The following is a 134,169-nucleotide window of genomic DNA, read 5'->3' on the forward strand; positions in this document are numbered from 1 at the left end:
TGTCAGGCAGGAGCGGCAGGCAGACAGTCTTTGCGGCCTGAAAGGACCCTGTGGTCAGCTTTTGTGGAAGGCCTTTCCTCACCCCGGAAGGAGAGGTGCCAAGGTGCTTCCCCTGCGGACTAGGCCTCACTGACTCCCTCAGTGGGTCTTCCAGGGAAGCAGGGAACATCAGAGAACACCAGAAGGCTGGGTGAAAGCACCCTGCAATCAATCAGTCAATCACAGGAGTGGGGGAAGTAAGGCAGCAGTGCACAGACCTTCCTCTGTCTTTGTTGGAGTTCATCTCTGCAAGTCCTTGGCTCGCAGAGCAGGCAGTCAATCCTCTTGGTAGACAGAGTGACTTCCAGGCGTAGGAAGCCTAGGAGCTGGGGTAGGGGACGGCACAGAACTTGGGTGACAATAGAGGCTATGGGTAAAGGGGGCCTGGGATGTTCTGAGAGACAGAAAGGACCACAGAGATACCTACAACGTGTGTGGAGGACTGAAGGGAATCAGAAAATACAAAGGGGGCTGGACAGATGGCTCAGCAGTTAAGTGCACTTGTTGCTTTTGCAGAGGGCTCAGGTTTCTATCTCAGTACCTACATGGCGGTTCACAACCATCCATCCGTCTGTCCATCCATCCATCCATCCATCCAGGCAATCTGACACCTTCTGACCTCCAGTGGCACCAGGCTCAAGCAGTGCACATACATTCATACATACAGCGGCCAAACCCAAAACCACAACAAAAACACTCACACACATAAAATATGTAAATCTAAATAAATGTAAAAATAGAGCGAGCGAGCAAGCAAACGAGCAAGCGAGCGAGAGAGAGAGAGAGAGAGAGAGAGAGAGAAAGAGAGAGAGAAAGAGAGAGAGAGGGAGAGGATAGGACCTTAGGGGTTCTCCAGGTTTCAGCTCCCTGAAGGCCATGCCATACCCAATGACCCCACAGTGTCTGGCTAGGCAAACCTGGAGGTATGGGGGAGGGGTGCTGGGAAAGGGTTTGGGCTAAGAAATTTCACACAGGTATGTTCTGTGGGCCACATGTGGGCAAGGGTAGTTACACAGGAGACAGCTCAACCTGGGGGGCTTACTTAAGACTCGAGGGTTTTCTTTGTTGTAACTCAGTCCCGCAGTTCTGGATCATGAGCTTTGCCGATGGCAATCTCGTGTCTCCATATCAAAAGGCTGGACATGCCTACAAGCAGTAATGGGCCGAAAGGTATCCCTGTCCAGTCCAGGGTTAGCTCTTCTGTGGGTCTGATTGCTATAACCTAACACCTGAGTTTTGGGTGGCTTTTTTTGGTGGTACTGTGTGTGGCGGGCGGGGGTGAGCAGCCTCAAGCTGCAGGAAACGGTAAGAGGCCTCTGCCTTTTCTCTGGTATCCAGTTACCTTTTGGCTGTAGGACAAGCTTTCCTGTTAGAAAACCAGACCGCCCGCAGGAGGCACGGAGGGGGGAAGGAGCCCTCACCATCCTCTCCCAGGGCCTTTCTTAGGCGCTCAGGTGAAGAAAATGGTGTCTAGCCCTTCTACCCTTTCACCTAGATGAGCAAGTCCTAGCAGGCTTCCTGAACAAGTTTGGGCACCAAGGTGGCAGAGGTAAGGTGCTGTTTAGGATCCCGGCAGGAGGAAGGGTGCCCCCTGGCGGCTAAGGAGAACATGCCTGACCAAGCTAGCTGGCAGGACGCAAACCTATTTCTTGAACAACTCGGTAACAGTCATATACTCTACGGCAGCTCCCTCCACCCATCGCCTGGCAGATCTCAGGTCCCCCTCTCGACGTGAACTTGGGCTCTCTGCCCAGCCCAGACTTCCCAGACGACCCCTGGCCTGAAGGCCTGTAAACCGGCTGTCACCAACCACCACAGAAATAAACAAGCAGCGGCCTCAGGGGAACCCTAATCCCGAGTCTCCGCTAGGGGCAGCATGGCGCTGCTTGTCCACCTTGAGATAGGTTACGTCCTCAGGCTGCCTTATCTGGGAGAGAAGGTCGACACTCCTTGGTCATAGAGCCGTTTATTTGCAAAGAATGGCACGCAGGAGTCTAGGAAGTCCACGCGGAGCCCTTTCCCTCCTCCCCAGGAAGACTGGCAGGCAGTCTCTCCAGCCTCCAGTGCCCTGAAGCTGGTGGAGCTGGGGAGATGGTCTACGGCACCAACTTTTCATAAGTGTTGGGAAGCTATGACCTCTGGGTTCTCATAGCAGTGAACCACTTTGCTGGTCATACTGGAGTTGCTGCAAGCACTGCAGGGGCAACACCCAGTCACCAGGCGGTCCCAAGGCTCCAGAGAATGGAGCCAGAGAGGCAGCCAGGCCCAGGATCGAAGACAGGGAGGCAGCCAAGATGGCCGGTGTCTTTGCAGGACATTAATCAGGATGATAAGGAGCACCAGCCCCACTAGAGGGCCTCCCACTGCAGCCAGCACTGAGCCCCCTGCCAGGGAAAGTCCAAAGGCTGCCAGGGGCAGCAGCAGGAAAGTGAACAGTAGGTAGACAACGGCTGCCCAGCGGTACTGGGCAGTCAGGTCACCAAAGCGCTTGGCCAGTGGAATGGGTAGTCTCAGGACAGGCACCAGGTACCACAGCAGTATGCCAGCCAGGTTGAAGAAGAAATGGATGAGAGCAACCTGGTAAGCAGGAAGGGCAAAAAGGGGTGAGGAGCTTGGACCAGATGATGCGGGTCACCTGGGCTTTTTAGAAATGATGACTTTTGCCAGGTGGTGGTGGCTCACGCCTTTAATCCTGGCACTTGGGAGGCAGAGGTAGGTAGGCAGATCTCTGTGAGTTTGAGGTCAGCCTAGTTTACAGAGAGTTCCAGGACAGGACAGGGCCACACAACACACACACGCACACACACACACACACACCCCAAACCAAAACAAACAAAAAGAAATCATGCCTTTCCCTGCTCTGCTCAAGTCTGAAGCTTCTCTGTGGTGTCCTCCTGAGTGGTTCAGAGAGGCCACTTAGGATGGCAGGGTCTAGCCAGAGCAGGCTCATGTTCACCCTACAACCCTCCCCCACATTTTAGGAGACAGGGGCCTCTGCCTGCACAAGTGTGTGGTAACATATCCCTCTGCTGTCAGAGACAAAGCAGGATAGGGTGGACAGGGAACGCAACACACGGCCTTTCTGTGAGTGAGCACAATCCAGAGGCCTGGGAGAGGATGGTTCCGGGTCAGGAGGGTCTGAGTGGCAAAGACGATACAGAGGCAAAGATGCAGGTGGCAGGCAGGGAGGGCAAGGTTCGGGTTTTTCCCAGGAGCAGCAACTAGTGCCAGCCAAGATTTCAGAACCTGATCCTGCCCTAGGCAGAAGGAAGTTAGAGCCAGAGCAGTGGACCAAAGATTAGGCGATTTAGAGAGTCAGAGCTCAAATAAGCCTAAGAGTGAGGCACAGAGCTGCGAGATTTGGGGGTAGGGGGAGACAACTTAGAGCCAGAAACATGTCTCAGCTTAGGTGACAGGATGTGGTTAGCAAAGGTGACTAGGTGAGCAGAGGCATCCCCAGGATGGGCTCTGGGAAGACACCCCACTCCTTAGCTGGTGACCTCGGTACATAGAAGAACAGGAATTTGGGAACAGTCACATTGGAAGTGTAGACCAGAGGGCCACTCTTGAATACCCCAGAGAACACAGTGAGGAGTCCAGGATGGAGGCAGCAGAGGAGCAGTGATCCTTCAAGGGAAGCTGGGGACAGATAGAGATACAAAGATAGAGGGACAAAGAACAGGAGGTGACCACAGGTTATTCCAGGAAAGGCGTCCTGGAAAGGAAGAACCGAGGCTAGGGCTGCGAGGTGCCCACAGTGTCCCCCTGGATCTGGGGCTGCAGGGCTGTGGTTGGAGCCTGAGGAGCCTAAGGAGAGCTGCCATGCTGGGACCAGGGGAACGATGGCAGGCAGGTACCTGGACTGCGAAGAGCAGCATGTCTGCGGGGCTGGCCAGGGCCGCCAGCAGGGCTGTGGTGGTGGTGCCAATGTTGGAGCCCAGGAAGAGGGGGTAGGCCCGTTCCAGGTTGATTATCCCAACCCCTGGAGAAATGCAGGGTCACTAGGGGCTCCAGCCTGGCTCCCCCATCGCCCATCATTGCCCGCTTTGGCTTACCCATAAGAGGCACAATGGCAGCCGTGAATACACTGCTGCTTTGCAGCAAGAAGGTTAAGCCTGCACCAACAAGGATGGCTAAGTAGCCGCTGAGCCAGCCAAAGGGGAAGGGGAAATCTGCAGGTGTGTAGGGTGGAAGGCTTTTGGGTCATTCTTAACTCCCCACCTTACCCTCCATCCCAGGTCCAGGGCCTCCACACACCTCACCTACCCGCATTGATGGCCGTTTTCACAGTCTGGGCGATGCGGCCCTGCAGCACAGAGTTGAGCAGCTTAACGATGAGGACCAGACAGGTACAGAGCACCAGCAGAGAGCCCGCCAGCAGGATGAAGCCCACGGCCAGATCTGTGAGCCCTGTGCCCACAAACAGGTGATGGCCTGTGGCAGGGCAGGGTGATGAGTGGGAGGGAGTCAGAGCAGTTAGCAGGGCAGGGGGCAGGACCAGGGCAGGGGGCAGGACCAGGGCAGGGGGCAGGACCAGGACCGGCGCAGGTACTCACAGGGCACTCTGTTCTCCTCTGGAGTCGCTGTGCTATTCTCCCTGCAAGGGTAGAAGCCGCCACATTCCTCGTTGCTCCCCTGGGGCTGAGGGACAGGGAGGACTCAGGTCGGGCTCACAGCAGGCAGACAGAGGTAAAAAGGCTCAAGATCAAGCAGGCAGGATGATTTGGCAGGTCAGAGATCAAACGAGGGAGGGATGGGGTCAGAGGCACCTCACCGGTGGTTTCCCCTGGACGTCACACCATTGTTTAATCAGGCTGCCATTAGTGGTGTTGCCGGTAGCACTGCTGGTAATCATGCCGGTATCCAGCTGGTAGACAGAGGGGGGCATGATTATGCATCTGGCACTCCTCCCCTCAGCCTATTCCAAGCCTAAACCCTCTCCTTGTCCCCTTCCAGGACAGGGCTTCTGCCTCCTGCTCCGCATCAGCCAGGCGCAGGTACCTTCCTACGGTACCTCTGTCCTCACCTGGATGATGAGGTGTGTGAAAGGCTGCGTCAGTGCCTTGAGGATATTGGGGGCCTGCCTCCCTGGCTGGAGGCTAGCAGCACCCAGGGCCAGTTCACTCAGCCTCTCTAGTGCTGCCGTGGCGCTCTCCAGTGGCAGCAATACCAACACTGTGAGCCAGTTGAAGATGCCATGCACAGCCGAGCCGCTGAAAGCCCTGCAGTCATACAGGGCAGGCTGTCTGTCTGAGCAGCCTCTCTACTGAGGCCAATACAGACCCAGCCTGGCCCTTCAGCCCTGACTCACCTCTGGAACTCCTCCCGGTCCCCTGACTGCGCCATCGAGACCAGGGTGCTGGTGATGGAAGTGCCCACGTTGACACCCATGATGATAGGCACAGACATCTGGACAGTCAGCACTGTAGGGGTGCCATTTCAGCAGCCCTGCCTGTTCGCCAACCCACCCACCACTGCCCTGGGAAGAGGGAGGTGTACTCACACTTAGAGGCCACCATGCTAACCACGATAGATGAAGATGTACTGGAACTCTGTACAAGGACTGTGACCAGCACACCGATGACCAAGCCAGCCACGGGGTTGGACAGCACCACATTGTCCTTGAAAATGTCTCCGGCCATTCTACCTATTCCCCACAGAGAGATGCACTGAGGCTGCCAAGGGCTGACATCCTGTCCCCACCTTGGCCTCCTGCATGGTCACTCACTGCCTAGCAACTGGAAGGCAGAGCCGAGGATGTCCAGGGAGCAGATGAAGAAATAGAGGTTTCCCAGGAGTCCACACGCCTTGAGGAAGCCAACGACCACCTGGTGAAGCCTGCTGGCTGTGCTGACCTCTAGAGACACCAGAGAGAGCTTATTTGACCAGCTGGCTACTCCCCAACTACAGCACCGCCCCACCCCACACACATTTTGTTCCCTGTGAACAGGGACCATATTTCCTGTCACCTCTCAGACAGAACACAGGATCTCCCTTCTCTCCCATTGGGCAGGAACCCGTGTCCTCTCTCGTGTTCCCCAGAGCAGAGACTATGTCCCCTCCTTTATCCTCCCTTATTCCTTTGCTGCATGAATAAACCCATGACCTTGGAGGGGGAGTCCCAGAACTGAAGCCATCACCAGGGAATAAAAGGAAGATCCGAGGCTGGGAGGGGAGTTTTCACCCCATCTTAAGCAGATGAAGGTGGTTTTCTATGAGGTGTATTCCACCAAGTCCCAGCCTATACTCTGCTAGAAACGGGAAGCCAGGGGCCTGTCTTTACGCTGTCTCATCACCCGCAAACCTACCTTTCAGTTCGCCAGTGTTCTTCTGCTGAGGGAAGGCCCAGGGGTCTGTGCCTCCTTCCTCCAAGCCTGGGATAGAACTGGAGGTCCCTGCAGGGGTCAAGTCAGGCAGGGCTGTTTGTAGAACCCCTCTCCAAGGAGGAGGACCAAAGGAAACCAGAGGTGGAAGGAGCTGGGGCACAAGGGTTCACCGAAGAGGTCCAGAAGCAGGGAAGGGAAGAGTTTCAGTGAGTCTGGCTCAGGCCAGGGATGTGAGGAGACCCCAGAATTCTTCAAGCAAGCAGCTAGAGAACCCTCATTTTGCCTCGTATAGCTGTCAAGGGCGCCTGATACCTGCATTTCTTAGATTCCGGTCCACCAGGTCAATGGCATCCAAAGTAGGGTTGGGGAACTGACCACCAGCGAGGGACTTCGGCATGGATTTCAAGCAAAGAGACCCAGGCCCAATCCTAGATTTGCTGAGGGCAAAGCAGGTGAGAGCTGTGGTTCCTCCTACTCCGCCTCTATCCCACCCAGCAGTCTAACGTCAGGCCCCTGACCTGAACCTTCAGCTGCAGCCCCGCGCCTTGCAGGTCTTGGTGGCTCTCCCTTCCCTCGGACCACAGACAGATGGCTACTGTGACCTCAGGTGACTGTCAGGCGAGCCCAGTTTAGCTCCAGGGGGCAGGAGACAGAAGCCACTGGATCCCAGGCTCCCTTACTAGTCTTGGCTGAAAGAAGGTTTGGCAGTTGACTGAGGGCACAGGGTTCTGGGGCACTACCTGGAAGTAGCTGGTATCTCGAGAACCCTGGGATTTCTCCTATCAAGTGTCAATGAGGACACTCCAGATGGTCCCAGTTTAGACTTTGGTATTTGATACCAAACAGGTGACGTCCTTGCTTGATAAGAGCCCCGCCCCACCCCACCCTCAACTTAGGAGCAGGGCTTTGGAACCCCCTGCCCATACCAGATCCCTTTTATCTATTCTGGTCCCATGAGCCTCTGGGTCTGGAACTCTTTGCATCCTAGTCTACCCTGACCCCTCCCCTAGTGCTTGGGCCCAGGCCCAAGGGTCCTTTGTGTGCCCTCCCTTTGGCCTGGCCCTAGGCTCCTCTCACTTGCTCTAAGGTCCTAGGGGTTTCAAAATGGTGCCCAAACCCTGAACCTGGTGGTCACTCAGCTCTGGTCCAGTGTCCATTAGCTTGGTCTAGCTCTGGGAGCTCCTACCTGCATGTGTGGTGAGGGGCATCAGCAGGGAGGAGGCTCAGCGGGAGCAGTTGCAGGTCAAAGATCTGCCCAGTGTGCACATGACCTGCTGTGTGTGGAGCCCCATTAATGTTTACCCAGGAGCTGGGGCCCCCAAGGGGAGACCCTGCCTGGCCCCGAGGCCTTATTCATACCCTTGTCATCTTAAGTCTAGGAGTTCTGGGCCCCAAGCCCAATTCTCTTGGGGTGGCACTTCTCCGAGGGATGGACAACAGCTGGCCAGGAGCATAATAGAGCTAGACACGGCAGCCACCGGTAGGCATCTGATACATTTAATGGACACTCTACAGCACCCAGGCAGGACACTCTCATTCTGGCTAAGACTGCCTAAGGACCCCAGGAGAACATTGCCCTCCTCTTTCTCTGTTCCTCTGTGTTCTGCAAACCTTATCATGATCGTCTGTGCACCTGACAGAGACAAAAGGGAAGCCCTTTGCACCAGGTGGGTGTGGAAAACGGATTTCCTTAGGTGGCCTGAGAAGGTACCCAGGCCTTCAGGTCAGCAGATTCAAATCTGAGGTTAAGGGTAGGGCTAGATCCAGAAGGGCTTTCAGTGGAGGCTGGTGGGGGGCGGCGGGCGGGCAGGACATTGGTCTCTACCTGCAAAGATGGACAGGGGATGGTAAAGCCCTTCCCCATCCTACAGTGCTCATCACCTGAACCCTATCTAATATCTTTTCCCAGATGAGTGTTGTTCTGTGCCCATGTGCTTGTGAAATTTCCCTGTCTTGTGGGTCAGTCCCTTTCCAGCCCTGGGATGGGGACTGGGCCCTCCCCTGCAAGCTATTTCCTTAGGGGCCCTGCAAGCTCTAGCACCCTGCTCTGCTTACTGCCCAGCTTTGTCCCTGGGTGCTTGAGGGACTTTGCCCAGGGAACGAGTCTTCTCAATGTCTATTCAGCAAATTCCCTTTCCTCCCCATCCTACAATCGCTCCCCAGGAGGCCCCTCCCAGGGACTCCTGAATATAGCTCCTTCCTAGAGGGATGGAGTGTTACTGCTTTGGCCTGGGGTTGTCATTGTCAGTAATTTGTAACCTCTAGCACCTACAGAAGGTCTGGAGTTTTTTTTTGTTTTGTTTTGTTTTTGTTGTTTTGTTTTTCAAGATAGGATTTCTCTGTAGCTTTGGGGCCTGTCCTGGAACTAGCTCTTGTAGACCAGGCTGGCCTCAAGCTCACAGAGATCCACCTGCCTCTGCCTCCCAAGTGCTGGGATTAAAGACGTGCACCACCACCGCCCAGCTCAGGTCTGTGTTATTATGGTCACCAGAGGTAGAAGGAGGCTGGGAGTCTTGAGCTAGGATGATGAGCTGGGAGACCTCAGGCAAGACCCCTTGTCAGAGCTGGCTCTCTATGGCAGCCTTCTTTGATGCCTGTCAAAAAGGCAGCTTTGGACTGTGGCAGACCCTCTCAGAACAGTGCCTGGCTCATGGCAGGAGCCTGGTGACCATGGTTGAAGAGATGAAACACATAGACTCCAGGGATAGAAGAGGTAACCTGCCCTCTCTCCTGGCTCATACTGCTGAATGTTTACAGAGAGGAAGGTTCCCTCTGAGGCCAGCCACTCATGGACAACCATAGTCTGGCCCTGTCCAGGCCCCTGCACTCATCCCCACAGACTCTTAGGAGCCAATCTCCGTGCTAGGTCCTGGGTTTACAGGTGACATAGACAGCAGAATGTTGGCTAGCCAAACAAAGTCGCAGGCTAGTTCAGGGTATGGGAATCCCCCATAGACTAGTAAAATGGAATGTCACCCTACTGTGGCACCATGGCCACTGACTCTGACCTTAGGCTACCGCTTGAGATGTCCCTGGTCAGGGTGACATGACTCGGCCGGGTCATGTAGGAGGAGGCCCTGCTTGCAGGCTGTTCGGTCTGTGCTGTTTATGATCAATGTGCTCTGTGGCAGGGAAGCTGCTAGCACAGTTTCCCTTGTGCAGGTGGAGATAGCAAGACCTTAGACCTCAGGGTTCCCCAGGGGATACCAGCACAGTCTTCCCCAACCCCAGCAGCAGCATCCAGGCTGAGGAAAGTGGGGTTGGGGGCCCAAGGTGGGGCAGAGTCCAGCCGGCTGCTGAGTGACGGTAGTGCCGACTTTGAGGGGGACAGAGGACCTGGGTTCTATTCTTGATGGTTCCCGTTCAGCCTTGACTGCCAAAAAGGCAGCTAAGTCCAGGTCCAACATGGTCACCCCTCCACGGGGCATAGGGGTACTTTGACGGCACTGTGGGCAGGGGATCCAGTGCTGCTCATGGGCTGGCGTGTCCAGCCGCCGCATACATGCTTGGCAGAAGGTGTGGCCGCAGTAGAGGCGGCGAGGCAAGTGTATTGAGAGGTCATAGGCAGAGTAGCAGATGATGCAGTCATTCCGTGTGGCCGTCAGGGCTGCCCCTTCCTCCAAGGCTCGGGGGCCTTCAGGCTGCAGCATCCTAGGGAGAGTATGAGGGAACCAACAGGGCAACCACACAAGCTACAGTTCACCTCTGCCCACCTATGTGATGTTTGGGTCCATGCTGGCCCCCAGAAAACAGAGGACAGGACCATGGGATGGTAAGTACCTGCACACCTGGAGCCTGGAGGGAAGATGGTGCCTGTGGGTTAACACCAAGTCTAGGCATATCTCTTGTTGCTGTGGCCATTGACTGAAACAGCATCCTATCCCACTGTTGAGACCCACCCCTAGCCTTCCTGAAACCCAGGCTTCTCTTACCTGCATCCACTCCACCAGAAAGATATTCCCAGCTAGAGGTCTGCAGAAGGGGATGGGGACCCGGGACACTTCATGGCTCCCTCCCTGGGCTCGCATTACTGGCCACACAGGCAAGCGAGCAGGAGGCAGGTGGTGGCTGCGTCAAGTGAGAGTGGGTTCCCCTTTCAGCCACAAAGCGCCTGCAACAGGATCTGCTGCTCCCTGCTCCCCGCACTGGGCAGGAGATAAGGTGAGCCTGCCCCCTGAAGGATGAACCTGCCCAGACCACTCCCCCCTGTAACTCCCAGAGACCTGGCTTTGTCTTTTTTTTTTTGTTGTTGTTGTTGTTTTTTTGAGACAGGGTTTCTCTGCAGCTTTAGAGCCTGTCCTGGAGCTAGCTCTTGTAGACCAGGCTGGTCTCGAACTCACAGAGATCCGCCTGCCTCTGCCTCCCGAGTGCTGGGATTAAAGGTGTGCGCCACCACCGCCCGGCTTGTCCTCCCCATTCTTGTACCCTTCTCCCAGGTCTCATCTGATCATCCCTTGGTAATGTTTTCCACTTTGACCTCTGCTCACATCACCTCCCAGGGAACCTACCTCTGCCCCCCATCAGCTCCATGGTAGGGTGCATCTTCTTGCTAATTTGCGTCACTTCTCAGGATCGCCTTCCTCCCACCCTAGACTAAGTCTATCCTGTGATGTTACAGGAAGTCGCCTTCCATCAGGCCTGAGGTGTGATGATCTCCTTCACACAACCATCATCCCAGAAGCCCCACCACACCACACCCATGCTAAGCATCTCCCAGTTGGCCGCCTACTCAACCCTCAGCCTCTACAACTGTCCAGGGAGACAGTTCAGGGAAGTGGGATCCCTGTTCCCTGTGATGAGGACTGGAGAGGAGACAGCACAGAATTAGGGAGACCCCTAATTCTGCACACAGGGTTGCTAGGACCCCTAAGACTGCACACAGGGTTGCTAGGGGAAAAAAAGCCTTCTTTACTCACTTTTATCCACTCGCTTGGCAGTCTGCCTTTAAGACTGGTCAAACGGGTTTCTGTGCTGGCCCTCACTGGAACAGGGGACTAGGAGCTCAGAGAGAAGTGTCAGGGCAATGAATGACCTATCTGCCCATTCCTGGAGACCTCTACACACAACACATCTGGCCTGCCCTCTTACCTGACCTGTCTCTGCATCAGGGAAGGGCGGACTTCAGGAGGACTTGTTTGTCTTGCGAGGCCAGCTCTTCTCCCTCTTCACGTGGCATTGTGGCTCTGCCCTGCCCCGGAAACACCAGGCTGCCCAGAGCTGGCCTGCTTGCACACTCCCTACCCTGGCATCTCAAACATGGCCCCCAGCAGGCATATCACACTGCTTGGACAGGTAAGAAGAGAACACTCCCTTCAGCCCTGCCGTGCCTCATCTTCAAGGCCTGGTACACATCACTTGAAATAGGTTAAACAGCAGAGCTCTGGGTAGTAGGGATTGTCTTTTGTGGGAAACCAGAAACATGCCCTGGCCAAGGGCGGGAGGTGACTCACATTGGGCAGGGCTGGGTTCTGGGCCCTGGATCTGAGCTCCCACTCCCTGAAACCTCCTAACATCAGTCCCACCCACTAACAGCCCTCCGTTCTGATCCTCTCCCAGAGTATTTTCTTGGGGTCCCCCACAGTGGCAAGTATGGTACCCTCCTACCTGTGACTCAGGATTAATCTTGTTTACTATCTCAGCTTTAGCCCTAGGGAGAACGAGGAACTGGCCCGGGGCAGTGAACACATTACCATCTACGAGCCCCTGGGTGGACTGAGACCTGCTAGGGCCCTAAATTATGGATGCCATGAGGCATCCAGTCCTGGAAGGTCCCACAGAGTCTGGGAGTCTACCAGGGAGATTGTATTTGTTGAGGGCAAATGCAGTTGCCCAGACTAGGACCTTCTCCCAAACAGACCCCTGGTTAAAAAAAAAGTCACTAGCACAATGCTCACCCTGCTTTATTGCCAAAGTCTTGCAAGAAGTGAAGAGTGTCCCTATTGCTGCCAACATGGCTAGTGGCTAGGACTGTATTCCAGAGGGCACTAGCTGGGCCTTCCTGGTGGATAAGGCTCCCCAGATGCCCATGACAATGGCTGCTCCTGATGTCCAGCACCACTTTGGCATTGAGCAGAGGCCCGGGCCCCACAACCCTGGAGGTTGGATAGTCAGGCTAGGAGACAACACAGCAACAGCTGTGACAACGGCAGAATCGTGGGCAGTGGCAGCAAGAGCAGCAAGGCAAGCAGCAGCAGTGGTGGGCAATGTCATCGCCACGCCCTACAGGTGGCAGGCCAGCATAAGTCAGTCCTGATGGACGCTGCCCACCGCTGTTGTACGGGTTGCAGGGTGACTGCCAGGTCTGTTGGCTCTGCTCAGAAGCTGTACCTTTGATGCCCTTGACACCCTTTGGCTCTGGGGCTTCAGTTGTTTTCAATAGGCCCGCTGGCTCTGGGGCACAGGTTCCTGAGGGTAGAGGCTGAATCTCAGCGGAGGAAGATGAAGAAGGAACCTCCTCTAACTGCTGTCCCAGGTCAGAACGCAGGTGAGCCCGAGGGATGCTGATGTGAGTGTATGGATTCTTCACAACCATCTCATGGGGGTCCATGGCCCAGGCTGCAGGGGTGAGCAGAGACACATATATGGACTCAGGGAGGAGAAAACCTGCTTGAGAGCCTATAGCCCAAGAAGACACCCATTCTGGAGGAATCTGCCTTGTGAAGAGCCTTATCAATTAGCATCTGCATGCAGATGTGGGGACATCAGAATCTATGCCAGGCCTACGTGTCTTGGAGGTAGGTCCAAGTACCCAGTTACCACCCTCCACCAAGTGTCCAAGAGATGCTCCTGGATGCAGCTGGGAATGGGGATAAAAAGCTAGGAGATGCTGGTGAGCTGGTCTGAGGGAGAGCAGTGTCTGTCCAGGGGGTACCTCTAAGTACAGGTCAGCCCCTGGGCGAGGACTCACCTGCAGCAAGCAGCAGCAGTATGTCTTTCTGTCCTCCAGCTCCAGGTCCCAGTGCCTGTGAGTAGAGCTACCAGCAGGTGCCTTTTCCCTCCTAGAGAGGGGTGGGGCCTTGGGGCGGAGCTCAAAGATGGGGTTCCTAGGATCCCAAGAGGCCTTAGCAACTAGAGCACAGCAGCCAGTCACCTCTCATTCCCAGATGGGTGGAGGTCAAGATTTGGGCTCTAAGGGGCATTTGCCAATCTAGGGTGACTCAATCACGATTCATCTGAGCATGTCCTACCTCCTTGGGTCATGGCCCCAGAGAGGAAGTGGGGGCAGGTCTTCAGATTCTGGGGCCTTCAGATGGGCTGGGGACACCGCCATTGCTCACATTTCTACAGCCACTGTCCAGAATTCCTGCTTGTCACCTACTGCCCATACCCAGTTGTCACTGGGATGCCTGAGACGGCTTGGAGGATTGTCCACTTTTCTAATTAAAAAAAAAAGTTTGACACAACTTTGTAGATACACTTTACTTATCTTAAATTGGTGACATGAACACAAGTAACATTTTCAGCTCGTTTCTGAAACTGCAGTTTCCCTGTGCTGGTGAGATGGGGAGAAAGCTCCCCAAAGTTTGCTGTCCCCCGTACCCATTCTTGGCTTTTGCAGCTTTACCTTCTTGTTCATAGAGGACACGAAAAATGATGGTGGAGCTGGGGGGGGGGGGTGAAACAATAGTTGAAAGCTTATGAACCAACCGGTGGGCTCCTCTGGGTCTACGCTACAGCGGGAAGGGCTCGGACCCCATTCGGGGAAAACACCAGGAAGGAGAGAGCAAGTAGGACACGAACTACAAGCTAGGGTGACTGAGTGCAGAGCCAGTCAGGCGGGTTGAGCAACTTAGCAAGCAGAAGGAAATGGGTCTGGGGGAAACAAGCTTCAGAGGTGGTAAACAGTGCTCACAACGTGGGAACCTTTAACCTTGCCCACCGCCCCCGGAGACTCCGCCCCTAGCCGCGAGCATGCGTAAACCCGGTCGAGATGCCCAGTGGAAACTTAATTCCCCAGAAGCCTTCGCGCTCCAGGGTTTCCCAAAAGACCCGGTTTGGATGGATCCTTGGCTTGCTCCGCTCAGAACGGCGGCTGGGAGGGGAGAGAGGAGGGACGGGCTTATTCTCTTATGAGGCGTGGCTTTATTTCACGGGGCGGGACTCTGGACAAAGGGTGGGGCCATAGGTGGCCTTGCGCGCGGGCCAAATGGGTGGGCAAGTGAGCAGAGCCCTCCTGTGAAGGGTGGGCTCTTCCTTTCTCGGGCCACCGCTACCTGAGTTACCCCAGCGTGATGCCAGGATTCCCATAAGATGTCTCCGCACCTGACCCCTCCTCTCACCTGGCCTTGCAGAAGGAGCCCTGATGTGCACCCTTGGTTCCATTAGAGCTGTAAAGTCTGGTCCAGCTTTGGCTCACCAGGAACATTGTTCCCTTCGTTTTGATTGTACAGAGAGGGTCTGTGGCCTGAACAAAATCTGGATTGTCCAGGGTCAGGCACAGGACTCAGTGTTGGTCACAGGCAGGTATGGGTATGCCTGGTGGCCATGAGATGGTAGAGAATGACACTCTGAACACGTAGACATCCTGGTCACCAGCGTGTCCTTTGCCCTTTCCTCACGGAGGGCTCCCCTGAGGCAAAGGTGTAGTCCAGGTAGAAGAGGTCCAGGTAGGAGGAGGAAGAGGAAAGGAATGGGGCCTCTGCTGGGTGGGGTCAGTTTAGTACATAACACAGAAGCGCGTGCTGACCTGATGCGACACAAGAAAGGGCTACTCCACCCTAGGCAGGTGAGTGTGCTCAGTGGGCCCTCCACCCAACACGTGGACTGCCAGCTTGACCAGGTATTTCCAACTCTCCACCTCCGGTCAGGACACCAGCCGAGCCTCTTCGTGCCTGCCCCAGCTCCCCTCTGTCCACTCCTCTGGTATCCGCTTAACCTCTTATCCCTTTTGCTGTCATATCGCCGTCTTTGAGTTGATGAGCCCTGGGTTCAGTGTGGCTATGTCAATGAGTTGGAAAACTCCCGGCGTTCACACAGGGGGTGTGTCGGGGTTTGGCGTGAAAAGACCCTGCCCCTTCAAAGCTCGAAAGGTAGACAAGACACTGTTGGAACGCTGGGACCCCTGCTCGGGTATTGTGAGGCTCAAAATGTAAGGAACTAAAAAGCAAAGGTTTCCCTTACAAAAGGCGGAGGGGCAGCCAAGGGGGAAAAAGGGAATGTTGGCGACACGGGGATCCCGACCCGCCTGTAGCTAGCTGGGAGGTCGACCCTGGGAGCAGACGCCAGGCCAGGAGTGGATCGAGGGGCGGCTAGGAGACTGGCCCCGCCCCGTGGACCCCGCGCGGGTCCCCAGACGGGGGGTGGCGCTGCGGGCGCGGGCGGGCGCCGCGCGCACTGCGGTCCCCGCGCCTCCGCCGCAGAACGCGCCACGCTCCGCACGCACCTGCCGCTGCCGTCGTCGCCGCTGTCGCCGCCGCCGCGCCGAGCCTTGTGTCCAGCACCAGTGCTCGCGCCCCTGGGTGCCGCTTTCGCCCGCCATCGCCCGAAGTCGCCGCTGGAGCCGCGGGAGCTATCGGAGCCGCTAGAGCCAGAGAGCCAAGGTGCGAGCGCCGCATCCAGGCCTGCCTTTGAGACAACCTCTGCTGCTGCGGCGGCGCAGCCGGGGAACGCCAGGCTGGGGCAGGTGAGCGGGGGGGGAGGGGCGGGGGTCAGATGCATCATTCCTTCCTTCTCTTATAGGGTCAGTCCTCCGGACAGTGAATCTGGCCTCGGAGGGCATACTGGGGAGGGGGTTGGGTTCAGAATTCCGTGAAGACTTGGATCCCACGGATAAGGTCAGGGTCAGAGGTCGGGCACCCTGTCCTTTGTGCAGGGTGGGGGTGAGGGCGAAAGTGAGGTTGGCCCCGTGCTGCCCTCACGCTGTCTCTCACCCGCAGCTCGGGCCTGGTGCAGGCCTCTCCATTGCTGTTGCCGCGGAGCCTGCAGCCCAGGTCCTCCGGCAGCCAGGGATCAGGCTAGCTGCCTTCCCTGGGCGCCCTGTCCTGGAGCCATGGGGCCCACCTAGCCCCTGCCTGCCCAGATGTCCCGGCCCAGGGACTGCTGACCTCTGCTGCAGGAGGAGGCCCCTCCACGCCCCCTTGCCAGCCTCAGCAGACAGAGACCCTGGGTGAGCCCCTGCGTGAACCCCACAGCCCAAGACAGCCTCCTGTACCCCCTTGCCCCCGCCTGCTTCCCCCTCCCCCTCCTCTTCCTCCTCCTCTTCGGACTGAACCAGATAAGCCATTGTGGCCACTGGGGGGGGCCCTGCCCCCCAACCTGTCACCCGCTGCCCCTTGCAGTCCACGGAGTAACCGGGGGCCTCACCAGGCCTGGCAGGACCAGGATGCAGCCCCTTCTCTTCCCCCACGGCCCCACCCAACGCCCCCACCTGTGCCAACGTCCGGTCTGACTGTAGAGAGCCGGATGCCAGCTGACCCTGGGCCCGAGGTGGGCAGTGGATGGCCGGGCCTCCTCATGTCCTGCCTGAAAGGCCCCCATGTCATCCTCAAAATGGAGGCCATGAAGATTGTCCACCCTGAAAAGTTCCCTGAGCTCCCGGCGGCCACCCCCTGCTTCCCACCTGCACCCAGGCCCACTCCCACTCTGGCACCCAAGCGTGCTTGGCCCTCAGACACAGAGATCATTGTCAACCAGGCATGTGGGGGGGACATGCCTACCTTGGAAGGAGCACCCCACACTCCACCCTTGCCAAGGCGGCCCCGCAAGGGCAGTTCTGAATTGGGCTTCCCCCGGGTGGCACCAGTGGATGAGGTCATTGTAAATCAATATGTGATTCGACCTGGCCCAACAGCCTCTGCACCTTCATCATCCGGGCCAGTGATAGCAGGTGAGCCCCTGGAATGCCCCACCTGTGGGCACACATACAACGTCACTCAGCGGCGGCCCCGCGTGCTGTCTTGCCTGCACTCTGTGTGTGAGCAGTGCCTGCAGATTCTTTACGAGTCTTGCCCTAAGTACAAGTTTATCTCGTGTCCCACCTGCCACCGTGAGACTGTGCTCTTCACTGACTATGGCCTGGCCGCACTGGCTGTCAATACTTCCATCCTGAGCCGCTTGCCACCTGAAGCCCTGACGGCCCCATCCGGTGGCCAGTGGGGGGGTGAATCCGAAGGCAGCTGCTACCAGACCTTCCGGCAGTACTGTGGGGCTGCATGCACCTGCCATGTGCGGAACCCACTATCAGCCTGTTCCATCATGTAGTGTCCGCCTGCCCACCACTGCCTGCAGGCCCTTGCTCGCCGCTTCTTCAGGGAACTGGCCCTGCCCTGTTTCCCGCTGACCCTTTCTTGCCCACTGTGGCTTCTGGCCCTACCCTGCGTGGCATTGTCGCTGCAGCCAACTTTGCCATTAAAACTCTTTGCCAAAGTTTGCACTGGTTCACTGATTGAAGCTTACTCCTGTGGGCTAGGCCCTGGCCTGGGCCTTGAGTAGGTTCCCAGGGCCATAGCCCAGTCTAACTAGGAACTGCCAGAAGGCGACCCGTCTTCATTCGGTTTGGCCTGCTCTACTTGTTGAAGGCCAAGCTGGGCAGAGTCTGCTGCTCGGGAGGTCTGGGACTAGCTGTGAACATACTGGTGCAGAGGGCTGCTGGTGTGTGGCACGTGAGGCTGTGGCCCAGCTAGGCAGACAGAACCTTCAGCTGTGTGTGGATGCTCACTGATAATCCAGCACTCTGGAAACCAGGGCAGGATTGAGGTCAGCATTGGTTACACAGTGAGATAGCCACCCCACCCTCTAAAAAGTACCTTTCCTCTGGCCAAGGATATGTAGAAATGGCCTTTGGACAGCATGGGCTAAGATCCTGGCTCTCTTGTATGGCACTGGTCTGTCTGTCTGCCTGTGACTGGATTAGGTACCACTGAAGAGTATGAGCTGCCTGGATGGCGGAGATGGAATAATGATGGCTGTGGTACAATGGTATCAGTAGCAGCTGTTTATTGAGAGCCACTCTCATGCTGGATATAGACAGACAGCCCACCTTACACTGTGTCACCAATAACCCAGTCTTCATTGCCCAAGGGAGGGCTCCTAGTCCAGCGACATCAATTGTATAGTCAACCACAAACAGAGCTGGACCTTAGGCATTTGCTGGTTTCAGGGTCTGGGTTGAACCTTGGCCCTTGCAGTACACAACCAATATTGATCGCAGCTGCTCTGGGATACCCTGTCTGGTGAGGGTATCTTAGGTTGGTTGAGGAGCTTTTGAAGGATGGGTAGGCCTCTCCTGCTAGCTACTGTGGCCTTCAGGGGCACACACCAACCTGTGTGGACAGGGGAGAGGGTCCCTGCAGCCCTTGCCTTCTCCTAGCAACAGAATTCTGCTAGACCTAAGTTCACATTTGCGCCCACCCTCACCAGATGGACCTCAGAAGTCGGTGTTAGGATCCAGCCATTGCCTCTGGCCAGTCAAGTGTTTGTCCATGGTAAGGACATGGTCTTACATGGGACTCTAGTCACAGCCCTTCCTGTTAGGCCAATCTCCTTCAGAGGCTGTCCTTGGCTTAGTGTCCTTGGCTTTAGCCAGTATCTGGGCTGCAGGGGTGTGTAAGCACTCTGGCTGGCCCAGTCTTGGGATTGTGATAGCAAGTCTTTGCTAATGACCAGAATCCGAGCATGGGCTTCAAAGCTTGGCCAACACCCTGGGCTCTGCTCAGCGGCTGGAACGGTCTAGGAGCATGAAGAACACTCCTAGTAACATGAGCGGCATGAAGATGAGCACCAGCCCCAGTAGTTCTAATGCCAGCAGGCTCAGCAGTGATAGGCGACGGGCACAGGGGCCACGTTCCCGCAGTGTCCACAGCCAGGTACTTAGGCTGGGAGGGCAGGGAAGGAAGGGGAGGCAGCTCCGGCCTCCCACGGGCCCTGCCAGAAAACGCAGGCGGTAGCGGTGCTCCAAGGATCCCCAGGGCCCAGGGCCAGGGTGCAGGGGTGTGGTGGATGCAATGGGCACTGGATGCTGGGGTCCATCAGCTCGAAGCAGTTCCTCCTGCAGCTGACAGATCTCCCACTCTAGCATGGGTGTCTTCTGACGACACAGTGGACAGCATACGCGGCCCAGGTCAGCTCTGGGGGTCATGCCTAACAGCTGGTGCAGGCAGCCCACACATAGGCTGTGACCACAGTTCAGCAAGGCCTGGTGCTGCTCATCAGACCCGTAAGGCTCAGTGCAGATGGGGCATTCCTCCTCTGCCTGTCCCTCACACTCTTCCTGCTCCTCCACAGTTGACAGGGCCCCCAGTTCAGGCTTACTGTCTGGAGCCCTGGCATCCTGGGGGGGTCTGAGATTATCCTCTTCATCTGCTGGTAGCTGGCGCAGTGGGTCCAGGAGGTCAGGAGTCAAAGAAGTACAAGGTGAACTGGCAGGTGTAGCGCTGGTGTCATTAGGCCCCAGGGTAGAACCACCAGAACAGAAAGCAGGATGGGAAGATTGGGACTCCAGGGTGACAGCAGGGATTGTTGGAAATGTAAAGGTTAGTGTGGCCCTCAGGAGCCAAGCAGGTCACCAGAGCACTGACCTCCAGATACACCTTTGGGCTTGCTGATCCTACTGGAAGTAAACTTCACTTGGGTCCTGCGTCGTCAGCTCCTGGTATTTCAGGCTTAAGAGTGGTATTGGCCAGGCCTGGTCTCTGTTCCAGCAGTGGTCAGACAAAACAGAGGTTCCTCAGCTCCCAGCTGCCCTCGGACCTGTCTGACTCCTCCAACAGGGTTTCTCTTTCCAGGGGTAGAGGCCCTGCCCATGGGCGGGACAACTCCTATCACACCCCTTCCACCTGCCCATTCTTCTAGATAGTGTGTTCCAGCACTGGGCTGGGACTTTCCAATAACTCTGGCCATCAAAGAAGGGCATGAACTTGGCTGAACTGTTAAGATTTAAGGTCAGACAGAGCCAAGACCTGCCCTCTAAGTACAAAGGGGAGACCAACAGGAACTTAGACATCAGACATCCGAGTGCAGTGTGATCCGAGCATAGGTACCTGACAAGGACATACATGCACGCAGCCTCACACATGGCCTGGAATGGTCTTGGCTACCACTAGCAGATGCAGATAATCCAGTCCCACCCACTACCCCCAAATCTAGGAGACGCAAAAAAACAGAAGTGAGTAGCTACCCAGGCAGTTTACTCAAGATGTTTAAGGGCCTGAGACAGACTGACTTGCTCATTCTCAATGCTCAGGAGAATCAGCCTCTGGGGCCTCTCACCTGAGCCTGAGTCCCACAGGTGCTGTGGAATGAATGGAAATAGCACCAGGGCAGAGGGGCAGTGCAGCCCTCACAGGACTCCCTGCCTCCTGGAGGCCTTAGCAGCCCCTGTGGTACAAACCATAATGCAGATGTGGGGCACAGTGAAGGGGACAGAGAGGAAACCGGGAGTGTACATTGCACTGGGGCTGGGGGAAGTTAGGGTGGGACACTGGGTTCCAGAGTTTGACTGTATTCAGGGAGTGCCCTGCTAGTCAGCTGGAGTCAAAAAGCTACACCAAGGTCTCACAAGTGTTCTGGGATCAGAGGACAGGAGGTGACAATGGGCCCTCTAGACTCCAGTAGGCTCTCCAGTGCAGCTGTTGGTGTGGCTGTGAGCTAGCAAGTGGCTCCTCAGGCCCAGGTCTCAGTCTGGAAACGCAGTGTCTGCTGGAGCCTGGCAAGGTAGGCAGCCGCGTCTGTGCTGGAGAGTTGTCCTTCTTCTTGAAAAATGGATGTCAGGGCTTCCGCAACATCCGCAGGCATATACTTAGCATTGCTGGAGAGGTAGGCTCAGAAAGCTCAGTGATCCTGTGGCCCCACCCCCACCTCTGAAGGCTGGTCCGCTCCTCTGCACCCCCAAGTTGGCTCACCCTGCTAGGTAGAAGTGGGCACCGTGGCGATCCAGCAGCTCCCAGACAAGGGGCCCCAGCTCTCGGAGCCGATGCTGCACGTACACCTTCTGCTCCTGCAGGTGTCACAGGCTGAGTCCCAGCCACCCTAACTCCTGCCCCATCTAACTCGAGTACACTCACCTGCTCCCGGGAGAAGGCTGTAACCAGGGTCAGGCAGCCTTTCTTCTCTAGCTCTTGCCACTCAGTCTGCCAGTAGAAGTCCTGGTCCCGCTTGCGGCAGCCAAAGAACAAGAAGTTTCCTGGGGTACATAGGGTGGCCCCCTGTCTGGATACAGGGACTCAGCCAGACCAGTCTCAGTGGTCACACTGCCCTGGGACTCCTATACTCACCAGTTTGGCTGTGGGCCACTCGCTCTTGAATGGCTGCTCGAAAGGGCGCCACACCAGTTCCAGGCCCTACCATGATAATGGGTGTGTCTGGTGTCTCTGGGAACACGAGGCTCCCAGGCCGCACCCACAGAGGTACCTGGACAGGTCCTGTTGCAGAATGGAGAAGGCATAAAGGAGGTCAAGAGACAAGGCTGAGGTGCTCACTGGTGGGGCTTGAGCCCCTGCGGCAGGAGGTACAGGGGAAGGTAGGAGCTTGAGGCTGTGATCTCTCCCACTCCCAGAAACAGAGATCACCTTGTTCAGGATTCAGGGATGCTAGCCAGGAGGAGCAGAGGCCACGGCGGGGTTCCTTGAGGCGAGTCTGGTACTGTACCACAGCCACAAGGATCTGTAGCCTCCCGGGATGAGCCTAGGGGGCACAGGGAAGGCCCTGCCCTGTTAAACCGTTCCTGTCTGCTACCAACCCCACCCAGAGACAGTCCCTGGTAGAGAAACTGTCCCTGTTCAGAAGGCAACCTGTCTGCAAACACCCTGCCCCATCCCAGCTTTCCCATGGCCAGTCTACTGAGTCCCTCACCAGCAGGGAAGAGGCAATGGAGAAGGCCCGTGGGCGGATCCGAGGGATAAGGTCCAAAAGGTAGTCTGGAGGAATGGCAGCTGCCGTGTGTGGAAAGTCACACAGCACCTGGACAGAGGGAGGTTTAGAATGGCGGCGGCGTGCCAGGGCCGAGATCCCATACCCGCCACTGCCCACGAGCCCACCTCCAAGATGGTCCTGCGGGGCCGATTACAGTACTCCCAGAGCTCTTCCTGACCTCTGGCGGAGCTGAATTCTAGCAGCTTCTCCCGCTCCAGCCCATGTGGAGAAAGACAAGCCAAGAGCTCAAAGAAGGAACGGCGGGGCACGCTGGCAATGTCCAAATACCGTGACACAAGATGCGACACTGTGCAGGGCCGAGGCAGCCCTGGGGGGTGAGGGACGCCTGCAGAAATAGCATGGAGACTTGGTGGGCAGGGACGGCAGGTGGTGCCTTGGGCCTCAAGAGGTGGTGTATCTGCCATACTCACCTGGCTCCCGTGGCGTGAGCATGAAAAACTGCTTGGGGTCCAAGCCCAGCAACCGGCAGAACTGCTGGGTGTGGGTCTCCGAGTTAGAGGGCATAATTGATACAACATCGCCAGCAGCGTAACTACATGGAAAAGCCACCAGATACGTGGGAATGATGTGGGAAGGACCAAGGGGCTGAGGGGAAGGGGAGGATGTGGGGGAGGATGGAGGGACTAAGGAGACTGAAGGGGAAGAAAGGGAGTGTGTAGAATTTCCGAGCCACTGGGCCTCCTAGTCCTTGGCTTTGGTTGACCCTTCTGAACCTCTACCCACTGCCTTTTCCTGACCACATCAGCTTCCCAGGAACACATGGGCACCCCGCCGAACTGCCTGAGGGCTTTTGCCCCTCACCTAATACTTGAGTCTGTAATGTCAAACTCAATCAGCCGAACATCCTGGAAATGTTGGGGGCCAGTGACCCTCTGGTTGGTGATCACAGGTGCCAGAAAGGGCTGTAACTCTGATGGGGGTCTCTGAGGGTCTGAGCTGGCTAGCTTTAGCCCCTCAGTCCCTACGCTGGGAACCTCCTGAAGAAACTGGAAGATGAACTTGGAGGGCAAGCTGTGGGGAAAGTGGAAAGAAATATCAGGTGTGCAGGACCACTCAACCATACCTTGAGGGTTTTTTTTTTTTTTTTTTTTTTTTTTTGCTAACCAGCTCAAAGTCCCTTGGCACTCATACACCAAGGTTCAGACTCACGGGACTCCAAGAGGGATCTCAGGAAAGTCAAGAGGCACTGGGTACAGACTCATTATCTTCTTCCAAAGGTCTCCCAGCCAGGGGTCAATGGCAGCATCAGGCCTAGGAGAAAGCACAAGCATTGGCCTCTGCTGGCCAGAGCCAAGATGGAGCGGCCACTGCAACTACCACTTACCCCAGCTCATGCTGGTCATCACCCAGACATGGGGGCAGAAGGGCACTGCCTCCTAGCTGCAGCAGCCTACGATGTAGCTTCTTGGCCACAAAGTTGAACCTGCGGAGACAGCAAGGTGGACTGGGGTAACCCACAGTGAGGGAGGTAGTTCAGCTGACCTCCTGGGCAGGGTAAATACTGCAGGCTTCCCTCAAGGGTTACTCCCTCAGCAGTGCACACTGGCCTCATCCTAGGAGGGAGGGGGCTTCAATATACAGGGAATGAGGTTGGAGCAACAAGGACAGTAAATGGTAGGTCCCTGATCTCAAGAAGGTGCCATATGGAGGACAGTCTCATCTTATCAACCCTTTTCTGAAGTGACCAAGGCCCTGCACTTCCTTTGGTCAGGGCTCCAGTTACCACTGGAGATCGGGGAAGAGGCAGATAACCATGTTTTCCTGTAATAGGATTTCCTTTCGTCTGTGAAGTACACACTGGTCCCTGCACCAGCTTGTCCATTTGGGGCCACATCCTCAGCTGGACTCCCTCCTACGTGTTCTGTGCATCCACATACTGCAATTGAGCACAATCTCCTCCCACGTGGTCTGTGCATCCACATACTGCAAGTGAGCACAATCTCCTCCCATGTGGTCTGTGCATCCACACACTGCAAGTGAGCACAATCTCCTCCCACGTGGTCTGTGCATCCACACATTGCAAGTGAGCACAATCTCCTCCCACGTGGTCTGTGCATCCACATCCTACAAGTGAGCACAATCTCCTCCCACGTGGTCTGTGCATCCACACACTACAAGTGAGCACAATCTCTAGCAGAGCAAGGCCATGTTGCCACCCATCTTTCGATTTTATTTTTTGGTTTAAGTGAGATTGGGTCCCACATTGTAGCCCAGGCTGGCCTAGAGATTGTGGCAATCCTCTCAGCCTGAGTGCTGTGATTCCAGGTGAGTGAGCCATCATGCCCAGCTTCCATTTCTGTTCTTTTAATCTCAGAGACCCTCCTGCCTCTGCTTCCCGAGTGCTGGGATTAAAGGCGTGTGCTACCACTGACTGACTTAAATCTAAATTAAGAACCCTGTCATGTACACAACTGTTTATGGTGATTGAGTTGCCCTCAATGCTGGATGATACTGGGCCCTGTGAAAGTAGGAAGTGTTCAAAGTGCTGTTGTCCTAGCTTTTAGAAATCTAGTTGCACCTTTGAGGAGAAATCCCTCATCACCACCCCACGGAATGAACGATGCGAACAGCACTGCTGGTCAATGGGACACAGCAGTCCACAAAATCCCTGGAAGAGAAACTCGTGAGCCGCCCCCCTCGGAGCTCTTTTCAAGTTGTCGATACTTCACAGCGTGTTTTTTCTTTTTTTCTTTCTTTCTTTCTTTCTTTTTTTTTTTTTTTTTGGTTTTTCGAGACAGGGTTTCTCTGCAGCTTTTTTAGAGCCTGTCCTGGAACTAGCTCTTGTAGACCAGGCTGGCCTCGAACTCACAGAGATCCGCCTGCCTCTGCCTCCCGAGTGCTGGGATTAAAGGCGTGCGCCACCACCGCCCGGCTTCACAGCGTGTTTTGAACCTATGTGGAACAGGGGCAGATCAGGTGCAGTTGAACTTCATCATGTGTTGTAATGTACTGCTGGCTGGTCTGAGCCTCACTGTGCCCTCAATTCCATGGTGGTACTCTGCCACCCCTTTCCTACCCCAACTGTGGTCTCCTCTGTGCCAAGTCCTTCAAGGATTAGAGTGTATACCAGGAACTATATGTGGACAAGGTTGGTCAGCTAACACAGTGCAGGGACACATGATCTACCATGGATAGGCACCTGGGGCTCTGTTGCCTGTCTCATTTCTTGCTTGATCTTGAGAACTACCCCTATCTGGCCAGCATGTCCACCCCTACTCACTTGGCATATGAGGAGTCCCCGAGGCCTAGGACAGCAAAGTCCATCTGACAGAGAGAGGTGGACAGCAGGCTCTTCCGGAATATGAACCTCCAAAAGTTCTGTAGCCACAGGAAACCATGTTAGGACCCCACCTTAGGCCGGTTTTCTGTCTATCTGAGGCCCCAGCAGGGAGAGGATGGTGCGGAAGGAAGACCATTAAAGTCCAGAAGTGTACACTGGCCAATCTAGACATCTCTCCTTAGCAACATGTCAATTACAGACCAGGATCCCAGGATCCTGTACGTAAAGAAAACTTATCTTCACCGTGTAAGTATTTCTCAAAAATGGTAACCTGTAGCTCAATGCCCCATGGTAATATAGTTCGTTACTAGGTCACCCTGGTGTCCTCTTGCAGTATATTCAATAAAACTATTCTTCCTATTCCCACCGCCCACCAATCGCTTCCCGACTACTGTAGTGGTGAGCCAGCCAGTCCACTGCCGAAGGGATGGGTCAGCAGTTGTGACTGAAGTCTTCTGGGTGAAAAAGGGAGATGGGGCGTGGCCTGTCCCTCTGAAGGTGTCAACTCACTGATTCATGCCCTCAAACTCTGGGTTTACACTGATCTTTCCAGTTTAGTGGCAGCTTCTGAGCCACCAGTGCCACCTACTATTGTCCTCTGTCCTGCTGGTCATCAGGTAGTCACGCCCACTCTGGGAGTGCCCCTCTGCTCTCAGCAGGCCCCTTCCTAAGGTGGCTGCTGTCTTGTCCTTCCATTATGTGCCTGTCAGCGACCATTCGTTCCTTTTCCCTCTGTGTGAATGTGACCTATTTGTACCTGGAAGCTGATGGAAAAGCCTCAGGACAGGCCTGTCCCACTGAGTTTCACCAGCAGGGGATAGGCAGAGACGCAGTTATTGGGTCTTTTCCTCTAATTCCAATGTGTTTTAAAGAAGATCAGGGAAGAGAGGCCAAGGCCATCATGTTCAGAAGACAGTCACTGAGGACCCGTGCCCCTGCATGTGGTTTTGGGTCTGTAGCCTCTTCAAAGGTCTCCAGTTCCTGTTGCGACTGAGTCAGACACCATTGATTTCTGCCCTTATGTGGAGGTGCTGGGTACCTTATCTGTCCATAGACCACAACATCTCAAACCTGAGGGAGATCTCAATTCCCTCATCTCTTTGGCACTTTATTAGCTAATATTTAAAATTAAATTCTTTGTTTTTTAAGGAGTGGTTCTGCTTGAGGTCAGTGCAAGACTGGGTCTTTTAGCTTCAACCTCTGGAATGTTGAGATTACTCTAAATGCCGGCATATGTGGCTGATACTTTTTGAACTTTTAAGACATTTGTCATGTAGGTGAGGACAGCCTTGAACTCCTGACCCTTCTACTTCAGCATCTCTAGTGCTTGACATTAGTCTCTGTCCTACATATACTGCTCTTCTTAACAATCACCCCTGGCCCTAGGGACAGCTCTCCAGACTGGTTCTGATTCTATTTCAGTTCACCCTTGATGGTTGCTACCCCTTTCAAGACTCCCACCTCCTTATCGCTGACCTTTGGGAAAGGGGAACTCCTCCTGTCTGACCATGACCATGTTAGACGGTAGTCCTGGAGGAGGTAGGGGCTTTGTGATTCTTATGCCAGGACCCTCCTAGTGGGCCTGGGAAAACAAAATGGCTAAAAATAGAGATCAAGGCTACTGAGTGGCTATTAAGAGCTATTTCTCTCCCCAGATCCATTCAAAGACTACCTCTCAAAGCCACCTCTCATAGACATCAAGCACTAAAGGGCGACTATTTCCTGTGCACCTTGGGGACTCTCACAACAATGAAAACAGGATGAGGGCACACATCAGGCCAGCCTTACCTTCATGTTGTCAGGAGGGTCTCCTTGGCCTGTGGTCGCACAAACAAATACCACCAGGGGCTCCCTAATGAGATCCGCCTCAAGGACAAGACACAGGTACGTGTAAGGTCTTGGACAGCCCTCATCAGTATCCTCCCTGCACCGCCCCCCACCCGCGCCCATTCATCTAGGGTAACAGTCAAGTGCTTGGAGAATTATTCCCAGTGGCCACCAGGCCTTCTCCTTCTCAGGCCTCAGCCTAGTGCCAAGCCTCCCTTTCCCCTAAATCCGCCTGAGGCCAAAGGGCCGCACTCAAACGCCCTCCTTTCGAGGACGCGGGGTCCGGTGGAGGGTCTCTGCCGAATCACCCGAGCCTCACCACCGCATACGAGTCCAGCGCCTGCACGCGGCAACCTAGGCGCCGGCGCCGGGCCTCGCGGCCCAGTCTCTCCGCCTCATCCTGGGCTGTGCCAGTCTGGCTTCCGAAAAGCACAAGTAGCTGCGGAACCTGCATTACCGCACACGCCGGCCAGAACCGTACATCCCTCACTTCCCCCTTCCGTTGTCAACAGGAAATGACGCGTTTAGGCTGCGCCACCGCGAGGTGGGTGGGGTGTGGGTGGGCGGGGATAGCGTCTGGACCGGGGCGGGTGGCGTTCGCTAGCATCCCTTTCCGGGTCCAGATTAGGGGTCTGGAGAAGCGGGGAGCGCCGCAGCCGGAGTCCAGGCCGGGCTGGGCCGCTTGCTGCCTCGCGTGTTCAGCGGCGGCAGCAGGCGGTAGCCAGGCCCGTGTACGAAGCGGGCACGGCCCGGTGCGGGGCGCCGTCGGCCGGACTGCGGCCGGTATTAAATAGGCGCGATGTTATTCTCGCTGCGGGAGCTGGTCCAATGGCTGGGCTTCGCCACCTTTGAGATCTTTGTGCACCTCCTGGCTCTGTTGGTGTTCTCCGTGCTTTTGGCACTGCGAGTGGACGGCTTGGCCCCGGGCCTCTCCTGGTGGAACGTATTTGTGCCCTTTTTCGCCGCCGACGGGCTCAGCACCTACTTCACTACCATCGTGTCGGTGCGCCTCTTCCAAGACGGGGAGAAGCGACTGGCTGTACTGCGCCTCTTCTGGGTTCTCACGGTCCTTAGCCTCAAGTTTGTCTTTGAGATGCTGCTGTGCCAGAAGCTAGTGGAGCAAACTCGAGAGCTCTGGTTCGGCCTGATCACGTCTCCGGTCTTCATTCTCCTGCAGCTGCTCATGATCCGGGCTTGTCGCGTCAACTAGCCTCGTGCAGGGGCTGGAAATGGAGCACCGCCCAGCTGGAGTGGTGGATCTCCCAGTTCAGACCCTACTTGGCGCCACACTGGAGGAGCGTTGGTCGGAAATCAGTGTCTGCTTGTGCCCAGCGTACTGTCCAATTTTCTCTATATCTAAGATTGTTTCCTCAGCTAAACTTAAAAGTGAAGCCTTGATTAGTAAAATCTATTTCCTGTTATTCATGCTATGAGTTGTCAGATAATACTGAACTTTTCTGACATTTGAAAACTGTATAAGTAAAATATCCTGATAGACTCTTGAGTTTTTCCCATGGTGATGTACCCTTTTCTAAATCAGCTTGTTCATTCAGCAGCACTGACCACTGACCTCAGCGCTTGCCCCTCCATTGGTCCAGGCCAGACTTGTTAAAACATCGATCGATAGTGTGAGAGAGCTTGCGTCACTCTTCCCTGTCCAGGGAAAGAATAGTCCTTTCTTCATTTCATCCCACACAGAGAAGAGACAGCAGACTGTTGCAAAAAGGCATGAATAGGATTATCTGCAGTCTGAGAAAAAACTCTTGCTCTCAAGGCATTGCTTGATTTCCTGGCCCAACAGATTGCAGTTTCACGGCATTCCGCACCACCTGGTGGCAGGCATCGTTAGTACACCTGAGCTAGACAAACCTCTCTGAAGGACCAAAGACAGGAACAGGTTCTCCCGAGCTCATGGCAATGGGTACTTGACATAAGAGCTTGTGAACAGCTTGAGTTTATTGACCCAAGGTCTTTGATTTTATGTCAGTCGTGTGCCAAATGAGACCATTTGCTGAAATGGAAAGAATGTTTCTTGAAATCAACAATATATACCTAGACATCTCAATGTTTGAGTAGGTGAACGCGAAGATGTTCCTTGCCGTGTGGACAGTGGCTCACAGGGCTGAGGTGGTTGGTGCCCCGGAATGTATGGTAGAGCACAATGGGTGCTAGACTGACTGTTTTTGGAAAGTTCTTGTTTCTTATTTTAGAGGATGGGTGACTTGCACCACTACTGTTCCAGCTGAAAACCACAGGCTGTACTTTCTAGAGTGCCATAACAGAGCCCCTGACTCCGTGTTAGTGTGCATGGCCACTGTGAGCTCTGATGACACCCTATAAAGTTGAAAAGCGATGGCCTGAGGTCTGTGTTTTTTTTTATGGCCCAGATGTGAGAATCAGAATTGTTTTTTACTTTTTTTTTCTAAATAGGGTGTTATGTAGCCAACACTTGCCTCAAACTCGCTTTTTTGTTTGGTTTTATATTGTTTGTTTAGCTTTTGTTTTTCCTTTTTTTTTCCCCCCAGACAGGGTTTCTCTGTAACGTTGGAGCCCGTCCTTGAACTCACCTTGTAGACTGTCTCTGCCTCCCGAGTGCTGGGATTAAAGGTGTGTGCCACTACCACCTGGCTTAACTTGCAGTTTTATGTGATTCTGGGAATCAAACCCAGGGCATCATGTATACTAGACAAGCATTCTATTATTAGTAGTACTATTACTACTGAAACAGGAACTTTATACACCAGACCTCAAACTCGTAGAGGCTGGCCGCTCCCTCCCAAAGGCTAGGATTAAAGACATGCACCATCCTACCAACTGAGCTACATTATGGTTTTTACATTTTAAAATCTCTCTCTGTCTCTCTCTCCCTCTCTCATGCTCTCGCTCTCTGTCTCTTTCTCGCGCGCTTTTGCCCACTCTCTTTCTCCCTCTCCCTCTCCCTCCCTCTCTCTCTCTTTCTCTCTCCCTCTCCCTCTCTCTCTCTCTCTCTCTCTCTCTGTATGTGTGTGTGCGCGTGTGTGTGTGTGTGTGTGCGCGTGTGTGTGTGTGTGTGTGTGCGTGCGTGCGTGCGCAGGCGCACAGAGCCACACGACTCATGCTGGTTATTTGTTAGCCTTGTGATAGCAGAGACACTCAGGTAGTCTGGCCCCCTTGCAAGCACCTCTACCTGCTGATCCATCTTAAACTCTAAGTTTTACATTTTTAAAGGATTTAAAACAGGATGTCGCAGTGTTTCCTGAAGTGGCTGTAAAACAGAAAGGGGAGAAAAGGGACTTGGGGCTATAGCTTCATTGTTAAGAGTGTTTACCTGTAATCCCCATTTGGGTGCGGTGGAGGCAGGAGGATCAAAACTACAGTGTCATCACCGGCAGTGTAGTTGGAAGCCAGCCTGGGCTGTGAGATTGCAGCAGCCCGAGAGAAGAGGGGAGTGGAGTCTAAAAGAGCATCCACAAAAGTTAACAGTCGACAGATCTAATGTGACCTGCAGAGCACAGCTTCTTCAGCAGAACTGGATCTTTTTGAAAACAAACAAACAAAAAATCAGGGTGTGTAGCCTTGGCTCTCCTGGAACTCCTTTTATAGACCAGGCTGGTCTTGAACTCAAAGAGGTCCGCCTGCCTCTGCCTCCCAAGTGCTGGGGATAAAGGCGTGCACCAGAGGCAGCGGCAAGAGGATCTCTGTGAGTTCGAGGCCAGCCTGGTCTACAAGAGCTAGTTCCAGGACAGGCACCAAAGCTACAGAAAAAAGCTTGTCTCGAGAAAACCAAAAAGAGAAAAAAGAAAAAGGATTTATATGTGGGTAGGCACCCCATGTGCAATGTCCTTGGAGGCCAGAAGAGGGCATTGAAGCCCCAGGAATGAGTTGCAGTTGTATAGGTTCTCTCACCAGCCCCGGTCAGTTTTTACTGTCCTGAAGATGTAGGATGTTTGTAGTGTGCCAGGCTTTGCTCACCGAAAGTTTCTTGTGACATTGCCATGTCTCCTGGTGACAGAGTCACTAGGCTAATAACTGCATGTGGCCCTTGGCAGAACAGGGATGCTGATCTGTGCTCCAGTATGGCAGCTTGCCCCTCCTCTGTCTGGGAATGGATACTTTAGCCTGGCTGATTTGCCCCAGCTGGAAGAAAATGTGTCCAACCCAGAATAGGGATGACTTTTGTCAAAGCAAGATACAAGCTGAACTTTGGAGTGGTTTTCCTTTAACACTTTTTAGATTTTGTTTTGTGTTCCTGTTTTGATTTGGTAATTTGGAACTGGTAAATCTGAGTAAAGAAGCCTTGAGTAGGGGGCTGGAGAGATGGCTCAGTGCTTAATAAGAAGCCGTGAGTATTAGAAGCTTCCTTTGGAGCAGTGATTTGAGGGGCCGTAGCTCAGTAGTAGAGTGCTTGCCCAGCATTCAAAAGGCTCTAGGTTCAATCTCTGATGCTATCAAGAGAAAAATAAAAAGTGATTTGGGAAAGGCTTTCGGATAGCTGCAATTCAGTTTATAATCTCCTGTCTAATGGAACGGGCAAGCAGGTAAGTCAGCGTTAAGGTGGTGCCAGACTGTAGACTGCCATGCACCCAGAAACCAGCAAAGGCACACATCCCTAGGAGGAATACACTGTTTTTGCAGAGACCCACATTCCATGAAACAGACCTGGCTGTTGTCTGTAGGGCAGATAGATAAAGGAAACACAGACTCCTAAACTTGGTACCTGATTTTGTTTTTCTTTTTTTATTTTATTTATTTATTTGTTTGTTTGGTTGGTTGGTTGGTTGTTTTTTTGAGACAGGGTCTCTCTAGCTTTGGGGCCTGTCCTGGAACTAGCTCTTGTAGACCAGGCTGGCCTCAAACCCACAAAAATCCGCCTGCATCTACCTCCCAAGTGCTGGGAATAAAGGTTTGCGCCACCACCACCTGGCTTATTTTATTTTTTTCAAGACAGGGTTTCTCTGTATAACTATCCTGCAACTCACTTTGTAGACCAGGCTGGCCTCGAACTCTGCCTGCCTCTGCTTCCCAAGTGCTGGGATTAAAGTCGTGCGCTACCACCGCCTGGTTCCCCAATTTTCTAATGCCTCCAGGCAGTTGCTCTACTGTGTACACTGGAAAAGGGTACAGATTGGGTAATAATGCAGTTCTGCCCAAAGAAACTTCCTAAAGACTTATCAGCTGTGAGGTTGTGCCCGAATCACTAGCCCCCTTCCCACTCTTGGAGGGAGTTCAACAGAACTGGGACTATCCTTACCCTAGTTTTTGTGCTCTTTTGTGTGACAGAGCTGCCTAAGTGTGTGTCGCTCTGCTTGCATGTGTAACCTGTTTGTGTGTAGAAATGAGGCTGCTTCCTTGGTGCGCAGGGCCACAAATGGCAAACTGTTCCAGAGGCTCACATATATAGGTCTAATCAACAGCTCTGGGATCTACAAAACCGAGATTCTCGAAAAAACAATTTTCTTATGCCTGAGTGGATCTCAGATGCAGGATTTCTAGGTCCTGAAGGGGCCCTCGCCTGTGTCCGCGGCGGTTCAAGGACTCCTGATTGGAGCAGGGCCTGGGCCCAAAGGCGGAAAGCCCCAGGCGCTTGTACACGGCCCATGGGAGCAAGGACCTCCCGGCTCTTGCGCACAGCTCTTTCCCAAGAAAACAGTGGCTGTCTGGGTGTCGAGGAAGTCGGAACTGTACCAAGGTCATCTAGGTCGCAAGGGTCTGCTAGGTGCCCTGCCAAAACCAGCCCTAATTGTGGTCCACAGGTGCCCCGTCCAGAGCGCAGAGGCGGAAGTGAAGGGCAGCCATTGAGCCGTGCCTCGCTGGGGAGCGTGTCCACTGATCTTCACCAATAGCGATTGGCCGGTGTCGGTCGTAGTCCAATAAGGACGCCTTAGGGGAGGGTGTAAGTGAGTGTCCTCCAATCAATTGGGCCATATACCTCTCCCATTGGCGGGCAAGTCTGCCCTTGGGTCAGAGCGCACTTGCCCAATTGGCGGCTACCAAGGGGGGCGTGGCACGGCGCGGTACTGAGGCAGGTAGCAGAGAGTCTCTCCGGCGAGCTGCAGCCTGTGCAGTCCCGTCCGTGGCTGCGTCCGCAAGCATGGCCGGCCTAGGGCGGCCTGGCCCGGGGTCGCGCACCGCGATGCCCGCCTGGAAGCGGGAGATCCTTGAGCGGAGGCGAGCTAAACTGGCCGCCCTGAGCGGAGGCCCGGGACCCGGAGCGGCGCCGGAGGGACAGAACGAGAAGCTGGTTCTGGCGGAGAGTCTGGGTCCGCTGAGCGAGAACCCCTTCATGCGACTTGAATCGGAGCGGCGGCGAGGGGCACGGCCCGCGCAGCAGCTGCTGGAGCTGTACCGTCGCGTGCCGGGCGTGCGTACCATCCGAGCCGACAACATCCTCATCATCGAGTCAACTCCTGGCTTCCCGCCCGCCGTGCCGCCCGCTGCGGGCATCCGCGCTGCCGAGGTAGTGGTGTACGAGGCGCCTCAGGAGGCGCCTCAACCGGGCCGTGTCAGCCGACTGCTGGAGAAGTTCGACTCGTCGGCCGCCCCCCGCAGCCGCGGGAGCCCGGAGCGCTCCAGCTCTGGGCTTCCGCAGCTTCCCGTGGCGCCTCCATCTACTGCCACGCGCGCTCCCACCAATCGGTCGTTGGCTTCTGCCCCGTCGGTGCGTCTCAGCCAGCCCGCACTCCCTGTTTCGCCTGTTCCCGTTGCCCCGCGCGCGGGTCAGCGCTCCGCCTGTTGCGAGCCCGCGCACCCGGATGGTACCGCGGGCTCTGGGACCCGGCGCTGCGACTTCCTACAGAAGACCGGCAGCAACTCCTTCACTGTCCACCCCCGGGGCCTGCCCCGCGGTGCGGTCAATCACTCGCTTTCTAATGGACCCGTGACCCAGAAGTTCCCGGCCGGCCCTGTCAATGGGTTGTCGGGCTCTCCTCCTGTTCCGGGCAAGTGGAAGCCAAAGGTGGAGTCAGGGGAACCCTCCCTCCACTCACCCCCAAGCCCTGGGACCCCAAGTGCCACTCCGGTTGGGCCCCCTGCCTTGCCGGCGCCCAGCCCAGCCAGTGCCACTCCCAACCAGCGCCGGTGGGTCTCCTCTGCCACCAGCGCCAATGACTCCTTCGAAATAAGGCCAGCCCCCAAGCCAGATGTGGAAACTATCCCAATTGGGGACCTTCAGGCCAGGGCCCTGGCCAACCTCCGTGTTAACTCCCGCAACTCCTTCGTGTTAATCCCCAAGCGCAAGGCCCTTGGTAACCATCCTAAAGAGGGGAAGCAGTCAGAGGAGCCAAACCGGGAGGTAGGCTGGACCTCTCAGAGCCAGGGGCTCAGAGCCCAGTCGGTGTCTACAGTGGATGGTGCACCTGTCCTAGAGAGGAATACCCTGACTGCTGAGATGCAGTGGGCAGCTAGGGAGGAGGGCTGTCCCCGGACAGCCACCGCTGTCACAGACAGGTCTGTTAGGTGGCAGCAGTCATCCTCACCGTCTCCATTCCTACCAACCACTGTTGAAGCAGAGCCGACTGAGGGCTTGGTTCCTGGCTTGGCCAAGAACCGTCAGGAGCCTGGGCGGCCAGGACTTCCAGTCACCTTCATTGATGAAGTAGACTCAGAAGAGGAGCCCTCCCAAGAAGCCCAACTGCCCTCCTCAGCAGTTGATGGGCCCCCCCAGTACCACCTGCACCTTGCCAGGCCTGGGCACACCGCAGAGCTTCCAAACAGAGGCAGCAACACTTTCATAGTGGTGCCCAAGAGGAAGCCAGAGACGCTTCAGGAGCCACACTTCAGTCCGGCCAATGGGCAGTCCCAGCAGCAGGAGGCTGAGGAACAGGACACTGACAGCCTCTCAGGACCCCACCCTGCCCTGAAGAACACCCTTAAGAAACGCTACCCCACTGTACATGAGATTGAAGTGATCGGTGGTTACCTGGCCCTGCAGAAGTCTTGCCTCATCAAGGCTGGCTCTTCCAGAAAAAAGGTAAATGGTAGGGAGAGGGCTGCTGGCACGGTCGGTTTCTGGATAGATGACAGACTTGGGCTTTGTGGTTGTGCCAGGTTCTGGGCCCTTGTGGAGCTATGACAATTCAAGGCTGGGGTTGGTCAGCCTGCTGTTTACTCTTGAGGTTTGGAAGGGAGAGCTGGTCAGGCAGCGGGGAGCCCCTGCAACCCTTTGGAATGGCTAGTTCCAACTAATTGCAGGTCTACCTTCAGGAAATAGCCTGGCCTGTTGGCTCTCACTTGGTCTTTGATTTGAAGGCAGCCTGGCATATTCCTATGGAGCCTGGCTTGGACATATATCCAGAGCCTGGATATGAGAGTGTAAATGAGAAGCTAGGGCAGACCCTCCACACTCTGAGGTCAGTCTGAAGACATAGCCTGTGTGGTGCTAATTGGAGGTTCGCAGCACCCTGGAAGGTACAGGAGCTAGAGTCTGGCAGGCCTTTGCCTCTGTAAGCATGGACTGAGTACCCATGCTTCATGCCAGACTTGGTCAAAGAGGGCCTTGAGTAGAGAGACTCAAGAGCAATCCCCTAGAGGCTCAGAACTGGCCAGAGTGAGCCCTATTTCCTGTCTACCTCTGGCTAGTGGCTTGGAACCCTCTGGGTACAAGGAAAGCGTTCCTCAGATTCTTCCTGATTGTTCCAGGGTCCGTGTTTGTCCCCTGGGGCAAATTCCAAGACCAACCACACCATGACTCTCGGTCAGCTGGTAAAGGGAGGTGCACCTTTCCTTTCTGCCAAGGTGGCACCCACAGTTTCTGCTCCAGAAGAGCTAGAAGCTAGGCTGCCCGTTTTCACCACCTCCCGCCTCAGTTTCCATGGGGACCCTTTCTGACTAGCCACACCTCCTCACTCTTTACGTTTTCCCTCACTTTCTCCTGACACCATTGGCCTTGGCATCATCTTTCTTGCCAATTAATCTGCTGGGTCAGGAATCTACAGTGATCTCTCTTGGGGGATTCTGGTGAGGACATTCAGAGCTTTTAACAGTTTTTAACCACATGAGCCCGCATCTCTTCCACTCTCATCTGTTCTTTACCCTGAGTTCTTGGGGCATATTGACTCAGGCCCCTTCCCCTTCTTTCTACTCCTTCCTTCCCTGCTTCCTGGTCCTGACCTTGCTATCTCTGAGGTGGCCCCTCCCCGTACTGGACAAGAAGTGATGAAAGCACCCCTTATGTTGGGAAGGAAGCTGAAGCTTCCTTCATGAGGCCATGGAGCTCATGGGACAGGAGCTGAGTTCAGATTCCTGTTTCTATCCGGGGATACTCCTCCACCTTGAACTTGGCTTCATCTTGAGACTGAAAGGCTGCTACTAAGATCCTGGCTACCCTGCCCTGTCTGGAGGCAATTGTGGGAGTCATTCCTGGTTGGGTTAAAGGGAGAAGAGCAGGTGTGATGTTCAAAACAAAAACAGGGCAAGGCCCAAATACTGTTGGGGGTAGGGCCCTGGCCAGCAGCCTGGCTGTCTGGGCCAGTCTGAGGGAGTTGGGGGTCCAGATGGACGATGCTCATTACGGCCAAGTGGCCTGGGCAGGACCTTCTGTAGCAGCACAACCTGCTGGTTGTGCTGTCCTGCCTGTGCATGCACCAGCTGCCCTGCCCAGCAAGACACAGAATGCCTGTGGGAGGGGGCAGGGCCCAAAGCTGCCCAACCTTCAGAGCAGTGTGCAGGGTGAGGCCTTCATGGACTTTGTCCTTTCCCTGACATTCCTCCTGCCTGCAGCCCCTAGAGAAACCCAGTGTGTTTGTTTGGCAGCTCAAGTCATTGTCCTGGCCCAGACTCCTGCTTCCTCTTGGTTGGAGTAGGTGGGCCCAGAGGATTTGGGGGCATCTGCACACTTTGGTTCCCCTCCCCCATGACTGGGTGACCCCAAGGCAATGCCAGTGGTTTTCCAGGGTATAGCTGAGGGATTGCTCTTCACTGGGCCTTCTAGGCAGCAGGGTATGGTGTGGGTAGCCTACTTTGGTTCGGCTGCTTGGAGAGCATATTGTGACTTCACAGGGATTCAGCCCTGCTCTGGGTAGTGAGGGCTCACTTTATTGACCAATGTCCTTGAGAGGCAGCTTGGCAGAAACATTCCATTTAGGCTATCTATTGGGAAAGAGAGTCCCTGTCTGTTCTGCACCTCTCTTCCCTTCTAGCCCTCACTGTTTTCTAGGCAAGAGGAGTGTCCTTTTACCCCTTCCTCCCTGATTGAGAGCACCAGTGGCTGCTTCTTCCTTTTTCCCACCTCCGGTTCCTGTGCCACACCCAAGCATATTAGTATCCTCAGGGCTCAGGCTCCCCGTTCCCGGCAGGTGTAAACTTCACCCCAACTTTCTGTGGCCCAGTTGTAGCCCTCAGCCTGGCTCCCATTTGAAGGTGCGTCTGTCCTTTTGGCTGTTTCCAGCAGCATCACCTTCCCTCAGTCTGCAACTGGCTCCTCCAGTTAAAGCTGGCCTGAGTGTCTTCTCACCTGCTTTTCTTTATGTGCAGTTTCCCTCCCTCAAGTCTTCTTGAGGTGACTCCCTAGATGGTCTTTCTGGAGCCAGAGACCCCAGAGAGAAACTGGACCCTTATTTATGAAATCTCACTGGTGCAGGGTCTGCCCTCAGGAGGAAGCAGGTGTGGAATCCCAGTTGGGTGGCTCTGATCTATTGTCCTGCCACCCTTGGGAACTTTGGCTGGGGGCCAATGGGGGATGGGAGCCAGACAGTGCAAGCAAGGGAGTGGGGGCAGGGTCTAGCTAAACATCACCTTCAGCCGGGCCAGTGGAGCAGTTTCCCTGCTTTGAGTCCCAGGGTGGACACCATTTGGTAACCCAAGCTGGGTGTGTATGGGTAGGGCGGGTTGAAGGAGAACAAAAGGGCCCTGTAAAAGCTGGGAGGTTCTGCCACTAAAGGCCCCCGTGAAAGCCCAGAGGTTCCATCACCTGCCTGTTGTATGAGGTGTGCTGGGTAAAGTCCCCCAGATACTGATGACCAGGTATATATAGTGACGATCCCTGTCTGTACCTCCCCCGCCTGCCCTGGCAGCTCCACCCTGGCAGGGGTCATAAGCATGAGTCACCATGTGACCCACTGACCTCTGCTGGAAGGGAGGAGGCCTATGAACACTGGTCTGGCAGAGGAGACAAGGGAGATAGTAAGTGACTGGGGGGGCAACTGAGACTGGCAGGCTTATGAACCACTTCCCCACCCCCAGCCTGGCCAGGCCGTGCCAGGCACTATACACACATGGATCTATCCCCTCAGCCTCCCTGCTGGGAACTGGTCATGCAGATTAATGAGGGTGTGCTAATCCAGCTGGGCCCTGGCAGCTGGTCCTGTTTTCTCAGTTGTAGGGGGATGGGCCTCAAGGGCTCCATCCAGGGGCCACTTAGGTTTAGAAGGCCCTATACTGTCTTGGGCTCCTTCTAGGGTACCTGTCTCAGAAGGCTAGTCAGGAAGGCCAGGTGACAATGTCTACCTTATCTGTCTTCAGTTCAATCTAGTCTTCAAGGACTAGGTAGGCCTTTGAGGCCAGAGCAGGGTACAGCGTGCCTTCATTATGACAGGAGTAGACATCTCCTGACCCAGGGGAGTCTCTCCAGCTCCTGTTCATGTGTGCAGATGGCCAAAGTAGGGAGGACCTGCAAGAACAGATCTCTCTGAGCAGGCCCTGGTCCTGGGGACAGGGGGAAAAATCTCCCAATGGGCAGAGAGGGCTCAGGGGTATTAATAGCTATGTGGGCAAGTGTGGCCGTTGGTTGAGAGGGACAGGAGGCAGGATGCTGACTTGTTCAGGCCTCCTGCTTTTGTGGGCCCTTGTGCATTGTGGCCTGTGCCAGGGTCACTTTGCCACCTCAGGACAGGCTCAACCCTCCTGCTAGGCTACTCTTCCATCCTGCTGGGCCTCTGGCTCCTTCCAGGGGAAGAGGGGGAACCTGAGCTGGCTGTCGGTGTCCTGTGCCTGGGAGTTTAATATTTCGAGCCCGGCAAGACTGCTCCATCTGCTGCACATGAGCGCTCATGTTCATTACCAGCCCACTAAGCTGAGCGCAGCTGAGGGCTAGGGAACCTCAGCAATCATAACTGAAGCGCGGGGACGGGGATACTCCCAGCATGCAGGAGGATCGTGACAGAGGATGCCCACAGCTAGCTTTCCGTCCTTCAGAACCAGGCTACTGGGACAGAAGGGAGAATTTGCTTGAATATGAAATTCTGGAGTCACTGAGATATATGCAGAGTGGGGGGGGGTCATTGATGGTATTGCTGGTACCCTAAACTATGGAAGTGGGACTCCCCACTAGCCTGAAAAATGCATGATGGTACCTAGCACCAACTTCCTGGGTATCAGCCTCTTAAGCAGGCTCCTGCAGTGTGGTGGTTGGTGCTCAGATACCCAGAATGTGGAATTAGTCTTAGGACCTGCTGCAAGCAGAGGATGGGACAGGTGGGGCCTGTATCTCTTGGTAGAAGGGTCTTCTCTCCCTGTTAGTGCCTCCGCTTAGCTGGGTGGTAGGGCCCTGCCGACATGGCTTTTACTCCTAGATGAAGATCTCCTTCAATGACAAGAGCCTGCACACAACATTTGAATACCCTTCTGAGAGCTCCCTGGCCCAAGAAGAAGCGGAGGAGGAGGAGGAGGAGGAAGAAGAAGATGGTGAGGTGGAGGAAGTAGGGCTTGACTCAGAGAAGTCCTTTTCCCTCTTCCTGCCCCGGGCCACATTTGTAAGCAGTGTGGGACCTGAGAGCCCCCGACTACCAGATGGCAGCTCAGGTAATCATCGCCCGTTGGGATGGGCAGGCTGGGAGTGGAACCTGGGCCACATTTTCCATGTGTCCATACCTATTCTCTTTGGTTCACAGGCCTGTCCAGCTACACTCCCAAGCATTCCATGGCCTTCAGCAAGTGGCAGGAGCAGACACTGATGCAGGCTCCAAGTGAGGTGGAACTCCCACCGAAGGAGGTCATGGTAAGCCAGGTGGAGAGAGGGGTGAACACCCAGACCCCCAAGGGCTGGCCTGCTGGGGAAGGGGTTGATGCCTAGAAAGGCTTAGTGGCTATATTCTATTCTTTCAGCTCACACCTGCCAGTCAGAATGATCTCTCGGACTTCCGCAGCGAGCCAGCACTCTATTTCTGACCCCGGAGCTGCCAGGATGGCTAAGACTTAGCCCCAGGTGTGGTGGTTCTGGAAGCCAGTCAATGCCCAGGAGCCCTGACCTTATTCTGTACCCTTCCATCTGGCTCTTTGGACCTTCCTCTCTCCCTGTCACCTTCTACCTTTAGGTTCAGGTCTGAATCTCACTCCCCTTTGGGGGTGCCAAGGAAGAACAGGTGGGAATTGCCTATGGGACAGGCTGACATCTGTCCATAACATCCCATCTGTGATGAGGTAGGGAGCCTGAACAGACCTTGCACCAGAGTGCTGTCTGTCCTGCCTCTTGGCTCCTACCTTCTGGGGAGGGGCCACTGTCAGGAGTGAGAGGCTGTCCCAGCTATTTGCTCTTTGTTGAATGAACCCCAAGCTCCTGTCCTCAGCCCCTGATTCTACTATGGTTGCACCCTTCATGACAGATAGGGTATTTTTTTTTCCTTTCTGATATTGGACTCAATAAACAACACTGTAACAAGGCTGCTTTTGCCTTTTTTTTTTTTTTTTTTTTTTTTTTTTACACAGTCCTCAGTCTGAGAATAAGGTGGAGACCTAACTTGGGCACCTGTGCAAAGAAGCAAAAGGTGGCCTTAGTCTGGTGTTCTCATCTTGAGGTCTTGCTGGTCCAGGCTCTTGCTCTTGTTCTCTCCTCACACTAAGCCTGCTACTTTCTCCCTCAAAGTTAGTGCAGTAGGAAGTGGACCTACTCTCTGGGGTCTGGAGCTCCATGTCCCAGGGATCTAGATGCCAGATGGGAGGAAGGTGAGTGCTGTAGATGACAGGATTCACCAGGGGGCCAGGAGCCTAGGAATGTAGCTACTTGTGTACACCACAGGAATGGGGCTAAGTGGAACTTGGGAAACCTTTTCTTATGTTTGATTTGGATGCCTCCTCCTGCCCTGTGAGACTGTAACAAGGCTGTAGCAACAGAGAACTCCCAAGAGTTTAGGGAGATGCAGAGTTGTCTGCTTAGAAGCTGTGTTCTCAGAGGCCTAGGCAGCCGTGAAGATGCAGGGCTATCTACAGACATGGGCAAATGCCTTCCTGTCATCCAAGGGCAGATATAATGCTTGACTTGGCTCAGATGGAGTGTTAGGTATGTTCTACTCAGAGAAGAAGCCCAGTTTTATGGACACTTTTTGTTTTAAAAAAAGGGCCTCACACTGTACCCTGAGCTGGCCTACAGTTTACATGCAGCCTAGAACAACCTGGAACTTAAGGCCCCCTTCTTCCTCAGTGCTGGGATTATAGGTGTAGACTATCAAATCTTTCTTCTGGATCTTCTTGGTCAACAAATACTTCCAAACTTTCCCGAGAAGTTGTGGTAAAGAGCTGGGCCATAGGGCTCCTGGAAATAGGAATAAGCGACACCGTGGTTGAGAGCTGGGTCCTGGCAGCAGCAGCAATATACTGGGCCAAACAGAACTTTGAGGAATGGACAAGATGAAGAACCCTAGTCCATGCTGAGACCTAGAACCAAAACAGCTGGTATGGATGTTGGAAAGTGAGACTCCAGCCCTCTGATGCCCCCATATCCAAGGAGTCTGGGATGACTGGAAGCATTACCCCAGCCTGATTATTCATCCTTGGGGCGCCAATGGAGCAGAAAACTCCATCTCAAGCCCCCTCCTTCTGGGAGTTGCCTTGGTCTGGACTCCACCTCCAGAAAAGCCCGCCAAGCTCTGACCCTTCCACAGGGAGGGTCAGGACTACTCCCATAGGTTATTTAGGCTGCTGCCAAGAAAAGAAACACATGGTTTTTGGGTTTTGCATGGTCACACCCCCCATATATCTCTCTCTCCCCTCTCCCCCCTCCCTCCCTATGTTCCTGGCCCCCCCGGGAGTGCTGCATTTATTAAATGTGGGAATTTTTTTATTAAGTCTAATTTGGTCTAACTGGAATTATTTGCATAGGCGGAGAGGCTCGTCTTAAGAGCATTCCTAACAATATAGTGTTGCCAGCTGTCTCTGAGCCAGGTTCTGTACTGACCACCATGGTATAGCAAAGCCCCCACAGGAAAGTGGTTTGTGTGCTGGCCTCAGGGAAGGGACTAGCACCTTTATAAGGAGAGTTAGGGGTTAGGGCTGGCCTCAGTTCTGTGTTCTGAAGATAGGATAGTCAGGGAAAACTGCAGGCCTTCCTACCAACAGGATACATGGTAGCTGGCAGATGATGCCACAGACCTTTGCAAAACAACCTTTATTGATATGTCAGAGGCCATGGGGATAGACCCTAAGGTTTCAGTTCTGGAGCCAAGAATCTTTCCTCAGCATGCCTGGCCTGGGCCCCTAGTGGCTGAGGAGACAAAGTGAGGGGCTCCCACAGTACTTGGACTAGGACCAGGACCTTCCCGGCAGCCCAAGGAAATATAGGGGCTTCAGAGAGAGGCCCCTCATGGAGCTAACCAGGAGCTCAGGGTCCCCATGACACAGAGCTGGGAACTCCTTTTCCATTGGACTGTCCTAGGGCTTTTCTCGTCACCCAAGGCAGGTGGAGGTCGGAAGTTGTCCCTCTGGGCACCTGAGATCGTGGGAAGGCATCTGAGGCCACGAAGAACAGAGATGCTTTTAGGACAGGCATGTCGGGGACTGAGCAGCCATAGGCCACGGCTGAGACGGGCACTCGTCAGCTGTCCTTGCCTCCACTACTCTTCTGGTCTGAGGCTGTGGCTTTAGTCAGGTTCCCAGCTTCCCTTTTGAGGACACTCAGCAGAGTCTGGGAGCTCTCCAGGATCTGGGGCCAGGGAAATAAAAGAGTTGTTATTCCTCTTGTTATTTCTCTGGTAGGAAAATCCCACCGCCTCAGCCTCTCTCGCTGGAGTATGGGAAATCTCAATCTGGCCTGTGCTGAAACCAACCAGCAACAGAGGGATATATGTGTGTGTGTGTGTGTGTAGGGGGGTTAATCACCCACCCAAACCCTCCCTCCCTGAAAAAACAAGCTGTTCTGGCCCACACCATGTACTCTTTCCCATACACCGCTGCTCACTCCCTCGGATCCCACAGACGGCTCCACCGTCCGGCCCACAGCCTCCGAGCCTAGCGAGGCACTGACAGTGCACAGCTGAGAGCCCCACCTTGAGGTAGGCGGCCTCGGTCTCGGCGATGGTCCGGTCAAACTCGTTGCGAGAGGCGATCTTGCGAGCCAGGTTCTCGTTGACGCGGGCCAGCTTCTCCGTTAGCTGCCTCACCTCATTCTGCAGCCGCTGCTTCTCGTCCTCTTCCTGCTGGATCTGCCGGCACAGCTCCTCTCGCTTCTGACACAGCTCCTCGATGCCTAGAGGGGGCGGGAAGACAAGAGCCGTGGGCTGCGGGCTCGTGAGCTTCGGAGCCCGGTCGGCACGCCACGGGGCAGGGCCGCAGAGCGGGGCTCGTGAAGCGCGTCCGCGCGGCCTCCCGGGTGGGTCGGCCGGATCCCCGCCCGCAGCCCGCGGCCTCCCGCGCCCGCTGCTCACACTTGACCAGCTCGTTGTTGTAGTTCTGCAGCGCCGCGCCCTGTTGGGTCATGGTCGGCGCCGCGCCTGGAAGCCTCAACCGCCGCCCGGCACCGCCAATCCCGCGCCTGCGCACTGCCTCCGCGGCGCGCGGACCCGCGAACGTCACGGCGGCGCGCCAGTCCCGCGCCTGTGTCATCACTGTGCGCCGCGCTGGGCGGGTCTGTTTTGTGGACGCTGATGGAGGCCGAGGCTGTGGCGGTGACGGCGGCGGAGGCGGTGGCAATTGCCACCGCCGATGACTGCGACTCTAGGCCTGGACAGGAGCTCGTGGTTGCCTGGAATACCGTGAGCACTGGTCTGGTGCCGCCGGCCGCGCTGGGGCTGGTGAGGCCTGGGAAAGGTTGGCGGGCCTGTGGGGTCGCGACTCTGCATGATTTAGGGAGTTGGGTCCTCACAGCTCCGTGCGAGCATCCTGTGATGGGTTTGCCTCCTTCCTCAGCTATCTGATTGGTTTGCGTCCCCTTGCAGCTTTTGGCTGTTGAATTTTTTCATCCCCCTCCTTTTTTTACTTCCACCTTCCCACCCCCACCCCCTCACGGTTTTCCGTGCTCCAGGCATCTTCCCGGACCAGCGGTGGAGTTCCACCAAAGGAGGAAGAGCTCCGTTCAGCGGTGGAGGTTCTGAGGGGCCACGGTCTGCACTCTGTCCTGGAAGAGTGGTTCGTGGAGGTGCTGCAGAACGACCTGCAGGGCAACATTGCTCCGGAGTTCTGGAATGCCATCGCCCAGCGCGAAAACTCCGTCGATGAACCCCAATGCCTCCAGCTGCTCCTGGATGCCTTCGGTCTGCTGGAAAGCCGCTTGGATCCCTACCTGCACAGCCTAGAACTCCTAGAGAAATGGACTCGTCTGGGCTTGCTGATGGGCTCTGGAGCTCAGGGGCTTCGGGAAAAAGTTCACATCATGTTACGGGGAGTCCTGTTCTTTTCCACCCCCAGGGCATTCCAGGAGATGGTCCAGCGGCTCTATAGTCGTTTCCTGAGAGTCTATATGCAGAGCAAGAGAAAAGGAGAAGGGGGCACAGACCCTGAGCTTGAGGGTGAGCTAGACAGCCGGTATGCCCGCCGCAGGTACTACCGACTCCTGCAGAGCCCTCTGTGCGCAGGCTGCGGCAGTGACAAACAGCAGTGCTGGTGCCGACAGGCACTGGAGCAGTTCCACCAGCTCAGCCAGGTCCTGTGAGTACTGCCTCCTTGGCCATGCCTCCGTTTCTCTGGATGCCCATTTGTCCTGAATTCAGTAGACCTCTGTGTAGAGCTGGTAAACTGACTGGTGACACCGTCTTTCCGTCTGTACCTTAGCCAAGGATTGTTTTTATTTGTTATTTGAGACAGGGTTTCTCTGTGACAGTCCAGGCTGTCCTGGAACTCACTTTGTCTCAGAGATCTGCCTGTCTCTGCCTTCCAAGTGCTGGGATTAAAGGTGTGTGCCACCACTGCCCAGCATAGCCAGGGATTACTGTGTAACAAGTTTACCCTCGGTCCTGGACCTAGGTGTATGGGGTGTGTGCCCTGTGTATCCTTAAGGGAAGAGCCCTTGTAGGTAAGGGACAGATGTGTGTTGTGGGTTCTCCATGAGCAGGGATCTCCTCCAGGCATAGGCTAAGTCTGCTGGAGCGGGTCAGCGCTGAGGCCGTAACCACCACTCTGCATCAGGTGACCCGGGAAAGGATGGAAGACCGCTGCCGAGGGGAGTATGAGCGCTCCTTTCTGCGAGAGTTCCACAAGGTGAGACTCTTCTCCTGGGCCGTGTCCTGTCACGGCAGAAGCGGATTCCACAGGCATATTTAGCAGTAGGCAGGTTGACCAGGAGTAGTGACGGTTGAGGCTATCGTGGTGCTGGGTAGAGGCCAATCCTAGACAAATCTGGTAGGTACTAGACAGGTCCTGTGGCTAGAATAATAATCCTGGGCCAGAGGTGGCTGGCTCCAAGAGGTTTCCCCAGGCAAGTATGGCAAGATAGCCAGCCAGACCCTTCTCTTGCCACTGCCGTACAAAATGTGTGCTCGCTTAGCTTAACAGTTCCTCCTGGATTAACCTACAATCTAATACCTATACCCTAGCGTAGAGGTAGGGTGTCCCAGTGGAGGCCTCTGGTTGCCGATACTATTGGGGTATATGGCATGTAATTCTGCTATGGGCTTTACAGCATTGTGAAAAAGGTAGGTTCAGCCCCGTGAAGCTGTCCACCCTGTTTCTGCTTCACTCCCAACCTCCCATTTTTCAAATGTCTATCCCCTGTGGATGCATATTAGCCATGATGGGGCCTGGTCAGAGTGGGTGTCCCCACAGTGATGGCCTAGAGTGATGAGCTTGGAAACTCTTGGAGCGACCACATTGAGCCCTGGACAGTGGAGTGTAGGTTTGGTGCTTTTGGCTTCCAGACATGGTGGAGGCTCCTTTAGGATCCTGCCAAAAGTGTGTGGTTACTGGGGTCAGGCTGGCGCTTTTAATGTCATTACACCTCACACACGCTGGTCTTCCACAGTGGATCGAGAGAGTGGTTGGTTGGCTTGGCAAAGTTTTCCTTCAGGACAACCCCAGCAGGCCGTGTTCTCCAGAAGCTGGGAACACACTGCGTCGTTGGCGCTGCCACGTGCAGAGATTCTTCTACCGTATCTATGCTAGCCTGCGCATCGAGGAGCTTTTCAGCATCATCCGAGGTTGGTCCTGCCTCTGACCCTGCAGTGATTGCCTGTGCTTTTCCTTCAGCTGTTGGCAGGGTGGTGCACTGACCAGAGCTAGACCTCCTGTTGTGGCTCCGAGTCTAGAGCAGCACTTCTAGATATCCACTCCTGTTTCTTTCATTTTGGCTCCTGCTTGGGACTGGCCCCTATGTGTCAGTCTGTCATGTTGATCCAGTGTCAGCTTATACAAAGTGAGTAGGATAGGGCTGGGGGGATAGGGCTCATCAGTTAAGATGATTTGTTACTGTTACAGAAGAATCAGGTTCAGTTAACAGCATCAGGGGGTCTGAAACCTTCTTCTGCCCTTCACTGCTGCCAGGCACATGGAGCATACAGACAGATAATATTCCTTATCCTTACAAGCAGATGCTCATACATATAAAAATTTTAAGTAAAAAAAAAAAAAAAAAAAAAAAAGAGTTTGAAGGCAGTCCTTATTAATTGCAGGAGTCATTTGACAAAATTGTTTTTCTTTTCCCAAGAGACTGAAATTTAAATTTTACTGCTAGTACAGCATGGGACAGTTCAGTTGTCTACTTTTGTTTTTTAAAGACTTTTTATTATGTATACAGTATTCTGCCTGCAGGCCAGAAGAGAGCACCAGAATTCAATATATAGATGGTTGTGAACCACTGTGTGGTTTCTAGGAATTGAACTCAGGACCTCTGGGAGAGCAGCCAGTGCTCTTAACCTCTGAGGCCGTCTCTCCAGCCCCCAGCTGTCTTCTATTGTACACCACAGACGGGATGACTGTGTTGTGTGAGTTAAGGCAGCTGTGGGTGTCAGAGTCTTTGAGAGTCAGTGAGCAGTCAACTGTGCCTCTGGTCAGATGAAATAGTCATTTCTGGTCAGATTGGCCTCTAGTGAAGGTTACATAGAAAATTACAACATTTTATACCTGATGGGTGGCTCCTGTCTGAGTCCTTGCCAGATTGTGTATCTTGTTCTCCCCCCCCCCCTCTCTTTCTCTATCTATCTATCTTCACACACATACACACTTATACCGTACATATACTATATATACATATGTATCTGTATATATAAACCCTGTATTTGTAATACATATATTATATACTATATGTAATATCTCTTTTAGTGTTTATTATGCCTTTTTACTTACCTATTCAAGTGGCATGGTTCTCTTTCAGACTTCCCAGACTCTCGGCCAGCCATTGAGGACCTTAAATACTGCTTGGAGAGGACAGATCAGAGACAGCAACTGCTTGTGTCCCTCAAGGTGGCCTTAGAGACTCGACTCCTTCACCCAGGTACCATATGTAGCCACTGTGGACTAGCCATTCAAATAACTCTCAGGGCTCACATGAAGTTCTTTAGAAAGGAACAGGTTAAGAATGAAAGCAATTTTTTTATTTTTATTTTTTATTTTTTTATTTATTAATTTTGAGGCAGGGTTTCTTTGTAGCTTTGGAGCCTTCCTGGAACTCACTCTGTAGACCAGGCTGGCCTTGAACTCACAGAGATCTACTCGTCTCTGCCTCTCAAGTGCTGGGATTAAAGGCATGTATCACCACCACCCAGTTTAAGAAGCAGTTTTTGAAGTCTTTGGGAGAGTGAGTTAACCGTGAGCTTTATCCATCTTTGGAGGAAGTCAGAGCCTGTCTGACTTGATCTAAAGGTTGTAAGTGGTTTATGTATTATTTTTGTATTTCTGTGACCAAATGCATGGCAGAATCAACTTCAGGGCAGAAGGATTTCTTCTCTTGGTCTCAGAAGGTTACAGTCCATCATAATGGGAAAGGTATGATGGCATAGCCACAGACAGGAAACTCCAAGACTTCAGGAAGTAATGTTTCCACTAGTTCAACCCTGCCTACTAAAGGCCCTTTTTTGTTTTTGTTTTGTTCTTGTTTTTTTGAGACATGGTCTCTTTATTTGACCAGACTGCCTTGAACTCACAGAGATCTTCCTGTCTCTGCCTCCCAATTGCTGTGATCAAAGGCATGTGCCACCACACATGGTTTGGTAAAGGTTCTTGGACCTTTAAAATTGCACCACGAATTAGGAATCAAGCCTTCAAAATATGAGCCTAGCTTGGAGGTGGCAGCATATCCTTTAATCCCAGCACTCGGGAGGCAGAGGCAGGCAGACTACAGAGTGAGTTCCAGGACAGCCAGGGCTACTCAGAGAAACCCTGGGCTACTCAGAGAAACCCTGTCTCGAAAAACAAAAACCATGAGCCTGTTGGTGCCATTCTAGAGTCAAACCATAGCAGACTGCTCTTTGGAAAATTCTGGAGACTGTGATTATAAATCAGTTGAATGGGGTAGGGGCAAGAAGGTAGTCTGCAGTCTCCTTGGATAAGGGTCACATGGTGACCTTCAGATCACCCAGCCAGTGTGGTTAGTTGCATACTCAGGTTTTGGCATTTAGGAGGCTGCTGTCCAGGCTGCTTTATGATTTCTATCCCCTAACCCCCTTGTAGGTGTCAACACATGTGACATCATCACTCTGTACATTTCTGCCATCAAGGCGTTACGTGTGCTAGATCCTTCTATGGTCATCCTAGAGGTGGCTTGTGAGCCTATCCGTCGCTACTTGAGGTAAGTGCCACTAGCACTTGGGTCACTCCTGCTGAGCTCTGGTCCTGACATGCCATAGACATGGATTGGCTCAGGATAGGGGCCTCTTTTCTTTTACTAGTGTTAGGTAGTTGTCTTTTCTACCACACATTGTCGAGGTGTGGTGTGTGTGTCAGTGTCAGTGTCAGGGCCTACTTTCCTGATCCCAGCAGAGAGAGAAACTTGTGCGTGTGCGCGTGTATGTGTATCATGGTCTACTTCTCCGACCCTGGCATAGAGAGAAGCTTGTCTAGGACCTAGCCTTGTTGATCAAATCTGACAGATTAAAAAGGAGACTTGGGGCTGGGCGGTGGTGGCTCACACCTTCAATCCCAGCATTTGGGAGGCAGAGGCAGAGGCAGGGGGATCTCTGTGAGTTCATGACTGACCAGCCTGGTCTACAAGAGATAGTTCCAGGACTGGCTCCAAAGCAACATAGAAACCCTGCCTTGAAATACCAAAAAAAAAAAAAAAGGGGGGGTGGCTTGGTATCTCTGCTGGATTCCCTGGCAAAGCTGGCCAGAAAGCTCTCAGGCAGCAGAGTTTCTAGGTTTAGGGATTAGTGAACCAGGTACCAGATGAGAAGTGTTAGGTGCCTGCTCTGGCTTGGGTTTTCTCCTTCCTAGTCATTGAACTCATCTCAGTGTCTTAGCCCCTGCTTTTTTCAGAGTAGTGCTGCTTTAGTTTTTTGTTTTTTTCTATGAAGCCAGATGGGTTTGTCTTCAGTACATGCCAGTTAGCACTGGGCACACTAGGATGGGTTATACCAGGTGTCATGATGCCCTTGTACATTGTTGGTGACAGCAACATTCAATCCTCTGGTCAGGACACGAGAGGACACAGTACGGCAGATTGTGGCTGGGCTGACAGGGGACTCAGATGGGACTGGAGACTTGGCTGTTGAGCTATCTAAGACTGACCCAGCCAGCCTGGAGACCGGCCAGGACAGTGAGGATGATTCTGGCGAGCCCGAGGACTGGGTGCCTGACCCTGTAGATGCTGATCCAGGTCAGTTTACCTATTGGCCTCACCTTGGCCCTCTGCTAGTTTCTTTGGAGGTCTATTGGATTCTGTCATGTATGTTGCTACCCATGCCTGGCTGTATCAGAATCAGCATTGTCTCAAACTTGAGATTAGAGGTCAGGGCCTTGCTTACACCAGGTTGTTTGCTATCTTTTCCTTACTGTCTAGCCACTCCAGTTAACTATAGTTGGTGCCCTTGTGGGACATACATGAAAGAACAGATTTATGGGAAGTCTGTACCCCACTTCTGTCTGTGATTTGGTCCTCAAGTGTATTAAGGTGGCACCTCTGGCCGAGTCCCATCTCTTTATTGGCTACAGTCTGTTGGGTTTTCAAAGGCTGTGTATTCTTTGTCTTGCTTAGGTCTTAGCATGAACTCTACATCTTCAGCCTTTAAAAAGAAAACCCAAGGACCTTTATTGTATTTCTTATGGCTGATTGAGGATCCAGGAGGTGCATGTGAGATAGGAGGCACTGTGGATAGAACAGCTGCCCAGGACATTGAGAGCAAGCCCCTCCAGGCCGTGATCTCTGGGGTGTCACTGTCCTTGTCAAGGTTCCAGTGGTATGCCCCTCTCCCCAATGCTGTGCAGGGAAGTCGAGTTCCAAGCGACGCTCTTCAGACATCATTAGCCTCCTGGTCAGCATCTATGGCAGTAAGGACCTCTTTATCAATGAGTACCGCTCGCTACTTGCAGATCGCCTCCTCCACCAGTTCAGTTTCAGCCCTGAGAGGTAAGGCAAGGGGCTGGTTGACCTCCAGGGGGCGCTGAGGTCTAACGCCTTCATTCAGTGTTTGGAGGAAAATACTTAACTATTTACTGCCCTTATTGGCCAAGATGACCGAACTCTGGCCCTAGTACTTCCTGCCTTTCCCCCAGCCCAGGATGTCCTAGGCAGAGTGGTGTCCTGGGAAGCCTGTCTGCTTAGGGTACCAGTTGAAATGGAGGCACACTGCAGTCCCTCCCAGAAACTTGTCCTTCCAGGGAGATCCGTAATGTGGAGCTGTTGAAGCTGCGCTTTGGTGAAGCCCCCATGCATTTCTGTGAGGTCATGCTCAAGGTAAGTGTCCAAGACTCCCCAGCCAGTTGTTCCCCGCTCCCTCCATTCAGCTCAGGACATTGATGAGATGACCTTTCTTAGGACATGGCAGATTCCCGCCGCATCAATGCCAATATCCGTGAGGAGGATGAGAAGCGGCCTATAGATGAACAACCGCCATTTGGGGTCTATGCTGTCATATTGTCCAGTGAATTTTGGCCTCCCTTCAAAGATGAGAAGCTGGAGGTCCCTGAGGACATCAGGGCTGCCCTAGATGTTTACTGCAAGAAGTATGAGAAACTGAAGGTACAGCCAGTAGGCCTCTTGCTAGTGTGTGTGTGTGTGTGTGTGTGTGTGTGTGTGTCAGACCCTTGCAGTGGGTGTATAGCCAAGTTCAAGGATCCTTTCTCCTGAGCTTGTGGTCAGTTATGGCAGGGGAGGCAAGAGTCTGACACGCTCCATGGGTGACAGTGCCTTCTGTAGGCCATAGAATACAACTTAATGAATGCTCTGACCCAGAGATGCTGAGAGGTTGCAGGCATCCAGGTGGCAAGCACCCTAATTGAAGGCGCATATAGTACCCTGTAGGGGTCAGGCTAGGAGAAACTAGGTGGACGTGCAGACAAGTCTGGCTTGGGAACATCTGCAGCATCTTGTTTGTGATGGAGAAGTGCTGAGTCTAGGTGTGTTTCTGCCTGCAGTCAGAAGGAAGCCTGTTCTGCTTCAGGCTCAGGATCTGTGCTCTGGATGAGTCCCTCTGAGAACTTGAAAACCTGCTTCCTTCAGGGGGCAACAAAGTGGAACCAAGATGGAGGGCCCTGATTGGGGAAGTTATAGAAGAGGAATGTTTGTGCCAGTAGCTATGAGATGAGAGCCTTGCTGCCCTCAACCCTGTCTCAGTTTCTGGAAGAGTCTAGGAATAGTGTTTGTGACCTTTACTGACACCAGGTGAAAGTGTGGTTATTGGTCTACAGTGTGTCCTACTCCGCGGTGATGTATCTAGTTACAGTCTCTGAGTGCCCTGATGCTACCACTTCCTGGTTGAGTGGCCTGAGTGGCCAGTCCTGTGTACTCAATGTCCTCTCCCACCGTCCCTCTGACTACTTTGATAGTATGAGATACCTGTTGGTTTTGCTGGGTTTTCACCTTGGTTCCCAGACATGGCTTAGCCACATCTTGTTAGAGTAGCCGTACTCTAGTGTCCTTTCTCTCGTTTTTGCTGGGCACTGGGTGCTCTGGTAAACAGGGCTGTGCTAAGAGGTCAGGCCTAGGCCATGATTCCTTTGTCTTTCTCCACAGAGCTCCTAGAGGAGATCTTGCTGGGTCTGTGGATGGCTGACTGTGTGGCCCATGTTTTGTGACCATTTTGCAGGTCACGACTATCAACCAGTGCTGGGAAGCTAAACTGGCTCTAACCAGGGGAAGCCACTGATAACTGCCTCCTTTTCTATCCTTGAATTGGGTTTATTGATGTTTCTCCCTTAAGAGATGCAGAGGTCCCAGAGGGACTCAGAGCATCACTTGGCCACCAGAACAGCAGAATCAGTGTCCTGGGCACTACGTTAATGAAAAACTGCAAATTACAGGGTTTACCAGATTTGAAATGTGTTGATATTGGGTTGTACTCCCCCCAGAATGCTCTAGGACAAAAAAGTTGCTTCCTGCCTGTTGCAGTTTTCAGTAGCCCTGGCTTATCCAGGTAAATGTTTCCTTTGCTTTATTTTGTTTTTCAAGACAGTGTTTCTCTGTGTAACCCTAGCTTTCCTGGAACTCGCTCTGTAGACCACTCTGGCTTCGAACTCAGAGATATCAACGTGCCTCTGCCTCCTTTCTGCTGGGATTAAAGATGTGCGCCATCACTGCTATGCTGGTAAATAGCATCTTTATGTCCAGGTTTTCTCTATGTCTGCTTCTCTCTTAAGATGCTAGTTATATCAGATTAAGGACCCATTCGATTCCAGGACAATCTCATTTTAGGAGATTACATATTTAATGACTCCATTTCCAAATAAGGCCATATTTGGAGCTAAGATGCCAAGTGTCACTGGAGTTAGGTATTTACTTACTATCTCTTTGAAGATAGCACAGTTTGGCCAATGACAGTCTGTGTTTTCTAAAATTAACTGTCTTTTCATGAGCAAAGTACTTTTAACCAATACCAGTATCTCCAAAGTTAACCATTTCAGCCTCCACTCTTAAATCAATCTCTTCCAATCGAGTATGATGTTGCACACCTGTGATCCCAGCCTATGAGATCGCACTGCTTCCATGCCAGCCATCCCAGCCTTTCAGGGGAATGGCTATGCCCACGATGGACCTCTTCTTCACTCTCCTGGACTGTGAACTGCACAGAGGTCCCATGCTCTGACCCCTACTCTGTGCAGACCTCTGGGGTCTTGCTGGTATACAGTATGATTACAAATTTCTCATATCTTCTATATTAATCTACTGCTCTCTCTGATACAGTCTGACCTATCCCCTCTGCCTCTTAAGCTTTTCCAAGGCAATAATCTAGTCGACTCTTCTGCTTTCATGGCTTAATATGTTAAAATAGGAGCAGCCCTTGGGGTGCAAATCTTGGCTTGTCTTACTGTCATAGCGGCCATCGTTCCTTCACACACTCTGTGAATAACAGTATCTGCGCCAAGCAAATTACATCTTCCCCGACTCCTCCAGCACTCTCCATCTTTTTTCTTCAATATTCAACTACATCCTGACACCTCTTCCTAAAAAAGTCTTAGCCATGTGAAACAGGTTTCCTCTCCAGCTTGATGTCATGAGGTTGTCTTGTTTAAAGCACATTGATGAGACAAGTGTAGTTTAGAAGTAGACATTCCCAAAGGGAGCAAGGAGAAAGGTTATGAGCCCCAAAGCACATCTGAAGCCCAGCTAGAGAAATTGAGTTTGATAACAGCCCTCTGACTCAGTGCTCTGTCACGATGGCTTGGACACTGGAAACATCACAGGAATCTACCAAGGTTTTTGAGTTTTACACCAGCAGTAATGCTAACAGTTTGAATGAAAGTGACAGAGATAACACAAAAGTCCATACTGACATGTGGGCTTGTTTGGCAAGCCAAAAGGACAGGGGGCTGTTACCAAACTCTTAAACAATTTCTCAGCAGTAGGCTGGTCCTGAGCCATGTATGGTGCATGCCTGTCACCCCGCTCTTGGGAAGCAGACACGACAGCAGCACTACTGGTTGAGGCTAGCCTGTTCTACATAGCAAGTTTCAAGACAACTAGGGCATTATAGTAAGTTTCCGTCTAAAAAACAGGAGGCACAGGCTGGGCGGTTGTGGCGCACGTCCTTAATCCCAGCACTCGGTAGTCAGAGGCAGGCGGATCTCTGAGTTCGAGGCCAGCCTGGACTACAAGAGCTAGTTCCAGGACAGGCTCCAAAGCCACAGAGAAACCCTGTCTCGAAGGGGAGGGGGGTAGCTTCCTGGATAGCCCATGTGTTACTGGTTTCTACTGAGATGATCAGTTGGATCTACAAGTCACACAGACCAGCAAATGGCTAGCTACAATCTGGCCGTTTTCTGACAGCTGTTTTCCCTCTGGGTCTAGTATTGTGTTCCCTGTTTCCATCTGAGCCCTCATCAGAAGGTCCTCAGTACCCACATTTCTATGCCAGTGTTGTTCCCCGTGGTGTTTTCCATGGTGTGTGCATCCTCTAGGATGACAGCAGGCCTTCTTCCCAAACCATCACTAGCATCATCCTTTCCTTAGGTATTTTACCAGTTGTCTCCAACAAATCTAGGCTCCAGCGTCCATGCACTTCCTATGGTGTGATCCCAAAGCCACTTCAATACTCCAGCTATTTATTTATGTAATAGTATTCCTCCCTACAAGCAGAATTTTTTTTTCTGGAACTAGCTCTGTAGAACAGGCTAGCCTCAAACTCAGGCTAGTTTCTGCCTCCCAAGTGCTGGGATTAAAAGCATGCACCACCATCTCCTGGCAGAATATTCATTTTTTATGACTATTATAACAGAGTGTTAGGGACTGGGTAGTTTTAAACAACAGAAGTCTGTTCTAGTTCTGGAAAGTAGAGGTCCAGTGTGAGGGTGTTGGCAACACTGCTCCTGACACCTATAAGAAAGCACTCCTTGCTTTCCCAGCTTTTGGTATATACTCTATGCCTCATCTCTACTACCTTCTGTGCCTGTGTTTTAGCCTTGTCCCTCCCTCCCTCCTTCCCTCCCTCCCTCCCTCCCTCCCTTCCTCCCTCCCTCCCTCTCCCCCCCCCTCTCTGTTTTTTGTTTTGGTTTTTGAGGCATAGTTTCTCTGTAGCTTTGGAGCTTATCCTGGAACTCCCTCTCTAGACTTCAAATTGGCTGGCCTCGAACTCACAGAGATCCACCTCTCTCTGCTTCCAGAGTGCTGGGATTAAAGGCATGTGCCACCACCGCCTGGCTTAGTATCCCTTCTTAACTAATTACATCTGTATCAACTTTGTTTGCAAATAGCTCACATTCTGAGGTACTGAGGGATCAGATGTGAGAGGGACACAATTTACTAGCAGTACCCATTATTATATTGTGGTTGCTCAGGAGCTGGGCACTGTAACCAGGTCTCCCACGCTTGCTGCTGCCTGCCAGGGATGGCATTGGTACAGGCCACTGGTGCAAGAGCCATTCCTTGCCAGATAGTATGCCATAGGAGCCTGTGAACCTGGCTGGAACCCATTGAATTATTCTTACTGATTCCTACCCAGGCTATGCGGACCCTCAGTTGGAAGCACACCCTGGGCTTGGTGACAATGGATGTGGAGCTGGCTGACCGTACCCTGTCTGTTGCAGTGACCCCAGTGCAGGCAGTGGTCTTGCTGTATTTCCAGGACCAAGGTGAGTCCCTAGAACCCCATCTGGTCTGCCTGAGCACACTACCATGGGGCCACAAGGCACAACTTGTCTAATGAGCAGTGAGGTGATACACTGTCCCTGTGTCCCATCATTGTCCCCCGTCCTCCCGCTCCCAGGTGGGCAGGATTTCGGGGGTAGCAACCATTCCTTTTACCCATGAGTCAAGCTGGACAATACACATCCCTTTGGGGACCCAGCTGGTTAACTGAATTGGAGAAGGTAAAGCTCCAGTGTACCCTGCATTCCTGTGATTCTGCACACAGCCAGCTGGACCCTGGAGGAGCTGAGTAAGGTGGTAAAGATGCCTGTGGCACTGCTGCGGAGGCGCATGTCAGTGTGGCTGCAGCAGGGTGTGCTGCGGGAGGAGCCTCCAGGCACTTTCTCTGTTATTGAGGAGGAGCGGCCTCAGGACAGGGACAACATGGTGCTGATTGACAGCGATGATGAGAGCGACTCTGGCATGGCGTCCCAGGCTGACCAGAAGGAAGAGGAATTGCTGGTGCGTTGGCCACTTTCATAGTGGGCTGAGGGTGGGCCAAGTAGGTGACTGTCTGACCATCCCTGGCTTCTGTTCCTAGCTCTTCTGGACGTACATCCAAGCCATGTTGACCAACCTAGAAAGCCTCTCTCTGGAGCGAATCTATAGCATGCTCCGAATGTTTGTCATGACTGGCCCTGCTTTGGCTGAGATTGACCTGCAGGAACTCCAGGGCTACCTGCAGAAGAAGGTCCGTGACCAGCAGCTCATCTACTCTGCAGGTGTCTACCGCCTGCCTAAGAGTTGCAACTGATGTCCCTCTTCTGGGCTCTGACCCATAGCATTCATGCCTGTGTAGCCACTGGATAGACAGCTAGGGTACCTTCTTACCCCCCACGTGTCTGTGCCTACCCCCCATCCGTTCCCTGCCTAACACCCAAAGTACAAATTAAAGTAGATTGGTTCGTCTTTTCGTGTAGTTTTTTTGAACACATACACATACAGGCTTGTCCTCCATAGCCACTCTACATTAGCTCTGCAGGGCCTGTGTTCCTAGCAGCAGGTAAGGCAGTAGATTCCCTGAAGCTGTCTTCTATAGGCTGCCCAGGACCCATGCTTGTTTGGGTAAAAGTAAATAGGGTTAGCTGCCCAGACTCTCCTGAGTTAGACTTATAGCCACATCCTGCTTTTGTGGTCTTTAAAGGAATCTTGGATCTTCACTTTGTAGAACTTTAAGACAATTCTGAAGCCATTTCTGACAACTCTCAGTACTTCACCTCCTCCCCTGGGAACCAAGGACATAACAGCTATGCATGCACGTACTGAGAAGTTGGGAACTTTCCATCTCCCTGAATAGGGGCAAGATAACCCTTAGGTTTTGACTCGGTTACTGATGTTTGTTTTTTTAATGATTTATTTATCTTTTTTTATTATGTATACAGTGTTTTGCCTGCATGTATGCCAGCATGGTACTAGATCTTATAGATGATTGTGAGCCACCATGTGATTGCTGGGAATTGAACTCAGGACCTCTAGAAAAACAGCCAGTGCTCTTAACCTCTGAGCCATCTCTCCAGCCCTGATTTATTTATTTTATGTGCATTGGTGTGAAGGTGTCAGATCCCCTGGAACTGGATTTTCAGACAGTTGTGAGCTGCCATGTGGGTGCTGGGAATTGAACCCTGGTCCTCTGGAAGAGCAGTCAGTGCTCTTAACCACTGAGCCATTTCTCCAGCCCTAATGTTTTGACTTAGTACCTGGGAAGGGGCAAAGTGACCCTCAGAAGTTTCCTTTTACCTCATCTTATCTGGCAACCACTCTTCAGCCAATTATTGGTAATATCCTTTTTGAATAGGCCAATCATAATAGTTAAAGAACAGTCCCCAGACACCCCTTCCTTCTGTGGTTTTTCCCTTTAAAAATAGCCTGCACCAGACATTCAGGGTCCTCTAGCCTCCCGACTGCTGGAAGACCCTGTCATGACAGAATTAATAAAATCCTCATGCTTTTACATCAGCTGTGATATGAGAGATGGTCTCTTGGGGCGACTCCTCCTCCTCGGTGATTGGACGCTAGGGTCCAACAACTTCTGTGTAGCCTATGTGGAGTTAATGCCAGGCTTTGTGTTGTTAGGACATTTGCACCCACCAGGTCTTCCAAAGTGAGGCAACCTGAGTCAGATACACTCCTTGTGTCCAGCAGACAATAGCCACTTAAGGACATAATCTAGTGGCCAGAGGATGAGATCTTTGGCCCCCTTTCTTGCACCAGATATTACATATTACATGTATGTATTCAGATTCTTTGATGTCCTCAAGATTTGCAGTCAGAATTTATGGACAAGGGCAGGGGTGAGAGGAGAACCAGGAACCAATTTAATCTTTTCCTTCAAGTTAGGGCTCAGCCACCCTGAAAAGCAGACTGTGTCCCAGATGCCAGCTGAGGACAGGCTAGGCCCTGGTAGGGCATAGTGTGGACTCCTGCTTCCCTGTCCCAGAACAGCTGTTTGCTGGCAGGAAATACCCGGACCTGAGGCACCATCTCAAAGGGAACAAAAGCTCTTTGGAATCATTGCTTGCACATCCTGATCCTTGCCCAAGGTAGATCCCAGGCCATAAGCCACACCCAGTCTCAGCTGCTGCCACTACCCCTAGATGCCCTTCTTAGTCCCTCATCCTCAGCTACTGGCTTTGGCTTATTCTGTACTTGGGTCCTGAGCAGAAATCCCTTTCAAGGGTTTCACCTCACCCCTGCTGTTCTAGAGGAATCTTCTCACCTCAAGTTTTACCTGGAGGCAGGTATTAGGCATATGACCTTGGCCATAGCCTGAGGGTTCCCATAAATGTTGGAAGCCTTGTTCAAGGTATTTCAGAAATGAGGTTTTCCTCCTCTAGTCCCGTTCTCAGACCCTGCCCTACCCCACTTAAGTGCTTTTGCTACAATAATAACTGTTAGGTGCCGGGCAGTGGTGGTGCATGCGTTTAATCCCAGCACTCGAGGCAGAGGCAGGTGGACTTCTGTGAGTTCAAGACCAGCCTGCTACAAGAGCTTATTCTAGGACAGGCTCCAAAGCTACAGAGAAACCCTGCCTCCAAAAAACAAAACAAAAACAAAACCTGTTAGAGGCCATGAAAGTGTTCCTATCTGGTTCATACAACCTGGCCACAGATGGGTGTGTCTTTGTCCTAACCAGGATATAAACTTGCTAGGCTGGCCTGGTAGGGTGACAGTGCCAGCCCCTGGGCCTCAGGCACACCTTCTGCCCTGCATTCCTTTAGACTAAGTTTGTGGACGTATCTTAAAGACCAGAGAGAAGTCTTGATTCTTTGTTTAACCAATACAAAGCTCATGTCAGGAGTTGTTTTTCGACCAACCCTATAAGGGTACCTGTGTCTGCTGTCAGGGATGTCCCCAGTGATAAGGGCCAGTGGGTTCAAGCTGTGCCCTCCCCTCCTGGCACCGTGTTGGCTCCAGCTGGCAGGAGGCTGGGCTCAGCTGCAGGGCTGACATTTCCTCTTAGTTTGCTTGGCAGATCCTCATAGAGGAGAGTGGCAGCTGGGTGGGGCTGCACTGCATCTCAGCCTGGGACACCAAGTTCAGGACAGAGGTGTAGGTTAACCCTGACCATGCCAGCCTGTAGACAAACTAGTTCCCTTGGGCAGCAGCTGATTACAGTGTCAGCAGACCCTCAGAGCACCGAGCTCCAACTAATAAGAGGTGTGAACCAGAGACTGCAAACCTTTCTGAGCCATCTGCTCCCTGGGGGTGTTATTCTAAGGCTATGGTACTGTGTCCTGCTCAGGCATATGTAGCCAGTGACTCTCCCATTCCAATAGATGATCAAGGATTCCTTAGGATACCAGCAGTCCCTTAACCCGGACTAAAGGCTGTATGAGCTCAGTCCTCCAAAGCAACCAAGGAGGGCAGCTCAACACATATACTCACCCCACCTCCCATAGCCTCTTTGTCCCCTACTTGCCTCAACCTGGGGAGGGTTTTGTTAATGGGAAGTCTGGCAGAGCTCTAACTCCACTCAGAGGTCAGATGTGGACAAGCAAACTGAGGTCTTGGTCCCCAACACCAGAGGGCAAAGTGAGGTTCTCACCCGTTTATCTAGAGCTGCTATCTGTCTGTAAAGCTGTAGCCCCGCTATTCCTTGTCGCAGATCTGGCTAGAGCTGGAACCCTGTCCCCTTACCTGCTCCATTCAGGGCTGTCCGCCCAAGACTCCTAGAATCCCAGCGTCCAAGTGGGAATGAAATTCTAGTCTGCCTGGGTTCTCTGAGGCCCTGCCCCCACATCTCACTGTGAGGTCAGCACCTTCCAATGAGTTCCGTCTAGAGGTGTGTGGTGGGGCTGGGGGCTAAACATGGCCCCCTGTCCCCAGCCTGACTCCTGCCCAGCTGGCAGCCCCCTTGGTCTGATATCTTTGTCCCTTTTACTCATCCCTGCTGCAGGTGCCTCCTCCCACTAGCCCCCCACCCAGAGTCTCACCCTTTCCCAAGCAGGGCAAGCCACTTGTGTCCTGAGAGCCACTGGGGTAGGGGGTGGGTGGACGACCTGAGGTCGTCCATAGACAGGTGACTGGCTCCTGGTCTTGTGGCCTTGTTTCTGCAGCTGGAACCTACTGTGAATGCAGCCTTGGTCTCAGCCGTGAGGCCCTTATTGCCCTCATTGTGGTGCTGGCTGGTGTCAGTGCCAGCTGCTTCTGTGCACTCGTTGTTGTGGCGATCGGTGTCTTTCGGGCCAAGGGGTGCGTGAGCTTGGGGTTGGGCGCAACCGGAGTGGGGCCATGCTACTGGCCCTGAGCTGTTAGCCATGCCTTGCGGGGCCTCTTCCTGGGGTGGTATGTCATGAGAGCTGGAGATAATATTTTCCAGGGTGTGCATGGGGTATGAGGGTTCCAGGAAGAGGTTCCAGGGGGCTTCCAGGCATGTGGGAAGAGCATTTCTCCAGAATTCACACATGCCTTTGTCCCCCTCAGTGATTCGTGCCCCGGACACACGGAAACCAGGTAAGCGCGCCAGGGAAAGCCTCAAGGGTGAGCTGTGTCCTCTCTCTGCCGCTCCTGGAAGTAGAGATCACAGTGGCATCCAGAGCAACGTCCTCGAGGGCCGGCTTCTCTTGGGTGGCCAAGGCCCTGCCAGGTCATGCTGACCCAGCCCATCATGCAGGTTGATGGGGCCCTTCAGGGTCCGGGCAGATCGCATGGACCTGCGCTCGGTGCACATGGAGTCCCACCTCATGGACCGGGACCTGGAGGTATCCATGATGCCCACCTTGGACAACCAGGGCCTCATGACCATCCCCATGGAGGTTCCTCTAGAGGAGCCTCCTCCACCACCTCCACCTCCACCTCCTCCACTGCCACAGTAGCGGAGGGCAGCTAGGCTGGGGAATTAAACAGTATTTAGTGATTGTGTGCTGTCCTTCTTGCAAGTCCCTCGAGGTAGTGTTTGTCATAGATCACGGAAGGTGTCTCCACCCAGGGGCAGAGTCAGGGTTTTCAGCTCCTAGCCCAGCTGGCCAGTTCAGCTTTTCTCAGCTGAACCTTCCTACTGTTGGCCTTACAAAGATGACTGACCCTGGGCCCTTCCTACTTCCCAGATTTCCCAAGACAGGACCTGTAGCTAGCAAGTCCAAAGGGAGCTGCATTACCCAGACTTGAGCCAGCATTCCTTTCTACTAACACTGTCCTCAAGGGCTCCAAGGGGGAGAGGGCTGGGTACACTCCCTCTTTTGCCTTAGGCTTGGCATCCCTCCTACACTTTTAAGGTGTTTCCTTTGCGTTTATACCTCCACCAATCCTGTCAAGGGACTGGACAGTCGTTATGGGGTCTTTTTGCTGAAAAGGGATGAAATTGAGACTGGGGTATGGAGCAAGACATTGTGGGTCACATTCTATGTGGAGCTGGTAGGTTTGATCCTGCTCTTTAGGTCTCAGTGGGGCGTCCAGTGGTCTCATCAGCTCCACTATGGGCTCAGAGCCAAGCTAAGATGAGCCCTGGACAGGTGGTTGGCAGTATTGGGCTTTGGCTCTGTGCCTAACTCCCGCCCAAGGCGAGGAACCAGTTGTGGGACAGAAACTGTTGTGCTTGGGCAGGAGAGTTAATACTTCTGTAGGTGAGGCAGGGACAAACTCCGGGTCATCTGCACTCCGAAGCCGCACAGGGATCTAGGTCCCCTTGTCTTCTGGAGTAGCCCCCATGCGGGGCTCTTTTTTTTCGCGGCTTCTGCCGCAACTATCTCTACTGCTGCTGTTATCGTTGAGGCGCATCTGGACACAGGAGTACGTTGGAACTGCCCCTTCCAGATCCCCGATGGCCCCCGAGTGCCCCGAGGCATGTTCATGTTCACTAGGTGGCAAGGCCAATTGCTCCGCACTCGAGCTGCCCACGGTACCAGCGGGCCTGAGCTGGAGAGTAAGCACACTGCTTCTGGATCACAATCGCGTAAGCGCGCTGCCTCCAGGTGCCTTCGCTGGGGCGGGCGCGCTGCTCTACCTAGACCTGCGGGAGAACAGGCTCCGGTCAGTGCACGCTCGAGCTTTCTGGGGTCTGGGCGTGTTGCAATTTCTAGACCTGAGCGCCAACCAGTTGGAAACTCTGTCTCCTGGCACCTTCGTGCCGCTCCGCGCGTTGCGTTTTCTTTCCCTAGCGGGTAATCGGTTGGCATTCCTGGAGCCTTCGATCCTGGGCGCGCTCCCATTACTGCGCGTGCTCAGCCTGCAGGACAATTCACTGTCTGCGCTCGAGGCGGGTTTGCTGAATAGCCTGCCCACGCTCGACGTGTTGCGCTTGCGTGGCAATCCCTGGTCATGCAGCTGCGCGCTGCGTCCGCTTTGCACCTGGCTGCGCAAGCACCCGCGTCCCGCTTCAGGTGAGCCATCTGGGGCGCAGGACAGATAATGTTTGGTGCAATTGCTGCCATCTGATGCCGCTCCTGTGTCCCGCAGAAACTGAGACCCTGTTCTGCTTGTCTCCAAGACGCCAGACGCTCAGCCTACTGACAGCCTTTCCGGACACGGCCTTCAGACACTGCGCTCAGACACTCGCGGCGCGAGACCTGGTGGTGGTATACGCTCTCGGGCCGGTCTCTTTCCTCGCCAGTCTGGCTATCTGCCTGGCATTGGGCTCCGTACTCACTGCCTGTGGTGCACGGCGGCGCCGCGGCCGCACCACGGTACGCCCCTTACTAAGAAGACCGCTGGACCCCGAGGGTCCAACCTCCCAGGAGGATGCTGGGAGCCCTGCAGCGGCTGCAACCCAAGCCTAAGGGGGCTGCGGTTGTTTCTAGCGCTCCCCCAGTACTCTGCACTTTGAAAACTGTCCCCAAATTCCTGACCTCCCTTCAAATTCCCTGTAGGCGTCAACAATAGACAAAAAAAAAAAAAAAAACCCGGAAAATTTCTGACATTCCTTTAGGCATCACCACTGAATACCGGGGTTGGGGTAGCTGTGCACGCCCGGTGTCCCTGGGGCAGAGGGGTAGCACGCTACTGCGCACCAGCGGCACGGGGAAGGCACGCGCTTGGACACTGGGAGAGCACGTCATGTACAAGGTGGTGGGTGAATGACACCCGAATGGGAGGCGGATGGCGCTCCCTGGTGCCCAAGGTGCGGGGCTCATTGCGAGCCAGCGTCTGAGGAAGCCTATTGTGGCTGCAGGCAGAAGAGAAGGCTCAGCCCTCTTGGAGTCTGGAGCCCTGGACAGCTGGGAACCAGAGAGCACCCCTGGGAAGCGCTGCCAGTAGGGCAGTGAGGGCTGACACTGGAAAATGTCAGGGCCAGCCCTGCGAATGGGGTGGGGAAGGGTCGTGGGAGGGTGGTGCAGCAGGAGAGAGAGCCTTCCAACCCGAGGAGGAACTCAGGTTGCAGAGAGCAGGCGCTGGAGGAGGGGTGGGTGGGTGTCCTAGCCAGCTGGGGCCATGGGCCCCCACTGTAGCTTAGGGTGGTGGCTGGAGGAAGGATGGGCCTGCCATTTCTGCTCCAGACCCCTCCGGCCGGGGGCCAATTAGGCCCCTCACCCCACTGCTCAGAGACCCCAGGGCCCTGCCTCTGCCGGAGCGCCCTGTGGCCCTGCCCAGCCGGCTCAGCTCTGGCCCATCCTCAGCCGCTCTGGTCCGCACCTTGGTCCTGCAGGGGCTGCCTGCCAGGCAGCAGGGCAGGCGGACGGGAGGCCCAGGGTGGGCAGTCTCTGGGGCGGGTGGGCTTCCCTCAGGCCTTCCCGAGCAGCAGGACTCATCAGTGTCCTTGGCCGGGCTAACTGGGCAGGTGGGCGCCTCCGGGGGCCTCACACCACGGTGCTGACCGAGGGATCTGAGAGGTTGAGCGGGCCCGTGATATCAGTGGGATGGTACTGCTGTAAAATAGAAATACACAGACAAGGCGGCCCGTTAGCTCCGACGTCGGGGGCACGCGCGGGGCCGGGACAGGGTGGACCGGCCAGCCGGCCGACCGGCGGGCAGGCGGGCACGGCCTGGGGGAGGCTGGGGGTGCTCCTCCCCCGACCCCGTCGTGCTCCGGGGTTCTGCGTGGGCCAGGCCGCTGTCCCGTGCGTCTGTCTGTCTGTCTGCGGGGGAGGGGCAGAGGAGGGCGGGCGGGGCGTCTCAGCTCTCCCTATGACGGGAACACAGCTGCAGCTGGCCCTCCTCCCTCTCAATAGCGCGTCGCGGCAGCACTGTGTCTTTTTGGTTTTGCAAAGCGCCGCGTCCACCCCCGGTGCTCTATAAATAAGAACCAACAATCAATACCTGCTGGCCCTGCCGGCCACCAGGGATCCCAGCCCTGAGCGCCCAGTGCTGCCCTGGCCCGGACCGGCCACAGGACAGGGGCAGAGGATCTCAGCAGCTGGACCGACCCCACCCCACCCAAAGGAGCCCCCACCCAAGCCTCCCTCTGAACAGCACCCAGCCCCAGAGACAGGGTGCGAGCTGGGTTGCCCTCCCCCACCCGGCCCACAGTGGCAATGCCCAGAGGTCAACCCTGCAGGGTGGGGCCAGCTTCAGATGGCCCGGAAGAACGGGTCCCTGGTGCCCAGGGAGGCTCAGGTAAAGATTGAAATGAGAACAAGTGCCCAGAAAGGAACCGTGTAGATTTCTGAGCTTTACCTGGCCAGTTCCAGATGGGGCCCCAAGACTGAATGACACCCTCTGAAAATGGCCTGCCACCTGCAGGAATTTTGTACTCTCCCCACTTTGGCCACCTGGCCCAAAAAGTACAGATAATCCTCTCTGTCGGATTCCCCCTTTCCCACACAAGTTTCCACCCACAGCGCCCTCAGCCCTGCTCTCCCTCCTCGGCAGCCCCTGGTGGGGATCCTGGCTCAGATCTTGTAGCATAGGCCGTGCCCACTTTCCCTGGTCTGGGAGACCCTGGAGACTGTCTTTGCAAGAGCTCCTGGAGCCTCACGGTGGTGCAGCCCACAGACCCTTCCGCTTCATCCACTCTCTCTGTACCAGGGCCCTCAGAGAACTGAGCAGCCAAGCCTCATAGGTCTCTCTGGATTACTCAGGTAGTTTTAACCTGGAACTTCCATTGCACTGCACCAAATCCCATCTGTGTGCCTTTCTTCCTGAGCATAGGGCTTTACCACAAACCCAGATTCCTCAGGGGACACAAGCCCCTTGTGGGTGACACTGGCTAGAGGGGCTGCTTCTTGGCTAGGACCAGGGTGACTAGCAAAATGGGGATCCTTTGGAGGACTTTCTTTTGAGTATGCATTTCTGGTTTGGTGGCGTGCTGCCCAAGGCAGGGGACAGGGTTCTGAAGGCAGACGGTATGGTTCTAATGATGGCCTTGTGGCAGTGCTTGGGGGTATGAGCTGAAACACTGGTTTTAGTCTCCCCTTCCTGGGCCTCCCTCTGAGTGTTGCCCCATGTGCTCAGGCCAGGGTTTTCAGGGACACCTTGTCTATGCTCAGATCACCTGGGGGCTGCTGCCACACCTCCATCAGGGACCTGTTCAACTTGGCCCCACCCCACTGCCCACCTGACAGTCTCCCTGTGACCGAGGGTCAGTGCCAATGCTAGGCCCCAGTCGTCCACCCAGATGGACCCAGGCCCAGCCCCCAGCCCCCGGCCCACACAGAGACCACATGGAAGATGCAACACGCATGGCTCTGGTGAGACAGGTGAGACAGGTGTCTGGGGGGCGGGGCCAGTGGCCAGACAGACGGACGGGATGGGACATCACAGCTACACCCTCCAGAGCTGTTGCAGAGCAAGAACGAGGCGTCAAGCCCCTTGTGGAGGCAAGAGAAACAGGGATGAAACAGACGTGGTGTGGCAACCTGGCAGGGACAACCTGGGACAGGGCTACTCTAGTTCCCAGGGTCTGGGTAGCCCAGAGAGATGGTGAGGCTGACTGACTGACCAACAACATGACACGGCTTCCAGATGGTGTGTGGGTCATGGCATGGGGAGGGAGGTGGGTAGACTAACGTGGAGACACATGGGGAAGCTGAGGACCAGTGAGGGCTTGAGGAGAATTCTGGAGAGTTCTAAAGGACGGCACCCTTGTATGGGTGGAGGGTGGGTGAAGGACTGACTCGAGGCATCGGCACGGATGGCCAGGGTTGAAGGCGGGGACAGGGTTGGGATGGTGAGGGTGAGGGAGACAGACATGGGGCAAGGGAGGAGTCAGAGACGCGGGACTGGGGTGCTTCCCCCTTACCGTGTCTTTGGAGGACCTACGTCTCTTGAAGCTGGAGGCCAGGGTGGAGGTGATAGCCCTAAATGTGGCTTTCTTTTTAGGGTCGGGCTCTGCTCTACCACTCTTTCTATCCTAAAATGAATATGTATAAGTGATTAGACGGCTAAGGGTGGCGGCCACACCTGCCCTTGCCTGCTCCTTGGGGGCCGCTGCCAGGCCTGGCCGGCCACTCAGGCCCTGCATCCTGCCTGCCTCACTGTGCTGGACAGACCGACCAACAGCCAGACTTTTGAGAGTGGCCTCTTCTGCCCAGGGTTGGGCCTGTCCTTGCTTGTGCTGGGGCTGGGCTTGGGGTCCTGCTGGCACTCTTCCTAGAATGTTCGCCTGGCTCCCTGGCTCCTGGGTGGCCCTGGCTTAGAGGCATCCTGAGGAGGAGGAGCCCCTGAGGACAGGAAGAGCTTCCTCTCGGGGCCACACCAGCCCCTTTGTTCAGAGGCTGCTGACCCCAAAAGGCACACACCAGGAAGGGGCCAAGGACCCAAGGAGGTGTCCAGTTGGAATTGGAATGATAGACAGAGGCAGATCCGGGGGCACTGGCCTGGAGTCTGATGGCCAGCATGGCCCTGGACAGCTGTGGCCAGGTCCCCAGGGGACCTGTAGGGCCAAAAGCAAGAACGGGTGGATGAGAGATGTGGGGGCTCCAAGAGCCCTGTCCCTCCCACAGCCCTCATTGCAATGTCAATGTCAGCTCAGGACACAGTTCCAGCAAGACACCCAGAGAAAGAGAAGAGACAAGTGAATCGGAATCTGGCCGTTGGCCGCTAGTCTTCAGGCTTGCATGAACCTCACTGCCCACCCTGTCCCTTTCCCTGGTGGCTTCTGACCATCCCACATGCAGCCTCATCCCTGCCAGCCACAAATCCACACGGATGTGGCCTGAGGCACCAGGTGAGGCAGATCAGCCCCTTTTAGATTGGAGTCACAGAGCTGGACACAGAAAGAAAAGGGGTCTCCGGAAAGGGTGTCAAAGGAGCTGGGATGTAGCAGGCCAAATGCATCTCAGATCACATACTACACACAGGTGGGCCCTTGTCTTACCCTGCCTGATTGCCTTCCTATGGATTGGGTGCCAGTAGGTGACTCTGGAAACAGAGGGGCCAGGCAGAAGCTTGGAGCAGAGTGCATGGCCTCCCTTGGCCCAGCTTGGCAGTGGGTGGCCACCTGCAGGCAGCTCCTGCCTGTGCTGCCCCTGTGTCTTGGAAACACTCACCACTGCCCCTGGCCATGGCTCCTAGCACCAGTCCTGCCCATGAGCCAGAGCCAGTGCCACGGCCTGTAGGGATAGAGTAGGGCCGTGGCCTGGCGGGGCCCTGGACGCCAGGCCTCGGAGGGTGGCCTGTCCTACCTGCAGGTTCTTCCTCCACACGTTCACTGCTGCAAAAGCCAGCTGCATCTGCTTCCTACGGGCATCCTTGTGTCTTTTGTAGGCGATCTCGATGAAAATCAGGAAGATCCCAGCCACGATGCCTCCAGCCACCAGCATAAAGACCCCTGTGTGAAGTACCCAGTGTCTCATCTGGCTGCCCAGAGGCTGTGGCCCCAGAGAATCCATCCCGGCATCAAGGCAGCACAGAGGGCCCACCTGCCATGTTCTCAAAAGTGAGAGTCGCAGGAGCATTGCTGCGGGAGTCACATTCCTGATACCGAACCCATGTCTTATCCAGATCTTCCATGAAGCCATTCTCATGGGACCTGAGTAGGGAAGGGGAGAGGGAAGGCAGGGCTGGAAGCAGGAGTGGGACTGGGAATGGGCAGTGCTCACATCTAGGAGTGGGGCTGTGTGAGTGTGCAGGGCATTCAGTGGGGAGGACTGGGAATGGGCAGGGCTCGCATCTAGGAGTGGGGCTGTGTGAGTGTGCAGGTCATTCAGTGGGGAGGACTGGGAATGGGCAGGGCTCACAGGGGAGGCAGTACCATGGGACAGACTTTTCAGCCCAAGTGGGGCTTTGGTTTGTTTGTTTGCTTGTTTGTGTGTTTCGAGACAGGGTTTCTCTGTAGCTTTGGAGCCTGTCCTGGAACTTGCTCTTGTAGACCAGGCTGGCCCCGAACATCACAGATATCCGCCTGCCTCTGCCTCCCGAGTGCTGGGATTAAAGGCATGAGACACCACCACCCGGCTGCCAAGTGGGGCTTTGGGAGTTAGGAAGCTTGTAGCCTTTGCTGGGCTGAGAGTGGGAAGGTTCTCCCGTGGGGTTGATGCCTGGTTTGGGTGAAGTTTCCTTTACGGCAGTTGTACCAGATGATGTTAGTGTCTGGTGAATAGGCGCTGGCCTAGGGTAGAGCGGTTTGGTGTTTTGCCACTGGGGCACTAGAGACAAGGTCCAACCTTGTGGGGAGGCTCTTAAAGCCAAGTGGAGAAAGGAAGAGAGGGCCCCAGCACAGGGCAAACTCACTTGAGTATGGACAGGGAAACATTCTGCTTCCAGGGGCTGTCCTTGCGCATGCCGATGCCGAAGCCCGAGCGGAAGAACAGCTCACCCGTTGTCACCAGGTCACACTTCTGTGACGCCTCGAACTCCAGCACCGCTGAGTCCCAGATGAAGGCATGGAGCTTGCTGCCAGCAGAGGTGGAGTCAAAGGAGCCCCGCGTAGCCTGGTCACCCCACCCTGCTCACACTTCAGTCCAGACACCCTTCACGGTGTTTCCTGTATGAGCGGGTCCCCTTGCCTGGCCCTTTACCATCCCACCCAGCCAGGGCGGCCTTTTGTGTGCTTGCTCACTTGTCCCGCACAGCCTGGATGGCCTCGGCTGCGCTCTCGTAGTTGTGTTTCTCCATGTGCCGATACATGGTGCTCAGCTCCACCTGCCTCCGGAAGTAGATGTCCACAGAACTCTGCTTCACAGTCGCATAGATGAACTTGTCCGAGGGGTTTCTGAGCTGCAGGGACAGAGGCCTCAGCTCACGGCTGCCCCTTAGGCCCCACCAGGAACAGACACTCCCTCTCAACCTCTTCACACACACACACACACACACACACACACACACACACACACACACACACACACACCGCCCCACAGCCCTGGGGCCTCACCCTGGGGTCATTGATGCCTGTGATACGCTCCTCAGGCCGATCCAGCACCAGGAAGGCTGCCAGGTTGGCAGTATAGGAAGCCACGATGATCATGGCAAAACCAGCCCACACCATGCCTAGGATCCGTGCAGAGAAGCTCCGGGGAGCACCTGTGGGCGGAGACTTAGGTCAGTTCCCAGAAAGCAGGGGTTGCAGCCGGGAAGGACTCTGGCTTCATCTCACCTTCCCCGATGCCAGAGTTGAGCAAGACACCCCAGGAGAACCACATGGCAGAGGACAGGGTCAGCGCGTCCTCCTCTTCCTCCTCACTGTTCACCTTGAACCGGCCAAACGGACTGCAGAGCGCAAAGGGAAGGTGGGAGAGAGAGCGGGAGAGAGGACAGGAGAGGCAGCTCTGCCCAGCCCTGCCAGTTCTGCCCACCCTCTAGACAGAGGGGTCCGGCTCTCTCCACGGCGCTCACCTGAAGCGGTCCAGCAGATAGAGCATTACAGCCACCACGTGCACCGACAGCCCCACTAGCAACCACAGCGTGCTCTGGAAGGGCTGCATGAACGAGTCCAGCGTGCTCCGGGGAATCTCCTGCAGGTGAACAGGGAATCAGTGTTGCCTGGGCCCTCCGTGCCCCCACCCCATCCCCACCTGAGCCCTGCCTACCTTCTTGACCAGAATGGTCAGGCCCTGGTACTTGAAGGGCTTGGAGAACTCTATGTACTGTGCACGCTCATTGTTGATGGTCAGAGGTGCCACAATCATGTCTGCTTGACCACTGAGCAGCTCTCCCATCATCCCATTCCACTCCTTTTTGTTGCTGTTGTTTACCTGCGAAGCGACAGAGCCAGTGGGGCTGCAGACAGGGTGGGTGTGGCTCCCAGAACAGGCATTGCTAGGTCTTAGTCCCAGCACACGGGGGTGGGGGGCACATCTCCTGTTCTGTATCTAGCTCACCTCTAAAGCCCAGTCCCAGCCCCTCCGAACAAAGACTACCCACCCGCAAAGACTTTCCAATGAATCCATCTAAGCTCACAGGACCCTCCCACTAGCCCCTTCCTCCAGTCCCCGCCCCTGCCATCTGCTCCATACCCGCTCCTGTGTGCCAAACTTGCCATCTGCCACCAGGTGGACCTCGTAGGTAAAGTTCATGGTCCGTGCCAACTTGATGAGCAGGTCAATGCAGAAGCCATAGCAGCACTGAGGCACCGTGTGGCGTGCTGTGGGTAGTTAGAGAATAGTATCAGCGGGCTCCCGATTTCAGTGCCCAGTACCCTGTCACACTCTGCCCGGCACTCACGGCTGCCTGGCGATGTGTCGTTAGGCCCTGTGCAGATCACCTTCTTGACTGGGTCACCGTTAACCGTGAATTCCTCCTTGCATGTCCCATCACTCAGTGTGGGTTTGACGTACACAAAGGGCTCTTGGTGGATTGTCACTATCTGGGGAACAGACAAGAACCAGCCTGGGCCCCCTGCCCTTGGTTGTCCCCAGGGCACACAGCAACCCCTCGGCTCCATCTTTCTTCCGGTGCTCTGTGAAATCCCCACCTGGGCCCTGCCCCACTGGATTCAGAGGTCAGTCCACATCCTTCTGCTGTGCTTAGCATTGCCTTCTGCCCTCAGGGTACAGATCCAGGTCTGGGGAGGAGCTGAAGTGGACCACAGACTTCCCCAGCCATCGGCCCTGGCTCATCAAAGTGCCTCCTGCAATACTGTCCTCTTCCTTCCCCCGACCCCAGTTCATACATCACTCTATCGCAGTATGACTGTGTAGTATTTACTGTGTGGTCTGGGCACGATCTCTGACCAATCAGAGAGGAGAAACTCTGCGTCCTCGCCAGAGCCACCCTGGCCTCCACTGGCATGTAGCCTTCAGTCTTTGACCCTTGTCTTTTTATTTTTATTTTTTTAAAGATTTATTTATTTATTATGTATACAATATTCTGTCTGTGTGTATGTCTGAAGACCAGAAGAGGGCACTAGACTTCATTACAGATGGTTGTGAGCCACCATGTGGTTGCTGGGAATTGAACAAGGACCTCTGGAAGAGCAGGCAATGCTCTTAACCACTGAGCCATCTCTCCAGCCCCTATTTTTTATTTTTTAAATATATTTTATTCAATGTACACGTTAGGGTGTTGGATCCCCTAGAACTGCAGTCACAGACAGTTGTGAATTGCCAAGTGGGTGCTGGGAACTGAATCCGGGTCCTCCCCTTGATCACCTCTACAGCCCTACTCTTGTCTTTTTAAAAATTCCTTTCCAGGGGATGGAGAGATGGCTCAGAGGTTAAGAGCATTGCCTGCTCTTCCAAAGGTCCTGAATTCAATTCCCAGCAACCACATGGTGGCTCACAACCATCTGTAGTGAGATCTGGTGCCCCCTACTGGTCTTCAGACATACACACAGACAGAATATCGTATACATATTATACATAATAAATAAATAAATAAATAAATAAATTTTTAAAAAAAGTTAAAAAATTCCTTTCCAAGGTATGTTTACATGTATGTTTGTGTTCCTGTGTGCTCATGCATGTGTGCAAGTGCACACGGAGGCCAGAGGCCAATGTCAGGTGTCTTTCTCTGTCACTGTCTATTTTTTATTATTTAAACATTTTTATTTTATTTTATGTGTGTGCCTGAGTATATGGATGTGTATCACATACATTCAAGAGCCCACCTACAGAAATTAGAAGGAGGCATCAGAAGCCCTGTAACTGGAGTCCCAGGTGGTTGTGAGCTGCCATGTGGGTGCTGGGACTTGAACCCAGGTCCTCTGGAAGAGCAATGAGTGCTCTTAACCTCTAAGAGGCTATCTTTCTGGCCCCTATTTTATTTTAAAGATTTGTTTATTTGTATTTTATGTGTATGGGTGTTTTGCTGGCAGATATGTCTGTGCTCCAGGTGCAGACAGTGCCCACACAGGTCAGAAAGAACACTGGCTCCCCTGGAACTGCAGTTACAGTCGCTGTGATGTGGGTGCTGGGACTTGAACCCCGGTCCTCTGGAAGAGCAGTCAATGCTATTAACCACTCAGCCATCTTTCCAGCTCTGCTATTATTATTATTATTATTTTATTATTATTATTGAGACAAGTTTTCTTCACTAACCCTGGAGCACAGTAATTGGCTAGGCTGGTCACTCAGCAAGCTCTGGAGACTGTCTCTGCCCTCTCCCTCCACCAATGACATGGTTAACAAGGAGTACAGTACGCGGCCATGCCCAGACTTTTACATGGATGCAGAAATCCAAATTCATGCTACTCATTGGGCTATTTTTTTTTGAGAAAGGGTCTTACTATGTAGCTCAAGCTAATGTGGACCCCCTATGTAGACCATGGTGCCTTGAACTCACAGAGAGCCACCTGACCCTGACTTCTATGTACCAGAATTAAAGGCATGTCCTACCAACTCCAGATTTTTTTTTCTTTTTTCTTTTTTTGGTTTTTTGAGACAGGGTTTCTCTGCAGCTTTTTTAGAGCCTGTCCTGGAACTAGCTCTTGTAGACCAGGCTGGCCTCGAACTCACAGAGATCCGCCTGCCTCTGCCTCCCGAGTGCTGGGATTAAAGGCGTGCGCCACCACCACCCGGCTAACTCCAGATTTTTTTAAAGACATGGCTGCCTACAGTCCAGACTGGCCTCTTGCTATGTAGCTGAGGATAATCTTAACCCTTGATTCTCTTTCATCTACCTCCAAAGTGCTGGGTTTAAAGGCAAGCTCCGCCACGCTTAGTTAATGCTCCTCTTCCAGGGCTGCCTCTTCAGCACACACTTTGGCTTTGGCCCTCTTCCCTCCCCGACCCCTAGGACCCACAGTCTGGTGGCTGGGGACAGGCACAAGTCTGAGGTACTGGAACGGAACCCAGTTGGCTGCTGAGGGCCTCGATGGGATGTGGAGAACAGAGGGGTAGGCAGACCAGGAAGGACTGGAGGGCAAAGCCGGCTGTGGTGATAGGCAGGCAGTGGAGGGGGAACACTCAGCTGGGAGTCTTGAGAAGGGTCAAGAGAAGGGGACAGGACCATATTCCTTTTTCTCTTATACAAGTATAGGTGCTAGTGCCGTCAAAAACTTGGTGAGGGGGCATGAAAAACGGCTCAGCAGTCAAGAGGACCTGCAGTTACAGATGACTCAAGTTCCGTTCTTACCACCCATAGAGTGGCTCACAAACATCCATTCCTATTACGGGAATCCTGCATTTTCTTCTGCCCTGGAGGCACCAGACATACACATGGTACACATATATATGTGTGTATATATAATATATATCCCTATATGTATGTCTATATTATATGCAGGCAAAACACTTACACACATAAAATAAAATTCTGTGACTCCAGAAACATGGCTAATAGCCATCTGCACCTTGATGTGTTTCCTTGGTTAATGAGGTTCGTTATTTGTTTTGTTTTGTTTTTATTTTTCGAAACAGGGTTTCCTTGTATGCCCTGTAACTAGCTGCATAGACCTATCTGGCCTTGAACTCACAGAGATCCACCTGCCTCTGCCTCCCGAGTGCTGGGATTAAGGGCGTGCGCCACTCCCCAGTGCTTTCAGACTTGGCAACATCAGGTGCCTGAACTGCAAAGAGCGACATGCTAACTCATCCCGGGAGGAATGGAGGCGGCCACTTGCCGGGTGAGACCATGGCCCCAGATATTTGATGGCACCTAGAGAAGGGTGGCTGGGCATGTGGCACTTCAGATCCTGTCCTTTGAACTCTATGGTATCAGAGCTGGGTGTGCTGTGTCTCAACATGAAGAGGAACTCAGAATAGTCCTTAGGCAGAGGGAAGGGTACAGAACCCAGGGAAGATGTGAATCAGGCTGGGAAAAGGTTACAAAGGAGGAGGTCAGATCAAGAAGGGGGTTCCTGGGATCCCAGGGAGAAAGGGGACACTCAACAGCATAAATTCTAAGCTGAACTCTGCCCTGGAGCCCTGAGTGCCCACCCACTGTCTCTCTGCCCCCACTAATCAGTTCTTCCTCAGACTTAGCTGGAGCTGGGGCAGGATAAAGTGCTAGAGAGAGCCTGTTGAGCAGAAGCCACTGCTTCTCAGGCCGGGCGGTGGTGGCGCACGCCTTTAATCCCAGCACTTTGGAGGCAGAGGCAGGCGGATCTCTGTGAGTTTGAGGCCAGCCTGGTCTACAGAGGTAGTTACAGGACAGGCTCCAAAGCTACAGAGAAACCCTGTCTCAAAAAACAAAACAAAAAAAAAAAAAAAGAAAAGAAAAAAGAAAAAGAAAAAGAAACCGCTGCTTCTCTTCTCCTTCCCCTGCCTAGACCCCTGCCTCTGCCACATGTGCCAGAACCAGCTGCTAGCAAACACATCTCCATGTCCTTTATTCGTGTGCTGTGCCCTCACCCCCTTTCCTCCTGGCCTGAAGGAGTAGATGAAGTATTGGGGATGGGAAAGTTGGAGTATTTCCACGGGGTCCCCCACCTTTAATCTCGTGGACATCTGGTACCCTCGAGGCTTCTCTGTCTCTCCCCCAGGCCAGATGATCTTCCGGTCGTTTGGGATGACCTGGGGGTGGGAGTATGAGATAGAGGGTGGCCACGCAGGGGTCTCGGCCCCAGGACCCTAAGGCCCCAGCCCCCACCCCCTCATGACCCCCACCTACATGGGTGCCATTGTAGATGCCCACTTGCACCAGCTTTCGGTTCTGCAGGTTCATGATGCTATAGTTGGCAAACTTCCGGTCCCCATCCTCATTGAATTCCACACGGCCAGTCACTCCATCAGCATACTTGGAAGACATCAGTACCCTGGGAAGACAGCCGGGCTTCGACTTAACCACAGCACCTGCTCTTCTTTCCTTCTGAGCAGCCCAAGCTCCCGCCCCTTCCACCCCAGTTTTAAGGAAGGAAAGATTAGCAGATGGTCGCTCCTCACACTGAGTGGACACTGCAGTGTGTGCCTCCCGGCACCAGATGGACAACACAGCTCTAGCTCCTGAGTGGGTCTTGGATGCCAGACCCCATGTCAAGGGCTTCTCTGAATGAGGATGTATGACTATCAGAGCCACTATCCTGGTTTTACAGGGGAGGCAGAAGCCCAGAGGACCTCAGGCCCGCTCGCCATCAAATGGTGGAAATAGAACGAACTGCCTCCTCGTCCTAGCCACTGGGTGGCTTACCTGGCTGTATGTTTGCTCACTGGAACATATCAGTGAGGTCGTGTGCATGCAACCCAAATGTAGGGGTCACTCCTGTGAGTGTGCTTGTGGCATACATATGTCATGTTCCTCTTTGGGTTCCTGTGTGCATTCATTGGTCTGTGTGCATGTGTGTGCAGCCTGTGACTGCACGGATGGTATGGGAACATGTGGTGGTGCTGTGGAGAGTGGCTCTGGGCAGTCATTCCCTTGATCAACCATGAATCTCTCATTGTCGATGGATGCCTGCTCTGAATTTCTGGGTCCATAGAGGGTCCCAAGCCCCACCTGCAGCAAGAGCTTTCTTCTAGGGCACCAGGCACCATGGGAGTTAGGTAAAACCTGCAGTGTGGGGTGGAGAAGCGGAGGCAGTCACAACTTCAGTGACAGCAGAGGTAAGGGTGCTTGTGGCGAGAAAAGGGATGGTTATCACAGTAAAGACACAGGATGTGGTGCTAGAAATGTGGTCATCTCCACAGGGAACTAACTATAGCATGTCCTAGATAAGACCACAGCAAGTCAGGCACGGTGGTGCGCTTAGGAGGCAGAGGCAGGTGGATCTCTGTTAGATCGAGGCCAGCCTGGTCTACAGAGCGAGTTCCAGAACAATTAGGGATACACAGAGAAACCCTGTCTCAAAAAGCAAAACAAAACAAAAGACTGGCTGGACCACTCCCAGAAGGGTGAACCACGGCTAAAGAACGCCCCCTTCTGCCTGGGCAGTGGTGGCACAACGCTTTAGTCCCAGAACTCCGGTGGCAGAGACAGGCAGATATCTGAGTTTCAAGGCCAGCCTGGTTTAACAAGAGTGAGTTCCAGGAACAATCAGGACTACAACAGAGAAAGTCCTGTCTGCAAAACAAAACAAAAACAAATAAACAAAAATTAAAGAAAGGAAAGAAGGAAGGGAAGGAGGGAGGAGGGAAGAGGAAGAAGAAGACAGTAGGAAGGCAGGAGGTGAACGGGAAGGTAAATTCCTGAGTGTCCTGAATGCCGGTGTCCGTGCCTTTCCTTCCTCCTCCTCCCTGCGCTCTATCCCTCGCCCCCCTACCCCCCCCTCACACGCCCGCAACAACAAGAACTCAAGAACAAAAGAATAAAGGGAAAGGAAAAACCCCCAAACTTCCAGCCCTTCCCACCTCCTAAGAAATGACTCCTCCCACCTACTGAGAGCAACCCCCGCCCACCTCTTGAACAGTGGTCCTGTCTTCCAGATGTTGGTGTTTCCCACGCAACCCCGCGGCGGGTCGGTGATGTTCTCCTTCTCTAGCAGCTCGTGGACTGCCTGCGCTACCACGCCCACGGCGTCGCTGATGTGGGCCGACTCGTTCTTGCCGTTGATGAGCTGCAGTCCGATGATGCCTGCGCGATCCCGCAGCTTAGAGACTGGACAGACCATCAGCCCCAAGCGACCCCACAGTCCAGCACTCACCGTCTGGGGCGTAACGCAGGGCGTTCCCCGAGATCTCGCGCTCCCCCACCAGCCACACGTACCCAGAGCCCGTCATGTTCAGCATCGCGGCTGCGCGGTACACGGTGGCAGCGTCGTCCTCGCTGTGGGGCAGACCCGGGTGACGAGCCAGGACTCCAGCTCTCCCTACCCCGGCCGCAGCCTCTCCCTCTCGCATGCTCCGGGGGAGCGTGCCTGCGCCCACCACCCTTCCTGCTGTCAGGCCCGGAGATCTGCATAGGCGGTGAGGCTGGACCCAGGGCCTTTCCAGTCTTCAGCTGCTAGCCCCCTCTGCTTTTAGGAGGCAGGAATAGGGTACAAGATGACTTTCTGAACTCGGATAATGATGGCTCACTGTTGGGCACTTGCTCTGTGCTCCAAAAATGCTTTGCCGGAACTATCTCAGCACCCTTAAGGGGAATGCGTTGGGATCAAGGTGGAACCAAGACATAGTGATAAATGGCAGAGTAGCATCTGTGCCTAGACAGTTCACTCCAGAACCTGTGAAGCGGTGAGCTCTAGGCTAGCCATGGGTCTGATGGACTCGTGCTCAAAGGTGTGGAATGACAAGGTGAGGGCTCTGGGCTGAGGAGATGCCAGTAGAATTCCGTGCCCTAGTTGCTGAGCTGAGCATCCCGAAGATACCATGGGACAGAAGAGAGACCCCTCTCACAGGAGGTATGTTCTCTGACCTCCAAGGTCAGAGCCACCAGGACAAGCCTTGCCTTGCGGGGACTTATGTATGGTCTTTAGAGTTTGAAGTGCCCTCATAAGTAATTCCTGTGGATAGTGAGACAGGGGCCCTAGTCCCCCGAGGCTGGGTCTCCCTGGTCATAGCAATGACCCTGAGGTCTTCCAGGGCTCCAGTAGCCACTAAGGGTCCTCTCCTCAACCTGCATCTCTCAGACTTCCATTCAAGGCCCAGCCATGACTGGCATTTTGCTTCTTCAGTACATGTTTAGTAGGTGCAGTGAAGCCAAGTGGATCACCTGATATTTGGTTATTTTTCTTTTAAAAGCTTTTACTTTAAATTTATTTTATGCGGGCTGGAGAGATGGCTCAGAGGTTAAGAGCATTGCCCGCTCTTCCAAAGGTCCTGAGTTTAATACCCAGCAACCACATGGTGGCTCACAACCATCTGTAATTGGGGTCTGGTGCCCTCTTCTGGCCTGCAGGCATACATACAGACAGAATATTGTATACAAAATAAATAAATATTTTAAAAAAATGTTTAATGTACTTTTAAAAAATTTATTTTATACATGTGAGTGTTACCTTTATGCATCTATGTGCACCAGACAAGTGCCTGGTGCTTGTGGGGGTCAGAAGATGGTGTCAGATCCCCCGGAATTGGAGCTTTGAATGGCTGTGAGTCACTGGGGGTGCTCAGAACTGAACCTGGGTCCTCTGCAAACATGAGGCCATCTTTCCAGTCCTTGTTGGGTTAGGTGTATACCAGCTGATCTATACCCAAGATAAACCACACTTCCCTAGAATCCTGCCCCCAACATTTTCAATGTTTTTAACCAAAAGAAAAGCTCTAAATGATGGTGCTGTTGATGAATATAAGCAACATTAAAAACAACAAGGCAGTACCTCAGCAAGAACATATGCCAGAGCCAAAGTGGAGGCATATGCCTTTAATCCCGCCACGGGGGAGGCAGAGGCAGGCGGATTTCCCCAAGCACAAGGCCAGCCTGTTCTACATGGCAAGAACAATAGAACATAGAGATATCCAGTCTCAAATCAAAACCCAAAAGAATATACGACTGTGCTGCAGTGCATTGAACATGGAAGAAGTCACCTAGTGTCACACATGTCAAGGAGGATGTCTGATGTCAGCTACACCCACCAAATCAGACAGAGAACCCCATTTCCCCAACACATCTCAGACCTACACAATGTCACTCGGTGGGATTCCGATCAATGAAATGCTTGTGGACAAAAGGTCTGATCAACCCATCAAACCTCATCAGACCATTTTATGGGAAATGGTGATGCCAACAAAGACAGCATGAGGAAAATAAAAATGAGGAGTTTGGGGAATGAATTCTGTGTATCCAACAGACAGCCGACCCGATTAATAAGGTCATTTTAATGAGGTCTGCAAAAACAGCCTCTCTAGTGAAGAAGGAGCTGGAACGTGATGAGCCCTGGGTAGCTGCTCACAGTGGAGTCTCACTCACTCACAGGCACAAGTTTGCGATTCCACAGGTTCATCAGGGTTTAAAAACCAGTGTGAACTGTGGCTCCAACTCAGTATGTGTGGGACATGTCGTGAGGCATAAGGGTATAAGCAGTATGAATATGGTGTGTGGCAGTGTGGGCGTGTTTGTATGTGAACGCTGTGTGCATATGTGCTGTGTGCTGAGTGTACCAATGGGTGGTGTTCACAGTTCATATTCATGTTAGTACCTCTGCCTACCATGACCCTTCTTCTACTGCCTTCTTTGCTAGAGCCGTGTCTGGCAATTCTGTCTTTAACCCTCAGGCACTCAACATGGAGAGGCTTTCTCACCCTATGACCAAAGAAAAGGAAGACCCTTCAGTTGTAGTGGGTGATACTGGAATTATTGGCCTTGAAGAGGCGAGTATTCACTGCTGGGCTGCTGGGGCCCGGTGTGATGGATTCTACAAAGGGTGGTCCTCTGCCTTGTGCCCTGTTCATCCTCATTATAATGCATAAGCCAAGCAGGACTACTTTCTTGGCTTTGTCCATTACAAAAGAGCCTGGTAGTCTAGTTGGTCTGTTTTAAGAGAACGGATTCCTTAAGTAGCCTTGACTTGAAGAAAGCCTTCTTGCCTGACTGCTGTGTGCATTCATTTGCCACCATCCTGAACATTCTTTTATCCAACTTGAACAAAGCTCCCTGAAGTCCTATGGTGAGAAGTATAAACAATCAGACAATAGGAGGTGTGGTGGGCCTTTTCCTGAGCAGAGCTTTCTTTGGGCATCCTGGGCTGGGCTTGCCTTCCAAGGGACATTTCCTTCCTGGCTCCTTTTTTTTTTTTTTAATTTATTTATTATGCATACAATATTCTGTCTGCGTGTATGTCTGCAGGCCAGAAGAGGGCAGCAGACCTCATTTTTACAGATGGTTGTGAGCCACCATGTGGTTGCTGGGAATTGAACTCAGGACCTTTGGAAGAGCAGGCAATGCTCTTAACCACTGAGCCATCTCTCCAGCCCCCTTCCTGGCTCCTTTTTTCAGGACATATTTCTCTCTCTCTCTCCCACTCCCTTCCTCCCTCTGATAGGGTCTCCTGAGGCTGCAGCAGGTTTGAACTTGCCAAGTAACTGAGAATGATCGTGAACTTTGATCCTTCTGCCTCCCGAGTGCCAAATTAGAGGTGTGCCCCGCCACACCTGTCTTTATTCAGTGCTGAAGATTGGGGCTAGAACACGGTTCATGTTAGCTAAGTGCTCTATCAACCGATATGGATGCATCTCTACTCCCATATGGATGGATTCTTAATCCATTCCTTTGTTTTCTTTTTTCTTTCTTTTCTTTCCTTTTCTTTTTTGTTTTGTTTTGTTTTATTTTGTTTTTCGAGACAGGGTTTCTCTGTAGTTTTTGAGCCTGTCCTGGAATTAGCTCTTGTAGACCAGGCTGGCCTCAAACTCACAGAGATTCGTCTGCCTCTGCCTCTGCCTCTGCCTCCTGAGTGCTGGGATTAAAGGCGTGTGATACCACCACCCGGTCTCCCCTCTCTCTCTCTCTCTCTCTCTCTCCCTCCCTCCCTCCCTCCCTCCCTCCCTCCCCCTCCTTCTTCCTTCCTTCCTTCCTTCCTTCCTTCCTTTCTTTCTTTCTTTCTTTCTTTCTTTCTTTCTTTCTTTCTTTCTTTCTTTCTTTCTTTCTTTCTGTTGCTGTTTTGTTTTTTGAGACAGGGTTTCTCTGTAGCTTTGGAGCCTGTCCTGGAACTCGCTCTGATCAGCCTGCCCTCAAACTCACAGACATTCGCCTGCCTCTGCCTCCCGAGTGCTGGGATTTAAGGCGTGCGCCACCAACACCCTGCTCTTTTATCCATTCTTTAGAAGCCCTATACTATCCCTCACCCCAAAGTATACAGTTAGAATCAATGGTTCTCGACTTATGGGTTGTGACCTCCTTTGGGGGGGGATTGCATATCAGACATACTGCATATCATATATTTACATTACAAATCATAACAGTAGCAAAATCACAGTTATGAAGTGGCAACTAAATAATCTGGTTGAGGGTCACCGCAGCATGAGAAACTGAATTAAAGGGTCGCAGCATAGGGAAGGTTGAGAACCAGTGAGCTAGACTGAATAGCAAAGGCAATAAACCATGACTCTGCAGTGTGTCTTTGCACTGTTAAGTGCCTGTCACAGTGTGTGTGTGTGTGTGTGCGCGCGCGTGCTCATGTGTGTAGCGAGACAGTTGGCACCTGCTTGCTGATGGTCCTGGGGGAGTTGGCCACACCAACATGTGACAGCTACCACCCTCAGAGAAGGGCAGCTAGTGCCAGCCCTGCCATCTGAGTGAAGAAATCGTCTATCCTCCAGGCTGAGTCTTGGTTGCCACACCCCACAACCTGTGGAAGCGAGTGGTGTGCACCAGGTTTTGTGCATAGAGAGAGGTTGCTGACCGGATCTACAGATAGACATCTATCCTGTGTCTGAACACAGCTGTTCCTGTTCCTCCACTGTCACCATGGCAGCAGGATTTAGGGTATTTTCCTCCAAGCTGGATGACATGATGTTTTTTTCCTCCACTCTGTCAGAGCCCAGCAGAGCTGGGCAGACTAGGGACTAGGTCTACCTCAACCTCCCTATTGTCAGCGGGGCTGCCACCCCCCCTTCCCTTCCTTCCTTTGCATGGGTCTTAGGCTCCCTTTACAGAAAACACTAGTTGGCTAGAGTAGGGGGATTTTACTGTGCTCTGTCACAACAGTGAAATGCAGTGGGAGACAGGCCCTTGCAGGGCCAGCCTGTTCTTCTCCATCAGTGGTTGTGGACCTCGGGCTCACCCTCTACACCTGCATGCCATTCTGTGGGGCACCTTCCTTGTCCTCAGCCCTCAGGATGTTTACATAACTAGGTCTCCCGACTTCCAAGCATTGTATCCCCAAAGCTCAGTTTAGGGCAATGGTTCTACGTGACTGTGAAAGGTAAGAATCCAGGGAGGGATGAACAGAGGATGGGGAGTTGCCTAGGCTACCGGGTGAGTAGGAGGATGGTGGGCTGGGGTTCGGCTATCCTTGGTGAAGTTTTAGTTTTCTTTTTTCTTTCTTTCTTTTTTTTTCTTTCTAAATTGAAGCTCATTTTGCTCAATGGTGCCCTCAACTTAGGCCACATGCTGGACTTGCGCCCCAGGCGGAATTCCAGTGACGTGATGAAGAACCGAGCCTACTCACCTCGCAGATAGGATGATGACCCTGGCTTCCAGTTCCCGGGCCTCCATCAGCAGAGCCGTCACGTTCTTGGTTCCTGGGTCGAACTGCAGCACCTTCTCGGCCTGTGGTGTGAGAAGAAGCGTTAGCAGGCAGCTGGGAAAGGGAACATTGTGCCTCAGTGGCAAGAGTGGGGCCAAAGCTGCTAGGAACCCCGAGGCAGCTGCGCTAGAGCTGCCGTGGCCTGTCCTTGCCACCTGCACTGTGCGCCTGCCTCCGCACTCCACGCTGGCCTGGCCTCGCTGCCTGTCCTTCCTTCAGCCTGCTCGATGTCCTCCTGTCCTCACGCTCTGCTCTTCTCGCTTTATGCTCGCTCCAGGTCTCTCTTTTCATCTCACTCCTGTCCTCATTTTTTGCACTGAGCATGCAAGCTGAAGTGGGCCGAGACTCAGAAAGAGACGTGCAGCGGACAGGAAATAGAAAAGTTTTGGAATGCAACTGGGAACAGAGATGGGGCTGACTTTTCCAAAACCTTGGGAGATCTCAGCTCAGACCTGATTCCTCTTGCTCCTAGAGGAGCAGCCCAGACTCTGAAGTGACCAGGTGGGCAGGCTCCCTCCCGGGGTTCCACTAGGAAACCCTGGCGGACCTGGAGATTCGCATGCACTTCCCAGAGCAGCGCCTCCTTGTGGCCGTGCTTGTCTTAAGGATGCAGGCCAGGGTCACGGCGGGTGGGTCATGGGCACCCACACCGCCCACCCCTGCCCTCTCCTGCCTGCTTGCTACCTGCCTCACCACCTGTCTCTCCTCACTGCTCAGGCCTGCGGCTCGGCTCGGCGCGGTGGGGCCAGATAGCACCCAGTGGCTGAGGCACCGCAGGCCGGGACTCGCTAGTCGGTGGGTGGCGTGCACGTCCATGCATATATACCTTGGGTCCGCGCTTGTTGTCATAGGACAGTTGGTCGAGGTTTTCATAGTTCCTTTTTTTACTCTGATGAATAATGTGCACAGAGAAAATATGCAGACACAGAAGAAGATTATAAACGGTTGAAAATGACGGCGCTAAAGCAATCACACCACCTCCTCGGCACGTCTGCAGACGGGCACGTACCTGGAGCTCGCAAACACCGAGACCCGGGTGGGGGCTGGGGACTGGAGTGGAGCTGAGCGTGGAGGGGACACAGGGGCAGGGGCCACGGAGGCTCCCTGCCATGGAGCTAAACTTGTGGAAATCGTCACTTTCGGGAGAGAGGGCAACCCTGTCCACACCACCCTTAAGGGGTCCCGCCTGCCACCCCCACCCCTGTCATGCACCTGCTGTGTGGCCCCAGCAGTACCCACCCCCACCCGCATCAGTCCTGAGTGAAAGAGGAGCAGCTTGCCGGGCCCTGTCCCCATGACCCTCCCACCCCCTCCCGCTTATTCTCCCTGCTCTCTGGAGACTGGCTGTTATGCTCACACCCGTATGCCCACATTTGTGCCTGAGACTGGGTGTGAATGGCTGTGCATACGTATGCCTGCATGCCTGCGGGGGTGACACGCCACTGTCACCTTCATAGAAGGTACATCTATGGCAGACTGTGATGGAAGGTCAGTGCAGTCTAAGTATATGTGTTCGGCCGTGTGTGTGTGTGTGTGTGTGTGTGTGTGTGTGTGTGTGTACGTGCGTGCGTGCATGTAAGCTTGTAGTTACAAGTCAATACGAGCACACAGAGGAAGCACTTCTATGTGATCCCCTTGGGCAGTGCAGAGGCATCTGGAGATAAGTGAGGTCTGTCTTGCCACTAAAATATCCAAGAACTGACTGGCAGTGTGTATGTGCTTTCGAGTGTGTGAGCAGGTGGTTGGGTGGGCAGGGATAAGGCTGGTGAGCATGTGAGCGTGTTGGTGGTAGTCTGTGTGGCTACGACAGGCGTGGCAGAAGTATGAAGGAACCTGCCATATGCTGATAATGGGACTCTCTCTTCAGAGAGGTGGAGCCCTTGGTGCCAATAACCAGCCCTCCTTCCCAGACTCAACGGACTGCCATAAAGCATTTACTCTGGGCCTGTCTCTAGCCTCGATGCCTCCCCCATCCCCGGCCCATGCCCTTACTCCCTCCTATGGCACCTTGGGTGTGGGGCACAATGGTTGGTGCTAAGTATGATGAGGCCAGCTATGATTTTGCAGGCAGAACATGCTCCCACCCCTCGCCCTCCCCCATCTGCCTTTTGGGGCCCCTCCCCAGCCTGGGCCTCCTCCTCCTCTCTGCTACCTGAGAAGCACCACCTGATTCTTGGTGCTCTAGGTCCTGGAACTGAGGTAGGGTCAGGGGCCAAATCCGGATCTATTAGGGTGTTGGTGGGGAAGGGCATAGGGGTCACTTTGACCCCCCCACCCCAAATCCTGGCTCTGGTCTCTGGTTGTTCACAGATTGGAGGGGCCAGTTTGAGATGGGAGTGTATATGTGTCTTGGGATCAGTGTCTACATAGTCCCTTGAGGGATACAGAGCTCAGCTCCAAAGTGGGAGGGAGATGGAGAGGGGAGGGGCATGGAGTAAACCTGAAAGGATAGTATGAGGTGGGGGGTGGGGTTGTAGAGAAACGGGGCTTCAATTAGGGCCACAGGCAGCCACAAGGCAGCCGGCTTTTAGAAAGATAAGGCCTCTGTGAGCATATGGATTGTATACCAGTAGATAGAGGATACCAGTGCTCTGGGAGGCGGTGTGTGTGTGTGTGTGTGTGTGTGTGTGTTTGGGGGTGGATCGCACCCTGTAGAGGGTGTTCCTGAGAGGTGGGTGGGACTTAGTACCTGGCGGAGAGGGGCGGAGCGGTTCTTGAGTTATGAGTCTGATTGGGGCCTGAGCTGGGCTTAGGGAGGCCTGAACTAGAGGGGGCGGGGCGGGACAGGGGTGTTTGCAGAGCTCCAGGTGGTCCAGCCCTCGCGCAGCAGGGACTGACACGAAGGAGATTTCGACTAATGGCAAAAGCGAGTGAAATGAGCCGAGGACAGGCCGGGGCGGGCGCCGCCAGACGCAGTGGTGCTGAGCATGCAGGATGGAGAGAGAGTGTTCACAAGGAGCCACAGACATGGCATGGCCCGCCTGCTCCTGCTCAACAAGGACCTCTCCTGGGTGAGGGCCTCACCTTGGACTCGCGCTCCTCCAGCAATGTCTCCAGGCGCTTCTGCGCCGCCCGGCCCTCGTGGTCGTCGCTGACCAGCAGGATGATGTGGTTCCAGTTGTAGACGCGCATCATCTCAAACCAGACGCTGGACTGGTGGGAGTAGGGCGGCACCGTCCGTAGGAAGCTCAGGTGGATGCTCTGTGCGGGGAACAGGGAGGCTGAGGCCAGGCCAGGCCAAGTAGGCTTTTCCCTCCCCCATTGATGGGAGCACTTCTTCCCATCTGCCCTTCCCCTTCCCCTCTGGCATCTACTGTGAGAGCAGAGGTTTGGCGTTTTCCCAGTAGCACCCTGTCATGGATGAAGCATGTCTGTTCCTAGGGTGACTGCCACCTTCCCACCAGCACCTCTCTAAAAATGCTGACTGTAGAAGCTTCTCCAACATCAATGGGCCTCCCATGGTACTCTCCTCCGTTTCTATAGCTGTATTTTGGACTGAGGTACAGCTCAGTGGTAGAGCATTTGCCTAGTGCAAATAAGGCTTTGGGTTCTATCCAAGGCACTGGTAAGAAAATAACATTTACTACTAAGTCTTCTTTCCCGGGGTCAAACATTGTTGCCTTTCTTCCCCAGAACCCAGAGGCTGTGGTTTACTGGTTGCTTTGCTGCTTAAAATACTCTAGCTGCAGCTGGGCAGTGGGGGTGCACGCCTTTAATCCCAGCACTTGGGAGGCAGAGGCAGGTGGATCTCTGTGAGTCTGAGGCCAGCCTGGTCTACAAGAGCTAGTGGGGGTGCATGCCTTTAATCCCAGCACTTGGGAGGCAGAGGCAGGTGGATCTCTGTGAGTCTGAGGCCAGCCTAGTCTACAAGAGCTAGTTCCAGGGCAGGCTCCAATGCTACAGAGAAACCCTTTCTCGAAAGAAAGAAGGAGGAGGAGAAGGAGGAGGAGGAGAAAGAGGAAGAAGAGGAAGAAGGAGAAAGAAGAGGAGGAGGAGGAAGAGAAGAAGAAGAAGAAGAAGAAGAAGAAGAAGAAGAAGAACAACAACAACGACAACAACAACAACAACAACAACAACAAAGCCAGCTCCCAGGGACTGTCTATGTCTATCCAAGTGAACATGGCCCTTCTATGCCCCTGTGACTTGGTCCTCTGAGGCTTCTAGGTTGGGTGTTTGTTTGTTTTGCCAGTTCCCTTTTGGTGGCCAGGGCAGTGTATTGGAGTGAAAGAAATGTTCACTGCCTCTGTCACCAGCTGCAGGCAGGTTTCATTACAGTTGGTGCTGCCTATGGGTGCTGAGTGGTCTTGCTGGTTTGTGTGACGGGCAGGGGGCTGACTTTGAGTTGGGACAATCAGGGACCAGAATGTGGCTGTGATGTTTGGCCCCATTGTTGACCACACACAAGCCCAGTGAGTTGGCCCATGGTCAGTCCCTAGGTTGGTCCAGTTGTATGTAGCCTCCTAGCTTTTTTGTTTATCCCTGGCTACTTTGCTTCTTCTGGTCATTCCTCTCTCTTTCTCTCTCTCTTTCTCTCTCTCTCTCTCTCTCTCTCTCTCTCTCTCTTTCTCTCTCTCTCTCTCTTTCTCTCTTTCTTTTCTTGTTTCTCAAGACATGGTTTCTCTGTGTAGCTCTGACTGTCCTGAAACTCAGTCTGTTGACCGAGATGACCTTTAACTCACAGAGATCCACCTGCCTCTGCCTCCCAGGTGCTGGGATTAAAGGCGTGCACCACCACCACCCGACCATCATTCCTCTCCTTTACACGTGAGGGTGAAAGTGTTCCAGAGGAAAAATGGTCAGAAGGCATAGGATGAGAGCCTGCTCCTCACTGGCTTGGGAAGAGTGGCCCCTCCCTCTGGGGCTCTCCTACAAGACCCTCCTCTGACTCCTTTGTTGTCACTGAAGGGCAGAGCCACCACATGCTTGGGCCTGAAAGGCCAGTCATCCTGCCTTAGGACAGACTTTTCAGGGACTATAGGCTCTGGCAGGAAGACTCTGAGGGGTATGTGGAGACCCGGAGGCCCACTGCTCAGTCCACTAGCCCTCTGGCTGAGCCCAGGCACCAGCTGGTTATCTCTAAGCTCCTGGATGCCTACAGGTTTCTTGAGTCTACAGAAAATGGGGAGCAGGCTCTGGGGCCTGTTAGGCCATGGGGTGGCTGGATTGCATTCCAGTTGACAAATCCTCGCAGAGATCACAGCAAATGAAAGATTGTATGACCCAGAACAGGTTCCCTGTTTCTCTGGGCTGTGGTTTTCTACAACTCAGCGGCTGCTCCTCAGCTTTGGGGCCAACTGATGGAGACCATCCCAGTCTTTGGGCCACAAGATCTCTGCAGGATCCTGAGCTGAGATCCTTTAGTTCCCAAGACACGAGTCTCTTGCCATAAGCTGCCTGCCTGTCTACCCTGCCTATCTCCTCCTACGTGCACTTACGTCCGAGGCTGGGGTGCATAGCGTCCCTTTCCACCCTGAGCACTTCTCCATCCGGGCACCTGCTTCTGCTGCTTCTCTCCACCTCTTCCCCTGCTTCCTGTTCTGGGACGCTCCCTCTTTACCCTGTTTTCTAGCCCAGGAAGCCCTCTTCCTCCCAAAGGGGATGTTATTGGTCTTTTTGACTGTCAGCAGGAGCCAGCCTGAGTCAGGGGTAACTGCTTGAGCATGTGTGAGCGTGCAAGGAGAGGGAGGGTGAGGATGCTAGTGTTGTGTGAGAATGTGTATGGGACTTGTGAGAGTGTGACAGCATGAGCATGCGGGGACTGAGTGTACATGTTAATATATGGTGAGTATGAACACTTATGAACATGTATGTGACTGAGTTGTCATAGGCATGCATGTCAGTGTGCTTGAGTATTGTGTACCGATATCTATGTGATTCAGTGTGAGGTACGTATGTGCGGTTAATGAATGAGTGTGCCATTTAAGTTCCCTCAAGGGCAGCCTGTGATCTAAGCATCCCCACCTCACCTGTATCCACTGCCCAGTGCCAATCCACCTGGCTCAGCTACATGTGGCCCTGGAGCTATCTGGAGCTGACAATGGGGGATAAAAAATAATTGAGTCTGAGTCTGGTGGTCAGGCTTACCTTGTCAGAGTAGATGGACATTCGGGTCGTCAATCCCAGAACGGGGATTCTGTAGAAGCCAGCTGTGTAGGAGACGGGAGTGGGGGTGAAGTGGTCGTTGGGGGTAGGTGGGTGGCTAACTAGGATTGCGTAGACCTGTGAATACCGGAGACAGAGTCAGCTTTGTGGGAGGAGAATGGACATAATACTAGGGTTTGAGACCCAGTGGAGCAAGAGCTGGAACTGCAGGCCAGGGGTCCAGGTGGTGCCATTTGTGCCCACGGTCCACACATCCAAGAGACAGGAAAATGAGCCAAACCACAATACTCTGGTGATAAACCCATTGTGGAGAGGGAGCAGCACCAAACAAGACTCTAGGGATGTAGACGACAACACCACACACACACACACGTGCACACACACACACACACACACACACACACACAGAGTTGGCAGATCCTTTCTCAGCCAGCCCTCTCTGGCCAGGGCACCTCTTGTAAAGTCAGGAGGGAGGCAAGTGTCTGAGCAAAGTTCTGGCATGGCCTCTACATTCTGGGATATAAAAACTGATTCTTACTCCCCTCACCCGATATCCAGCCCCCCTTTAGGACACATTAGTGTTTGTAGGCATGTATGTATGTGGCTATGTTCATGAGCACATGCTGACACATGTGTGCACTATGTGCATCACACATCCATGTTTATATATGCCTGTAATGATGGAATCAGGGCTCTATGTGCATTGACCATACAAAGCAGTGAGTCCATGGATGTGCAAACATGTGTGAGCATGTGCAGATGATTGTGTCATGTTGGGATGCAGTGTGTTAGTGCGGTGTTCATGTACACATGTGTGAGCAGACATGTTCATGGATGTAGCATGTCCTATGAAAAGCATGTATGAACAGTCTTGGCGCAGTCCCTAGCTCTTCTCTTACATAAACTGGTGCATTGCAGTGACCCTCATATGGCTTCATTGGAATTCAGCAACCAGCTCAGCCAGGGGCGGACAGTTTCAACAGCCACATGTCCTCCCCTGCAGCACACTGAGCTCGGCTCCCACACTGTGCCTTGGTGTCTCTGGCATGCGCAGTTCTCACTCCCACCCCTGCAGAGCCTGTTTCCTCTGGCACCTGGGCCATCCATTGCAGACTCATGAATGGGGGAAGGGAAAAGGGGTAAGGAAAGAAACAAAGATGGCCCCAGGCCTCATCCAGTCAGTGGTCTGAAGTGCTCTTCCATTTGTGACCAGAAGGTCTGGACCCACACTGACTGGATGGAACAAATCACTAACGATAGTCACATGGCAGCACACATGGTCCTTCTGAGGACCGGTCCAGGTGACAGGTGACCAACTGGGGGAAGCGACAGACACAGATGTTTGTTCCAGGCCTCTCCAGGTGCCAGTTAGCTTGGAGTGGTCTAGTAAGGAGACTGAGAAGGACCAGGGGAGGACGGAAAGAAACTGGGACAGCGGGATGAATGGTGGAGGAGCAGGAGAAAAGGGAAGTAGTGGTCACCTGGCTGGAGATGAGGTCCTCACACACTGACAGGGCCATCTGTATGGCGTTGGGCTTGTGGGTGACAGAGGTGGCGTTGAGCTGTATCTTCCAAGAGCCATGTCGCTTATTGGCCTGGTTCACGGCCTCGCGGAACATCTGCTCGTGCTTGCGCGTGCTCAGCACCGCGCCGATGTTGACGATCTTGGGGTCGCAGGCGGCGCGGGCGAAGGAGCAGGAAAAAAGCAGGGCGAATGTCAGCAGGTGCATGGTGCTCATGAGCTCCGGGCGCGGCGGGCCTGGTTCTGGGTTGCGCGAGTGCAACGACCCCGGTGTACGACCCGCGGGCCGCCGGGGCGGTCAGGCACCCGCGAGTCCTCCAGGAGCCTGGGGCGAGCGCGGCGGACGCTGTCCGAGGTGCTGAAGCGTGTTCGGCGCTGCTCGAACACCCGCGCGGAAAAGCGGAAAGGACGGCGGCGCGGGCTGAGCGACTGGTCCGGACGCTGCGGCTACTGCAGCAGCTGCGGAGTCGTGAGCGGGACCTACGCGTCCTACCCCTCCCACCGCCCCCGCTTCCTGACGCCGAGTCGAGCGCGCTCCTCCTGACGCGCGCGCTTGCGTTGGCGTGAGTGCTTTGAGTGCGCGCGAGCGAGGAGCGCTCCCGCCGGTGTGTGCACGCGCGTTTGCGTGCAGCGACCCTGGTACGGTCACTCGCGTGGTCCCAGACCTGCAACAGTTGAGCAGTTCCCTGCTAAAGGGGTTTCTTATACGCGCGTTCTCCTGCACCGCGTGTATTTCAACATGAGGGAATGTGTGCTGTGCAAGCTTGTCTGTGCGTGCACGCCTAAGTCCTCACCCATAGTTTGTGATATTTTGGGACTTGATTCTTCCAAGAACAGGGAAAGGCCCTATCTCTATATACCTCCAGGGGAAGGATATTGGTGCTCTCCTCCCGACAGGGCTTGGTAATGGAGAGAGTTGGGCACATCGGTAATCCAGATCTCTTAAGAGGCTGAGACAGGATTGCTTAGAGTTCAAGGCCATGCTGGGCTACAGGGGGACAGGCTACAGTGATGGAGGTGGGGCAGCCACACCTTCTTAGAAGTGTGATTTGGACTTCCTTCTAGAGGTTAAGAATAGGTGTGGCATTGGCTATCCTACTACAGAGTGGTACCTTCTTGGAGACCTGAGGGAGACCAAAATCAGAGGGAGCTGCTTGCCGCAGCAAACTCAAGGTTAAACATCAGGCTCCTGCCTGGCAGGTCTGAGTTAGGTATTTCGTATTTCCTGCTTCTCTCTGACTTCTCTCTAACGTGTTGCCAGGGCCTTCTCCCAGCTGTGAGTTCCCAGAGCTCCTCTTGTTCCTGGGCCCGGCATTCCTAATTCTTTGTCCCCCTTCAGCCCTATAGATTACAGCCCTTCCCAAATTCAAAGAACAGCTGAAGCCCCGCCCCTGCCAATGACATCACTATTTCCAATAGCAACCAAGGATTTTGCTGGCTCCACTGTAAATGCTTCCTAGGGGACAAAGCAGGTGGTCTCCACACCTAAGTGCTGAGCAGTGCAGGGGGAAATCCTGGACCCTCCAGGTTCGCACTCCTGGTTCCTGTCGCTAACACTGTCTTCCTGGAGCAGAGGACAGGCAGGCCTGTGGCATTGTTCAAGCCCCCTGTCTTGACTCCTTTTCTCTCTCTGCTGCCTGGAGAGGGGGTGGTTTACATGCCTTTGTACTCTGCATTGGGGAAAGAGCTCCATCCTCGGGATCCTGGAGCTCCAACAGCTTTCAGAAGGCCTAGAGTTGACACCTCCTGCAGATGAGTTGGAGCCACCTCCAGACAGCTATGGCTTCTGGCAAGTCAGGACCTGAAGCGTGTGTAGGGGTGGGCCTGGGCTCTTCCTCCATGACAGGGCAGGAGTCACCAGTCCACCCCACACCCCCAGAGGAGCTGGAGACTGCTCCTACTGGTACAATAGAGCCCACTACTGAATATTCAGAGATCAGTAAGCAATTCTTCCCAGCCAGGAATCTGAAATTGACCACAGTAGAGTTAATTAATTAATTAATTTTTTTGAGACAGGGTCTTTCTGTGTAACAGCTCTGACTGTCCTGGAACTCACTTCATAGACTAGGCTGGCCTCAAACTCACAGAGATCCGACTGCCTCTGCCTCCCAAGTGCTGGGATTAAAGGCATGTACCACCACCGCCCAACTTTATCTTAATTTTTTGATACAGGGTTGCCCTAGCTGTCCTGAAACTATTTCTTGTAGACCAGGTTGGCCTCAAACTCACAGAGATCCGACTGCCTCTACCTCCTGAGTGCTGGGATTAAAGGCCTGAGCCACCACTGCTCCCTGAGTTACTTATTTATACCATGGAAGATTTACCAAGCAGCAGGGCTTCCTGCCCCACTTTCTGACAACCCATTTGCCAATTTACAACTGCCCCTCTCAAGCTATAGGTCCTCAATCTTTTGGTATAAACTCCCTGGGAAGGTCCCAGTACAGAGACTTAGCCCACCCATCATCTCTTTCTATGCTGTTCCCTATTATTTTGGGGCCTTCTTCCATCCCCCATCATGGCTGCTACAGTCATAGAAGCTACCAATCTTGCTTCCCCCTGCTCTAATAACAGACTGACTAAAAACTGGCTTGGATTGGGACCTCTCTAGACCCCAGGGAGACAAAGGCTATGAACATGGCAAAAAATGATTAGGAGCATCCTGTGGTGGGTCCCTAGGTTGGGACTGAAGCTCAGTTCTGCCCCTAGGCCACTATGGTCAGTCCTGCTCTGCAAAGAGCACCTGGGAAGGAGGCTGTGGATGCTCATGGCTCTACCCATGCTCTTCTGTCTGCTCTGGCGATTGCAGCCCTACCATGAGGGGTTTTCTCTCTCAAACGCCTAGTTTAGGTCAATCAAACACAGGACCCATTGACCTCAGTTCATAGACAAATACGGACTGGAGTTGGGTGGTGGTGGTGCATGCTTTTAATTAAAAAATAATGCAGCCGGGCGGTGGTGGCGCACGCCTTTAATCCCAGCACTCGGAAGGCAGAGGCAGGCGGATCTCTGTGAGTTCAAGACCAGCCTGGTCTACAAGAGCTAGTTCCAGGACAGGCTCCAAAGCTACAGAGAAACCCTGTCTCGAAAAACCAAAAAAAAAAAAAAATAATGCAAAACTAAATAAAACCAAATATGGATTTGGGTTTTTTTGGGGGGAGGGGACTTGAGATGGGCTTTCTCTGTGTATCTCTGACTGTCCTGGAACTCACTCTGTAGACCAGGCTAGCCTCAAACTTAGAGATCTGCCTGCCTCTGCCTCTCAAGTGGTGGGATTAAAGATGTTTTCCACCATCATCTGGTCAAATATGGATTGTTAGTCAGCCCAGGCTGGCCCATTGATTTTCTGTCTTCAGATCTCAGATCAGAGGCTGGGATGATAAATGGGTTCCCCATTCTCTCTAGAGGCAAGTCACTGCAACCCAGCCTCAGGGTCAACCTATGGATGCCTTTTCACCGAGTGGAAGCCAGTTTGAAAGGAGGAAGCTAACAATCCTCAAAGAGAGGAGAGTAGGAGCCACGTGTAGACATCTCTACCCGTACTGCCCTCTGGGCAGAGGATAAGCCTTAACTTGATGTTTAGCTGCTGGGGGCATCTTCTGCTTAGACTCGGAGGGCAGGGCTGGCCAGCAGTAGGCCTGGCCACCAGGTAAAGTGATCTGGGGCAGCCAAGGGCCTCACAGAGAACAGCCAGTTACCAGCAAGAATTCCGAGCCAGACTAAACCGTCTCTGACATCATCCCACATCGTTGTCCACACTGCTCATTGCCTGCCTCCACCACCGCCCCTCCTCCCTGTCCCCGTCCTCTCTAGCCTTGCAGTAGAGAGGAAAGTCTCAGAACTTGGAGGGCTCCAGGTGTCAAGCTTACGGTTATCACACATTTTGAAATAGGCACAGAGCAAAGGATTCAGTCCTTAGGTGTCCTTTCAGGGACTGCTACTGCAGACTAGGCGGTAGGGGCTGCCTTCTTCACGCACATGTCACATCAGCCCAACCAGACAAGAATGTCCTCTTTTTTTATCCATTTTTAAATTGATTTTTAAAAAAGATTTATTTATTGTATTTATACAGTATCCTGCCTGTAGGCCAGAAGAGGGCACCAGATCTCATTATAGGTGGTTGTGAGCCACCATGTGGTTGCTGGGAATTGAACACAGGTCCTCTGGAAGAGCAGCCAGTGCTCTTAATCTCTGAGCCATCTCTCCAGCCCCGTTATTGATATTTATTGAGCTCTCCATTTTTCTCTGCTCCCCTCTCTGCTTCCCCCAAGGTCTCCATGCTCCCAATTTACTCAGGAGATCTTGTCTTTTTTTCTACTTTCCACTTCCCGTGTAGATTAGGTCTATGTAAGTCTCTCTTAGTGTCCTCGTTGTCTAAGTTCTCGGGGATTGTGGTTTGTAGGCTGCTTTTCTCTGCTTTATGTTTAAAAACCGCCTATGAGTGAGTACATGTGATAACTGTCTTTCTGTCTGGGTTACCTCACTCAAAATAATGTTTTCTAGTTCCATCCATTTTCCTGCAAAATTCAAGCTGTCATTATTTTTTTCTGCTGTGTAGGACTCCATTGTGTAAATGTACCACATTTTCCTTATCCATTCTTTGGTCGGGGAGCATTTAGGTTGTTTCCAGGTTCTGGCTATGGCAAACAAAGCTACTATGAACATAGTTGAGCACATGTCCTTGTGGCACGATTGAGCATCCTTTGGATGTGTACCCAAATTACTGGGTCTTGAGGAGGTTGTTTCCTAATTTTCTGAGAAACCACCTCACTGACATTCAAAGGGGTTGTACCAGCTTGCATTCCCATCAGCAATGCAGAAGTGTTCCCTTTCCCCCACAACCTCTCCAGCATAAGTTGTCATCAGTGTTTTTGATCTTGGCCATTCTTACATGTAAGATGGAATCTCAGAGTTGTTTTGATTTGCATTTCTCTGATGACCAAGGATGTTGAACATTTCCTTGAGTGTCTTTCAGCCATTTTAGATTTCCCTGTTGAGAGTTCTCTGTTTAGGTCTGTACTTCATTTTTTTTTATTGGATTATGTGATCTTTTGGTGTCCAATTTCTTGAATTTTTTGTATATTTTGGAGATCAGACCTCTGTCTGATGTTAGGTTAGTGAAGATCTTTTCCCATTCTGTAGGCTGTCGTTTTGTCTTGTTGACCATGTCCTTTGCTTTACAGAAGCTTTTCAGTTTCAGGAGGTCCCATTTATTATTTCTCTCAGTGTCTGTGCTGCTGGGGTTATATTTACGAAGTGGTTCCTTGTGCCAATGCGTTCAAGTGTACTTCCCACTTTCTCTTCTATAAGGTTCAGTGTGGCTGGCTTTATGTTGAGGTCTCTGATCCATTTGGACTTGAGTTTTGTGTATGGTGATAGATATGGGTCTATTTTCATTCTTCTACATGTTGAAATCCAGTTATGCCAGCACTACTTGTTAAATATGCTTTCTTTTTTCCATTTGCTATTTTTTGCTTCTTTACCAAAGATCAGGTGTTCGAAGATGTGTGGATTAATATCCAGGTCTAAGAATGTCCTCTTTTGCCGGGCGGTGGTGGCGCACGCCTTTAATCCCAGCACTCGGGAGGCAGAGGCAGGCGGATCTCTGAGTTCGAGGCCAGCCTGGTCTACAAGAGCTAGTTCCAGGACAGGCTCTAGAAACTACAGGGAAACCCTCTCTCGAAAAACCAAAAAAAAAAAAATGTCCTCTTTTTTTTTTTTAAAGTTTTATTTATTTATTATGTATACAACAACATTCCTTCCATGTATGCTTGCACGCCAGAAGAGGGCACCAGATCTCATTATAGGTGGCTGTGAGCCACAATGTGGTTGCTGGGAGTTGAACTCAGGACCTCTGGAAGAGCAGTCAGTGCTCTTAACCTCTGAGCCATCTCTCCAGCCCTAAGAATGTCCTCTTAAGGGTTGACTGGAACCTCTCTCCTCTCTGGTTAAGGCTATCAAATAAAAGATAAAGATAACAAGGCCCCATTTCTCAGCAGTTTATGTGTGTGAGTGTATGTACAAACTGTGCATTTATATGTGGAGATGTACATGTGTGTGTAGTGTATTGTGTATGTATTCGTGTATGCGGGTACGTGTGTGTATGCATGTGTGCTTGTGCACGTGTTTGTGTGTAGGGCAGAGATCCATATATGGTGTTTTTCTCTATCACTCTTCACTTTATTTTTTAATATGTGTGCATGCCTGTGCAAGCATCTGGAGGTCAGAGGACAACTTGTGCAAATCAATTCTATCCTTTCAGTGTGCGAGACTCAGGGATAGACCCCAGGTTATCAGAGCCACCTTGCCTTTCAGCTAACTTTTTTTTTGAGACAGGGTCTCTCACTGAGTCTGAAGCTTACCAATTTGAGTAGATCAGCTGACTAACAAGGCCCTAGGATCCTTCTGGACCTAGCACCCCTACTCTAGGGTTGCGGGCACATGCCGACATGACCTGCTTTTTAACATGGATCTGGGACCCACACTGAAGTCCTCAGGCTTGCACACAAGCTCTTCACCGGCTCTTATCTCTCCAGCCTCTGGCAGATCCTTTAAGTAGGTCAGAAGCACCGTTGCCGTCACTTTAGTTGGGATCTGTATAAAGGGATGTTTGTGCTTTAATGGCCTGGCATCCAGGGCCTGGGAAACCATGATGCTTGAGGTTTTCAACTCCATTCTCTTTGTAACTGGGGTGGGGGCCGGAAGCCCCATTGTCTCCTCTCCTGACAGTCTGGAGCAGGAGACAGGAGGCTCCCCTGAGAGTGCTGCCCAGAGGGCCCAGTTTTATATTGCACAGTTGGGCACTGAGTTTGCTTGTTAGTGGTGCTCAGGCCTAACTTTAGAAGAAATTATCAGAACTCCCCAGGGAAACCAATCGCACTTCTGATTATGACCAAATGCTACTCTGTGTCTGTCACATGCAAGCTCCCAAAGTCCTCTACCCCTCCCACTGTCACTAATCTAAATAAGGCCTCACAGCATTTCCTGGGGATTGCAAGGGCAGGAAAGATGGCTAGTGCTGGCTAGTTTTATGTCAACTTGACACAAGCTGAAGTCATCTGAGGGGAAAAAACCTCAATTAAGAAAATGCATCAACAAGACCCAGTTATAAGGAGTTTTCTTTATTTTACTTTGTTTTGTTCTTTGAGACAGGGTTTCTCTATAGCTGTCTATGTAGTGCGACCACCACCTGGCTAAGGTGTTTTCTTAATTATTGATTGATGGGGGAGAGACCAGCCTCCTGTGGCTGGTGTCATCCTTAGTCAGGTGGTCCTGTTTCTATAAGAAAGTAGACTGAGCAGGGCAGTGGTGACACACACCTTTAATCCCAGCACTCTGGAGACAGAGACAGGCAGAAGGCAGATCTCTGAGTTTCAGGCCACTCTGGTCTATAGAACGAGTTCCAAGTTCCAGGACAGGCTCAGAAGCTACAGAGTAAACCCTGTCTCAAAAAAAAAAAAAAGATTTTAGTTGGGCTGCTGAGGAGATGACTCAGCTATTGAAGGCTAGGCTCACAACCAAAAATATGAGTTAAGGGGGCTGGAGAGATGGCTCAGTGATTAAGATGATTAACAGCACTTGCTTCTCTCTCCCAGAGGACCCAGATTCAATTCCCAGCACCCACATGGTAGTTCACAACTGTCTGTAACTCAAGGGAATCTGACACTTTCATATCAAATACACATAAAATAAAGTTAAATAGCCAGATGGTGGCAACACTGGCCTTTAATCCCAGCACTTGGGAGGCAGAGGCAGGCGAATATCTGTGAGTTCGAGGCCAGTCTGGTCTACAAGAGCTAGTTCCAGGACAGGCTCGAAAGCTACAGAGAAACCCTGTCTCAAAAACAACAACAACAAAATAAAGTTAAGTAAATATTTTAAAAATCAGTTCTCAGCACCCATGGCTATCTCTCCAGCTAATAATAATAATGGTAATGGTAATGATAATGATAATGATGATGATGATGATAATAATAATAATAATAATAATAATAGAGCTGGGTGGTGGTGGCACAAACCTTTAAACCCAGCATTGGGGTGGCAGAGGCAGGCGGGTCTCTGTGATTTCAAAGCCAGCCAGGTCTACAGAGTGAGTTCTAGGACAGCCAGGGCTGTTACACATAGAACCCTGTCTCAAAAAAAAAAGAATGAAATCTTGGTTGATTGAATATTGTATGTAGTATGTAATCATCTGTCATGTTTTTTCAGAGTTGTTTGACACTTTGATTTTACAGTCACCAGTGCTGAGATTGCTGTTTCATATAAATGTAATATAAAATGGGAGCCATATACTTAGGGCTACTATCGATATTGTTAAAAGTCAGCCCCAATTCCAAGCCTAAATTCACTTAACAATTGCTTTGAAACTCAAGTCAGAAATTCAGATGAAAGTCCAGGCATGTTGCACACCTTTCTTTGTGGGGTGGGGCGAGGGATGTTTTGAGACAGGGTTTCTCTGTGTAGACCTGACTGTACTGGAACTTCTTTTGCAGACCAGGCTGGCCTCAAATTTACGGAGATCTGCCTGCATCTGCCTCCCAAGTGATGGGATCAAAGACAGATGCCACTATCACCCTGACAGTTACACACACCTTTAATCCCAACACTCAAGAAGCAGAGGGAGACATATCTCTGAATTCCAGGGCAGCCTGCCCTACAGGGCGAGTTCCAGAACATCTGGGCTACACAGAGAAATGTCTCAAAAAAAGAAAAAGAAAAGAAACCAAACTTTAAAAAATAGAACATTTTCATGATATTGATTTGAAGAGGCCTAACTTAACATTAGTACAGCTATGACAGGCTTCAGACTAGTAATACTGGGACTAGGCCTCACCCTAACAGTAACCAGGAAAACCCACAGAGTGTACCCTGTGGGGGAACCAATCAAATGGAGACAAGCAAGTACTCGATGTTCCAGAACATTAAGAATAGCTTACCTAATTTGCATACAGGCTGCCAATTTCCTTGCAGCGATGCCAGTACCAATCCCTGTTTGACAAGACCTCTGTTGCCCCACTCCTGCCCAATCAGGAGTTCAGTCCCTACCTAAATCCATAATTCCCCTCCCCTCCCCATCCTTTACTCCTTAAAAACCCTACCATAGCTGAGTTCAATGTTCTCTGATCCAACTGCTGTGTCAGAACAGGCAGAGGACCCAAGCTTGCAATAAAGGCTCTTTGCTTTTGCATATACTCGGACTCCTGGTGGTCTCTAGGTGGCTGGGGGCTCATGGTTAGTATTCAGACGTCTGTGCTGGCCTGCCCTTGGCTGCCTGATAGGATACTCCTCAGTTGCAGCCACTAAGAGCACCTCTGTCCTCTGTGCACATTTGCTATGTTCCCTTTAAAAAGTGAGGCTTGCCCTCCTCGTGTGTGCGTTCGTGCCTGTGTGCATGCGTACATGTCTGTTCCTTTCTCTCTGTTTCTCTACCTGCCTTTCTGTCTCTCTCCCCTTCTCCCTCTCTCTCCCTCTTTCTCTTCTGCTACTCTTGTTTTGTTTTGTTTTTCAAGACAGGGTTTCTTTGTAGCTTTAGAGCCTGTCCTGGAACTAGCTCTTGTAGACCAGGCTGGCCTTGAACTCACAGAGATCCATCTGCCTCTGCCTCCGGAGTGCTGGGATTAAAGGTGTGCACCACCACTGCCCAGCTCTTCGCCACTCTTGTCCCAGGACTGGTCTTAGCCCCCCTCTCTGCACCCCTTCTGCTCCTTTCTCTGCCCCTTCTCTCCCCTATCTTTTATTTATTCCATTTAATTTACTACAAATAATTAGAAATTTTATATCAACTACAGTATTTTTATTTTATTTTTGATTTTTTGAGATAGAGATTTTCAGTGCAACCCTGGCTGCCCTGGAACTTTCTTTGTACATCAGGAAGCAGAAGCCAGGAGCAAATCCAGCCCTGGGAGTCAACCCAGTCCTGAGACACTGGCAGACCAGGAGTGAGCCAACCACCTGACTCAGAGTCTGCGACCTCCACCGGAACTGGAGTGGGACTGAACCAGTTACCCAAGACACAGAGAGAACAAGCTCCACCAGGAGCACACCCAGTCCCTGGACATGGGCAGATCAGGATTGAGCCAGCGACCAGATCCAGAGCCAGTGATCACCACCAGAGCAGATCCAACTCCAAGCCAGGGACTTCTGCAAGAGGAGATCCAGACCAAGATTTACAGAAACAGATCAAAGCCAGCAGCCTAGGCCAGAGTAGGCCTGAGACAGCAAACTCCAAGGGAGCAGACCAAAGCACAGGAGCACTGAGCTACCTCCAGGAACAGGAATAACCAATGGGGTAACTAGAACTGTGACACTGACTGTACCATGAGGAACAACCATCTGAGCTTGGGATTCACTGGCACCTACAAGATTATTCAACAGAATCTCAGACAGCCCCAACCACACCTATTAGAGGAAAAGATGAGTAGAAAAGGTAAGATCACATGCTACACCACAAAGAGCAACACAACACCAGTAAAACCTAAAGACCCTACAAAAGCAAGACCTGAACAACTAAATATGGATGAACCAGAAGAAAATTATCTAAAAATTAACCTCAAGAAAATGTTTGAAATTCTTAAAGATGAAATGAGAAATTACCTTAAAGAAATGAAGAAAAGGGGGCTGGAGAGATGGCTCAGTTGTTAAGAGCACTGACTGCTCTTCCAGAGGACCTGAGTTCAATTCCCAGCACCCACATGGCAGCTCACAACTGTCTGAAGATCCAGTTGCAGGGGATCTGACACCTTCACACCAATGCACATAAAATAAAAGTTAAATAAACCATAAAAATGTTTAAAAAAAGAAATGGAGGAAAAAATAAATAATAAAAAAAATTGGAAGATATCAGTAAATCACTTAAAGAAAACCAAGAAAAAGAACTCAAACATATAAAAGAAACTATTTAGGACTTGAAAACTGAGACAGAAAAAATAAAGAAAACACAAGTCGAAGGAATTATAGAAACAGAAATCATGAGAAAAAGAGCAGGAACCACAAATGCAAGTATGAACAACAGAATAAAAGAAATGGAAGAGAGAAAATTAGGAAACAACCTTCCTCAAGACCCAGTAATACCACTTTTGGGTACATATCCAAAGGATGCTCAATCGTGCCACAAGGACATGTGCTCAACCATGTTCATAGCAGCATTGTTTGTCATAGCCAGAACCTGGAAACAACCGAAATGCCCCTCGATTGAAGAATGGATAAGGAAAATGTGGTACATTTACACAATGGAGTACTACACAGCAGAAAAAAATAACGACAGCTTGAATTTTGCAGGAAAATGGATGGAACTAGAAAACACTGAGTAAGGTAACCGAGACCCAGAAAGACAAATATCATATATACTCACTCATAAGTTGCTTTTAGACATAAAGCAAAGAAAACCAGCCTACAATTCACAATCCCAGAGAACTTAGATAATAATGAGGACCCTAAGAGAGACATACAGGGATCTAATCTACATGGGAAGTAGAAAAAGACAGGATCTCCTGAGTAAATTGGGAGCATGTGGACCATGGAAGAGGGTTGAAGGGGAGGGGAAAAGAAGGGAGGGGAGCAGAGAAAAATGTAGAGCTCAGTAAAATCAATGAGAGAGAGAGAGAGAGAGAGAGAGAGAGAGCCAGCCAGCCATAGGGGACCCAATGTACAAAACTGTAACATAGTTTTTTTTAAAAATTAAGAAAGGAAGGAAGAGAGAAAGAAAAAAAGAAAAGATGGGCTGGAAAGATGACTCGGTAGTTGAGAGCATTGGCTGTTCTTCAAGGGGACCACATGGTAGCTCACAACCACCTGTAACTCCAGTTCCACGGGGCTGACACCCTCACAAAAACCTATGACACAGTCAAAACCCTAATGCACATTAAAAAAAGAAAAAGAAATCAACGTTTCATTCTGTGGTCCAGGCTGGCTTGGAACTCACTACTTAGCGCAAGACTAGTCTTGAAATTGTAGCACTCCTCCTTCTTCCCCCTCTGGAGTAGTAAGGCTCAATTATGGACACAGACAAAGGTGTTGCTTGGCTCTGGCATTACGGTACTAAAGAGAAGGCTGAGGTTAGTTACCTCATTGCTCCCTGTGGCTGAACTGATTCTCCTCTCTCAACTCACTCAAGTCCTTAACTCACGCTAGATTCGGAACGTTGACAAGGATCTGTCCCACAGTGGATTATCATTCATTTTTGCCTGGCTTGAACTGGAAGATTTTCAGCTACAGATTTATTTTCCTAACAAACTCCTCCTTTCGCGGGGCGCTGGTGGCGCAGGACTTTAATCCTACCACTTGGAAGGCAGAGGCAGGCGGATCTTGTGAGTTCGTGGCCAGTCTGGTGTACAAAGCGAGTTCCAAGACAGCCAGAGCAGTTACACAGAGAAACCCTGGGGCGGGGGAGGAGGGGGGGAAAGGGAAGGGAAGGGGGGAGGGAGGAGGACCGGAGGGGGGCGCGGCAGCGACAAAACCCTCCTCCTTCCTATTTTCTCTCTCAACGTTTACTCTTTAACTTTGAGCTCTAACTAGCCCTTTGGGATTCCAAATGCCATTTCATGGTCTCGAGCATTGGCAGCACGTGGGAATGTGCAGACCTGGCTCCAGAATGCCACCTTAATTTTAGGAAGCTATGCAGACCTCCAAGACATCGCACCATCTACCGTGATTTCAGGAACCTACACTTTGAGGGCATTGTTGCAATTGCCAGATAGAGACCAGCAAGGTCCTAAAGTAGGGAGGGGGGCACGGGATCAGTAGGGTCTCCTGTACGTCAAATGCTCACTGAGCAGGGAACCCTCCACACACCCAGAGATGTCACAGCTAAGCTGTAGGGCAGCCGCAGCTTCAGCCACTGGACAGTGGGCAGTTTTGGCGTTTTGGGTGTTTTAATCGAGGGAACACCGCGCACCGCACAGTGCAGTCGTACACACGTAGCCAAGTCCATAGGGCTTGGAGTGGAATGGTCAGAAAAAAGGTCGCAGCGAGGAGAAAGAAAGAGCCAGCGCTCGGAACGGTGAGTCAGACCAGGCCTCGGCCTCAGCAGGGCCGCTCGTCCCCTCGGCCGGGAGTTCTCCGTTTCACCTGCGCCGGGCGGATGCCGGACCTCGCTCCCCCAGACCAAGCCCGAGAATCCTTCAGGCCAGGACGGCCTCATCTCAAGGGAGGCAGAACCGCGACCAGGGCCACACCTCCATGCTGTAGCTGGTCCGCCCCCAGCAAGGAGGCCGCAGGACGCCCACGCCCGCCCAGGAGGACGCAAATCAATGACGTAAGGCGCGACGAAATTACGTCAAACGGCGCAGGGGCGGGCATCCTGACGCAAGCGACTCACCAGGAAAAACAACTCAAGGCTGTACGCATGCGCCGTAATTAGAGTAGGGTCGTGCGCTTGCGCAATGAACCCCAAGACGCAGCGCGTGCGCACTGGTGTCTAGGGCGATGGGCGGGGTGTGGACGCCTTCGCTATGGCAGCCCGCGGTCTGTCTCAGTCTTGGGCTTCCTGACGCCTCCTGCAAGCGAGGTCTCTTGGGCCAGCTTCGCAGTCATGTACCCACCGCCGCCGCCGGCGCCTCACCGGGACTTCATCTCGGTGACGCTGAGCCTGGGCGAGAGCTACGACAACAGCAAGAGCCGGCGGCGGCGCTCATGCTGGAGGGTGAGGCGGGGTCCGGGCAGGGGACGACCTGCGGTGGGTAGCGTCCAACTGGAGCCTGGACCCTGTCGTCCGGGTCTCTTACAGCTTGTAGACGTTCCCCTGCCGCGTCTGGTTCTCGCAGCTTGGGTCCCGTTGTTATTGGGTCCCCTGCCTAATGCCAGGTGTTTCTGGTGGTCCTTGGCTGAGGAGCACGGGTCCAGCATGTATGGTCGGAAGCATGGTTCGTTCGACGCCCGAGCCAGGGCATGGGGATTTCAGGAGTTTTTCTCAATTGCATGTTCAGCTGAACAGATGGTGTACAGCTGTTGCCACGTATAAGCTAGTGTACCCTGTCACACCTGGTGCTGCCCCAGCCATGTAAACTTTGCTGACAGGGAACTTCCCTTAAGTATGGACACGCCGCAGGTTCTCTCTGAATTGTTGTCTTCCGAATCTGTGACAAGTATCATTTCTGGCTCTCCCTCAGAAATGGAAGCAACTTTCAAGGTTACAGCGGAACGTGATTCTCGTCCTCCTGGGCTTTCTGATTATCTGTGGATTCTTGTCTTATCTTCAGGCGGCTGACCAGTGGAAAGGTATCTGAAATACCAGTGGTGTTAGGGACGTGGGGGTGAGGGCTGAGGTCAGATACATTCTTGCAGTCCAGTTGAGACAGTACCAGGAGGCTTATGTGGTGTCAGATGAGCAAGAGGTGGGGGTGGAGGTCAGTATGGCCACCTTGCTATGCAGCTGACTGTATGTCGCTCTTCAGGTATTTGGTGCCAGCAGTGCTGCCTCTCTCTGTCAGAGAATGTCGGTCAAGAGCATCAGCACTACTCACACAAAGTGTTCCTACCACTTGTTACAGTGTGTTTGCCAAAGACCAACAGATTTCTGAAAGGATGCTGAGGATCTCTTCTGGGATTCGCTAGGGTTGCCACTCTTGGAGACCCAAACATTGCTGCAAATTGTGCAGATGAAGCTGTTTAGCACCATGCTCTTCTTTCCAGTATAGACAATATGAAATTGATGTGTTTGGGTATTTGCGTGTTGTGCTTAAGGACACACTCGGCCAAATGCTCGAAAAGGAACCGATTCAGCCTGACTGTAGTCCCAGCACTTGGGAAGTAGAGGCAGGAGGATCAGGAGTTTGAGGCTAGCCTGGGCTACATAAAACTCTACTTTCAATAAAAAATATATGTTTATGTGTATATGTATGTACGTGTGTATGTGTGTAAATGTATATCAGATTTGAACTTTCTTGAATTCAGTAGCTTCTAGGAGATCTCACTGACCTAAAACCACACCTGTTTAGGCACCTTTTAGTGAGCCTATCTGGGCCTTAAGGTAAAAGATTTTCTTCCACAGGACTGAGTGGCACTCCTGCAGAAGAGCAGAAGATGAAGCCGGAAGTCCCACCTGTCCTACCAGCTCCTCAGAAGGAAGGCACTAAACCAGAAGAGTTTCTGGCCATAGTCCCTCAGGTATTTCCAGTAAAGGCTGTGCAGAGTTGCCACTGGGGTCTGCTCTGGAGTGTTGCAAGTTGACAGACAGTGCCTCAAAGAGGCTGAAGGCTCAATTGAGGCTGGCTGTATAAAGCTGGGGACACTTGCTTCAGTTTCTTTGCACAGCACTGTGGTCCAGCTTCAGTGTTAGGTGCTAACTGCCTCTTATGAGGAAAGAGACTTTTCCCTTTGGAGGACCCACAGAAGCTGATAGGAAGGACAGGTGAGAGGCCAGCAGCAAACAGTATCAGACAACTGGCTCAAGGCAGAGTGCTGAGAGCTGGAGCCATCTGGGGAAACGTTCAAGAAGCTCCCATTTCTCTGTGGGTGGGCAGAGCAAGGTTGAAGGAGATAGACCTTTGTAAAGTTGTGGTTCTGGTGGTGCCTGAGGGGTGTGGCCAGTGCCCTCAGGAGATCTGAGGACAGAGTAGAGCCGTGCTCAGGTGGAGATGCTTCACAGTGGAGAAGGTGCTGTCAGTTAGGTCATGGTGTGGGGATAGAGTGAGGGTCTCCGTGCAGAGGGACACATGAGAAATGAGCAGGAGCCAGTAGAACACTGAGGTGCTCCATCTGACTGCTGTGTTGTGCCTAGGAGGCAGTATGGAGACATTGTGGGTGGGTGTTATTAGAATCACCTGTCAGGGAGTCATGTCTGGGGAGTCCTGGGTAGAGGGAGCATAGTTTGTCTAGGAGAGGTTTTGGGAACAACCCAGCCTCATCCTGGGGTATCCACTCTGAGAAGTTTAGGATTATAGGGAGTGGGGCAGATGGAGTGGAGCCTCGAGGTAGGTCAGAGGCAACGAGAGAGCCAGTTGCTGAGAGCTGATCTGTGATAGAGACGGGCTGGACCTAGGTTTCCTGAGATCTGAGACAGTTGCCCACAGCAGTTGGGTTCATCTATACCCCGAAACCTTTGGCTGTCAGTTGCTTTTTTCTCTATCACATAGCAGATGTTGTAAAACTTCAACTTCTCCTGTGGGTGGAGTCTTGCACACAGGTGGAGGTTTCATATCCTTGTAGGCTGTCATACAAACAGGAAGCCCTTGCTAACGCCTCTCTAGGGAATTGCTTTTCCAGTACTAGTTCCTGAATTGAGACATAGACACATATTGGCTGGGGATCCAAGCATGAGGTTGTCGTCCTGGTGAATTTGGGGGTGCCTTCATTCTGAACAGGGAGTGTTGTATGTTTTGTCTTCAGAAAGCTTGTTGTTACTAAGTTGCTGGATACGCACTAGAAAGGACAGGAGAGTAGACCAAGTCTGTGTTGGCAAGCCCCTTGGTCAGGCCATATAGGGAGCGGGTAGAGTTTGGAAAAAGACAATTAGCATGCTGCCCCTGTAGGACTGTTGATACAGCTTTAGAGTGACAGACTTGCTTCTAGACAGACCTGTGCACATGTTGGTGATGCTTCCAGTTTCCTTGTGTCTTTCGGGAGATGCAGCACACACGTCAACTCATCCCAGATAGACCAAAGTACAGATACTACCAAAGTCCATTGTGGTGAGCCAATGACTTTTACTGGGGTTACTTACAGGAGTATGGGGGAGAGGTTACTTACAGGTGAAGAAATGATCCAAAGGCAGCTGCATCACCAAAGCCTACCCCAGCATGGGTGACAGCTCACATAAGCTGGGACCCTGGAGCACACTGCACAGCCTGCAGGCAGCTCAGCAGGCTGGAGAGCATCCTTTCCAGGTGCTGCAGTTGGTCTCAACCAGTTGCTGCTGCTTTCAGGCAGGTGGTCTATACTGGGTCTTTGCAGCTTGCCTTCCCTGAGGGTCTTCATTGCAGCTCAGCTCCTCTGAGAGGAACTCTCAGCTTTCATTTCTTCCTCTGGCAGAGAGGGGCCTAGAGAATCTGGTCAGTTTCAGGGGCTTCCTGCTTAAGGAGCTTCCCTGCAGGATGGAATGTTTCCATCGGGTAAATGCTTTCCTGCTCTGGATTTTCCTGTAAGCGGTAATGTTGCCAAATGCAAGAGATAAGTATCTTAAGTTTTTTTCCAGTCGTTCAGTGTGCTGCCCTGAGCAGCTTTATGGACTTTGTCATGTGCTCAGCCTCTGACTTTTCCCGGCAGGGAGGTTTACGCTCTAACTGATTTCAGTGTGAAAGGAGGATTGGAATGTTGATAAGACAGAATGGAAGGCATTCATTGTCACCCTACTTAAGGCAATTTTAAAAATATTGGTGTACTTTAGTAGATTTAATTGGATGCACACATTTGAGTACAATTGGGGTTAGGTATCGTGGATTCATTTACTTACTTATTTATATAGTTAGTTTTTCAAGACAGGGTTTCTTGTGTAGCCCTGTATAAATGGAGGCAGAGCTTTCCTTTTGTCCCAACTGCCCAGTATCAAATAATCATACAAAAGTTTATATTAATTACAGAATGTTTGGCCTGTAGCTCAGGCTTATTATTACTGATTATTAATTATTTATTATTAATAATTATTAGTTCTTAGAACTTAAGTCAACCCATTTCTATTAATCTACACTTTGCCATGTGGTTTGTGGCTTTTCCTGTTCTCTAGCATGTCTTGTTCCTCTGGTGGCTGGCTCATATCTCTCCCGACTCCACCCTTCGTTCTCCCTGTGTCTCCATTTGGCTTTTCCGCCTATCCTCATTCTGCCTGGCTATGTGCCAATTCAGCTGTATTATTAACCAGTGAGAGGAATGCATGTTCACAGTGTACAGAAGGATTATCCCAGGGCACCCCTGCCTGTCCTGTAATGGGATCTGTAAAGCAAGCTGGCCTTGAACTTAGAGAGTAGCCTGCTTCTGGAGTACTGGAATTAGGTCTGTGTTGTGTGCATTTTCATCCTGAGTTTTAGTATCTTCTGTCATGTAAACTCTTATAGCTGGGTCATTCATTGCATGTATGTATACAATGTAATAAATGTAATTTACCAAATCATTTATTGAGGATATAAATAAAGCTAAGGGTAGATTTCTGTGCCTGATGCTATGGAGCACAGAATGAGTCTGGGAAGTATACTGTCCTGTTGCCAGAACTGCTCTGAGGGGAGGGTGACAGTGGGGACCTAGCTCTCTTATCATTTGCAGTGTTCCCCCCCCCCCCCCCGACATCTTTCTTTTCTTTCTTTTTTCTTCCTTTTTTTTTTTTTTAAATTTATTTTTCGAGACAGGGTTTCTCTGTGTAACAGCTCTGGCTGTCCTGGAACTCTGTAGACCAGGCTGGCCTCTGCCTCCCGAGTGCTGGGATTAAAGGCGTATGCCACCACTGCCCAGCTATTTGCAGCCCTTTGATCTGTGAGAACCCAAGGCTTTTTGCACTTTCTCAGATGGAGTGAGTAACCCTGGCTGCACTCACAGTGTCTTATCTTTGTCATTCCTATCCCTCTAGAACTGTTTCAGTTTTCAGCTGTTCCCACCAGGGCTCTCAGCTCTGTATCCAGGCCTGTACTAGCCATTTGCTATTTCACCAAGTTCCTAGGCACCTCATCTCTCAAACCTGCAGACTGCCAGTTCCCCCAGGCTTTAGTAGAACACAACAGCACAATGTCCTCTCTGGGTATGAATACACGTCTGAGGGACAGAATCTTCTGCATATAGAGAAGCCCAGGCCGTGACAAGTGATGTATTTTCACATGTAACTCTGATATTGGTTTAGAAGCAGCAAAGGCATTTCCGGAGGGGCCCTCCCCACCTGCAGATCAGACCCCCCAACACAGTCTCCAAGGATGAAACCCAGGATGATGCTAAGGAGAAGGAGACAGCCCTGGGGGATGCCCAGCAGGAGGAAAACACACAGAGGACCGTCATCAGGTACGAGTAAGAGATGGGTCTGAATTTGCAGTGTCTGATGCCAGCCTGTCTGGTTTTATTTTAATGAGAGTTCATTCTGTCCATGTCATATTTTCCATTTGAAACAGACCGTGTTCTGAAGATGGCTTCAGTAAGTTTTATTATTCAGTCAGTTTCAGAGCCACATGGTCTGAGAGCAGGACTATTTTAAGGCTTGTGAGGGTAGAAGGTCTAGAGGAATGGCGGGAAGGAGAAAAGTGAGACTCGGTCTTTTTCTGTGGCAGGTGGCTGTGGGGTGACAACTGGTGACAGGCACTTCCTTTTCTAGCCACCTATGACGTGGCAGTGAGCAGAATGAGAGGACGTGGCCTGGTTCCCTGGACTGGGCTGGCACTTGTCAGCCAGTGAGTTGCTTGCTGGCTGCACTCACAGACGCCTCAGTCCTAAAAGGCCTTCAGCCTCACTTCCTGCTCAGTGTCACCCTTGAAAACATCAGGTGCAGCTCTCCCGGGAAGTGTGCCCTAATCTCTGAGCCTGAGGAGCTGTCCTGAGGATGTGCAACCTGAGGTCTTAGATCCACGTGCACATAGGGAGACAGGGTGGAAGTAGCAGCCTAGAAAAGTCCTAGGGAGAATAGCAGTTTGGGAAAGCTCTTAATCATGTTTGCGGGAGGAAAAGATTTGCTTCCACAGTCAGCATCTGATTCAGCTTGGTATTGCTTATAGTACTCTTAAAAAGACAGAGGAATGGAGGGGTGGGTAATAGCTGAGCCTGGGTCCATTCTGTTCAGGTTGTTGAAGAGATCCTTTGAAGTGACAGAAGACTAGCATGCCCCCTATATAAGCATGACATGCAAATCTGTGAAGCATTCTATATTATAAAAAATAAAGAAGCCAGGTGGCGGTGGCACATACCTTTAATCCCAGCACTTGGGAGACAGAGGCAGGTGGATCTCTGTGAGTTTGAGGCCATAGAGTAAGTTCCAGGATAGTCAATGATACAATAAAACCCTGCCTCAAAAAAAAAAAAAAAAAAGAAAAAAAAAAGAAAGGAACCTTAATCCTTTAATCCCAGCACTTGGGAGGTAAAGGCTGGTGACTGTCTGTGAGTTCAAGACCTGGTACATCTACATAGCAAGCTCCAGGTCAGCCAAGGCTACTCCAAAAAAAAAAAAAAAAAAAAAAAAAGGGGGGGGGGCTGGAGAGATGGCTCAGAGGTTAAGAGCATTGCCTGCTCTTCCAAAGGTCCTGAGTTCAATTCCCAGCAACCACATGGTGGCTCACAACCATCTGTAATGGGGTCTGGTGCCCTCTTCTGGCCAGCAGGCATACACACAGACAGAATATTGTATCCATAATAAATAAATATTAAAAAAAAAAAAAAAGAGGGGCGGGCCTGGGGAGATGGATTAGAAGTTAAGAACACTTATTTTTGCAAAGGACCTAGGTTCAGTTCCCAGCATCCACATAGTGCACACGTGGTACAAATGCATACATACAGGCAAATGTTCAATACACATAAAAATTTAGACAGAAAAACAAATATACTTTAGCAGCAACGAAAAAGAAACCTTTGAGTCCACACTCAATCAGGTGTCATATGGCAAACCTCTGCCTGTTCCTGGTGTGCTTATCATCAGACAGAACCCTAGAGGGACTCTCCAGATGTCATATCCATGAGTAGAGACAGTGCCAGGCTAGGCAGCTACCCTGACTCCTGCACCCATCTGATTTCTCTTTGGGTGTATTCAGTTTATTTATACCATAGCAGCTTCAACCTCTGGCCACTGCATCTGTCCCCAGGATTGCTCCTTGTATTTTCTTTTTTTTATTATTAAAAATTTCTACCTCCTCCCCACCTCCCATTTCTCTCCCCCTCCCTTAACTCCCCTCCCCTCCCCGTCCCTTTCCAGTCCAAGGAGCAGTCAGGGTTCCCTGCCCTGCGGGAAGTCCAAGGTCCAACCCACTCCATACAGATCTCAGGAACTCCTCTAGCTTAGATCTCTGATCTACACTCTCCCCTCCACATTCAGATGACTGCCCAGGAAGCCATGTTCCAGATGGGGTGTGTCAGGATTAGTTGGTTGTTTTCCTGCCGCTCTGTGTTATGCTCCCTCAGTGGAGCAGGCCTTGTCCTGGGCACATGGTGGGTTTGGAGGGTGCAACATCAACTGATGGATCTAGCTGACTGCTTTTTCCTGCTCCCCCAAAGCTGGCGGGGAGCAGTGATTGAGCCTGAACAGGCCACTGAACTCCCTTCAAAAAGAGCTGAAGCCTCCACCAAACCTCCTTTTCTGGCACCTAGGATGTGGAAAAGTCCAGGTGAGTTTTCCTGCCCCCTTTCCTCACCAGAGCTGTGCCCAAGAGCCTGGCGGTTGTTACTCCACATCCCAATCCCTGCGCAGCTCCCCCTTCAGCACCCTTGCTCAGTCCACATACTTTGTTCAGCCCTGTGACTCTCTGTGGCTTCCTAGTTCCCCTGATTTTTTGCCTGAGCACTGAGCTATCAGAGAGGATGCTGTGTTTGAGAAGTCTAACTTTGTCATTCTGCTCCTAGGCCAGGTTGTGCCTTAGTGTAAGAAGATACACAAGATTAAAGTTACACATTTTAATGATAAAGATTCAATAAAATAATTTTTTTTATTTTCTTTTGTTTTGTAGACAGGGTTTCTCTGTGTAGCTTTGGCTGTCTTGGAACTTGTTCTATAGACCAGGCTGGCCTTGAACTCAGAGATCTATCTACCTGCCTCTGCCTCCGAGTTCTGGGATTAAAGATGTGCACCACCACCACCTGGGCATCAATAAAAATAAATGCCTTGCTAAAGAAGCTGGGAATAGTGGCATGTGCCTTTAATCCCAGCACTTGGGAGGCAGAGGTAGGCAGATGTCTGTGAGTTTGTGGCCAGCCAGGTCTACAAAGCAAGTTCCAGGACAGTTAGGGCTGTTACACAGAGAGACCCTATCAAAAAAAAAAAAAAAAAAAAAAAAAAAATTGGCTCAGTGATTAAGAGCACTTACTGCTTTTTTATAGGTCCTGAGTTCAATTCCCAGAAACCACATGGTGGTTCACAATGGTCTATAATGAGATCTGATGCCCTCTTCTGACATTCAGGCATGTGTGTAGACAGAGCACTCATGCCTAAAAAAAATACATAATTGTTTTAAAGCTTTTTTTAAGATTTATTATTTATAATGTATGTAGTGTTGTGCTACCTATATTCTGCCTGCATGCCTGGAGAGGGCATCAGGTCTCATTATAGATGATTGTGAGCCACCATGTGGTTGCTGGGATTTGAACTCAGGACCTCTGGAAGAGCAGTCAGTGCTCTTAACCTCTGAGCTATCTCTCCAGCCCACATAATAAATTTTTAAGAACATAATGAGATAGCCAGGCGGTGGTGGTGCACACCTTTAATCTCAGCACTCGGGAGGCAGAGATAGGAGGATTTCTGTGAGTTCGAGGCCAGCCTGGTGTACAAGAGCTAGTTCCAAGGCAGGCAACAAAGCGACACAGAGAAACCCTGTCTTGAAAAAACAAACAAAAAAAGAAAGAAAAGAAAATATGAGACACAAGTGCCCCTTGATGTGTCAACTTGTTTCAACTTATTTCTAGACCTGACAGGTCCTTGGACAGGTCTGTGGGCCACTGGGATTGTAGCATCATTTATTGAGATCTGCTTAGTCCCAGCCTTGTGCTAAGAGCTCTGTGTGTGTGCGAGCTCATTTCCATTCTCATAGTGTACCTAGCCTGTTTCTGTTACAGTGTTTTTTGCTGTAAGAGATGTCTGTATTTACATATACATTGTACATATAGAAACTGAGCTCTGGCTAGTCCTGCAAGAGCCTGCTTACAGGAAGCTGAACTTCTGAGTCCTGGTACCACTTGTTAGGGCACATAGAGACCACTGTGTTAGCAGTGGTAGGATCAAGCCTTGTCCATCAACAGGAACCTTAGAACCTGGTGGGAATAGGCGTGTGGTGTGGCACCCTAAAGACTGCTGTGTGCTGCCTAGTTTGGGAAGATAAAGCTCCCCATGGAGGTGAGGCCATATAGGTACTGGTGTGTCTGCACCTGCCCCTGTCCCCATGGGACTCAGAAATCTCATCTGGTTGGATAATGTGTGTGTGTGTGTGTGCACCTAGGGTGTATATGCCACAGTGCCCAGTTGCTGGTTCCTACTTACTCCTAAGTTCAAATCGCACACTCTGGTGGCCGGGCTCTGCATTCACCATCTGCTTCAGAGGGCTTTGCTCTGCTTTGTTGTGGCGGACCATAGGAATGCTTCCCTGTTCCCCTGAGGTCCTGGTGCACTGCGTGTAGCCTGCAGAGGACTTGCTTACTGATCACTGTGTGCTGTGCTCTGGCCTCGGCCATCACTGCCTCACCGTAACTCACTCTGCCCTTTTTTATATAAGATTCTGGCCAGATCCATCTCGGTACTGTAACCAAGGGGTCACAGCTGGTCTTTGACCCCTGCCTGCCCCAAGAGCGGGACTGTTCCCTACCACTTGTGTGTTCTCCTCTCTAGGTCCCCCGAATGAGCGCCAGAAGGGGGTGATTGAGGCCTTTCTCCATGCTTGGAAAGGTTACCGAAAGTTTGCTTGGGGCCATGATGAACTGAAGCCTGTGTCCAAAACTTTCAGTGAGTGGTTTGGCCTGGGCCTGACCCTGATCGATGCCTTGGATACCATGTGGATTCTGGGTTTGAAGAAAGGTAATGACTCTGATTGGACTGAGTTTCCATGTGTGGCACATAAGGCAGAGCAGTACGTCAGGCTCCGTGTGGGCCACGGATGCCACTCCACTGGATATCTCCTAAAGAGCTAAGGGTGGCCTCGGCTCTCATCCAGCCTGCTCTGCTGCAGTAAGGACGACTTGGCTCTGTAACTCCAAGACGTCCTTCTTAGGTTATGCAGATCCCATTTAATTTGGTAGTGTGGGTCCTCAATCATTTCTAATTGAGAATTGTTTTTATTTTAAAAGATTTATTTTTTATAATTTATTATTTTTATTTTATGTTTATTGGTGTTTTGCCTGTGTGTATGTCTGTGTGAGGGTGTCGGGTTCCCCTGGAACTGGAGTTACAAACAGGTTTGAGCTGCCATGTGGGTATTGGGAGTTGAACCCGGGTCCTCTGGAAGAGCAGTCAGTGCTCTTAACCGCTGAGCCATCTCAGCCCAAAGTGTCTGCTGGGGACTGTTTACGCTAACCAGAGCTGCTCCACGAGAGAACCTTTTGTTTGGGATTGTTTGTTAAATGTATTGTTTTTGCGTGTCTGTGTGTGGGCGCCTGTGTGTATTACGGCACACATGTATAGGTCAGGCGCCAACTCATGGGAGTTGGTGTTCTTCCACCATGTGGGTTCCCAGGATTGAACCCAGGTATTTAGACTTGGTTGTAAGTGGATAACAAACCATCTCACCTACCCTGTTTGTTAAGACAGGTCTCAGGTACCCTAGGATGACCTTGAACTACATGTATAGCTGAAGATACCTATCTCCACTGTGTGCTGTACCATGCCTGGCTAGTGTGTTTGTTTGGTTTGGTTTGGTTTTAAAAAATGTGTTGGGGGGACTGGAGAGATGGCTCAGTGGTTAAGAGCATTGGCTGCTCTTCCAGAGGACCAGGTTCTGTTTCCAGTACCCACATAGCAGCTAACAACTGTCTGTAACTTCAGTTTCAGGGGATCTGATGCACACATTTCATACACAGACACTCATACAAGTAAAACATCTATACACAAAAATAAAATCTCAAAATATATTTTAAAACAGCATCTTGGGAGACAGAAGAGATGGCTCAATGGTTAAGAGCGCTGGCTTAGAGCACAGGTTTAGTTCCCACCACCCACCTGTAACTCCATTTCCAGAGGGGATATGACACTGTCTTCCAGTCTCTGCAGGCATTGCACATACGTGGTGCACAGACATATATGTCCACAAAAAACACTCATATATGTAAAAATAAATAGAATAAAAACAGGTCTTAGTATATAGACCAGAGGGTATAATGAGCTTTGGGCAGTCATCCTGCCCAGCCTCCCAGTGCTAAGACTGCAGTCCTGTGCCACTACACTTTGTTCTGCCATAGAATGACAGATTTATACATTTGTTCCTTTGCTTTTACCCTTCCATTACACAGAATTTAAGGAAGCAAGGAACTGGGTGTCAGAGAAATTAGACTTTAAGAAAAATGTCGATGTCAACCTGTTTGAGAGTACCATCCGCATCTTGGGGGGCCTGCTGAGCACCTACCACCTCTCGGGGGACAGTCTCTTCCTGAGGAAAGCTGTGAGTATTCAGGACGAGGGTCCCTGTAACTTGACGTGGGAATGTGGAGGATTTATTTCCAGTTTCCTCTTCCAGTACATTTGGTTTTCTTCTGCATTGGTGTGTATGAGCTGCCACATGCTTTTCTTTGTGTAGGGAAGTCCCTCGGTGCTGTTGCTGTAGCCTAGTTTTGCCGTGTGATGGGTGTTAGCAAGCCACCAAACTGTTTCTCCGCTTGGGTGCAGATGGTGATGTGGAAAAGCTCTCACACTTGCATCTCTGTTGTGCTTCACGTTAGGAAGATTTCGGAAAGCGGCTAATGCCTGCCTTCACCACACCCTCCAAGATTCCGTACTCTGATGTCAACATTGGCACTGGATTTGCCCACTCGCCCCAGTGGACGTCAGATAGCACAGTGGCAGAAGTGACGAGCATTCAGCTGGAGTTCCGGGAGCTTTCTCGTCTCACCGGAAATAAGAAATTCCAGGTAGGGGCTAGAGAGATGGCTCCATCGTTAAGAGCACTTGCTGCTCTAGCAAAAGGTTCCAGGTTCAATACCTAGAAACTATGTGATGACTCACAGCCCTCTGTTTTGTGCCTTTTTTGTTATTTGTTTGTTTGATTTGAGTCATAGTTTCACCGTATCTTTCTGGCTTACTTAAAACTCACTATATAAACCAAGCTAGGCTGGGTGGTGGTGGCGCACACCTTTAATCCCAGCATCTTTGTGAGTTCAAGTCCAGCCTGGTCTACAAGAGCTAGTTCCAGGACAGGCTCTAAAACTACGGTAAAACCCTGTCTTGGGGGAAAAAAAACCAACAAAAAACCAAGCTGGTCTGGAACTCATAGAGGTCTACCTGTGTCTGCCTCCAGAGTACTGTGTTTAAAAATGTGAGTCACCACATCCAGCTCTTTTCTCTGTAACTCCAGTTCCGGGGGATCTGACACCCCCTTCTGGCCTCTGTGTGTACCAGGCTTGCAAGTGGCACAAAATAAAAATAAAATCTAAGGGACAAAAAAAAAAAAAAAAAAAAAAAAAAAAACCCAACCAATTTCAGACAGGATGGGCAGGTTCTAGATAGACATGATATCCCTGGATATCAGTGCTTCTCACAAGTGTAATTGCTGTGTGTGTGAATTTCATTTTCCTTTTTTTCCCAAGACAGAGTTTCTCTGTGTAACAGTCCTGGCTGTCCTGGAACTCGCTTGGACCAGGCTGTCCTCGAATTCACAGTGATCCACTTGCCTGTCTCCCAAATGCTGGAATTAAAGGGGTGCACCACCACCTGGCCATCGTTTTTTTTTGTTTTGTTTTGTTTTGTTTTGTTTTGTTTTGTTTTTTTTTATTATGTATACAACATTCTGCCTCCATGTATGCCCACACGCCAGAGGAGGGCGCCAGATCTCAGTACAGATGGTTGTGAGCCACCATGTGGTTGCTGGGACCTCCGGAAGAACAGCCAGTGCTCTTAACCTCTGAGCCATCTCTCCAGCCCCCGCCATCGTTTTTTTTATTATTATTTGTGTGTATGTGTGTACTTACTATGGTGCATGTGTAGAGGTCAGAGGACAGCTACTGTCTCTGTCTTTCTAACTTTATATACATGGGTTCCAGAGTTGCAAGGATCAAGCTCAGGTCCACGTTGCATGGCAAGTGGCTTTACCTACTGGGCCATCTGATTGATTCTCATTGGTTCTCAATATGTCTGTTACATAAAACCAGCTATTAATAGCCTCCTCATCTTGTGAAATGGAAACTTGTGCCAATTAAAGACTGTGTGTTTCCATTCCCAGCCCCTGACAGCTCCAGTCTACTGTCTGTCTCTATGAAGGGGTATGTATAAGGGACTGATGTGTGTAGAATCCACACTCTGCCATCTCCTGGTGGCTTTTTCCATTTAGCTTTTGCTGCCATTGTTGGGGTTCCTTTCTTTCCCTGGAACTCGACTGGTAGACCAGACTGGCCTCGAATTCACAGAGATCCATCAGTCTCTATCTCCCAAGTGCTGGGAATAAAGGTGTGCGCCACCACTGCCTGGCTGTTGAATATTTTTATCAGGAAAAGAAAGAATTGATTTTCTTCTAATGGTTTGGGGTTTTTGTTTGTATGTATGTTTGAGATAAGATCTCAGTCTGTAGGCCAGGCTGGCCTTGAACTTGATGCAGTTCTCTTGAGTCACAGGCCTGAGCAATCATGCATTGGTTGTTCTGATACTGTTTAATCAATTGAGATCATCCTGTTGATATTTGTGACATTTAAATGATTCTTATGCACTGAAACCATCCTTACCTCTTGAGCAGGTTAATGTGTTTCTAAATTGCCTTGTTAGCTTGTTGTGGAGGAACTCTGCTTCCATGTTGGTAAAGAATTTGGTTTTAGGGGGCTGGAGAAATGGCTCAGAGGTTAAGAATTTGGTTTTAGTTTTCTTCTTGCTGGTACTTTCATGTGGCTTTGGTGTTAGGATATTGCTGGCTTCGTGGGACAGGACAAGAAGTGCCACCCTTCCATTTCCTGAAGTTTGGGAAGAATTGACTGGTGTAAGCCCACTCTCCCCTTGTCTGCCACAGGAGGCCGTGGAGAAAGTGACAGTGCACATCCATTCCCTGTCTGGGAAGAAGGACGGGCTGGTACCCATGTTCATCAACACGAACAGTGGCCTCTTCACCCACCCAGGAGTGTTCACCTTGGGTGCCAGGGCTGACAGCTACTATGAGTACCTGCTGAAGCAGTGGATCCAGGGTGGCAAGAAGGAGACACAGTGAGGCCTGACCCACTGCCTTGATGCAGGGCCCCAAGCTTCTGTCCCCATCCATTGCTAGGAGTCAGCAGTGGTGCGGGTGGTTTGGCTTCCCTACGTGAACTTACTTCCCAAATGGGATGAGCCATTCAGCAAGGCATCAGTGCCAACATGGCAGTTGCTCAAGGGCCTGAGCTTTGACTTGGGTCGTGTGTGCACTGTCTGCTCCCCAGGGAGGGGCAGGTCAAACTGAGCAAAGCTCCTGGTTCTGTACTCTAGGAAGAGGTGCATGGCCATGCGCAGAGTAGCCTGACTTGTGATATTCACAGGTTGCTGGAAGACTATGTTAAGGCCATCGAGGGGATAAAGACACACCTGCTACGGCATTCTCAGCCCGGAATGCTCACCTTCGTGGGAGAACTTGCCCATGGCCGCTTCAGTGCCAAGATGGTAAGTTGTGAGGACTGTCAGAGCCTTTAGGAAGCTACTCCTTTCTTTGTGGCTTCCAAGGCCTTAGGTTTTTTGTTTTGTTTTGTTTGTCAGAAGTAATAAGGAAATCTGGTCATCAGCTATCAGCAGCCATGCTGCCTGGCTTGACCTATTCATGTGATAGCATCAAGCAGAGCCTCCGCATGCCCTGCGGTAGCAGGCACAGGCTCTCCCAGGGCCAGCTGCCTTCCTTGTGGTTCCGGAAGTGCAGCAGGTCTCTGTAGGTATTTGTGGGTAGGATGAAGGGGTCAAGAGGGCCTGAGTCAGTATGGCCCCCTGCAGGAGCCTGCACTGTAGTTTCCCCCTGGATTCTCTGGCACAAATACTTTGCCTGGACTTGAGTCTGCATGTGACAAGTACCACTCAGCCTCACTGCCCCTGGGTCAGGCTGAGTCTACTTGGTGACGGCCAAGCAGTGTGGACCTAGGTCTAGATGTGACACTCTGTTTCCAGGACCACTTGGTGTGCTTCCTGCCAGGGACGCTGGCTTTGGGCGTCCATCATGGCCTGCCAGCTGACCACATGAATCTGGCTCAGTCACTCATGGAGACCTGCTACCAGATGAACCGACAGATGGAGACAGGTCTGAGCCCTGAGATTGCACATTTCAACATGTACCCTCGGGCAGATCATAAGGATGTGGAAGTCAAGGTGAGCCTGGGTGTGGGCTGCATTTGGGCAAGGTGATGCCCGCAGGGCTGGATACTCCATGAGCCTCTTGCTCTGCCCCTAGCCAGCTGACAGGCACAACCTGCTGCGGCCAGAGACTGTGGAAAGCCTGTTCTATCTGTACCGTGTCACAAGGGACCGCAAGTACCAGGACTGGGGCTGGGAAATCCTGCAGAGCTTCAATAAGTACACACGGGTGAGCTGTTAGGCAACTCTTTGTGGTCTTGGCTAGTGACAGACACAGCTAGGTTCCAGCAAAGCTCCGGCAGGACCCACACTTGAGACTGCTGGGGCACAGGTTGGGAGGAGCCAGCTTTCTGGGGCTTTTAGTTGGCTGTCCCCTAGTAGTGTGCCCTTGATAGGGTAGTCATCTTGCTGAACTGAGTGGCATTGGGGCCCTGTTGTCTAGAAGCTTACAGATGTCCAGTGTCTCTGGGCTCACTCTCAGAACCCAAGCTTTTCTGAGAAGGGTTTCTTTCTCTTGCCCTACGGTGCCCATGGTTTATAAAATATCACTCAGTGATCCAGAGTACTGCCCTCACCCTGCCGTCCCTACCTGGAGTTCATGGTTCACCTTGCCCTCTCATTGGGAAGGGTTAGGAAAGGTAGTGGAACTAGACATGGTCTGGGTGTGATACCCAGCTCTTGGTCCCAAACCTCAATAACTTCATCTTTTTGCTTGAGCCTGCCCTAGGTTATGTAGAACAAGCTAGATGCTGGACGTGTCCTGTGACCATACCCTTCTGGAGGCAGTTTCTGGTCACTCGGGTTGTTGGCATTTTACAGGGTCCTTGTGGCCATTACTTAGGTAGTCACTAGCCCTGAGTCTACCCTGGGTCACAGATGCTGGGGTTGAGCTAGTAGCCTGGGTGATACCTCTTGCTAGTGGTTCTTCCTAAAGCTTTACTCTTCATACTGGGCCCAAGCTATGTTCAACCTGTGTCATGGCGGCTTTGGCTCTGATGCAGGTCCCCTCAGGTGGCTATTCTTCTATCAACAACGTCCAGAATTCCCAGAAGCCTGATCCCAGGGACAAGATGGAGAGCTTCTTTTTGGGAGAAACACTGAAGTACCTCTACCTGCTGTTTTCTGATGATATGGAGCTGCTCAGCCTAGACACCTGTGTGTTCAACACAGAAGCCCATCCTCTACCCATCTGGGCTCCTGCCTAGCAGGATAGCACCTGGGCTGGTGACCAATGGCAGACTGAGGTGGGCCTAGCGGGTCTGTGACCTTCACAGGGCCCATGTAGTTTTGGGCAGCCATCAAATGTGATGTTCCTGCCCAGTTCTAGGCTCCTCCTGTCTCAGCTTTTCATGAAGATATTGGGGGGAACAAGAGTCAAATTAGCAGGTATGGGATTCTGGGATTTAGGCTAACTAGTCTACCAGAAGCCTTTGAGTTCCTTGAAAACTCATGTCATGACTCCTGGTTCTTGTCCCCAAATGACCCTCGTGGCTGGCTGCAAGCAGCCCCATGGTAGTCCCAAGACTACCTCCTGGGACCACTTAGGACCCCAGTGCCTGTGTTGAGTTCAGAGTGATAGCCCAAGTCAGTGAGGTGCCAGGCTTGGCCTCATGGCCTGTGCAAGTCCTGACCCACAGGTCTGGTGGGCCTTGTGGCTCTAGTGTTTACGGGTTGGACTCAGGGATCCTCCTGGCTACCCTACTGGGCTGGCAGGGGTTAGAGCAGCAAATTGTCTTATCTCCAGGACACCCTGGTGTAATGTGATTCCTCAGCTGAGAGGAGAGTGGACTTGGTCCCACTGTAATGGTCCTGTGTTGGGCGGGAGTGGTGTCTGTGGACTGCAAAGTCTGGACTGGCTGTAAGGGACAGCAGGGTCTCTGGGTAACACTGCAGTAACTGCCCCTCGAGTTGGAGCTGCTGTTCACTTCAGGTCAGAAGAGTGGGGAGAGCAGACTTTGGGGGCATTCTGTAAATAGGCCAGAATGCTTGGCTTGTGCTCTCAGAATGGTCTGAAGACCACCAGCTGGCTGGTCGGAGTACATTGTGGAGGAGGTACACCAGCAGAAGTGTGTACCTTTCTCTTTCTCAGATGTTTGTGCCTTGGTGTGGGAGCCTATGGACATGAGGGTAGGGTAGGCCCTATCTTTGATCTGTTGTTAGTGGAGTGTCCCTGGGCCGTGGCTGGTAGTTCCCCATCCAACACCAGGGTAATTCCACACAGCAGTGTAGGGTAAACTGTACAGAACCTAAGGCACCTCAAGGCGGGCCTGTGTTCCCTGTGTACCCCAAGATCTGGAGGTTTGACCTTCTCTCTCCCCATCTGCAACTCAGCATCTCAGTGGCAGCCACCTGTGTCTCTGAGGCACAGTAGTTGCCTCAGGGACTTCCTGTCAATCACTTGTACCCCAAACCAGCTCTAATCCCAAAGGTGTCTACAAAGAAGGACCTGCCTGGTGACATATCTTTAGGACTCACTGTTGTGTGTAGAGGCTGCCTCCCCACTTCAGGCTGTATCCCTTCCTGTTGATGTTGGCCTTTCCCCGTGTTGTCCTCTGGACCAGGAGCCCCATAGACTTGTGAATGGGCAGCCTTAGGCTTTGGGCGAAGCCTGAGCAGTTGAGAAGTATGTATTTTCCGTCTCTGGCATGATCTCCCAGATGTATTCTGGAGGGTGTGGTCACTACCAAGGGACAGCAACTGTCCCTGTGGCCCTCTGAAGAGTTGCCATGAGTCAGAATAACCAAGTTGAAGATGTCCACAAAGCTGTGAACTGATGGCCGCGTTGAAGCAGACAACATGGGAACAGTCATGGGAGGGGAGGCTGGCGCAGGGAAGGCAGATTCCCTCCCTCTCACCCTGAAGCACGAAGCCTGAGAGCTGGAGTCTGTGTTTAATTAAATGTCTAACTGGTCTCTGCAGGCTGTGTGCAGTGTACTGTCTTGTCTAGAGCATATCCCAAGGGTCCCGTCTCTCCATGCCTGGACCCTGCCAGACAAGAAGGAAACATCTAACCAACAACCATAAGTTTATTCGGTTCCTTCCGTCCACCATCAGCTTTGGTACCTCTTGCTTGAAGTTCACAGTAGGCAGGCCGCCGTGATCTGGACGGTCCTTCAGATGTAAGGCGAGCTGTCATGTCACAATTGCTCACATAAAATAAGGGATCTCTGGGTCCTGCTGTGCCTTAGCTGGAAGAATGCTGCTTCTCGGGCCCAGGCTGCCAGGACACTGCTGGTCACTTCAGTCTGGCTGCCTCTACCCACTCACGGATGAGGGTGGCTTCCAGTTTACGCACCTCCACGACAGATGGAGGGTCTTTTGAGTTAGATGCTCTAAGAAGACAGACGAGTGGCCACTCAGGTGGCAAGCATACAAGGTGAGTGAGCTTCATGCCCATCCAGCCCACATCCCACCACTGGCCCAGAGTCATCAAGGAGGGAACTGGGTGGGCTGTGCCTCACTGCACCTGAGGTCTAGGTGATGTGCTCCCCCCTGGATGGTGACAGCAATGACCGATGAGCTCAGGTTGCTGTGAATCTGTTGGAGGAATCTGAGTTCGTGACCTGTGCTTTAAGCCACAGGTGGGCAACCCCTCTCCCACCCTGGCACTCTGACAGGTGCCAAGCACTGTCTGGGAGACGCAGCTGAAGCAGTAGTGAGTTCACTGTGCAGCCTCAGATGGTGCCATTGGAAAAGAAAGGTGAAATCTGATGGACCAGATGTGAGACTGCAGTAAGTGATGTGGGAAAGAAGCCCTCAAGAGAGAGAAGAGCAGCAATGGCCCAGTGAGCCTGAGCGTGAATCTGGAATGGCAGAGGTTCTTTGAGTTGTCTGGCAAAGTGGGAACAGCAGCAGACACAGCCAGGCATTGCCAAGAGTACCTATATGGGGCCATCTGCTGCAAGGTCAGGACTTACCCCGCCCCCTGCCCAGGGGTCTAAGTCACCGTTGGAGAAGATGATGTTGCTGGCAGCTTTAAGGTCTGAAAGGAACACAGTAAGTGGTAGCAGGGCATCCAGTATGGCCTTTAAAGCCGTGAGCTGCATCTGGGGGTGCAGAACCAGCTCGGGATAGAGGGTAGGACCCTTCCTGGCTCCCAATCCCCAGTCCTTTACCGCCACCCCAGAAGCTGGTTCGCAGCCAGTCCCGCCGAGGCCACACGCCCCATGTATTCAGGCAGTATTGCTGGCGGAGTTCCTCAGAGAACGGGATGTCGGGGAACATGTCCGTCATGTTGTTGCTGTCAAAGGTCAGATTGATCTCCGTACAGGCCTGCGGGTAGCCCACAGTGAAATAAAGCAGCCAAGCCACTCATCCCCACCCCTACACTTGGCAGTTTAGCTCCCCTGTGTCCACAAACCTGGTAGTCCCAGGCCTTGGCATCAGGGCCAGTGCCACAGCCAGTGGGGTCAGCACAGCTTTGATAGAGCTGGTAGATGTCAAAACAGGGCTCCATTCCAGAGGAGTTGTAGACCAGCCCTGGATAGGAGGAATGCTGGGACCCACAGCCGGATACTACATGCTCAGGCCCCTTCCCACCCACCTTGGAAGGAAGCACTGAGGTCCATGGAGCATGTGCCAGTAGCTGGCCTGGCCTCTTCAATGGCTGATAGATACCTGTCTCACTCCCAGCACCCTGACCCACAGCAGGGATTGCAAAAGCCTCTGGCAACTGGAGTGTGCTCTGACAGGAAGTCATGCTACCCACTTGAGCCTCTGCCCAGCTACAATACAGGTCTTGTCCTTTCAAAAGCTGAACTGAGTCCCCTCCTACATCTCAGCCTACCAGACCAAGCCCCAGTTCAGGGCTCTGGGTCTTTTCCTACTCGGAGGCCTACCATGAAGGCCAAGGAGTAGACCAACCTGTCAGTGCTCGTAGGCCCATGATCCTCTGGTTCTCCCTCAGCAGTCGTTCACAGCCCACCTAGAGGAGAAGGGCAGCAGAATATCTCAGCAGAGGCCCCTTGCCCGGCTTGACCTTCTTCCCTGGTCCCAGAATGTGGGTCAGGGCTGCTAGCCTACATGGCTACAACAGAATAGTATCTGATGGTGCCAAAGCAGGTAGCTACAAGGCTCTTGGGCCAGGCCTGCACTGGGACCTGCACTTAGGGAGAGCCACCTCACCTTGACAGGGTTGGCAGGGAGATTTCCAAGGAAGTCAGTAGGGTATGGGTAGTCCATCATGGCGAGCACGGTAAATGCATTCCGAGCAAACCCAAAGAGCTGAGTCAGGTCCTTTGGGCTGGAAAGCGATTGGCAAGTACCAAAGTTCTGCCTGATGGTGTCATAAGCTGGGAAGAGAGAGGCCGGGAGAGGAGGCTGTGAGGAAACTGCTGGCAAATGTGAAAGACGAGAATGAGTACCCAAAGCGGGCAGCAGGCAAAGAAGGATGCCCTCACCTCCCTGGAGGAACAAGTCCTTGATTTGCTGGAAGGCATCCCGGACAGCCTGGGCGCACTTGGGACTCTGGTCATAGAAGTCCTGGAGACAAGACCATGGTTGCTGCTGCTGCCGCCACCACACCTGCACTAGCCTGAAGTACCCAGGTACCCTCACTCACCGCTGTGACATCTTGGAAGAATTGGTAGGAGTCACCAAGGCCTGCAACAGCTACCACAGGAGCACTGGCTGCCAGTGCCCCCACCACCAGATGGGGATACTTCATCCTCATGTAGGCGCTCAGCATCCCCCCGTAACTGGGGACAGAGCACAGGATTATGGCTGTGGAAAGTGCCTGCATGCCCAAGCCAGCAGCCTCACCCCATCCTCCAGGCTGAGGTTCCTGGGCTGGACCTTTCTCCTCCCCTTGGTCTTTCCCTGCTCAGCAGCACAGTGTGGAAGGACTTGAACCTTTTAGGCCTACTTATTCTGACCCCAGGGCCAATGCAGATATAACCTTTACTGGGGAAGGGCACCTGTGGGAATGGGGATTGTCCCATTAGTGTGGACAACAAAGTCTCTGAGGTCCAGCTGAGGAGGAGGTAAAACTAGACCCAGTCCTGCCATGTGCGAAGTTAAGGACTGAGAACACGGTCTGGGCAGAGGAGTGGAGAGCAGGAGACATGTTTGGCCCTTCTTATATAGGGTGTTTCCAGGTACAACGAGGTGGGCATCAGGGAAAGGTAGGAGTAGGGATCCTTCAGCTCAGGTGTGGGACAGAATTGTGTAACCTGAAGGTAAATCAGGGACCTACCTCCCTCCGAAGGCTACGACGGGAGCATCCGGGACCCCAAGATCTTGCCGCAGGGCCTGGAGCAGCACAGCAAAGTCAGCCAGTGCCTGCTCCACAGTCAGCAGCTGCATATATCCCCGCTGTGTTGACTGCACACCAAACGGAAGCGATTTCCCATAGTACCGCTGCGGGAAGCAGGAAGGGATGGCTAACCGCTGCCTCTGCACTCCCCACCTCCTTCAGCTCAGGGACTGCCTGGAAACATCCAGATACCCACGTGCTCCGCGAAGACAAGCAGGGCCCCCTGCTGTGCCGCCAGTTCCACCATGAAACCAGAGTTGTTAGCGAAGGACCAGATGTCCCCTTCATTCCCGGTGTAGAAGAAAATGGGCCCCTTGCCCGCCTTCCAGAACTTATCTGTGGGAAGTGAGTTTCCGTGAGGGCATAGAAAAGCCAGCAGAAGACTTGCCGTGAGGACAACACTCACCTGACAACAGGAACCTCTGTCCAAAGGTTTTGTTGCCGAAACTCTCAAAGTTGAAGTGGTCCATGTATTGCTCAAAATAGTTCTCCAGAAAGTCAGGGTCTAGAAATCCATCAGCTGAGGGCGGGTGCAGAGGCTCAGGAGCTGGCAGGGATCATCAGGGACCCAGGAGGGTCAGGAGGGAGGGCGGCCAGTAACACTCACCTCTGACTTGGAGGTTGCGCAGCCCCAGTGCCAGCAGCAGGACCAGGACCCGGGAAAGGACCCCATGGTTCACAGAGACACAAGGCTGGAAGCTCATGCCTGATTCTGAGATGGGCGCCGGCAGTCATGTGACGCAGATCACATGACTGGCGTGGCAGGCCAGGCAACATCACGTGACAACTTCGCAGAACCGTCCGTTCGTAGGTAGCCGGAGGACCACTTCTACTACTCCCTCATGCATTGCTCTGGGTCGTATGATGTAATATTAAGGGTTCCCTGGGATCCTATTGTGTTCTCACGGAGATGACTACTGTGGAGACCCAGGAAGCAGACGAGAGGTCTAGGGTGTGTCAGGACTGTGTGGTCTCCCTAAGTGTCCAGTTGCTGAATACCACAGAGTGATGGGGGGATCCTCCCACGCTGGGATACCGCAAGGTGTCGAAGTCCCCAGGGGTTGCGGGCCCCATATCTTCCACTGGCGGCTGGATCTACGTCCTCATTCGGCACGTGAGCCCATCTGTGTGCTAGGCACTGAGAGCTGAGCTGGGACTTCACCAACATGGACTCAGTCAGAATGGCCACCCCTCCCCCAGCCCTCAGTACTGGTCAGCACCCTTGCTTCACTGACACGCCCGTAATCCCAGGGCCAGGGACATTGGGACAGTTCTTTCTGCCCTAGGAGAGTGGCCTCAGGAAGGTAGGGGTGTTGGGAATTGCTGCGGAAGCATAGCGTCTCTGAGAGAGGCTTTTCTAAGTGGCATCAAGCATCTCTGACCTTCGAGTGTGTGGCCTCTCTGTTCTCCTGACTGTTGGCACTGTGCCCATGCCCAGACAGAGTGGGGGAGATGGAGGGATAGGGCTTCTGTTGGAGGCTGCCCTCCACCTGGTGGCAGGGAGGGTACAGGGAAAAGAAAGAACCAGTTTTCTCTCGGAAACCCAGTCCCAGGTCTGAAGAGGGGAGAAATCCACGGGAGTTGGAGCTTGGATTGGCTCAGCTGGGAGTGGAACACGTCCAGCCAGCTTGGGCACAGTCCCTTGGGACAAGCAGCCCAGAGCTGTGGCATGCTGGGCACAGATCAGGGAAGCCCCATCCTGTGCAGATACCTACCTTCATTGTTATGGATTTCTGGGGGTGTCGGTGTTGCATTGCCCATACCTGCAGTATTTCATGCCATGTTACTTCTTGATTCCTGCCTGCCATCTGTTTATACAGTCCACTCCCATAAGCCCTTTGAATATAGACAGCATCTTCTGTGGCATAATACATGGCTATTTCTTTATTGTGCATTTCTTCCTTTTTTTTAATTCTTGGTTTTTGAAGACAGGTTTCTCTGTGTGCCCCTGGCTGTCCTGGAACTCACTCTGTAGACTAGACCGGACTGGCCTCAAACTCAGAGATCTGCCTGCCTCTGCCTCTCTTTCTTTTTATTTAGGGTTTGGCATCCTGGGAATTTTCTATGAGTCATCTCCCTTTTTTAATTTTTTTGTTTTGTTTTGTTTTTTGAGACAGGGTTTCTTTGTAACTTTGGATCCTGTCCTGGAACTAGCTCTTGTAGACCTCGAGGCTGGCCTCGAACTCAGAGATCCGCCTGCCTCTGCCTCCCAAGTGCTAGGATTAAAGGCGTGCACCACCACCGCCCGGCTTCCCTTTTTTTAGTTTTAAAATTTAGATACATTCATTTTATTGTATGTGTTTTGCCTGCGTGTGTGTTTGTATCACATGCATGCTTGATTTTCTTGGAGTCCAGAAGAGGCATTGAAATGCCTGGAGCTAGAGTCACAGGTGGTTATCAACCACGCTGTGGGTACTAGGAATCAGACCAGTGTCCCCTGCGAGAGCAGCAGGTGCTCTAACCACTGAGCCAATTCGCCAGCCCCTATTTCCCTCCATTCTGAATTTTTAAAAAGTTTTTAAAGTTTTATTTTATATACATTGGTGAATGTCAGTGTGAGGGTGTCAGATCTCCTGGAACAGGAGTTGCAGACAGTTATGAGCTGCCATGTGGGTGCTGGAAATTGAACCTGGGTCCTCTGGAAGAGCAGTTAGTGTCCTTAACCACTGAGCCATCTCTCCAGCTCCCACCGTTTTGAGTTTTTTTTTCAAGTTATAAACTGATTGGCCCATTAGCTCAGGCTTCTTATTAACTCTTATAACTTATATTGCCCATTATTAGCCCATTATTCTTATCTGTGTTAACCATGTGACTCAGTACCTTATTCAGCAGGGCAGTCATATCTTGCTTCTTCTGTGGTCAGGTCACAACTCTGTTTTGAGTTGGGTTTTTTTTTTGTTTTGTTTTGTTTTGGGTTTTGTTTTCTGAGAAAGGGTTTCTCTAGCTTTGGAGCCTCTCCTGGAACTAGCTCTTGTAGACCAGGTTGGCCTCAAACTCACAAAGATCCGCCTGCCTCTGCCTCAAGGTGTGCACCACCACTGCCCAGCTGTTTTGAGTTTTAAAGTGGAGAGATGTATACAGTTATCAATGTCCTTAATTTTGAGTTGGCCATTTCCCCTCTACCTTCATACTTCATGCACATCTACCTAGATACTTTTAAGTTTAAAAATGTTTGAGATTTTGCCAGGCGATGGTGGCGCACGCCTTTAATCCCAGCACTCGGGAGGCAGAGGCAGGCGGATCTCTGTGAGTTCGAGACCAGCCTGGTCTACAAGAGCTAGTTCCAGGACAGGCTCTAAAGCCACAGAGAAACCCTGTCTCGAAAAACCAAAAAAAAAAAAGTTTGAGATTTTATTATTATGTATATGGATGTTTTGCCTGCATGTATGTCAGTGCACCATGTGTGTGCAGTCTGTGCAGTCCAGAAGTGGGTGCTTAATGCCTTGGAACTAGTTACAGATGGTTGTTAGCCACACGCAGTGCTGGGATTTGAACCTAGGTCCTCTGGAAGAGCAGAAGTGCTCTTAACCACTGAGCCATCTCTCCAGCCCCAGTTTAATTTTAATTTTAAACTTTTAGTTTTTGTTTTGTTTTTCAAGACAGGGTTTTTCTGTAGCTTTGTAGCTTGTCCTGGAACTCACTCTGTAGACCAGGTTGACCTTAAACTCCCAGAGATCTGATCTGCCTGCCTCTGCCTCCTGAGTGCTGGGATTAGCTGTGCCACTATATCCAGCCCTTTATTTACTCATTTATTTATATTAGGTCTTTCTATATAGCGCACGCTGGTCCACTTGTAAAGCAAGTGCTATCACCGCACAGACCTCACTTTGGCACGGGTATGTTCTGGCGAGTCTCCCTCCATCTTGTCTCTGTCTTCTGTGAGGCTTCCTGTTTGGCCCTGGTTTCCCTGCCTTGTATGGATCCTTTCATGGTAACAAACGTCTGACCACTTGAGTTCCTTCATTTCTTGGGCCTCAACTTCATCCAAGGGAGCTGAGGCATCACACGGTCAGTTGTGATAGGGACTCTTGCCAGGCAGAAGCTCCATGTTTTTTAATGCCTTATAGATTGGTCAAAGGGGTCAGCAAAGCCTGACAAACCTCTCTGAGGAGTCAATGGGAGGTGGAGGGAGGAGAGGGGAAGGAGGGAGGAACTGGGGTTTGAGGAGTTGATGGGAGAGGAACTGTGGTTGATAGGTAAAATGAATTTAAAAATTTTAAAAAGAAAAATGAAATAAATAAAAAATAAATTGATCAAAGGAATTTCTCAAGTAAATGTCAGGAGCCAGGCATGGTGGTGCACGCGTACCTTTAATCAGCACTCAGGAGACAGAGGCCAGCCAGGGCTACATAGAGAGACCTTGTGTCAAACAACGATAGTGTAATAGTCCTGGCTGTCCTGGAACTCACTTTGTAGACCAGCCTGGCCTCAAACTCACTGAGATCCTCCTGCCTCATCCTCTCAAGTGCTGGGATTAAAGGCATGCACCACCACCACCACCAGGCAAATAAATATATTTTTAAAATGTATATTGATTGAGTTCACATAAAAAATCACTTTTCTAGACTCTGACTTGTGTAGCCCCTCTTGCTCCATGATCATCAGATGCCATAAGTCTGCACCACTATGAAATTTTTGTTTATTTAAGACAGGGAAGTGGTGGGGCAAAACTTTAATCCCCGCACTTAGACGGCAGAGGCAAGTGGCTAGCCTGGTCTACAGAGTGAGAGTTTCAGGACAGCCAGGTCTACACAAGGAACCCTTTCTCAAAAAACCAGGAAGGAAGGAGGGAGAAAAAGGAAGGAAGGAAGGAAGGAAGGAAGGAAGGAAGGAAGGAAGGAAGGAAGGAAGGAAAGAAGAATGGTTGGTCGGACAGACAGACAGACAGGGCTTTCCTAGTAGCTCAGGTTGTCTTCAGAATCATGGTCTTTCTGCCTCTTCCAGGTGCTGGGATTGTAGGCATGTGCCGCTGCGTGCAGCTTGCTGAGATTTCTTGTCCTGTTTGTGCGTTCACTGGTAGGTAATGGACTTCCTGAAGGTGTGGACGAGTTCTCCTTATGGTTCTGCTTGTTCTCATCCTGCTCCTCTGATGTTTGGCCTGCACTGTCATGTTTCCAAATAGTCCCACGGGCTTCTGCACTTCTTATGTAGACACAGGTGTCACTATTGCCATAGATGTGACTGTTACATGCCATCTGGTGACCATATGGCTCCCAAAGATTTATAAGTGGCGTTGGGTCCTGTCCTTCCTAATTATCCATCCCTGCCTCTGAGTTCTGTGGTTTCTTTTCTGCTCCTGTTTTTCTTATTGTCATTTATCACTATTTTTGATATATATGACTAATATGTCATCATTTGTTTTACTCACCTGGAAGACAGTGCATTTTGTTACTAGGTCATTCGAATGGCCTTGTAAAGTCTTAAAAATGATACTGCTTCCCCCATGGGTTCATGTATTTTCATGCTTAGACTCCGGTTGGTGAACTGTTTAGACAGGGTCTCACTGGGTAGCTCTGGCTAGTCTTGAATTTACAGAGATCTGCCTGGCTCTGCCTCCCTGGTGCTGGGGTTCAAAGTGAACACCACCAAACTTGACAAATACTGTTTATTGATTTTTCAGACAGGGTTTCACTGTGCGCCTTGGCAGGCCTCAAACTCATAGAGATCTGCCTGCCTAAACCTCCAAAATAAATAATGCGAATATTTGGTAACACAGTGTAATTCTATAGTCTGCCTGAGACCTGAGCAATGATGGATGTGTCATCTGAAGTTCACTCCTCTAATGATGCTTTAGGTTTTATGTCTGTTTGTTGTTGTTTCAAGACAGGGCTTTTCTGGGTAGCCTGGCTGTCCTGGAACTTGCTCTGTATGCCAGGCTTACTTCAGACCCAGAGATTCACCTGTCTCTGCCTCCCTCAGGGATGCGATTAATGGCATGCACCACCACCACCCTGCTACGTAGAACCTTTGATAACCAATTCCTCATGAGTTGAGATCTCTCATGGTACATGCTATGCACCTTCTTGACTCTCAAGTCTTTGGACCTTGATCGGCACAGATAAGAGCACGCACTTCCTTTCTGCACCAAAGTCAGGAGTCACCCTAATCCGTGCATCACGTAATTGTGAGCAGACCCTGCTTAAAGATGCAGCTTTGGTCTCTTCATGAACCTTTGGTAGTGTTTTGTCTGTACCACCAAATGGCTTATTTGGAGGGGGAAGGATCATGTTCACTAGAATCCTTTTTCCTTTTCTTTTTTTAAAGACAGGATTCCTGTTTCCCTGGCTGTCCTTAATCTTGCTTTGCAGACCAGGCTGGCCTGGAACTCAAGAGATCTGCCTGTGAATTCAGGGATTAAAGCAATGTGCCATCAGACCTGGCTTACTAGATTCCTTTTCTAATGAACAGATCCTTTTTTGTTTGTTTTTGAAGACAGGGTTTCTCAGTGTAGTGTTGGAGCCTGTCCTGGAACTCGCTCTGCAGACCAGGCTGGTCTCAAACTCACAGGGATCTCAGGGCTTTGATTAAAGGTGTGCACCACCACCACCCAGGAAGAATGGAATCCTGCTGACCACAGCAGTGATCAAGCACAGGCTGAGCCAGTGCCAGAGACCAGCATGTTATGTCTTTCCATAATTCACAAACTACCTTGATTTCACTGGGTACTTGTGATTTTGCTTGGTGCTCATGATCACTGGCAAGCATGGGTTCCTTTAGTCCACTCCAATCTCAGTTACTAACAGCAGCAGCTCTGAGATCACATACTTCGTACCACACAATGACGTGGGTTACAGAACCATTAAGAAGGGTTAGAGACTGAAAGATTCAGGGCTGAAAGCAAAGGCAGGGAGCAGACGCAGAAACCAGGCCACAGCAGGCTGGGCGGAAGCGAGGTTCTTTCTTAGCAATGATGATTTTCCGGGCTGGTCCTAATGTGTTTGGGTACTAGAGATGGAGATACAACAGACTTCTACTATGTAAGATGGCGGAAACCCATGTAAAGCTCAGTATGAAGACCGCTGTCTTCTATGCAGAAGAACCCAGAACAGGCCCAGCCTGCTTTCTCATGACTACGGCTAGACCAGAGTCCTGTGCACCTAACAGCACTGCTGGGCCCTCCCTGCTACTCCTATGGATAAGGGATAGAACAGGGAAGCTTTATTCAGCCCATGGGTGTGGAAGCTATGCTGTAGGGCAAACTACTTATGTTTTCTGCACACATGGTCCAAGTAAATGCTCAAACCTGGGGCTCCCTGCCTCATGTTTGCTCCAGGTTTGTTTCTGAGATAGGGTCTCACTATGTAGTCCTGGCTGGCCTGAAACTTGCTATGTAGACCAGACTAGCCTCAAACTCAAGAGATCCACCTGCCTCTGCCTCCCTAGTACTGGGACTAAAGGCATTCGCCACCACACCCAGATTCCAGCTGCACATTTAACATGTGCACTCTGGCTGTGTGTTTCTGGGTGCCTGAAGAGCTCCCCACATGGCAAGCCTGCCTGGCCTGTGGTTTCTCTGAATTTGAAAATTCCTGGTTTCAGGTCTCCTTCCCTTCTTGAGGTCACATTTAGTGCCCTTCTTGTTATTTTCCCACACACACCAGCGGCCAGTCCCAGCAATGCTGCCAAGGGATGCTTTATGCTTTCTACTGCCCTGAAAAAATACCTGCTTATCAAAAAGGGAAGTGTATATGGGTGAGCCAGCAAGCTCACTACAGCAGTCTTTCCTGGACTGTTCCAGGTCTTGGTGAAGAGGTGGCTGGAAGCAAGGAGGGTTTCCTGGGCAGCCTGCTGTTCCAAAGCCCTGTCCCTTGGATATACCCATCCCCACGTCTGTATGCACCTGAGGCTGGAGCTGTCAGAGAACGCTTGCCCACCATGCAAATGAAGCGTGGGATTCATTCCCACCACCCCAAACTAAGTGCCTTGTCAGCAGGGGCAGATGTCCAAAGTTATCCTTTGCTTTGTAGCTAATTCATGGCTAGCCTGGGATTCATGAGACCTCCTCCCAAGAAAAGATAAACCAACTCCTGTAGCTTGGAGTTACCAAAAATGTCCTATCTGTGAAAATAATGTCCACTCTTTCCAAAGTCAATAGTCTTTTCAGGGCAGCCTGGGACTAGAAATGGTGGGGTGTGACTATGGCGAGCTCTATGGTGAGGGAGCAATTATTCATCTTGATTGACAGAGGGGTACCCTAAACATAGCCACATGAAAGCTCTATAAACACTGAACTCTATCAACCCCAGTTTGATACTGTCTTATAATCACGTAAGATGCAATCACCTGAGAAATGGGTGAAGGACACGGAAACCTCTTTGAATCTTTTTTTTAACTCCTTCAAGAATTCACCCAACTGATTGTTTATTCA

The 134,169-nt window shown here is 52.1% G+C and overlaps 14 protein-coding genes across 28 annotated transcripts; 7 read left to right on the forward strand and 7 right to left on the reverse strand.

Annotated features, from left to right (window-relative positions):
• Nucleotides 1-2,151: 2,151 nt before the first annotated feature.
• On the reverse strand, nt 2,152-6,762 carry Slc34a3 (solute carrier family 34 member 3). Its single transcript, XM_038337602.1, has 12 exons — nt 6,678-6,762; nt 6,348-6,434; nt 5,768-5,896; nt 5,543-5,686; nt 5,351-5,462; nt 5,066-5,261; nt 4,814-4,906; nt 4,596-4,680; nt 4,306-4,473; nt 4,095-4,211; nt 3,897-4,021; nt 2,152-2,616 (listed from the first exon to the last, which is right to left on the reverse strand). The coding sequence occupies exons 1-12, from the start codon at nt 6,760-6,762 to the stop codon at nt 2,152-2,154; spliced, it is 1,806 nt and encodes a 601-aa protein (XP_038193530.1).
• Nucleotides 6,763-9,544: 2,782 nt separating this feature from the next.
• Nucleotides 9,545-10,015, reverse strand: Rnf224 (ring finger protein 224). The gene has a single exon (XM_038335751.1). The coding sequence runs from the start codon at nt 10,013-10,015 to the stop codon at nt 9,545-9,547; it is 471 nt and encodes a 156-aa protein (XP_038191679.1).
• A 2,462-nt stretch (nt 10,016-12,477) lies between these two features.
• Nucleotides 12,478-13,389, reverse strand: Cysrt1 (cysteine rich tail 1). The gene is made up of 2 exons (XM_038335718.1): nt 13,273-13,389; nt 12,478-12,920 (listed from the first exon to the last, which is right to left on the reverse strand). Exon 2 carries the CDS (start codon nt 12,910-12,912, stop codon nt 12,478-12,480), a length of 435 nt encoding a protein of 144 aa, XP_038191646.1. The 5' UTR covers nt 12,913-12,920; nt 13,273-13,389.
• A 3,377-nt stretch (nt 13,390-16,766) lies between these two features.
• On the forward strand, nt 16,767-17,732 carry Rnf208 (ring finger protein 208). Its single transcript, XM_038338192.1, has one exon. The coding sequence runs from the start codon at nt 16,767-16,769 to the stop codon at nt 17,562-17,564; it is 798 nt and encodes a 265-aa protein (XP_038194120.1). The 3' UTR covers nt 17,565-17,732.
• Nucleotides 17,733-20,471: 2,739 nt separating this feature from the next.
• Ndor1 (NADPH dependent diflavin oxidoreductase 1) lies at nt 20,472-27,830 on the reverse strand. 6 transcript variants are annotated; one of them, XM_038337627.1, is made up of 14 exons: nt 27,659-27,830; nt 27,301-27,378; nt 25,453-25,550; nt 23,557-23,655; nt 23,382-23,483; nt 23,034-23,243; nt 22,643-22,764; nt 22,337-22,557; nt 22,152-22,259; nt 21,869-21,983; nt 21,575-21,721; nt 21,365-21,483; nt 21,203-21,291; nt 20,472-21,108 (listed from the first exon to the last, which is right to left on the reverse strand). In XM_038337627.1, exons 1-14 carry the CDS (start codon nt 27,791-27,793, stop codon nt 20,964-20,966), a joined length of 1,788 nt encoding a protein of 595 aa, XP_038193555.1. In that variant the 5' UTR covers nt 27,794-27,830; the 3' UTR covers nt 20,472-20,963. The 6 variants fall into 6 exon arrangements, 4 of the variants coding, with proteins under 4 accessions (XP_038193555.1, XP_038193554.1, XP_038193553.1 ...); XM_038337626.1 differs by having other exon boundaries at nt 21,203-21,297; XR_005286263.1 differs by lacking the exon at nt 20,472-21,108 and having other exon boundaries at nt 21,365-21,454.
• An 88-nt stretch (nt 27,831-27,918) lies between these two features.
• Tmem203 (transmembrane protein 203) lies at nt 27,919-29,404 on the forward strand. Its single transcript, XM_038337224.1, has one exon. The coding sequence runs from the start codon at nt 28,139-28,141 to the stop codon at nt 28,547-28,549; it is 411 nt and encodes a 136-aa protein (XP_038193152.1). The 5' UTR covers nt 27,919-28,138; the 3' UTR covers nt 28,550-29,404.
• Nucleotides 29,405-33,360: 3,956 nt separating this feature from the next.
• On the forward strand, nt 33,361-40,910 carry Tprn (taperin). The gene is made up of 4 exons (XM_038336810.1): nt 33,361-35,287; nt 39,825-40,053; nt 40,143-40,249; nt 40,357-40,910. The coding sequence occupies exons 1-4, from the start codon at nt 33,410-33,412 to the stop codon at nt 40,417-40,419; spliced, it is 2,277 nt and encodes a 758-aa protein (XP_038192738.1). The 5' UTR covers nt 33,361-33,409; the 3' UTR covers nt 40,420-40,910.
• Nucleotides 40,911-42,612: 1,702 nt separating this feature from the next.
• On the reverse strand, nt 42,613-44,018 carry Ssna1 (SS nuclear autoantigen 1). The gene is made up of 3 exons (XM_038337453.2): nt 43,887-44,018; nt 43,509-43,708; nt 42,613-43,165 (listed from the first exon to the last, which is right to left on the reverse strand). The coding sequence occupies exons 1-3, from the start codon at nt 43,936-43,938 to the stop codon at nt 43,058-43,060; spliced, it is 360 nt and encodes a 119-aa protein (XP_038193381.1). The 5' UTR covers nt 43,939-44,018; the 3' UTR covers nt 42,613-43,057.
• A 67-nt stretch (nt 44,019-44,085) lies between these two features.
• On the forward strand, nt 44,086-57,070 carry Anapc2 (anaphase promoting complex subunit 2). Its single transcript, XM_038337712.1, has 13 exons — nt 44,086-44,252; nt 44,483-45,105; nt 45,522-45,654; nt 46,415-46,589; nt 47,762-47,881; nt 49,057-49,174; nt 50,019-50,200; nt 50,809-50,950; nt 51,202-51,277; nt 51,359-51,562; nt 55,977-56,106; nt 56,388-56,623; nt 56,703-57,070. Exons 1-13 carry the CDS (start codon nt 44,106-44,108, stop codon nt 56,913-56,915), a joined length of 2,499 nt encoding a protein of 832 aa, XP_038193640.1. The 5' UTR covers nt 44,086-44,105; the 3' UTR covers nt 56,916-57,070.
• Nucleotides 57,071-60,469: 3,399 nt separating this feature from the next.
• On the forward strand, nt 60,470-61,476 carry Tmem210 (transmembrane protein 210). The gene is made up of 4 exons (XM_038335727.1): nt 60,470-60,557; nt 60,718-60,853; nt 61,085-61,114; nt 61,275-61,476. Exons 1-4 carry the CDS (start codon nt 60,470-60,472, stop codon nt 61,474-61,476), a joined length of 456 nt encoding a protein of 151 aa, XP_038191655.1.
• Nucleotides 61,477-62,306: 830 nt separating this feature from the next.
• On the forward strand, nt 62,307-63,375 carry Lrrc26 (leucine rich repeat containing 26). Its single transcript, XM_038338269.1, has 2 exons — nt 62,307-62,979; nt 63,056-63,375. The coding sequence occupies exons 1-2, from the start codon at nt 62,307-62,309 to the stop codon at nt 63,373-63,375; spliced, it is 993 nt and encodes a 330-aa protein (XP_038194197.1).
• A 1,017-nt stretch (nt 63,376-64,392) lies between these two features.
• Grin1 (glutamate ionotropic receptor NMDA type subunit 1) lies at nt 64,393-90,745 on the reverse strand. 8 transcript variants are annotated; one of them, XM_038336632.1, is made up of 21 exons: nt 90,488-90,745; nt 88,989-89,123; nt 85,929-86,105; nt 83,731-83,793; nt 82,827-82,927; nt 77,427-77,548; nt 77,182-77,356; nt 75,461-75,605; nt 75,280-75,363; nt 71,135-71,276; nt 70,927-71,054; nt 70,501-70,665; nt 70,307-70,425; nt 70,068-70,180; nt 69,846-69,994; nt 69,534-69,691; nt 69,206-69,367; nt 68,395-68,504; nt 68,158-68,303; nt 66,774-66,884; nt 64,393-64,461 (listed from the first exon to the last, which is right to left on the reverse strand). In XM_038336632.1, the coding sequence occupies exons 1-21, from the start codon at nt 90,743-90,745 to the stop codon at nt 64,393-64,395; spliced, it is 2,832 nt and encodes a 943-aa protein (XP_038192560.1). The 8 variants fall into 8 exon arrangements, with proteins under 8 accessions (XP_038192560.1, XP_038192562.1, XP_038192564.1 ...); XM_038336631.1 differs by lacking the exon at nt 64,393-64,461 and adding an exon at nt 64,709-64,825; XM_038336634.1 differs by lacking the exon at nt 83,731-83,793.
• Nucleotides 90,746-103,958: 13,213 nt separating this feature from the next.
• Man1b1 (mannosidase alpha class 1B member 1) lies at nt 103,959-122,466 on the forward strand. 2 transcript variants are annotated; one of them, XM_038337291.1, is made up of 13 exons: nt 103,959-104,164; nt 104,631-104,739; nt 105,512-105,627; nt 109,283-109,437; nt 111,628-111,737; nt 113,945-114,130; nt 115,558-115,706; nt 115,984-116,172; nt 118,254-118,444; nt 118,753-118,873; nt 119,366-119,563; nt 119,646-119,777; nt 120,550-122,466. In XM_038337291.1, exons 1-13 carry the CDS (start codon nt 104,054-104,056, stop codon nt 120,751-120,753), a joined length of 1,971 nt encoding a protein of 656 aa, XP_038193219.1. In that variant the 5' UTR covers nt 103,959-104,053; the 3' UTR covers nt 120,754-122,466. The 2 variants fall into 2 exon arrangements, with proteins under 2 accessions (XP_038193219.1, XP_038193221.1); XM_038337293.1 differs by having other exon boundaries at nt 119,650-119,777.
• A 90-nt stretch (nt 122,467-122,556) lies between these two features.
• Nucleotides 122,557-126,547, reverse strand: Dpp7 (dipeptidyl peptidase 7). 2 transcript variants are annotated; one of them, XM_038337295.1, is made up of 13 exons: nt 126,409-126,547; nt 126,208-126,321; nt 125,998-126,137; nt 125,742-125,869; nt 125,109-125,244; nt 124,948-125,029; nt 124,673-124,839; nt 124,412-124,472; nt 123,909-124,027; nt 123,664-123,820; nt 123,466-123,530; nt 123,015-123,085; nt 122,557-122,880 (listed from the first exon to the last, which is right to left on the reverse strand). In XM_038337295.1, the coding sequence occupies exons 1-13, from the start codon at nt 126,503-126,505 to the stop codon at nt 122,784-122,786; spliced, it is 1,434 nt and encodes a 477-aa protein (XP_038193223.1). In that variant the 5' UTR covers nt 126,506-126,547; the 3' UTR covers nt 122,557-122,783. The 2 variants fall into 2 exon arrangements, with proteins under 2 accessions (XP_038193223.1, XP_038193222.1); XM_038337294.1 differs by having other exon boundaries at nt 125,742-125,905.
• Between the last annotated feature and the right edge of the window lie 7,622 nt (nt 126,548-134,169).

Source organism: Arvicola amphibius, chromosome 7 (genome assembly GCF_903992535.2).
Source record: "Arvicola amphibius chromosome 7, mArvAmp1.2, whole genome shotgun sequence".
NCBI lineage: Eukaryota > Metazoa > Chordata > Mammalia > Rodentia > Cricetidae > Arvicola > Arvicola amphibius.

Bases quoted from the DNA above. Each gene is read 5' to 3' on its own strand.
- Dpp7 (XM_038337294.1), bottom strand. From the start codon at position 126,505: ATGAGCTTCCAGCCTTGTGTCTCTGTGAACCATGGGGTCCTTTCCCGG. The intron at 125,245-125,741 runs GTAGGTCCCTGA...CTCTGTCCCCAG, and splicing joins GTCGTAGCCTTCGGAGGGAG to TTACGGGGGGATGCTGAGCG. The intron at 123,531-123,663 runs GTAAAGGACTGG...TGTTCCTTTCAG, and splicing joins AACCAGCTTCTGGGGTGGCG to ACCTTAAAGCTGCCAGCAAC.
- Man1b1 (XM_038337291.1), top strand. From the start codon at position 104,054: ATGTACCCACCGCCGCCGCCGGCGCCTCACCGGGACTTCATCTCGGTG. The intron at 114,131-115,557 runs GTAATGACTCTG...TCCATTACACAG, and splicing joins GATTCTGGGTTTGAAGAAAG to AATTTAAGGAAGCAAGGAAC. The intron at 118,445-118,752 runs GTGAGGCCTGAC...TGATATTCACAG, and splicing joins GGTGGCAAGAAGGAGACACA to GTTGCTGGAAGACTATGTTA.
- Anapc2 (XM_038337712.1), top strand. From the start codon at position 44,106: ATGGAGGCCGAGGCTGTGGCGGTGACGGCGGCGGAGGCGGTGGCAATT. The intron at 45,106-45,521 runs GTGAGTACTGCC...GATCTCCTCCAG, and splicing joins CACCAGCTCAGCCAGGTCCT to GCATAGGCTAAGTCTGCTGG. The intron at 51,278-51,358 runs GTAAGTGTCCAA...GACCTTTCTTAG, and splicing joins TCTGTGAGGTCATGCTCAAG to GACATGGCAGATTCCCGCCG.
- Slc34a3 (XM_038337602.1), bottom strand. From the start codon at position 6,762: ATGCCGAAGTCCCTCGCTGGTGGTCAGTTCCCCAACCCTACTTTGGAT. The intron at 4,681-4,813 runs GTGAGGTGCCTC...CCTGTCCCTCAG, and splicing joins ACGTCCAGGGGAAACCACCG to CCCCAGGGGAGCAACGAGGA. The intron at 4,212-4,305 runs GTAGGTGAGGTG...ACACACCTGCAG, and splicing joins GAAAACGGCCATCAATGCGG to ATTTCCCCTTCCCCTTTGGC.
- Tprn (XM_038336810.1), top strand. From the start codon at position 33,410: ATGGCCGGCCTAGGGCGGCCTGGCCCGGGGTCGCGCACCGCGATGCCC. The intron at 40,054-40,142 runs GTAATCATCGCC...TTTGGTTCACAG, and splicing joins ACTACCAGATGGCAGCTCAG to GCCTGTCCAGCTACACTCCC. The intron at 40,250-40,356 runs GTAAGCCAGGTG...CTATTCTTTCAG, and splicing joins TCCCACCGAAGGAGGTCATG to CTCACACCTGCCAGTCAGAA.
- Lrrc26 (XM_038338269.1), top strand. From the start codon at position 62,307: ATGCGGGGCTCTTTTTTTTCGCGGCTTCTGCCGCAACTATCTCTACTG. The intron at 62,980-63,055 runs GTGAGCCATCTG...TGTGTCCCGCAG, and splicing joins GCACCCGCGTCCCGCTTCAG to AAACTGAGACCCTGTTCTGC.
- Grin1 (XM_038336631.1), bottom strand. From the start codon at position 90,745: ATGAGCACCATGCACCTGCTGACATTCGCCCTGCTTTTTTCCTGCTCC. The intron at 71,055-71,134 runs GTGAGTGCCGGG...AACTACCCACAG, and splicing joins CGACACATCGCCAGGCAGCC to CACGCCACACGGTGCCTCAG. The intron at 70,181-70,306 runs GTGAGCGCCGTG...TGCGCTCTGCAG, and splicing joins TATCTGCTGGACCGCTTCAG to TCCGTTTGGCCGGTTCAAGG.
- Tmem203 (XM_038337224.1), top strand. From the start codon at position 28,139: ATGTTATTCTCGCTGCGGGAGCTGGTCCAATGGCTGGGCTTCGCCACC.
- Rnf224 (XM_038335751.1), bottom strand. From the start codon at position 10,015: ATGCTGCAGCCTGAAGGCCCCCGAGCCTTGGAGGAAGGGGCAGCCCTG.
- Rnf208 (XM_038338192.1), top strand. From the start codon at position 16,767: ATGCCAGCTGACCCTGGGCCCGAGGTGGGCAGTGGATGGCCGGGCCTC.
- Cysrt1 (XM_038335718.1), bottom strand. From the start codon at position 12,912: ATGGACCCCCATGAGATGGTTGTGAAGAATCCATACACTCACATCAGC.
- Ssna1 (XM_038337453.2), bottom strand. From the start codon at position 43,938: ATGACCCAACAGGGCGCGGCGCTGCAGAACTACAACAACGAGCTGGTC. The intron at 43,709-43,886 runs GTGAGCAGCGGG...CGCCCCCTCTAG, and splicing joins CAACAACGAGCTGGTCAAGT to GCATCGAGGAGCTGTGTCAG. The intron at 43,166-43,508 runs GTGGGGCTCTCA...CCCTGGCCCCAG, and splicing joins CCGAGGCCGCCTACCTCAAG to ATCCTGGAGAGCTCCCAGAC.
- Ndor1 (XM_038337625.1), bottom strand. From the start codon at position 27,793: ATGCAGGTTCCGCAGCTACTTGTGCTTTTCGGAAGCCAGACTGGCACA. The intron at 22,558-22,642 runs GTGAGTATGGCA...CTATTTCTGCAG, and splicing joins GCTCACGCCACGGGAGCCAG to GCGTCCCTCACCCCCCAGGG. The intron at 21,484-21,574 runs GTGAGTATAGGA...TATGTACCCCAG, and splicing joins AGTGGCCCACAGCCAAACTG to GAAACTTCTTGTTCTTTGGC.
- Tmem210 (XM_038335727.1), top strand. From the start codon at position 60,470: ATGGCCCCCTGTCCCCAGCCTGACTCCTGCCCAGCTGGCAGCCCCCTT. The intron at 60,854-61,084 runs GTGCGTGAGCTT...TGTCCCCCTCAG, and splicing joins GGTGTCTTTCGGGCCAAGGG to TGATTCGTGCCCCGGACACA. The intron at 61,115-61,274 runs GTAAGCGCGCCA...CCCATCATGCAG, and splicing joins CCCGGACACACGGAAACCAG to GTTGATGGGGCCCTTCAGGG.